The sequence below is a fragment of the Abrus precatorius genome, unplaced genomic scaffold (genome assembly GCF_003935025.1).
Source record: "Abrus precatorius isolate BTA unplaced genomic scaffold, Abrus_2018 Scaffold6, whole genome shotgun sequence".
Taxonomy (NCBI): Eukaryota; Viridiplantae; Streptophyta; class Magnoliopsida; order Fabales; family Fabaceae; genus Abrus; species Abrus precatorius.
Genome location: NW_020874406.1, coordinates 1,992,901 through 2,115,588, shown reverse-complemented (window position 1 = coordinate 2,115,588; position 122,688 = coordinate 1,992,901). Strand labels below are relative to the sequence as shown.

Sequence of the window (122,688 nt, the reverse complement as noted above, 5' to 3'; positions counted from 1 at the left end):
CATTCAGAAAGAAACTCATTGCTAATCTCCTCAATGTTCTTTTATCATTTTCAATAGCATTTAACCAGTATTCTTGGTGTTTTAGATAACACTTAATGTCATGATACCAAAGTTTGCCATCAGATTCTTCTTCAATCATTTGATAATAGGCGGGATGATCAAGTTGTTGCATCTTTATGAGCGGCATGTCTTCTTTGTGACTCGCTACAAACATTGATGACAAAGTGACTAAAGCATCAGCCAACTGATTATCCTCATAAGGAATGTGCTGGAAAGTAATTTCATCAAAATATTTCACCAATTCTTTGATATAGGCTTGATAAGGGATCAATTTTGCATCTTAAGTCCCCCATTCACCTTTCGGCTAGTGGATGACCAAAGCTAAATTACCATACACCTTAAGAATTTTGATCTTTGACTCTATAGCTGCTTGAATACCCATACCACATGGTTTATATTTAGCTACATTATTTGTACAATCAAATGATAATCTAGCTGTGATCGGGATATATTACTTCCTCTCTTGATTGTTTTGGGGTCTTATTTGGTTAGGATTTCAGTTTTGCTTCCAATGCTGGGGTGGCGTTATGGGAAAAGTAGGCAGAGCAGGTTGGTAGGGTCGTGGCTGATAAGATTGGGAATTCGGGGTTTATGAAATGACGTTGACATATGGATTAGATATTTAAGGAGCAGAGAATGTAAGTTGGAATTGAAAGGGTGTATGGTTAGGTCTGATGAAAGGAACTTCTTATAGGTGAAAAGTTATAGCATTAGTCTCTCCTTCTTTCTTTTTGCCCATTCCAAATTGAGGTTTCTTCGTGTTAGCCATTCCAACAAAATTGTTGGGAATCTTTCTTGTTCTCATATCACTTTCTACCCTTTCTCCTATGATTACAATATATGAAAAGTTTGATGATACGCTTCCAATCATTCTATCATAGAAAGGTGACTAAAGAGTATCAATAAATATAGCCACCATTTCTTTCACTGATAAGGGGGTTCTACTTGGGTTGCCAATTCGCGCAATCTCTGTACATACTCTTTGAATGACTCATTTTCCTTCTTAATCAGGTTTTGCAGTTGCAACCTATTAGGATCCATATCGATATTCTACTTGTGTTGTTTTAGAAAAAGCATCAACAAAGTCTTTCCAAATATGAATACGAGTACGCTCAACTTAGGTTCCCTCAATCAAACTATCTTGGAAAAAGTAAATCAGTAGCTTGTCATCATAGGCATGTGATGCCATCTTCCTACAATATATGATCAAATGACTCTTTCGGCATGTCGTCCCTTTGTACTTATTGAAATCAGGCATTTTGAATTTTGGAGCCTCTCAATAGCTCTCAATCTTTCTTCCAATATTTGCAATTTTTCTCTGGATTTGAAGTGTTCCTTTGAATAATTAGGCTGAGGTTCTTCTAAGGTCTTATGGGAATGGCTGTTGAGATTTTTCCTTAAAACACAACAAGTATATCAGGTCTATTGCAAGTAATAACCAGTGAAGTACTGGAATATCATCCTCAGCGAGCAATCCAAAATGTATTAATTGTTAAGATACATATTGATTGAGCTTATATACAATAATATTGATTGATCATTTTCATAAATTTGAGTGACAATTATAATGTAAAACAATAATGTAAAATATAGTAAAAATCAAATTAGAGAACTAAGATTGAATTTCATCTATCTCCCTCTCTGTATTTCAATAATTCAGTGATAAACATAGTAATCATTTTCAATGATATCGATGCAAAATACAAAAATCATATATCTCAATTCCTTAAAAATATATTTCTAAGATAATTTCTTAAATGTTAATCCCTCAAGTAGTTAACAAACTGTCCATCATTATAATCCAGATTTAAAAGCAATTAATAACTTGAAATTAATTCCTAAAGTAACTAATTATTGAGTAATCTCAATTAGATCTAGATCTGAGTAATACCTTCCTAGATATAACTCAAATCTTGGCTCAAGAAGCTATCAATTAAACAGATTCAAGCCTTAAATACGAATTGAAATCACCAAATCAATAAAAATGAAGAAGAAACAACTATATTTATATAAATTACTGAGAATACACTAATTTTGAAGATTTACATTTAATCCCACAAGAGTTTTAGCTGCTCATTATGTAACGCCCCGACTTTTTGTAATATTGATTATTAGTATTATTATTATATATAAATGAATGTTGGAATGTATACTTGAGTACGTGATAAATATTGAATGATGTGTATGAATGCGTATGGATAAATACATGATTATAAGAATATATATATATATATATATATATATATATATATAGCAATAAGAATATATGTGTATGTTTGGAATTAGACTAAAATTTGGCTAAGTGTCTGATGTAGGATATTCTCGTTGTAACGAGAGGGCCCTGGGAGGAAGGTGTGAAACTATCGCCTTCTCACTGTAGTGAAAAGCCCCTCGCTATAGCAAAAAAGCGACAGTTTAAGGTGCATTTCTGGGTGCAGTCTTGTTGTAGCGAAAAGGCCTCACTGTAGCAAGATTCTACAGAAACCAGAATGTAATTTTCTCTGAGATTTTTGTTGTAGTGAAAGAGAACCTCGCTGTAGCAAGAGTGTCGCGACTAGAAAAGAATTTAAAGGGTTTAGGGTTGGAAAACCTCATTTCTCATATATACCTTCGAAATTTCTTTGATCCTCTCAATTCCAAACCCTATTCCACCGATTAAATTGCCTCTAAAATTGTTCGTGAATTAGATTGAAAGTTAGATTCATGTTGGGAATACTTGGAGGTGAGTTTTAATGGTTAGGGTTTCAATTTTCGTCCCTCTTCTCTATTTTTTGAGTTCTCATGGAGTTTTCCATGTGTTTTAGGGATGAAATTTGTGTGGGAAGCCCTTTTCCTTGTTGATCCATGTGTGAGTCTTCAATTCGAGGTAAGGGGGACTCTACACTTCTCATTATGTATGATTTATTGTTTATATTGCAATGTGACTGACATAGTAGAGGGTAGGAAATATGTGTTGAGAAAATTTGTTGTGTGATGAATACAATGTGATGAATGATGATATAGTTGAACCCGTCGTGGGTGATTGTGTATTGTGAAATGTCATCGATTAGTTATTTGAATATAGGCCTATGTGTTGTGTGTTGTAAATAAGTAGGGACCTGAATGTCATGTAATGTGAATGGATGTGGGCTTGAGTGTCATATGTGAACATGAATATTGTGTATAATTGGAAATGTGTGTGAATGGGGCATGATAAATGTCGTTGTAATGATGCTATGACTGATTCAGTGATACACTAGAGGTGTGGAAGATAGGGACAGTGATCAACTGGAATTGTTACAATCTTATTTCCTCTTATTCCTAGTTCATTAATCCTCTTTTGTACCTAATTGGTTTGAATTGGATCATTTTATGATATTTGAATTTTATTTGGGCTTTATTTAATTTTTCCAACATTAGGCAAATTCTGATACTGTTTTGGTTTCTAGGCCATATCTTGAGTTGTAGAGCTCACTTCATTATAATTCTTGATTTTTAGGAAAGCTAAGAGAAAGACACATGATTCCTATGAGAGGTCAGAAACAAATTCTGATGATAAGAAGCTGAAACTGGGCCTGGAAAAAGTTGAAATGCTACACTCGCAGTTTCTGACCTTGGTGCAGTATTTGGGCCATATTTCAGTCCACAGATGTTCGTTTAAGCCGATTCCAATTGCGTTTTGAAGCTAACATCTAGTGCTACAATTTCTCTTCATATAGGAAATCGAATCGGATATATCTTTATGGCCAAAAATACCACGCAATATCTTCACAGATTCAGCATGGATACTGGGCAACAGTTACAAGCATAACTTTCCCTCCAAAATTTAAACTTGAACAAATAAGGATTCCAGAGACAGCTATTGAGCAGAGGATTAATATAATTGAATAATTGTTAATTAGTTTTTACGTTTTGACCTTTAAGAGTCTTTATTTAAGTTAAGGCAGCAAGTTGTAAAAGGGCTAGTTAGTTAATAGGTTGTTTTTTCTTTAGGAAAATACAAGTTTTATGGTTTTTGTCTCTTCTTCTTTGCCTCTTCTTTTCTCTCACATTTTTATGTTTCATTTTTCTCTATTAATGGAGGCTTAGACTTCCATCTAATCCAAGGATTGGAAAAGGACTGCGACATTCTTGAGGATCGGTTTCGTAATTCATTCAACAACAAATCTGGTTTCATCTCTTCCTTCTTTCCCTTTTGCTAATTATGATTTCGAATTGAAGTTATTCGTTTGGATTGATAATTGTGCAGCTGTTCAATTGCATATTATTCAGTTGATATATGTAATTAATTTTAGAAGGAAAGTGAATTAGATTTTCAGGTTTGAGATCTAAGATTAATGGCATTGATGAATTAAATTAATACAAATCGATTAGGTTCTAGAGGTTTCTGAACTTTGAGCGATTGTGTGTTAATAAAATGCATGAAGGTTTTCATGTGAATGCTTAATTTGAATTAAAGTTTCATTTGAATTTAATGTTAATCACTAATTTGTTGACTGATGCATCTTCTTGGAATCCGGTGATAGAATGGTCATAGTTCTTCTAAATTCTTGGATTAGAGTTTTAAATTCTTGTTAACTTTTTATTCTAATCAACATTATTTTATAAATCAAACCACATCTAAATTTATAATTATATAACATTATCATCATTGGGAGATGACTCGGATTGTACCTCTTACTACATAATTTTTATGCAATTCAGTTTTTAATAATTTGTCCGAGTGCGACACTCGCGATCAGACAATGGAAATACCTTGGGGAAGAAAGAGTAGTGGTGACACCAACAATAAGTGTGGGTGCATCACAGGCCACACACTTTCTTCCTGACTAGACCTCTGACCACTACCTTTGCCAAGCGACTCGTGACTGCACACGCAGTATCCGTGAAACAGGGGTAACCAGCGACCGTTCATGGTGTGAATTTGTGATCACAGTGCCACAGTGAACGTGGCTGTGTGTGGTGAGTGCATGCGCGTAAAACATGTTGGTGCCATGAATGCATCAATCGTGAATTGAAATAAATTGTTGAATCTTGTTGTTTGTAATTATACTTGTGTAAAATGTATTATGAATCGTGCGAAATTATACTCTTATGTTTAATTGTGTGTATGTCGAGTAGTGTAGAGTACTCACCCTTACATTAATTTTTTAGGTGACCAAGACGATCAACACCGGATTCAGTGAAGGATGGATGAAACTGCTATAGGACTAGAAATTTATTTGAACTCTGATGTAATTAAATTAATCATGTAGTAATGATTTGATGCAAGTTGTAATCCATCCTTATTTTGAATACTTTGACGAACTATGTATGGGAAAAACCTTTTTGATTGAAACTTTATTTTCTCCCATTTTTTTGAATTTTGATATTTGAAATTAAATTTAAGGTGTTACACATTATAGCCATAACAGCAAGAAAAGAGGTACAAACGATATGAAATGTGCAAAAATTAGTGTTCCCACTATATTCCTACACTCTCCGCCACTCTTCCCTCTCTGAGAAATGAAATGGAATAATAACCTCTCTTTGAAACACAAAATTCGCCTTTTATATCATTCTGGACGATGCTTCTCTCGTTATAGCAATAGACTCTTGCTGTAGCGAGAACTGGAGACAAAATTAGGTCATTCTACTTGCCTCTCGCTGTAGCAACATATGTTTCGCTTCAACATTCTCACTACAGCGACAAATGTCTCGCTACAACGAGAAAAGCACAGAATCACTCTTCCAAAAATATTAAATTTTGCTCCAGCGATGGTGGCTTGCTACGGTGAGAGACTTTCAGAAGCTCTCTTTTCTTTAAACTTCATGCTTTTTGTGCTTCTTACTTAATTCTTCAATTTCTTCAACTTTAAGTGATGTTTCTCGTCTGATTCTAACTACAAAATATATCAAAAAGGAATCAAAACATTTAAATTTGCATTCTTCTCCTCAAATATACAAGTAATTGTTAAAATTCTAAGTTTTAGGAAAAAATTTAACCAAAAAATCCAAACACTTGACATGAAAAGTGTTCAAGTCATCACCTAAAATTATCCAATTTATACATTTATCAAATGGTGATATGGCTAGGTTTCCATCAAGGTTAGGATTAGTGATTTGTGGTTGGTGATGGATTGGTGGGTTTGGGGTAGGTACAGTAAGAGGCATATGAGCTTCTTGAGGATAAGCATTTTGAGGATAGGCGTATGACGGTATAGATGTTTGGGTTGGTTGGATTTACGAACTTGAAGGTTGTGCAAGATTGGGTTGATTTGATGGTTGACTAGTGTTTGGTGAGTTCTCAGCTATTGATAGTGTATAACTAGGGGGAAGGCCATATGGTAGAAATTAAACATCTTGTTGGTTGAAAACTTGTTGTGGAGGCTTTTCTACATGCAAGGTCAAAGGCACCATTGTTTCAAGAGGAGGAAAACTTTGTGATGATACTTATGTAGGGATGAAACCTATTGGATAGGTAGGAGTGAGTTAAGCTGGAGGTGCTTGAGTAGAGGTCCCCTCTATGGTTCTTCTCTCTAAAGACTTCAGTGCCTCTAGAATATGCGTCATTTATTCCTTCAGCTAATTGACTGTCGTTCCTCAATTCTTCATTATGTTCTTCTAACTCATCCATGATCCTTGCTTGAGTGCGAGTTCTATAAGGATGCTTTGGAAAATGTCTCCTGTTATGTTTATTTAATTTTTCTGAAAGAGTTTATAGTCAAAAAAGAATTAACAAAATGAAAAATGTACTTAAAAGATAACCACTAAAGATTAAAGAATCATCATAGTTGTTGAGCGTCTTCAGGTCTTTAATGGAACTTAATGTAAGATCCTCATCAAATGAAACACACCAAAATATAATCCATCATCAAATCAAAATATTAAAGTACATCATAGTTTGATTCAAAATACATATTTCTTTTCCTTACCCATACATAGTCTACCCATATCCCAAGTCATTACATCACCTTTTCCTAGCTCTAACTATCATTCCATTCATCTCTGAGACCAACCAATTGCAATGGCTAAGGAATTCTTTAATTTCTTGAGCTGTTGTGTAGAAAAATGTAACTATCTCGGCATTTGACAACATACACGGGATGTCATCAATCACTGTGTGACAATGCCAAAATTCCATTCCATAGTGCTATTCAAACATAAGGATATGTCACGTTGGAAAAGTCCACATCTAAAATGGAGGAATTCACCTGAGTGACATTGCTAAGTACTATCAAACATAATAGTGATATAAAACAATAAATCAAGTAAATTCCACAAAATCATCTTACCGATATGTTCAAGCCCTACTATGGAGGATCCATCTTTATTCCCTCCCTCTTTAACGTGATAGAATCTATACAATTTCAAGGAAACTACATTCAATCATTATCTCCTGCTCGACTCAACATCATTTATATCAATTTAACATCAATCCCAATCAAAACAAATGGAAACAGTTAATCTTATTAGTATCAAAAACATGGAAATCCAAACATACATTATTTCCAATCATTCTAAATCATTTTCGCACCTGTAAATCTCACTCATTTCAAATGAGTCCTTGCAACATTGACTTTCCTCTTTTGCACATAATTTCAAATAATAAACAAGAACTTGAATCCACATCAAAAGAATAAGATAAATAAAGATATCACCACATGAGATTAAAATTCAAATACTGAAATGTAGGCATATGCCCTTCTTAAATGAAGAATAAATCTTCGTCTTCTCTCCTCTGTCTCAGTTTTCAGTAGAGTAATAAATAGAAAAAGGAATGGAGTGAGTAAAGGCATGATGATAATGGTAGGGCCTATGAATTACACGTGCTTGCATAGACAATTTCTTAGCTTGGCACAATTAAAAGTCACTTGGATGAGATTTATGTCACTCTCCTAGTATTCCTTAGACAATTCCCCATGTGACCATAAAGAGCAATACATAAGAAAGAAAAAGTATATAAACACAAATAAAACATGAGACTTTTCTTCCTAAGGTGTGCATGGAACATTTTCACTTCATTATAAGGATTCAAACTAATTTAGGATAATAAGGACTCTTTATTGTAATCCAAGATGTAAACAAGGATCACAAACAAGAGAAAAAAAATGGAATGGTAGATAAATATCACGTAGTAATAACATAAACTACAGCAAAACCAAATCAGAGAAAAGAAAAAAAAAAGCAAGAGCAAAAGAGACGCTAATTAACAGTAGGTAACTCATAGAAATTGACTAAATTTTGAATATGGTACACGTATTAGCTAATGATGCAAGCTGTATAAAACGCTTAATCCAATACTCAATGATCTTATCTACTTCATTTATCTGACCATCTTTACCTTTCACAATAATTTTATATTCTTTCATGATTCTGATCACTTCCCATTTTTTAACATTAATTTCAGCTTCGAATGCCATGACAATTTCTTTTATCTATTTCTCCATATATTTGCATTCGTTTTTGGAGTTCACTTACTTGAGTCAAAGCTTTTTCTCTATCTACTTTTGCCTTATATAATGCACCCTTTAGTTGTCACTTTTCATATAAGGCTGCATTTCGCTCCTTCACCCAGAAAGTGTGTGAGTGAGAACAAAGCACGTTGAAAAGTCTCGTGTTGGTTTGTGGGGACCATCGTCAATCCCGAGTAACAGAGCAAGCCTCTCTCCTAGTATCATGTGGTTCGAGGATGAACCAAGCAAAAGCTAGTGGGCATGTGACACCCAGGCGCTAAGCGAGGGTGGGGAGTGATCGCCGATGCAGTATGGGCATGGACAAGGAGCAGCTCCTGGCAGGCTTCCGGCGATAAGAGGCACATGAATGAATCAAACTTACATCATAATGAGAAGGGGATCCAGAGACTATGTATACAGTTAATGATAGCTTACCTTCTGGAAAGTTCCCAAGAAGTGTGTGAGTGAGGACAAAGCACGTTGAAAAGTCTCGTCTTGATTTGCGGGGACCATCGTCAATCCCGAATAAGTTGTCGGGCTGTTACAATAATGGTATCAGAGCAGGCCTCTTTCCAATACAGTGTGGTTTGAGGACGAACCAAGTGGAAGCTGGTGGGCATGTGACACCCAGGTGCTATACGAGGGCGAGGAGTGATCGCCGGTGCAGTATGGGCACGTACAAGGAGCAGCTCCTGGCAGGCTTCGTGCGGTAAAGGACACATGAATGAATTGAACTTACATCGGAATGACAGGGGGATCTAGAGACTGTGAATACAGTTAATGATAGCTTAAAGGAATTGATTAGGACTACTTGTACCAACAAAATGCATTTACTTTTCGGTGGCCTATCATTTAAGAACTCCAAAGTTAAGCGTGCTTAACTTGGAGCAATTATGGGATGGGTGACCTTTTGGGAAGTTTCCGGGAAGTGTGTGAGTGAGGACAAATCACGTTGAATAGTCTCGTGTTGGTTTGTGGGGACCGTCATCAATCCCGAATAAGTTGACAAGCTGTTACAAACTTAACCTCTTGGACTCTTTCTTTAACCCACTAACAGTAACTTGCCTTCACTGCACAACTTCTCACGCCAAGCACTTTTTCTTTTTGAACAATTTTTGCTCAAGCACAAGAAAGAAATTTATATAACCAATTCACTGCACATTTTTAAAGAAATTTCCATCTTCGTAGTAAACGACAAAAGGAACCAACAATTTCTCAGTAGTTGGTCCCATCATAGGATAAGTGATCTGACATTGTCCCATAACTGGATTGTAATTTATATAATCCTGAGTACCCATAAGAGGAACACTTGGGTAACTGCCGCAGTGATAAACAATGGTCGTCAATTGTTACCATGGAGTGTGCCACTTGATGTGTCCTTCATTTAAGCTAGCTAAGTGATTAGCCCATTCTTAACCATTTTTCTGCCCAGCAGTAAATCGTTGATCGGACACTTGATCTCACTTGGCCTTTTAAAGACATGAGCCGTGAGCCATATATAGAAAATAGGTAGACAACATATAACCATTTTTCCTTTCCTTTCATAGTAGAAGCTCAGTGTACAATAAACATCAGCTAGTATTGTAGAGACAGGATTTTTAGATCGATTTTTGCATGCAAGAAACACATCTATTGCTGCTAAATCCATAAAAGTATCATGCTTAGGAAACATGACAATGCCATAAATGGTGAGTGTTAGGACATCCATGAAATTCTCCCAATCTTCTTTTTCTGCTAAATTTTGCATGTGTCGCTCAAGAAATTCTGTTGTGGACTCTCTATTTTGATGTCTCTCTTGATAAACTTGCTATAATTTTACTGGCTGGATCCTTAAAATATTGGTGATAGTCGGCAGAGATGCATGATGTTCCGTAGGGCGATATGGCTGTTGAGCCTCCAATGGCAAGTATAAAATTTGCTCAAATTCTTCTAGAGTCGGAGACAACTAAAAATCTTGAAAGGTGAAGCACCTTATAGGGAATCATAATACTAGGCTAGACCTATTATGCCATCTTCTTGCACATTCACTTCCATCAAACTTAGAATATTTCTAAACCTCATCACTAAAGTGAGTTGTTGGACTATCTTCAGCCTCTTTCCTAACTTTCTCAGACTAGCAGTGTCACTACTACTTGATCCCACATTAATTTTTATTTTCTTGAATACTCCAACAATTTTGTGATTCTCAACCTATAAATAAAAAGAAAATTATGAGAAATTATTCCAAATCTTGTATTTGTTTCATTAACATAGGATCCTATTGATGATAAGGATCAATATTGATTCTAAACAAATAAATGTCTATGTAAGAATCAACATTAATTCTAAATGAATCAATAATCCACTACACTTTTATATTAATGAAACAAATATGTGATGACTATGATAATAGAAGAACAATATGAATCATTACCCTTTTAAAATCTCTTTGAAAATAATTGCTTTATTTTCAATAAATCTAAGTTGATACCTAAAAGGATAATGTTTCATATGAAAATACAATGACACGAGAATCATGCGAAATATCATCCTTAACCTTATTTTCAAAAATCAATTTTGAAATTACAACAAGTGTTACATGGATGATAATAAGCGTGACACTGATGAATCCACATTTTATTAAATTTTTGCTTACCTTTTCATTTCTCTTTAATAGAAAAATAGACTTAGAAAGTGTAAATAACATGAAAATCTCATTTAGGTCAAATATCATAAGTTTCTTAATTTTTGATTAATTTACACTTATTTATAAAGATATATTTTGCAATTTTGATCATTTGAATAATTGTGCAAGAATTTCTAGAGTTATTCTATGACTTTTTGGCTTTTGAAAAAATTTGAGGTGAAAGTAACTACTTTCAGAGGCCATAGTAGTCACTACAGCAAACAAATTCCAAGGGACAGGCCAAAGTAACTACTATCACATGCAATAGTGAACACTACTAAGAGTCTAGAATACTGCAGTATTCCGCATGTCTACTATTATAAATGATAGTAAACACTACAGAGAGTTCAAATTAACACAGAGTTGTGTGTGGCTACTTTTATTTACCATAGTAGTTGATGCGCTTGTTAAATTAACCTAATTCAGAGAAAGAGAAAGAGTATTGAATTTTAAGAGGAATAGGGATAGAATTTATATGGACAAACTAAGGGGTTACTGCACTTTATTGATTGAATTTTATAATTTTACTTCCTTCTCTTTACACAAAAATTGGAATCACAAAATCCCCCCCCCCCTTTTTTTGTTACTTGTTTTCTTAGTTAACATTTTCAACATGTTTGACGTTTGTTTTCAACTAATGTCATTGGAGACAATCCTAAACTACATTAATTTTTCTTCAAACTTTGATGACAGTTAGCGACGAACTTTTGCGATCATCAAATTGGCGCCATTGCCAAGGACATTGGTGTTAATTTTCACATTTAACATGTTAAATGCTTTGTTTTAGTGTTCTGTTTTTAGTGTTTTCTTTATTGTGAATACCTTAGCATTGATATAGCTTTATAGTAGATAGAGTAATTCTACATTTAGGCACATATTTCTATTGTTTCCTACAATTTTTGAGCATTTTTTTCTACGTTTCTGCTTTGTTACCCTACATTTTTTAATATTCTGCAACCTTCCTTTGTTTTTGCTGTATAATTTTGCAGAATTCTATAGAATTTAGTGAATAGGAACTACATAACTCTTTGCATTCTTTCTATACTTTTTATGTCTTGAGTTATTTAACCATTTTGTTTCATATTGCTGCACTTATTTATTGGTTTCTTTACATAAATTTCATCTATATATTCTGCATTTTTAGTAGTCTCATTCACTAGATTCCACCTTGTTTCTTTCATAGTTAAATTTATAGTGCATGACCAGATCAAGACCTGGAGATCTATATCCACTTGATCCAGAAATTGATAGGACTTTCTATAGTAATATTAGGACACATAGAAATCATTCTGAAAATTTAGAAGAAACTTCTTCTCCCTCATCTATTTATTCTTCTCCATATTCACTTGATTCTGAACTTAAAAAAATTGCAGATAATGAAAGGACATTAAAGGAACTAGTTGCACCTGATGTAACCTATCAAACATTATGCATATAGTATCCTGATATTAATGCTCTTTTTGTTCTTAAAACTGGACTAATCACTTGTTGCTTAGTTTTCACAGTCTTACAGGTCAAGATCCACACAAACACCTCAAGGAATTTCATATAGTCTGCTCATGCACTATATCCACAAAGTGTACTTGAGGAACATGTTAAGTTGAAAGCCTTCCCATTCTCTTTGATGGATGTAATCAAGGATTGGCTTTACTATCTCCCACTAGGATACATAACCAGTTGAGACAACTTGAAAAGACTCTTCCTAGAGAAGTTCTTTCCAGCATCGAGAGCTACATCTATAAGGAAAGAAATTGGTGGGATAAGACAACTTGAGAGAGACACTTTATGAATACTAAGAAAGATTTAAGAGATTGCGTGCCAGCTGCCCCCACCACCAAATCAGTGATCAATTGCTTATCCAATACTTCTATAAAGGAATACATCCCATTGATAGGAGCATGATAAACGCAGCAAATGGAGGAGCATTGGTAGACAAGACACTAGTTGCAGCCCGCAATTTGATTAAAAATATAGCTGCTAATTCTCAACAATTTGCCACAAGACAAAAATCTTGTGTGACTAAAAGTGTGCATGAAATTCAAGTTGGAGACCCAAATAAGTTAGAGTACAAAATTGATGAGTTAGCTTGCATGGTGAAGCAATTAGCTTAAATGCAAAAGAATAATGTTGTACCTATACATCCATCATCGCCTATTCTAGCCATGCTATAAGGGATATGCTGAGCCACAAATCATTATACTGACAATTGTCCCACATTGCAAGAAACTGACACTTTGGAAGGTAACCCTCAAGCCTATCCTACAAATATTTACACTAACAAGTTTCCTTTTCAACAGCCACAGCAGCAACCTAATTGGTACCTATCTTCAAACAAATACAACCCAAGCTAGAAAAACCATCCAAAATGGCATATTTACACAATAGTAGGCTAGCTAGAGTTTTCACGATAGCCAAATAAGACGTGCATCCAAAATGACATCGCTACATAACCCCTCTAATCTAAAGCATACTCAGACCTAGGTATAGGGTCTTACTAAAAGTGTGTGATGAATGTGTAAGTGGTAGTATTTGAGGGAGCATACAAACTTTATCAACAAACCTTATCAACTCAACAAAAATAAAAAGGCTTAAAATTAAACAACACGAGAATACCACCCACATTATCAATAGTTATTTACCCTAGGATTAACAACAATATCAAAAAAAGTATATACAACAAGATTACAAAATTCATGCCCAAAATAAATGCACAAATGAAAGAAACATAATATAATTAATTCAAATACTTAAGAAAAAGGAAAGTGGTTAAGCAAATAAAAACAAAATAACACAAATTTGCACAATTAATTATCAAATGTTTGACTTTCTAAAACAATCCCTAGTAGAGTCGCCATTTATCACAACCGGATAGTCGCAACAGTACAGTGAAAACGTGTTTAAGAAAAACCTCTTTTAGGAATAAAAAAACACTTTCTAAAAATTAGAGGAGTTGCCATCAAAGTTTATTTTGAGCAAACTTTGAAAAAAAAATTTAAAATAATATGATATTTGAAACCAAAAATGAGTTCGGGAGTCATTTATGTGTAAGGAAGATATTAGCACCCTACAACGTCTGTTAAAAAATAATTAACATTCAATTAATTGTGCAGATTTATTTTAATTTTAAAAATATTTATTTAAATTCTAAACAAAAGTGTTATTATTTTTTATTTTTTAAAGAAGATAAATTATTTATTGAAATGTTAATTAGTATTTCAAAAGAGAATAAATTATTTTTGATTGGAGTTGACAAGTTTGTTTCCCACTCCTACATATCCCATGTGTAATGGGAAACTTCAAGTCACGTAATTCTATCATAAAAATCATGAAGGTTGTTGATTGAAATTAAGTTTAGTAAAACAAAGTTTATTTTGAGATTAAGATTATTTTAATAAGGTTAATGTTTAAGATACAAGATAACGCAGTTATACATGCATCATACGATAAACAATATAAAAAGCGACGAAAAATTGCACAACTATATTGCAAATCGTTAAAAAAATATTTTTATTCGTAAATGAAATATTTGAATTTATATTTAAATTATGATTCATGTTGAAAGAGAATTTAAGATAACATAAGTTATACATAAATCACTTATAATTGATTAAAAAATCGAAGGCAACATAAATTACACATCAATGAAGAAACAAAATTAGGTAATTAAGTATTAATTATTTAATTTATCAAAGTTAGAAATATGATTTAAGAAAATTTAAAATATGAAATTAATTCAACTTAATTAAAGGAATAAATATATTTAAATTGATTAAAGAAAATATTTACTTAATAAAAAGATTAAGACTTTATTTTATAAATTTATATTGCATAGGACTCAAGGTAATGTAGGTATACAAAAGTCTTAACGATTTAAAGCATATAAAGGTATAAACACTATACAATAACACTATAAATCGCTCATTAATATTATAAAAATATTCTACTTAAATTAAATAAATGAGTTATTTTTTTATGATAGAGAAATATAGTTTAATCAGATAATACATTTTAATTAAATAAAAATAATCGCGTAATTGATTAATTTTAGAAGTTATATTTACTTTTTTATTTATATTAATGGTGTATAAAACCTAATGTAATGTTAGTACACATAATACATTTTAATCAGATAATACTTAGTGACGTTACAAAAGTGCTATGTGAGAGGCAACTCACAATGTTCTTAGGAATTTTAGTTATTTTTCTACAATAAATGATGGTCTTGTATTTGAGTTTTTATATTTTATTCTTTTACTGCATAAACATTGCTTCTACATTTTACCTTAGCAATTGACATGACTTCCTGCATAATTCTTGTTTTTGCAAGGTGAGATTACAATTTTTAGACCTAAGTGGCACGGGGTCGTACACTTGTCAAAAATAAACCTAATTATTATAGCATGAGGCAAGAAACCAGGATTGTTTCCCAAAGGATCACAGAGACGAATTAATCTATTTGGAGAGTATGTAGGACGGAGGGTAATATAGAATCAATAGAATCAACAAAACAGAGTCAAAGTTGAAGGGATTAAATCAATTGGAAAAACACCTAATTCAAGAATCAAGAAAGAATAAGCAAACATTCAATCACGGAATCCCAAAATACATATTATTCAAATTCGATGGTTAAAGACTAGATTCAACTGAGACCTCAAATTAAATCAAGCAATCACACGAAAACCTTCATGCATTTAATTAACACAAATTCAATTAAACTTAGAAACCTCAAAAAACCTAATTGAACGTGTTAACTTTCTGAACCATTTAACTAACCTTAATTTCTGAAAATCAATTCATGCACTTCAACCGAAAAAAAAAACAATGAATTGAATTGCCTCTCAAAAATAAATTGAACGAAAACCTTCAGTTTATGATATTAATCATAATGGAGAGAAACAAGAAACCAGAAAACCTGAATTCAAATATAAAATCTACAAACCGATTCTCATGAATGTTGCATTCCGTTGATCCTTGAACTAGATAAATGAAACTACTCCTCCATGGATGGAAGCTCAGGGAAAATAAAAATATCTAAAAAAATTGAGTCCTAGAAAAAAAATGTCTTCAAAAAGAAAAACTCTCCATCTTTTATTCAAATCTGTCTTTACAAAATCCAGCAATAAACCGTAACTTCCTCCTTCCAATTCACCTAGGAAACGCATCTGTTATGATTTTTAATTGATATTCCCTTCAAGCCACGGATGTTAGCTTTCAAATGCCACTGGAATGAGTCAAATCGGACATCTGTGGGTCAAGATATGACCCAAACACTGCACTAAGGTCTAGAATCCGCAAATTGCGTCTTCCAGCCCAGTTTTGGTCCAATTTTATTTCTGGATGCTATGATTCAGCCTTTAAATCTCTATGAGTGTTGTAGTTCCATCTCTTAGCTTTCAAATGCAATTGGAATCACTCAAATCTGATAACTATAGCCCGAGATATTACCTACACAATAACCAAAGGTCAAAACGCTCTAAAATCCGAAAATTAACAAAGTTTAACAATTAAGCCCAATAATATAAAACTCAGCCAAAACAATACAATTAAGCACAATTCACAACTAATTAGGCCTATTACAAAGCTATCACAAGTGTATAAAAATTCATTGATCAAAATCTCCCACACTTAAGCTTTTGCACTCCTGGGCAAATACACAACAAGTCACTAAGTATGCAAAAAAATGAACAAAGATGAATGCATGAAAACAAAATTTTACATACTTTACAATGATTCCTAGGCAGGAAATGAGGTGAGCATGATACAGTAAAAGAACATTCCAAGTGTCAAGAAGTCAACAACTTTTATCATTCCAAGCAAACAAGGAGCAAATCGAACTAAATGGCGAACCAAAAGTGATAGAATCCTCTCTATGCATGCTCTCTATCTCTCAAGTGTTCAAGTTTGTGTTTACACTCAAGGTACTCATGAAAGCAAGCACTACCATAGGCTTGACAAGCCTCTAATTTCTACCACTTGAAACATATACACATAAAGATCAAAAGGACTTTATTAGGGTTGTAACGAGGTGCATGTGTTCACTTTCACTTATAAAAGTGAACACGCCCAAGCATTTTTGCAAATCACACAAGGTGAAGCCTTCTAGAGTGTTCACTTTCACTTACAAAAGTGAACACAGAGCCTTTTTCAAGAATATATGTGCGCGTGTTTACTATTGTGAATGAGAGTAAACATGCACAACACTTTCTGCCAATTTTGAATTTGGGGGCCCCTGTAGTGGTTACTCTTGTGAATGAGAGTAACCACACGCAGCTTCAATCAGCCAAAACACTTTGCGCGTGTTTACTATCACTTTTGAGAATAATTACTTTGGCCACTTATATATATAGTACTCACTCTCTCATTCACCCTCACTCAATTTTTTATCATTTTCACTCTCAATCTCAAATTCCTTGTCACTTTCTCCCTCGCATTTGATTTCTTGCACCAAGGACCCTGTTTCCTTGCAATTTTTCATAGCTCTGCATGTTTGAACCAGGGAATTGCTCAATCGCTCATCTCTTAAACTAGGATTCCTTCCTGTGAAACTAGGGATTCTGAATTAGAGACTTATGGACTAAAATTGCTAGCTCAAATCTATAATGCCAAGGATGTTTTTGTGATTGAGGGATAACGGGAGCATTTGATTCATTTATTTTGTTGTATTTGGTTATGTTGAACCCTAGGGTAGTTACTTTCGTTTGTGAAAGTGCTTACTTGGAATGTTCTGATGTGTTAGTGCTTATCCTAGGTTTGTTTTGGGTGTGTAATAATTAACTTGTGCTGCATTTCATCTGTCCATAGTTAATCACACAGTTTTTTGTGGCTCTGGTTAATTTGGTTATGAATAAACCCCATAGTGCTTACTGTCATACATAAAAGTAACTACTTGGTCTGCAAATTTTCCCAATATAGTGTCAATTTGGGATTATCTGGTGCTTTGAATTTTGAATGATTTTTTTATTGCTACACTTTCCATGTACACACATAATCAGCCCTGAACATTTCCTTAGTGTTGCTGGAAATTTGCATGAGCATATACTGCACACACATAGTCTTTTTCCAATTTTGCACATCAAAAGTGGTCACTCTTATGTCCACCTTGTTGTTTTTACAATCTGCTGCATCAATTCAACCTATGACAACTGCATTCCCATGCATTTTCATTAATTGTTGTACTTTTCTGCATTATTGCACCTATGTTGGATTGTTGTTGCATAAACACCTAATAGGTGTAGGTTATGGAGTAGTTACTATCATCCCCTATAGTGAATACTTTCGCAGCATAATCATCATTCTGCAATGAACTTTCATATAAAAATACAGCATATCTGTCACCACACATGCATCAAGCCCTCTGCATATTGTCTAATGTAAAGTTTGCACTTTTGAATTGATTTGTACTATTATTCTACATCAATTGCTTGTTATACTGCACTCTAGAGTAATTACTGTCATTTCACATAGTAATCACTATGACAACACAAAGCCTCACAGTATTTACTCTGATATCCACTTTCACTGTGAATCTAAGAGATAATCAACTTTACTGCTTTTTGCTTCCTTATACAACTAGCTCACTATTTCTCTTCATTTCCCTGCAGCAAAATGGTAAACACCCCAAGAAACACTCCTAGAACTAATAAGGCTAAGACTGTTGGCGCTTCATCATCCCGACCTCCACCTGCATATGACCCTAGATTCATATCAATTGCCCATGAGAACTATTACAGGGCCAACATTCTGAGAAGATAGATAGTGCAAGATTGTCATTTTGAAATCCAGAAGGGCACCTATGCCCAGTTCTAGCAAGAAATCCAGATAAGGGCTGGGACCTTTTTACCACCTATGCTGGAAAAAAGTGGAAGGAAATCACCTAAGAATTTTATGCTAACATAATGAGGGTGAAAGGAGACCAGCTGCCCCTCAGACACACCATGGTGCGGGGTGTGGAAATTGACTTTACCCCCTCTAATATCCAAAGAATTTTGAACATACCTCCAGTGGAAAGGCAAGCTAGGCAACTAGACTTCTCTACCTTCAACTATCTAGAAGAGAAGGACTACAAGCCTATTCTCCAAGCCATCTGCAAACCTGGGGAGAATTGGGAGTTTGACATGCAACTCCAGCCTAAAAATCTGACCACAAAGCATATTCCTCCTCCAGCCAAAGTGTGGAGAGCATTTTCCTTCTAAGCTCTTTCATGTCGGTTTGTCACTCATCTACTCTAGCTGTCAAGAGAGCTAAGCTCATTTATTCCATTCTCACTGGCATGTCCATCCATATGGGAGACGTCATTACCAATTTCATTATGAATATCATAAGCACCAAGAGGGATTCACTTGGTTTTCCATCTATTATCACCATGCTCTGTCAAGATACAGGAGTAGACATGGGTGAGCATTAGCAGAGGATTAAAGCAACCCCTTCTATCACCACAGCCATGGTGAAGGACCTATTTAACCTTAGGAAGAAAATTGTTGACCCAGATCTACTGAATACAAGAAAGGAGCACCATTGAAAATGAGAGAACAGGTCAAACAAATAGCACTAAGGTAGGATAAACTGCATGCTGGCCAGAAATCAATGTTGAACCTGATGGAAACCATAATGCTTAACATAGGAAAAAAAGCTGAGCATGACATTAGAACAGATTTATGAAGCCTCTACATTCACTGCACCTTTCCCTAAAGCAGAAGTTAATCAGGACTTACCTCCTTTTGCAGCCACAACCATTGCACCTGCACCAGAAGCTGAGGAGGACAGCAGCTCCAGTTCCATAAAAGAGGGAGAAGAAGATGAAGATGATGACCTATCCTCCTCCAGCTCAAATAAAGGCGTCATATAGCTTTAGTTTATTTTTCTGTTATTAATTTTCAGTTACTATCTTTCTCTTTTCCTGTATATATTAATTATTATTTCCTTGTAATTATCATACTTTACCATTTTTATTCTCATCTTTCCCTTTTACTTTCCTACATTATCCTTGAACAATATTTGACGCTTTCATATATAGCATTAACAGTTCAGTTTTCATACTTTTCTTTCTTGCGCTTAATCCATTTTGTGTCTTTGTGCAGAGAATGCCCTCAGTCCCATCAAGAGGAGCATGAATTTGATCTCTGAGTTGCCCATCATTTATGAAAGAGGGGTGATCTCTTTGCCTCTCTTTTATATGTTTTTAATTTAAATTTCCTACACAGTTAACATAGAAAATATAAAAACATTTTTGTTATTTTTGTTCAATTTTGTAATCCTGATCTTACAATCTTATTGCACCTTCCATTCAACTCATGAACACACTCTGTTTTGTAAATAATTATCATTCCTACCATACTGAACATATTTTCTTATAAGATGAATTATATCAATATGTTACTAAGTAATTATCACCTTTACTACGGTAGAGAATTGAGCCTTAAATTTCATTTCTGTATGCACTTTACATGTATTTTTGCATTCATCCTCTAGAACTTACCCTACTTCTTATTGAATATACATTATACAATTTTTCATCTAGATGATTGAGGCCTTCTTTGTACACATTCATCCATCCTAGAACACCCCTGCACATAATTACCTTGTCCAAACTATGATTTTTGCCAAACTTAGTTTGCAAAAATAATTTCCTTATCTTAAGAGAAGAATTTCTTTTGAGTTGCATCAAAAGTGAATGCAAGAAACTAAGTTTAGGATGCTAATTATGACTGTAGTTGCTTGAGGACAAGCAAACTCTTAAGTTTGGGGTGGTGAATATTATACATGTTAATAATACATGTTAATAATACATGTCAAAAAAACCAAACAAACAAATATTTGAATTTAAAGAAGGGAATGATTGCCAAAGTCCATAAAATCACCAAAAAAAAAAAGATTGAATGAAAAAGAAAGAAAAGAAAAATACAACAAGAGCCATGAGTTGAAAAGAATCCAACATAAGGCAAAAATAAAAATATGGTGAAAGAATGCTTGAACCTCTTAAACTACATCATTTAATGCATTCCATTCTAGTTGTTGTGTTCATTCACTAAAAAGAATTCCCTTTCCTTGAAAATTCACTTCAACTTTTGACCCTCTTTGATCAAAGTTAGACCTAACCTAAACCCATTTGTGACCAACAAAGTCCTATTAATAGGTGATCTATTATATATAGGCAAAGGAGATTGAGAATATGGGCAAGCATATGGTAGAGTAAGGCAAAATGCATGAATTGAGGAAAAATACTGAACTTGAAACATTGATGAGTGAAGAGTAAAACACCATCCTATGAGGTAGATAATTTCTTTGCATTATATGAATTGCATGAAACCTTGCTAGATTTTTGTTTCAGTTTAATGGGACTTTGCATGAAAATAATTGATATGAGTGTGATCTTTGTGGAATGAAACCATGATTTTGGAAATATTGAAAGTGTCAATTAGAGTTTAAGATTTGGATGACAATTTTTGAAAAAAAATTGGATAAATAAAACCCTTTACATTCAAATTTCTTGAGTTTTGATTTACTTGAGGACAAGTAAAAGTTTAAGTTTAGGGTTGTGATGAATCCACAATTTATATATATTTTATTTAGCTTTTTATAGTTGTTTAATAGAAAAATAGACTTAGATACTGTAAATAATATAAAAATCTCATTTAGGTCAATTATTATAGCTTTCTTAATTTTTGTCTTATTTACAATTATTTTTGTAAATATATTTTACAATTTTGATTATTTGAATAATTATGCAGAAAATTCTAGACAAATTCCATAGATTTTTTTATATTTGAAAAATATAAGGTGGAAGTAATTATTCTCAAGCACTATAGTAACTACTCTAGAGAGCCAATTCCAAAAGACAGTTTAGAGTAACCAATTTTAGAAGCGAGAGTAATCACTCTGGAGCCAAAAGAAGTACCCAGGCTTGCACATGTTTACTCTCGTAAGCAAGAGTAATCACTCTAATGAAACCCCAGACTAAAGCACTCTGCGCGTGTTTACTCTTGTAAGTGAGAGTAACTACGCGCGCCTAAAATAATTAATGTTATACATGAGAGTGATCACTACAGAAGGGAGGAAAGTTGTGAATTGTTGCGCGTGCTTACTCTTGTAAGCAAGAGTAATTACTATGAAGTGGCGTCAGATTTAGTATAAATAGATTTTTAGTAATTAGGATTAGGATCTTTTGAAACTTTTAGATTTTTGCCATTTTAGGAACACTTTGCAGAGCTTAGGTCAGCCTTGGGTGATAGCCAAGGGTTTAACATAGGGTTTGATTTCCATTTTCTCCTTACTTCTCTTTGATTTTTACATTGATATTGTTGATTTCTATTCACTTTCATTTAGTAATTATGAGACTCATCCTTATGGAAGGCTAAATCTTTTGTAATCCCTAGTAAGTTCACTTAGACTCTTGAATTCCTGGATTCTAAATGTTAATGTAATTCCTTTTATTTTATGAATTTCTTTTTTCCAAACTCTTAAATTGAATTAATGGTTGAATGAGAAAGATATTGGTTAATTAACCCTAATTCGTTTTAATGAGATTCTAAACTTGAATTGCTTAATTCTGGATTTATTTCTAAGGTTGCATAATCTTGGGATGAAAGATTGGAGTCCATTGAATTGCTTAATTCGTATGGGAATATAAGGTTGATTTTCGTTTGTTAAATTAACCTAATTCTAAGAGGAGAGGAAGAGTATTAAATTTTGAGAAGAATAAGAATAGAGTTTATGTAAATGAACTAGGGGTTACTTACTTTAAGTGGTTTTATCAATACTGTAAAACAAATTGGCTCAGACTAACATGAGTTAGTAAAGTAAGTGACTCATGCATAAATAACTATTTTTAAACCATTAGATATATTTTAAAATTTATAAACGATTCAAATTTTTGACCTGTAACTTAATAATACTGATTTTTATATATTTATCATTTAATCTTTTTTAAAAATTTTCTTTTTAGATCCTCAAAATTTGTTATTTTATATGTTCAAAACTTATTATCTTTTAACTTTAAAATAATGTTATCTTTTTCAAACTGCATTTATAAATATCATTTATTTAAATAGTAAATTTAAAAAGATATGCATTCACAAGTTATTCAGTGTGTATTAAATTTATTTTAAATATATAATATTTAAAAAATTTATTTTACAAAATTTATTAAAAATTAAATTATAAATAATATAATTTTTAAAATTTATTATAACAAGTTATTTATATTTTTATGAATCATATAATATATTAATTTAATTTTGTCATCATCAAATAAATTATATTGTTTTGTACGTATTCTTTGCACGTGGGCAGTAATTATTAACAAGAAGACAAGGAAAGTCGTAAATCAAAAAAATAAAAGTAAAACTGTTTTGTTAATGATAATTTTAAGATTATTTAAATATAGTAAAATTTATAATTAAAAATATCCATTCAAACAAATATATAGAGCTTTCTTCACTTCTCTGTCTTATTTTTATTCGATTAAAATAATATTTTTTATTTTATTTTTATTTGTTTCATTATTATTGATAATCCTTTTTAAAGAAAAAGTGAAAAAGGATTTAGATTTGTAGGAAATTAGGGCTGCCACGGCCGATGTTAAAGAAATAGGCTTCGTTTCTTTAGTGAGAAGACGAGTGTGTGTGTAGTGATTCAAAATCAATAGGAATGCCAATCATTTATTCCAGATGCCAACTGTTATACCGTGTTTCCAAAGACAAATTGTTACCCCGCACTCAGCAGTTTCCTCTTACACACAACTCACAATCATTCAATTTCAGATTCCACTTTACGCCAATCGTTTCCATATAAAAGAAAATTTCAACACCAAATAAAACGATACGAGGGAGTTTCCTTTTTTTCTCCATTAATAGCTGGGGATGATACTGAAATTAAAACGAGAATATCACATTTTGAAACACGTCATACAGAATCGAAGATATGATTGAGTTTGGTTGTATTCTTACTTGGCAAATGGGATATGAGTTGTAAACTTTGTTCTTAAAATTGCCACTCACCAACAACCGACCAATCATTTCCTCATCCCCACCTTCTTAAAAAGCTTTATTTCTTTTTCTTTTGGATCCATACGCGCAAGCAATTTTATTGTAAAAATCAACCAACATTCCAAATTCTTTATATATAATAACTTTCTTATATCTATGCCTTTTTTATACAATTTTTATATAAAGTATTAAATTTAAAATAGCATTTATATAAATTTTAATTAATAATGTATTGCTAATAAAAACAATTAAAAATATGTTAAAAAGTGGGAGTTGAGATATTTTTGTTTTATATAAGATGGTACCTAGTTCTCCTTCCGCACCCAGCAGTGATGGACAGCTGTATTAGAGACTATAGGCACCAAAATATTATTGTTCCCTTCACAATTGTGATTTTTAACTGATTGACAATAAGCACAAGTGACAAAAGCTAATTAATAGGCATATTAATAGTTCATCATATTTCCCCCAAAAAGATAACTAAGGGTGATTCTTTTCTTGTTATACTAAGTATCTTGCAAGCTTAGTTGGGTAGTTGCAAACTTGCACAGAGAGTGAGTGGGAAAGGAACTTGGGAAAATGCGAAAAAGTTTTGGCAGCAAAACATCATAATCACCTCGTAATCAAGGTCTACTGCATCCAGCAATAGTATACTAAGAGGCTACCACTTACCACAAAAACAGGAAAAAGCACACGCTCTGAGTCAGAGTCAGCACGCACAGCTGTTTGGGATTTGGCGCAGAGTCGGTGAGTGAAGTCAGAAAGTGACCCCATTTAGTTTCTTTGTGTAGCCGCGTTCACTGAGTGTGTGTCCCCTTTCGTTCTTATCTAAATACCAAAGCCTTTTTGGATATGCTGTTCTGTTTTCTCAATAACCTGTTTTTGTAATTCCTATATATACCTCACCTTAATCTCCTTCCTTTTCAAACCACATCAGAGACTCAAACCAAAAAACATATATCATACATGGCTTTCTTTCTCTCGTTCTTTGTCTTGCTTCTTGCTTCGTCTGCCACTGCTTGCGATCGCTGCGTGCATCCATCCAAGGCTGTCTATTTCTCCAAAGCTTCCGCTCTTTCATGTAACAATCATTCATTACCATACCCTTCAATTTTTTTTTTTCAATTTGCATTTGACTTTATAATTTGGCGATCTTATTACTTTATTATATGATAAATTTTGATATACGCAGCTGGGGCATGTGGGTATGGCTCTTTGGCCCTGGACTTGAGTGGTGGACACCTTGCAGCTGGTGTTCCTTCACTTTTCAAAAATGGAGCTGGTTGTGGTGCTTGCTTTCAAGTGTGTATCCAAATCATAAAGTATCTAAGTCTAACCAAATTTTATTTATTGTTATCACTAATCACAATTAATGGATAATTTGGTGCAGATAAGATGCAAGAATCCAACTCTCTGCACAAAAGCGGGTACCAGAGTGGTATTGACCGATCTTAACCACAATAATGAAACTGATTTTGTTCTCAGCAGTAGAGCCTTTGTGGGGATGGCTCAGAAGGGTATGGACCAACAAATATTGAAGCTTGGTATCGTAGATATTGAATACAAGAGGTAGGCTTCAATCACATTTGTTGTTGTAATATAGTTCTCATGTAGTTGTATGATAAATTTTATCCTTTTCCTTTTGTTAGCTTTTGTTTTTCTTTGTGCTTTGTCGTTATGCTTGTGGTTTGGGTTTGTCCCCACTTCCCACCTACTAATGGCCAGCGGGAACCGGCCCACCACCAAAAGAGAACACCACAGTGGACCAACATTTAAATACTAGGACAATCATGTGCCACATTAATAACAGTAACGGTCTAATGTCTATAATCTAATGTATAATGTCAGATGTTTCGTGGCCAATATTAATTTTTGCAAGGGTGTTTGGGGATCTTGAATTAATTTAAATTTAAGTTAACTAAAAAGAATTTGAATTGACTTTTATTTTTAATTGTTAATAAGATTATAGACATTAGATTGCATTGGTTTGTATTGTCATACTGTCAAGTTTGATTTAGTTATGCATAAACATGTCGTGCAAAAGATTCACAGAGGTTACCAAATACTGAAATTTATTTTGTGCGTGGGTTTAATGGTGCAGAGTGCCTTGTGAGTACAAAAGTAAGAATTTGGGGGTCCGTGTAGAAGAATCAAGCAAAAAGCCAGATTATTTGGCAATTAAATTTTTGTATCAAGGAGGTCAAACGGAGATAGTAGGCGTTGATGTAGCTCAGGTGTGTTACCTACTTACCTTGTAATACCAAACAATGTTACTACCCTTATTTATTATTTGATTAAATAAAGTTCTATTGACCATTGGGGCATGTGGCTTTGCTGTTATATTAGGTTGGGTCTTCAAATTGGAGCTTCATGAGCAGAAACAACGGTGCTGTGTGGGACACAAGCAGGGTTCCCCAAGGGGCATTGCAATTCCGGTTAGTGGTAACAGCAAGGTATGATGGCAAGTGGATTTGGGCACAGAAGGTTCTACCTGCTGATTGGAAAACTGGAGTTATATATGATTCTGGTGTTCAGATAACAGACGTTGCACAAGAGGGTTGTTCCCCATGCGATGATGCCACCTGGTCATGATTCTTCACAAGACACTGTTCATGTGTTCACGTATACACAGAGATATACCCTTCCATTTTGTTTGTTCATACTATAATATATAACCTAACAAAGCATCTCATATACTCAAGAAATGTGGAGTAGCTTAATAAATTTGAAAAGTTTTCTTGTTTGTAAACTACTCAATTTCGTCACTTTGTATTCTTTTTTTCACTTACAATAATGTCTTTTTCTCAACTTATTGCTGAAAATGGAATGTTATTCTAACGTGTATAATATAATGCTCACGTAAACACAGTTGGCAACAGAAGCTAAAATATACCATTTATTCCTAAGTATATTCCACCGCTCTCATTCTTGGTGTGTATTGGGCATAAGTTTGAAAAATCAAATCTTTCAGTTTTTAATAAATACATGTTTTAATAAAAAAAAATTAATATTAATTTAATAGATATCGTAATTACAATTCATTATTAAAAATTAACTGTATTGATATCAATTATATTAATTTCTAAAATAAATAGCCCTTAATTTATGTTTTTTTGCTTCAGTCCATTACCCTTGTAATGTTGTCGAGTTTCCGTCCATTGCCCTTGAAAGATTATTGTCATTCTAATAAATAGGTGTTTTCGTTTCGTTCTACATAAGCGTATTCTATATAACTCTAAAGCCCATCGAACTTTGAATCAGTGTAGTCCAGCTCTGTTTAGTGCCAAGCTTTGGGCTTTTTATGTCTGGGCTTTCTCTAATGTCGTTATCAATAGATTTACCAAAAAATGCTACTCATCACACTAGGAAAAAAAATGCAAGTTACAATGACTCCAATATTTTAATTTGACCAGAAGACAATGAAAATATCACATCCGCACTCTTAATTTTAAAATGAGGAGTGTGACCAAAATTTAATGGTAACGATAACAATTATTTATAATCCAACTTTACATTGACTTATATGTATATTTTGAGTTTGACTGCTCTATTTAATTAATTCATTTTTCAACTTCAATTTTGAAAAAAAAAAGTATGAGGTAGATAGAAGATTCATAGTGATATTTTATTAAATATTTTGCAATTACAATATAATAAAAAAATATTGAGTTGTGGTTTGTCCATTACATAAATTTTGTTTTTATTTATACGTGCTCCTTTTTTTATATTAGTCTTAAAACAACAACAATAAAAAAATTATTTTATTTTATCTATTTTTAACTCAAGCTCCCCTTTTACAAGTTAAAATTTACATTATATAGAATGATATAATAAACTTACATGGTAAACTGTTTATATCATGTTATTTCAACAAATAACAAAAATATGATATGATAGGAAAAATATCTTATTATATTGTGTTTGCTTAATAAGCTCTTAGGATTTCACCATACTATAAGTTAAATAAAATTAACTGCTAGCCTGTGCATTGTATGAGTCTGTTTAATCATTATTAAGTATTAGTGACTTCTCTGTGTCTTTCCTAGCTATTATTACATTATACTAAAATTGATTAAAAAATAAAAAATATGTACGTTATTAATTTTAAATTTATAGATTTTAAAAATTAAATAATTTAATTAATAATAAAAAATATTTTATCATATTAAATACAAATAAATTAAGAAGATAAAGTTATTAAAATAAAAATTAATTACAAAAATTTAAATGTTAATTAAAAAGTAGATGTTTAATGCAAAAAAAAAAAACTCTTAAAATATTTCTATTTAAAAATAAAAACTCACAATAAATTTAGGTAAATTATCTAAAAATGTTTTTATATTGCACTACATGAATTTTATTAAATTAAAATAAAATAATTTTCAATAAAATTTTAAAATATATTTTAAAATTTGATCAAGTATAATTATTTTATTAATAATAATGATATTTTATTTTTTTAAATATATAAGATTTTATATTAAAAAAATTATCATATGTAAATCAATACAAAAAGATAATAAATTGTCTCTAACATTTAATAGCGAGTTACACACTTATATAAAAAAATAATATATTTTATGAAAAACTAGTGATGTAATATTATGTTAGCAAATTAATTTATAAAATATATAACTTTCAAGAGTTATGATTTGTAAAATTTTATTTAGTGGTTAAGATAAGATAATTATTATATTTACTTTTAATCAAATATTTATTAAATTACATGAATAAAATTAATTAACTAAGTTATTTATCATATTTAATTGAATTAGTGTAATTGTTATCTTAAAATTATAAGTAAATTAGAAAACAAAAGAAACGATAACAATTGTCTTCTTTAAAATATTTTTAATTTATTTATTTTATTACCTTTTTCTCCTTATTTCTCTCTCATTTCTCTTTTACTTTCATCTCTATTTTTGTATATTTTTTAAAATATATTAAAATTTTAAGAATTTTATTAAATTATTTTTAAATAATTTTTAAAAAAATATTTTAATTTTTTTATAAATTAAGAAGAAATAATTTATAAAAATAAAAATTTTAATTTTAATTTAATAAATATAGACAAAAGAATAACTTTATCACTTTTCTACATATTTCTGTCATGTCTTTTTTTCTATCAAGTATACATCAAACATTGAATAAGATAAAATGGACCTTCTTGTCCTATTTATTTTTATTTTGACTATCAAATAGCCCTAAATATATAATCAGAGTAGATAGATAAATATAAAAATTAAAAATAAAGTTTAGAATTTATGTTTGAAATAAAAAAAATTAAGAAAACATTAATATAAAAATTTAAGAAAAATTTTTTTATTGCGTTAAATTATATTAAAGAAAGATTTTTAAAAGATAGACATTTTATCGATTCAAAAACCGTATTTAGTTTTAAAATTTAATTTCACAAATTTAATAGTGAAAATTTCACATTATTATATTAAAACACAGAATTTATTTTTATTTTTATTTTATTTTTATCTAAAACTGCAATTATCCTTGAACTGGCTCTAAATTTGAGAAAGAAAAAAAAGTTAATGTCTCAAATTTTTAACCGTTAATTAGCAAAGGACATAATATTATACAAGTGAATTAATTTATAAAATATATAACTTTTAAGAGTTATGACATGTAAGAGTCTATTTGGATGGATTTGATATAATAACTATCATATTCATTCTTAATCAAATATTTGTTAGATAAAATTAATTTATAATATTATTTATTATATTTAGTTGAACTAGTGTAATTGTTATCTTGAAAATATGAGTCACTTAAAAGACAAAAAAAATATAACAATTGTCTTTTTTAAAGTATCTTTAATTTATTTATTCTATTACTTCTCTTTCATCTCTCTTATACTCTTATCCCTCATGTCTATTTTTATATATTTTTAAGAATATATTTAATTTTTAAAATATTATTAAATTATTTTACATATTTTTAAAATTAAAAAATATTTTAAAATATTTATATATTTTTTATAAATTAAAAATAAATAACTTATAAAAAAATATAAATAACAATTTTTGTCCCTTTCTCTAACATATTTTTTTTTTGTATTTTCTTATTCCATTTTACTAGAAAAGAAAAATAAAACAATTTTGCTTTTAAAAAAATAAAAATCAATCTAAACAAACAAACAAAAACTCATATTTAAACTTAAAAATGGAAAATGAAACATTGTAGAAAATAAAATTCATAAATCAATGTTTGCTTCACATGGAGAAAAAAGAAAAATTCAGAAGTTTAACTTTTTATGAAATTCTAAAATAGGACTAATAAATAGCAAAATAAGGAGATCTAAGAAGGGAGGAAAGTTTTTAGAAAAGAAGCAAAATTTGTTTAGAGAGAGTAACAAGTTCTCAGAAAAAAAAAATAACAAAAAATAGCAAAATGTTAAAAGAAGAGATCTAAAAAGGAGATCTAAAGAAGAAAGAAAAAATTTTGAAAATAAAAAAAGCAGAAAAAAATATGAATCAAAATAAAGGAAGAATAAAGAGAAAAAGAAGAGTATGAAAATACACATAAAAAAAGAAAAAGAAGAGTTAAACAAAAAAACAAAGTGAGTTTGTTTGATTTAGTTTTAATTTTTAATTTTTAAAAATTGTATTTTAAAACACTTCTTTTAGGAGAAAAGATAAAATAAAGTTTGTTTGATAATTTAATTTTTAAAACTATTTTTAGTTAAAATTTTGTTAGTTCTAGAAAGAAAAACAGAAAAATAAAAACAAAATACCTAAATAGTAATTCTGTTTTTTAATTTAAAAAGCTGAAAATAAAAATTAATTTTTAAAAATAATTTTTAAAACTTATATTAACAAGTAAGTTTTTTAATTTTTTAACTTTAAAAACAAAAAACTCTACTTAAACAAGTAAACAAACAAGTTGTAATTATCTTCTTCTTATCATATTTTCATTTGTCTATGCGGTAGAAATTTTTCTTGATATGTTAACTTTTACTCTTTTTCTTGGTTATTCATGAAGCTGAGCTCTTTATTTTTTATTTTTTAACAATCTCTCTTCCCATGTAGCCTCTTGACTGTATGTAAGAAAATGAATAGTATTTTGCCAGACTTTTTTGGTTTTGTCCAGTCTTCCTTTCTTTACGTATACCAAAATTATATTTTATATTATTATTAAAAAAATATTAAACCATATATTTTAATGTATTTAAATATTATTTTTTTATTTCAATAATATTTATAATTATAAGTAAATAGAATATTATTTATGTTTCAATATGTTCTTTAAGTTTAATTTGTTTATTTATTTACTTTTTCTAGTAAATTATAATAGTGATTATATTAAAAATAGTGACAATAATTTAAAATAAGGCAAATAGACTCCTTAAATTCATTATTGTTATTATTAAAAAATATATTAGTTTTTAAGTAGATAGATAAACATGTAAATTAGAAATGAAGTTTAGAATTTATGTTTGAAATATAAAAATAAAAATACTTAAGAAAACATCAATATAAAAATTTATCGTGTTAAATTATATTTAAGAAATATTTAAAAAAATAGACATTTTGTCAATTCAGAAAAGGTATTTAGTTTTAAAACTTAATTTCACAAATTTAATAGTGAAATTTTCACATTTCCACATTATTAAAAGACTAATGTATTTTATTTTTTTTATAGAGCTTCAATTATCCTTGAATTGGCCCTAACTTGGAGAAATAAAAGTTAATGTCTCAAACATTTAACCGTTAATTAACAAAGGAAAAAAAAAACAGTGAAATATAACTAATGCATGAACAGTTAACAAAAGCGTACTAATTATATCAGAAAACCATAATGGATAACACTTTCAGTGAAGATTACTAATTTTATATATGCATAAATTTCTTTACAAAATTTATGAAAATACTTATAATTTTTTGTATTTTTTAGTAAAATTTATTAAACTAAGTTTTGTCACCATAATTCTATAATTTTTATAATCAAAATTACAATATAAACTCCTACACAATAAATTTTTTCTTTCTGAAATAACAATAAGAATTTAGTAAATAAATATTCAATGAAGTTATTTATCTTAATACGCTTGCGATTTTCCACGATTTTTCACGGTTTATATAGAATTAAACCTAATTATCCACCAAAAATTAAGGGACTCAATTATCTTCAAATACATTTATTTTTCAAGAATGCATTTTAACAACGTCAACACAAAAATTATATAAAAAATGAAAGATTTTTCTCTGTAAGAAAGAAATTAATATATTAAAATATGATGGAGACAGAAAAGTATCCATCAAACGATACATATCGACATAGAGAATAGAGAATAGAGAATAGAGAATGATGATTTAGTTAAACAAAAGTTAGACTAATTGAAAAGAAAACAAATTATGCATAGTTGACTAATTCTCAATTAAATGCAATGCCAGATAATGGAAGTCAGTCAACTGCCACTTTATTGCAACAATTAACAATGAGTTGTCATAAGAAAGTGACACAAAAATAAGATAAATTTCCTAAGGTAATTGCAAAGCGATGTATTGCAATTTGGAAACTACATTATATTTCATAGGATATTTGTAATCTAAAAATGTTAACTTTTTGGTTTTACCATATCAATTCATAATTCTATACTGAAAATATTGTTAACCCATGCCTATAAGACACTCGTTAAGAACTAAAAAAGACGAATAAAAATACTATTAAAATTAGGATAAATATACATTAATAATTTTTTAATAGTTCAAATTTTTTTAATCAATATTCTCAAGGTCTTAAGGGAACTGATGCATATTTTTTCTTTTTATATTTTACAACCTCTCAATATTTATATAGAATATTCAAATCCTTCTCGCTTAAGTTTTTTTTTTTTTTTGTTAAAAGAATATATTATAGGAGTTTAAAAAATATAATTTAAAATTTTTAATAGTTGTTAAATATTTTTTATATATTTTTTAATTATTTATGTAGTGATATGTCATATTATTATTATTATTATTATTATTATTATTATTATTATTATTATTATTATTATTATTATTATATTGAGTATAATATTTTCATTATATATATATATATATATATATATATATATATTATTTTTTTCATTTTTGATATAATTAGTTTTTTTGTCTCTAACTTTATGATAAATTTTGATTTATCTTTTTAACTTATTTTTTTAATTTGTTTTTGTCTCTCAAATTTTTTTGTTCACGCTGATCTTTTCTACTATTTTTACATAACTTAATAGAAAATTCTTATGTAACATTGAATTGGCTTAAACATTATTTATTTAATTTAATCTAATTTTTTTATTTAAAAAAAGTTATAACTATGTTTTCTCTTTTCATATAAGTTAGGGTTATACTATATTATCTTTCAAACAACAAAAAAAAAAAAGTTAAAGTTTTACTTTTATAGACTCGCAATCTTCATTAATGACATATGTTCACAAAAGTGTTAGATATCAATTTTATTATTATGGTATGGAGAGTATTAATCGTACAGTAATAACAATAAAAATTATGAGAAGTGATTTTGGAGATGTAAAAATAATGAGATAACGACAACAAAAATTATGAAAAGAGATTTTGGAGATGTAAAAACAATGAGGTAATTTCATTAAGATAAATAATTGAGTTTTATTATTGTATATAAATAAGTTCTTTAATTTTATATTACTAATCTATTGTATCATTTTTCAATTTGGTGAGAGATGTGAATTTTTTAAGTAGAAGGCAAATGATAAAGTTGAAGATAATAAAATTATACTATTGAAGCAGAGGAGAAGAATTTTACATCTCTAAAACTCACTCAATTAGTAAAAAAAAAAAAAAAGATTAAAATTTTACGTTGTATAAGTTTGGTAGTTCATATGTTAGTTATGGTGTGATCATGATTCATGTTGTTTAGCATAAAACTATTATCTTTTAAGGATGTAATTTATGTAAATATACTTTAAAATAGTGCTTTAATTAAGTTATGGTGTTGTTGTGGTTCATGCTATTTAACAAAAAAACTATTATCTTTTAGGTATGTAATTTTTGTAAATGTATTTTGAAATAATATTTTGATTAAAAAAACAATTTTTTTGGTTGAATATAGATTGTTTTATTTTCAATGAAAATATTTTCTTAAAATATATTTTACTTTTATCTTAAAATATGGATGTGAGAATAAAAAAGTAAAATGAGAATAAGAATATTGATTAAAATATACTTGTAAGAAATATTATGAGTTTAATAAAAAAAAACATAAGGACAAAATACAATCCTTACAAAATACATTGTCTAACCAAAAACACAAAATACATTTTTCCCATAAAATACAAGTTCCAATATATTAAGTACATTAACGCCTTCAGATACCCATCTTCTTCCTTGTTTGTCCATCAATGGGAACTTGAGAAATGCATAAAGTTTGAGTCTAAGTTGTCTGTAATGGTCACATAGTCTAGATTTGATGTATTTAACCATCATTCTTTTCTTACTCATTGTATTTTTCTTAAAAATTTTCTAAACTGCTTCTTTATTCTTTAACTTCTTTGACCCATCAGTTTGTTTCTTAATTAATGTGAGTAAGATGTTAAGGGAGTCAATAGATTTATACAAATTTAGTCCATTTGCTAGATATACAATAGATTGATAAACTATTGCATAATGTTTTTTTTAAAATAAATAAAAATATAATCTATATAATTGAGATTAACATAATTCATGCAAATATTTGAATGAGAATAAGGTATTCCAATAAGCATCCATAGTCTCTAATAACATTCTTTTGTTTCAAGATTCATTACAAACCTATCTTCACTAATATTTATATGTCTGACCTCAAACATATATTGACTAAACTATCTTGCAATAAAAAAAATACAAGACTAAGTTGTAATTTAAGTATTAAATTAAATGACTATTATGATTGTTTATAAAATAGTTAGAAGATTAAAATAAACTCATAAAAAATCACTCACATTTCAAATTTCTAATTTTTTTACCACAAATTTTGTTTTATGCATCAATATTTTTCTTCACAAACAGATTATTCGCTTTTAATCATCTCTCAACTTTCCTCTAACACAATGATGATTTTTCTTCCTTAAGTTTGTTTCAAATAATCATTATCTAAATGTAAGGATGACCTTCCAATTAAAAAGTATAGATAGAACTGATTAATAATATGTAAGTTACTTTAGCACTAAATATGATATTTTATTCGTATATAGAACAAAATTAATAGAAAAGATAAACGTGAAAAAAGTAAATTTTAAAATAAAAAAAATAAAAAATATTAGAAAAAATAAAATTTATCCTAAAATTAAACAATTAAAAGACTAAGAATATGTTTAATTAGTGTTTTAAAAACAGTTTTTATATTAAATTTTATTTTTAAAAACAAAAAACTTTTTTAAAAAAGAAAACAAACATTCTCTTATTTTACCATTTTTTTTTCCTTAGCTGTTAAGCTTTGTCTTTGTCCCTATTTTAGGCACATCACAATCAGTTTCTGTTGAAAAATGAAAAAAGGAAAACGTTCGGCTCACTACTTTCAAAACTATAGCAGAGCTCAATTTACGCCTTATTCATAGCTCTATATATGTCCTCTGTTTCCTTTCTATTTTAGAACAGATTTCAACAATATCCCTTCAAAGTTATATTTTCGGATGAAGTATACTCCTTTATCGAAAAGAAAAACAAGGAATTTTATCAAATTCGAATTAAATACATAAATCCTTTTGTGTTCCCAAATTGTTGTAATTAAAATTGAATAAAAATTTGTATCAAAATACAATAAAAATAAAATTATTATAGATTCAGTTTAATTCTTGAATGAGAACAAAAAATCAAATAAAAATATAATATAAAATGTAGTTTTATTTTTCTAATTTTATTAATTTTTAATTTTTTTAAAATTAAATTAACTATAATCCACTATGTTCTCAAACTTAACAAAGAAAAAGTAGTTATTTAGGTTAAGAATTTTTAAAGTATCTTTCTCCTTAAATATTACTTAGTTTCTCATTTAAGTAACTAAAGCTAATTGATTTTTCTAAGAGTTTTACAATTAAATTTAGTTTTCAAAGAGACTTCATAATCATTTAGAAGAATTTTAATACCTAAACATAAGTCTTGAAGATAATTAAGAGAATAAGTATTATCTTTAGATTTAGAATTAATATTAAAATCTTCCAAAATTGATTTTACTATTTCATCATCATTTAGAGTTAAATCCATGTCTTTTAACTCTAATAATTTATCCTTATAAGTACAAGAAATTGAAAAATGAAATTCAAAAGACACTTTCACTTTTACCTTTTCAGAATATAAATTTTCTTGCATGTGGTTCATTAGATCTAACTCTTTCTGTAGACCATTTTTCAGTTTCGTGATGCGCCATTCCTTCAAATCTTTTAGAGTGGTGAGCATAATACTGATAATCATCCCTCCCGAGTACTTTAGGGAGGTACTCTGCTTGCCAAAGCCTCACAACTCTCGTTGAGCAGCTAAAGAGAAGAAACTTAGAAGCCCCTCTTTCAATTTTTTTAAAAGAAAGAAACTAGAGTTCTCAAACTCATGTTTTTGTTAACTACAAAGATTTTTTTTTAATTTTAAAATACTTACAAGTAAATAATATTGTGATCCTTAAGTCAGTTTTTAAATAAAATAAGAAAAATTAATAATTTATTTTAATATAAATAAATAGAGAACTTTTCAATAATTAATAACTTAACAATTTAACCTCCTTAATGAAAGTTTATGCACAAGCATGAAGACTCACATTTACACAATTTGATAAATTTAAAGAGTTTAGTTACTTAATTTTGATTCACAATAAATTTCGTACATCTACCTACAATCAAAAGAATTATAGACATAAATTATCCTAGTTAGCATAATTTATGACCAATCAAATATCATGTCAAGTGAACGAGATTGAAATTTGATAGAAAATAAATCTTATAAAAACTAATAAGTATACGTATATTGTATATGATTTGTTTTAATTCAAATAAAATGTTAAAGATATAAAAAAGAAACTCTAAGAACAAATAAATAAAATGAATGGTTAATTTGTGCATAATCTAAAAATATATAATAAAAGCTTTTAAGATTATAAAATAATATTCTTCTTATTAAAAATAGATTAAAAATTTAAATGAATTGAGAATGACGTGCTAATTCCTCTCCATGCAAATTTACCAATAATTCAAACAGTACCATTTAATAATACGAATGAATTCAAATACTTTAATAAAACTTAAATAATTTTTATTTAATAATTAAAATATTTGAAAGAAATTAAGTGAAAAAGATATAATAAAAGAGTACAATATAAAAATAAAATAATTTTTTTATCTTATTTTATATTTGATATTATTAAAATATAAGATAAAAAGTTATTTTATTTTTATGGAATGGTTTTATGGCTGGAAATTGAAATGACTATATAAATTTGGCATGTGGAAACGTGTTAAAGAAAATGAAAGGTCGCGTCTTGACTTATGCTGTACATATATCTGTCAATATATATATATATATATATATATATATATATATATATATATATATATATATATATATATAACTCATCAACCAAACCAATCTGCTATTAAGTGAGTTAAACCGAGTTGGGTTGGATCAGCCAAACACTCCACTGGTACAATTATATTTGGTCCGCAGAAATTTTCATAGTGCAACAACTTAATGCTTTTTTTTTTTCAGGTTTTTTATTTTTAAATTATAAAAATGAGGTTTTTTTTTTAAATTATAAAAATATGAGAAAATTTTAAAAATTATCAACGGAAACTTTTGAAAATTTTAAAATATTTTATTACTATACGAGTTTTAATTTTTTAATTTTTTTAAAAAAAACTATTGATCAGTATTAATACTTTATATTTTTTGCTTTTTTATCTTTAAATTTTTGTAATTACGCTAAAAATTTTATTTTTAAATTTAAATTTTTACTATTTTTAATATATTATTTCTAAATATCATGTATAAAAAATTAATCCATAACTTAACACAATAGTTTGTTCTTTAAATAATTATTATTGATATCCATGATCTACATATATTTTTATCATCGGAAGGTGTTTTAACTTTAACTAATTGATCTAAAATATTTCCAACGTATATTTTTAATAAATAATAATTTCTTATTAAATTTTTTATTAATTATATTTTTCTATATGTTTTAAATTCAAATAAATATTATAAATTATTTTAGTACATAATATTTAATTACAAGTTAAACATAAATGTTAATTATATAAATTTATTGGTAGCACGGCATTTCTTTTTTATTAATAATATTTTTATCATTTATTATAATTTAAAATTGTTTAGGATTTATAAGAAGAGAGTAAAAGATAGAAACAAGAAAAGAGGGCGGGAGAGAAAATAATCTACTATTAGACAAAATATGTTAGGCAGTATAATTACTTCTATTGATATAAATTTTATTTAATAAAAATTTTAAGTATTATTATAAACATTATAAGTTTACATAAATATGATATGATGTATTATGTTAATATTGATTAATATTTTGACAGTACATATTAATTTCTTTATTCATAAAATTATTACAAATATAATATATTATTTTATTAGTTTAAAATTATAAAATTTATATTAATAATCATATTTTTGGTAGACCAACCATTAATACACAGCATAACCTTTGTGTGTGAATTGAAGAATGCACGAAAAATATTTTCATAAAATTCTTTAAAATATTAACAAGGAGATACTTTTCCTAAGTTTATGATTTTTCAATTACAAGTGTCACGTTACATTTTTTAATTTTTATATAAAAATTAATATCGCTTATAAGAGCTAAAATTGTATTTAAATCTATAAATAATAAAGACTTGTGCACCTATTACTTTAGGACGTGTTTTAGAGAAAGAAAAAGAAATATTTTTTTTATTTATAATAATAAACATACTCTCTGAGTTGATAATTTTTTAATAAAAAAATAAAATTCGACAAACACAAGCTCAAAATAATAATCATTTGTTTTTTTAATTTAAAAATAAGAAAAATATTCTTTCATTTTTTTCCCCTTGTAAAATTTCACTCCCAAGGATATTTTTAAGCATCTTTGAAGTTTTAAGCTTTGCTCACGACTGTCAAATAATTTATTTTAAAAATAATGATTTAAACTTTAATTATATTTTAATCTTTTAATTTTACTTATATGTCCTCTATTTGTAAAATTAAGTAAATTCAGTTTTATCATGAATTTTCTTTTATATAAATTCAAAATCTTATTACATTCTCAAACTCTTAATAAATTGAAATAATTTTTATATTTTCAAACACTGTCTTTAAATTATAATCTTACTTCCAATTATATAATCCATTAAATTCGATCATAAGAAATTGTATTCATTCAATAGAAAATAGCAAGAGGAAAAAATGACAAAGTGTTCAAATTTACTTAATTAAAAAAATAAAGCGACTTAATTGTTTACTTAAAAAAACTTGAAAAGTGAATATCATATATAATTAAAACTAATGGAAAAATGTAATTAAATCCAATAATGGCATCACCCAGATAAATGTGAAAATTTCAGGTGTATAAGAAGATGGATGAGGAGCTGAGAGAATACATATGAAAAACGGGATTTTAAGAGTAGGTTTTGGAATTGGTTGCCACGAAATTTCCTTTGGCCTTAAGAGTTTGAGTTCGTTGTGACAAATTTATTGGCGGATGGTTTTTGCTTTTGGCTTTCAGATGTAATTTCTCTCAAGCAGATATGAAGGTAGTACAGTTCATTGTGTTGCTTTTCTTAATTACAATTCGATCATTTCCAACGCCCGGCATGTGACAAATTTAAATTTTATCTTTTTGGCAAAATAGGTAAAGGAACCGTTCAGCCACAAAATGGAGAAAATTCGAGGAAAGAGCATGGGAAGTTGCTTTTGGCATGTTACGTACAACACAACAATTTTGTAAGACTTTGATCTGGTAATACCTATTACCCCATAAGATTCAGAAGAAATTACAAAGTGTTTCATATCAATTAGGCTTGTCATCATTTACTTCAGTAATGACTTGTTGGGGTCTTCGCGGAAGACTTCCAAGTCAAACCCAAAATCATATCCTTTAATATAAATATTCTCTCTTGTTTTAGCTTTCTTTCTTTTTGCAAATAATGTTGCAAACGCGGAGACGCTTTTGAATTCACGATCAAATCCTTAGAAAATAATTTAAGAGAAACTCACAGTAAAAATATTTTGACTTGCCAACAGTTAGCGAGATATATTTTTTCCCATTAATGAATCAAAGAAATAACAAAAAAATGTCTTTTCTAAAGTTCAATTACCTATCACGAGTGTGGTTTCGTTATTTACTTTCAAGCGTTTTTTTTAATTGTCATAAAATCACATCCATTAGTCGCGACAACCAGCATATTTTGATTCAAACCCATTTGTCTCTTTGCCTAAAAAAAGACCCTAAGGTGCATGCCCTTTCTGCTCCTGCTTTATATAAACCAACATGCACTATGCCTTTTTAAAAATAATTATTAATTTTAGTTTACGTGATTTTTTAAAATAATTATATTATCACTTAAATAGCACATGATTCGTCTAATGTAAAATAGTACATAATATAGAATGATTAGATTGTTGTAATGTCATCAATAAATAATAATATTTTTAAAGAGTAAAAATAACAAAAAGAAAAACATTGAATAAATAAAACCATATATAATTATATTTACACGTGCAAAAAATATATTTAAGTTAAATTTGTTTATATTGTTCATATTTTTATCACGGGACATATTTTCTTTCCCCGTGACATAAACTAAATGCAATCAACAGTTTAACCCTCAAATTAAATCATATTTATTATTTAATTTCATGACAATGTACTCAATGGCGCACTTTGTCTAAAGTATAAACAAATCTTATTATGTTCGGTCAATTACTGAGAGTTGACTTTGTTTATAACATAGCTTTACGTGACACAAATTTATCTACCATCTAAGTAATAATTTTAAATTCACCTCCCAAAAATGATACTGTGAACATTATCCCTTACCCTAAATTTTTATTTCTACCTATTAACAAAATCGATAAAAAAAAAAAAAATCACATTTTTCTGGAGCGCACATAAATTAAAAGCTTTTGGGACATTTAAATAAGTTAAAAAAAATCATATTAACAAATACTTTAAACATCATTAAACATAAGTTAAACATTAAACAAAATTAAATCCTTTAAATTAATTTAAAAATAAACATTAAAAAACTTATTATACTTAATATAATAAATTACTTTTAGTAATTTTTTATTATGTACAATGAACATATTATATACAGCTTCAAAAAAACATTTTACTTTGAATTCTTATTGAGAATAAACGATGAAAAATCCTTTACTAACATTAGAGAGATATATCTAAGCAGGATTAATTGACAATAATTTACGTATATAAAAATATTGATAAAATTATAAATTTAATTTCTATATTTAACATACTTTTATAATTTAGTCTTTATATATATAAAAGTTATAATTTAGTTATTATATGAGTCTATATTTTTTAATTAGTCTTTATCAATAAAAATATATCAATATTATTGTATAATAAGGACTAAAATATAAAAATATATTTATATAAATATATATATATATTGTAAAAATTAATTTACAAATAAATATCAATTATAAATACTAAATATGTATTAAACAATTAAAAATTTGTAAACTTGTTAAACTACATAAAGTACCAAATGATATAAAAATATTAATACTAATACTCCATTCATTTATTTAAATGTAAGATAAATATAGACATTAAAATAATAATTGTACCAATAAAAGTTAGTTCGGGTGGCAAGTAATTTAGTATCGCTTAAATAAAATACACGGCTTAAGTCAGATTCACCGGATGAAAAATAAAATAATAATCATAAAATAATAATTATTAATATAAAATTATTAATCTTACGTTTAAAACAAGTATGATTCTTAACTAATAAAATTTTACTTTATTAATCTTCATTTTTTAAGTTTAGTTTAAACATATAGATCTAAGAAATTTTTTTATTGAAAAAGAATATATGTATTATATTAAGGTTATAAAAATTTAAATATTTTTTCATTTTAATAAAAAATTTATAAGTAATTATTTAAACTTAATTTTAAGAGTTGAAATTAATTTTTTTATATTTTATCTTACATTTAAATAAATAAATAAAGTATTAATATTAAAATTTTATTGTACTGTATATTATATTTTATAAAATATTTGAAAAAACTATTTCTTTATAAGAAATTAAAGATTTATTATCCATGAAATATAAAACTACATTAGATATAAATTTGTTTAAAGATACTAATTTTTAATCTTTTAAAATTTTTGTGAATTTTTCATTTAACACTTCATTTAATTTTTTAATAAGTTCATAGTTTGTGTTTTTATTATTTTTAAAAATAAATTTATTTTTAATAATCAATATTTATTTATAAATTTTTTTTATAATTAAATTTTTATTTTAATTCTCATTGGATATTTTTTAAATATTTTTTTATCCTTCTTATCTGATACTATCATTAACGATAAGACTAAATAATTTATTTTTTACTTGTATAGTAATTAAACTAGTATTTTATCCATGCAATTCACGGAATTTTGATGAGAAAATAACAATTATTGATGAAAAAAAATTTATTAAATTTTTTTTTTGTAATTATATATCATTAATTTGTATGAACCAACTAAATATTACAAAAATTTATCTAATTTTTTTTTGTAAACAACCTTTACATTTATGTTTGAAACAATATCTTCTCTATTATATATTAGAATCTTAAGACTTTTTTTATTTTTGACTTTAGAGGTAGCCACATATAATTATCCATGGCAAAAATCAGACTTTGGCAAATATAAACCAATATTAGACAAAGTTTGACTTTAACTTTTATATATGGTCATTATTGCAAAACTTACTGCAATTAGAAACTATTTCTTACATGCACATCATCCCTGCAAGCTTCCTTCGAATCTTCAATCGCATTAACTCTTCCCATGACATCTAAATGGTATTAAAGTAATTATCAATGGCCCCACAAAAGTATATGAATATTAAAAATACTATTTGTCATATTATTATAAGTAGCTAAGAAGGAATGACATATCAACCAAAATTGGATTACCAACTCTAGAAGATAACACATTAGCAAATGAGATAAAGGTAAATCCAAATTGATGAAAGTAGGCTCACAAAGATGAACGAAAATTGAAGACCGGAAGTTGATCTTGAAAGTGTGGCTAGTGCAACAATAATCTTCCATGTTCTGTCTCACTCCAAATTTACCCAAAACATAAAATTAACCTTCATGAAGCATGTCTCGAAACTTATTTAGAAATACTTTCCTTATAGATACTTAAACTCAACCTGTCTGCGAAGTTGTTAAGGAAAATAAATTAGCTAAAAAAATTATTATTATCCACTACAAAATGATGACTAATTTAATAGTAATATAACTCACATAGATATCAAGCAAAACCATCTCAACAGAAACAATATCGTATTCATCACCATATCTAGCCATACTCCATTTGCTAATTACCAATGCATTAATTTTTCATATTGATTTGAGTGGAGTAATGTCGAAAATCTTGTCTAAATTGGAAGTCATCTTTTCACGATCAAAGGAGTGTCAAAATTACCTACCAAATTAACTTTCAATCCTTAAAATCATGAGAGACAATGAGGAACATAACCAATTGTTAGTGTTTAAGAAAATAAAAATATCAAGCAAACTGGTATTATAAAATGTATGAAGTATGAAATAGAAGGATAGAGTCATTAATTCCTTTGGATATTATTATGATTCTAAAATAAAATATGAGCTGCAAATAAGCAAATAGAAACAAAATGAGTAATAGAAAAAGAAAAAAATTGTATAAAAATAGTTGGACAAACCTCTCAGATTCAATAGAAAGTTGTGAGAAAAGTTTGTAGTAATTATCTACCAAGTACAAATACACTATTATTAGTCTTCTTTAAGTTACTTTATTTTGAGTTAATTTTAGTTTTGATTTTATCTTTGATTATGCAATTATAAAAAAAAGAAAACTATCATGTTAAAATTTATTAGGAATCATATAATATAAAATATAATTTAATATTTAGGTCAAATTATTTATTATTTTATTTAAATTAATTTATCGTATCTCTAATTTAGAGATTTTTATTATTATTAGAAATTTTTCAAAACAAAATACTAACTATTACTCCATAATTTTGTTGGAAAATTATTTTTAATTTTATTATATATCTAAATTGAAAATTTTTTATTATTAAAATTTTTAATTAATAATTAAAGAAATTAATGTAATTAAACCAATTTACTCATTTACTACTAATAAAATTAAAAATAAAAGATATTATAAAATTTATTATTTTTAAAAATTATTAAAAAAATCTTCTTATATCAAGCGTACAGAAGGAGATTAAGTTTAACATATTATAGAAATTATAACCCTTTTATATAAAAATTAAATTAAAAAAATATTAAATACTGGAACTAGATTTAGAATTTGACCAGAAATACTTTTATGGAACATGAAAAACTTCAAAGGAAAAAAAAATGTCATTACGTGCAATTTTTACTTGTTCAGAGAATCATTGCAGTAATTTCCTTGCCGCAGTCATGTAATTACCACTGAATTTATGTCCAGTATATCGCAGACAAAACTGTATGAAGGTCTCCTCGTCGCTTCATCGAAAGATGAGCATTTAATTCTCATAAATTTTACTAATATTAATAAATATTCTATTTAATTCGCAAACAAAAATAGTTTTGTTTTTATATACCTATACATACTAAATTTTACTAATTCTATCAATAAATATCGAAAACATAATTTTAGAATAACTATTTTTTAAACCTTATTTTATAAAAATACTTATTTTTAAAAATTAAGATGAGAGTAATTTATTAAAGAAAAAATTTAATCACTTACTTATTTTAAATTTTAATAATTAATTTTTTGTTATAATTTATTTTTAAAATATTTAAAAAAAGAAAAAAAGTTAAGGATTCAAAGTCTTAAAACGTAGGGGACATTTATTAAAAAGATGAGATTATAGAACACTAATACACTGGATTCTATCGTAACTTCACAATTAAGTGAATAATACTAAGCTCGTAATATATTAAAATCTACAAAAGGAAAGAGTCTCACTATTCTTTCTTCGACATTTTGAAAGCAAGACCGCCGCGTTGTAGCTTACAAAATTGGAATTGTACCGAAGAATCAAAATTTTGACATCATCTTAATATTCAAGAAGTCTTTTGCCAAGTGCGTAATTTGAAGCAACTCATTTTAATCAGTCAAATTATGTACCCATTATTAAGGAGAGATAAATTTAATAAATGATCCTCACTATATTATTTTTATTTTATATATCAGCATTATTTTTTACATAGTTTGTAATTTTATTATATTTTGACTAATATTAATTTATTTAAATTTATCTATTTTATTTACTATTCTTAATCTTTTCACAAAGTTACCATTTAACAAGTAAAAAAATGAACAAAATAATTATAATAATTATTCTATACAAATTAACTAAAAATATAATAATAAAATTTAAATTAGTCTTACACTTTTAAAACAAAAAAGTAATATCAATTTTTTTATAAAATTATAACTTATGATTCAAATTTCAATATAAAACACTTGTATTTAGAACTTGTTTGTTTTATAATTAAAAAATTAATTTTTAATTTTTAATTTTTAATAAAATATGTAAACTAAATTAATTTATACATTTATTTTAATCATATTTAATGTTTGAAAATCTGTTATAATCGACTTTAAAATAAAATGACATTTAGTTTAGCTTTATTTATAAGATAACAAAATCATAATAAATATTTAAGTGATAAAAAATTATGAATGTATTTCATATACGATTTATTATTTTTCAAAAATGAAATTTTTTAAAATAAACAAGTCTTTTAAAAAAACTATTTAACAAAATCAACTCACGTCTGATTTTAATGGGTTATTGATCATTTTTTATTTTACTATTTTTTGAGAAATAATATTAGTAATATATTTTTTAACACACTTATCATTATTTATTAAAAGTTAAAATAATATGAGAGAAAAATATTAATTTTACTAATAATAAAGTGTATGTTAAAAATTATGTTAAAAAGTATACTAGTATAATTATTCAGGTCAATAATTTTATCGATTCCCAAGCAAATGCCATTAAATTTTTTAATCCAAAAAATGTATAATAAGTTGACATGTAACATTTTTTAGTAAAGCTTTTTTAAGGGGTTGTTTAAGATGGAGAATTTTGGAGGAGATACATTTATATTTTAAATAAATATATTTAAAATTAATATTTTTTTAAAAATAAAAAAATATAAATTAATATATTAATAAAAATTTAATGTATTAATAATATATTTATTATTATAAATAATATATAATTCTTTTAATTTAAAATTAAAAAATATGTCTTCTCTTTCAAACAACTTCTTTCCAAACACATCCTAAATTAATGCAATAGTAGAGTATTTTTATTTGTTGTGCGATTAAACGAAAAAAAATAAATAAGGGTGAGTTTTTAGAAATGTGGAACTTTCAAGATGTTGGGTTGAATTTGTTAATTTTCATTTTCTTCGTATAGATGTTATATGTCTTGGTATTACAATACTTATTTTTTTCTTACAAATGTTTTACAATTTGTTCTTAGTCTTTTATAAAATATTTTATTAGAATATATTTCTTATTTTTTTACGGTAAAAACTATTTTTTAATTTTTTTAACAGATGTAAATAATAAAAAAATTTAATATCTGACAGTATTTCAAAAAATAACGTTAATTAAAGAAATTAATATAAATTAACTTGAAATTATGCAACTTTTGTTAGAACTGAACACTTAAATCACACTTTAATTAAGTCATACTTTTATTTATTGATGTTTTATCATGACAATTTATGTAATTAATAGTTTTTAAAGCGGTGCTGTATTCTGTTTCTGGGTGAGGGTCGCATGTTGCTATGTTGATGTGGATTAACAATTCATGACACAGAAATACATTTTCTGTGTACTGAAGTTATCTTTCAAATAATACAAGGTTGTTTCTTTGCTCCGCGTAACTTAATAGCCTTAGACAAATTAAGAACCATCATGTGTCAGATAAAATTTTATAACTCTTCTTCCTTTTCAATGGAATGCACTTGGCTTAAAACCTACAAATAGAGTAAAAGCAAGTTTATGGGAAGGTAATTTTTTACAGAAGCAGAGAAAGAACAGAAACAATGGCCATGTATCTGAAGAGGAATTTCCGGGTAAAAGTCCAAAATGGACAGAAAAAAGAGGTCAAGGCATAACATGTCCATGTCTCGGTCTCGTCCCCACACCATAGTTTAGTCTCTGCAGACTTTTGTCAAGCCGCGTGGGTCCCTGCTCTCATGGACCTACCATACAAATCTCATAATATGCAGAGTCACAATTACAAGTCCATTTTCTTTCCAAGATTTTTTTAATATAGACTTTTGTGCCCCTATGCATCCACGACCAAGTCATAACCAATGTTATGTTATTAATAATATAATAAAATCACCAATTAGCTCAGTATAGGCCCCATTTACGAAACCAACCTTTCTTATAAATGCCCTCCCATCACATACATATTATTCATCCAACACGTTAGCACAAGTAGCAACTAACTTTGCGTTCCTCAGCATAAAAATATAACTTTGCTCAAAAGTAGGTGAAGTGCAGTAGCACTAGATAGCTAAACAGTACGTAGTGATAAACAAGCAAACATATTGATGATATGGCATCCATGGAAGACATCAACATGAGTGGGGAAATTGCACTTCCTGGCTTCCGATTTCACCCCACAGAAGAAGAACTCCTCAATTTCTATCTTAAAAACATGGTTGTTGGCAAGAAACATCGTTTTGATGTCATTGGTTTCCTCAACATCTATCATCATGATCCTTGGGACTTGCCTGGTAATCAATTCAATTAGTTCAACAAAATTATATGCATATATTCAATGTTCTGTGCTCCTTAATTGGTATGGCATGTAGTATATGCTAATAGACATTTATATTCAATGATATCTATGTATAGGTCTATCAAAGGTTGGGGAAAGAGAATGGTACTTCTTTGTGCCAAGGGACAAAAAGCATGGGAGTGGGGGAAGGCCTAACCGCACCACAGAAAAGGGGTTCTGGAAAGCCACCGGTTCAGACCGGAAAATTGTGACCTTATCTGATCCCAAGCGCATCATTGGGTTAAGGAAGACCTTAGTTTTCTATGAGGGAAGAGCTCCACGGGGATGCAAGACCGATTGGGTCATGAATGAGTACCGTTTACCTGACAATTGCAAATTACCAAAGGTATATTCATATTGTTTCAACATCAGCTATTCCCATCTATCTTTACGTCACTTTAGGCTGCTATCATATCACCAATTCAATGTGAACCCAATTTTAGATTCCTGCCATGGGATTAATTTATTTGCCCGTTAATTAATTTCTCATTCAAATCATACATATACTTTTGTCATTTTCTACTTGTAGTATGTTTAGTTTAGCTTAATTTTGTTTTAAAAGAATCATTTAATTTTCAAAGGGTTTCTCAAGGAATTAAAAGAAATAAACAATAATCTTTTCAAAATAAGTTGAACTAAACACTCAGTTTATTTATTTATTTTATGTTGGCAAAATACAGGGACAGTAGTTCATCTGATATGTTAGTAGTAGCATTAATCGGACCAGCAATGAGTTTTCCTTGGCAGAAATGTATAATTAATTAACATGCATAAAACTCATAAGAGAATTTCCATGAAGATAGACAGATAGTGATAGTTATTTTCTGGATGGCTAGGCTGCGGATATATGTAGTGGTCCCTTTTAGTCTTTTGTGAACCTCTTGTTTCATTCACAATGAAGTTATTAACTTTGCAACTTATTTTATGTCTAAAAGTTTCAAGTCTACGTTACATTACAAATGGTATTGGTACCACTAGTAATTAATAATATCATTAAACATTAATAATTGTTGTACTTGGGTACAGGACACTGTGTTATGCAAGATATATAGAAAGGCAACTTCGTTGAAGGTGCTAGAGCAAAGGGCAGCAATTGAGGAAGAAATGAAGCAAATGGTGGGTTCCCCTGCGTCCCCTCCTTCCTCTACGGACACCATGTCCTTTAATAGCCCTCAGGAAGACCAAAACGTGCCCTTGCCCATGTTGCAACATGTCGTTCTTAAGAAAGAGTCGGAAACTGAAACTGAAGAAATGGCTTATGTCTCAGTGCCAAAGCAAGAAAAATTAAGGACCCAATTGCCTCTCAAAGATAACAAAACGACTTGTGGCACATCACTGCAATTGCCCTTAGGGAGGGACAAGCTGCCCGAACTGCAACTACCCATTTTCCCAGACTGGACTCAAGATACCTTTTGGGCTCAATTGAACAGTCCTTGGCTCCCAAACTTGACTCCTTACTCCAACATCATAAATTTCTGACTCCGTTTATCATTGATCAAGTGTTGTCAACTACAACCTAGTTATTACCTGTTTAATTTGGAATGTATATGCAGTTAATTAATTAATAACGTATTTACATTAGCTCAATTAATTAGACATCTTTTCGTGTATCTAGTAATGTTTTGCTCAACTTCTGCCTAGCTGGAATTTGTTGTCAACCCTTACACCGCCCCTTAATGATGTTTCCCTCTCTCAATTAATGTCCAAGGAGTAGCTTTCATCTGTAGATGTAATTAGGCAACTTCACTCTTCACTTTCTGGGATTTGTTTTAATTTTTTTTAATGTGTCCAGTCAATAAACAGTAAATTTTAATTAAAAATTATAATATTTAATGTTATAATACATTGAACTGTGTGATCTTTTGTTATTTTTAACCAAAAAAATTAATATACATAAGTTGTTATCGTGTGTTACTTGACACATTATAAGAAATAAAAAAGCATTGTTTCAAAGTATTCATTGTTGTAGCTCCAGCTCAATAACATTTAATGTTACGATTTATGGATTACAGTTCCTTTTATATTTGAAAGTTATTTGGAATGCCAAACTTCTAGAATTGAAATTATTAATCTGAAATGGAATTAATTACACAGGATTTACATGCCATGAAAAACTACATTTCAAACTTAAAAGCATGAAGATATTACCTAAATTCTTTTGAAATTTATTGAAGTTGTAGATGTTATTTAAAAAAAGAAAGTGTTTATTATCACTCATTTGTGTTTATTGTTATTTTTGTTTAGAATACCTTTATGTAATATGCTAATGAAATTAACAATAAGAATACTTTTAAAAAATAGTTATATAACTAGCAAAAAAAAAAATTGTTATATAAAGTAATAATAGACATACAGTGACAATAGTCTCTCCTTTAATAAGTTATATAAAAGAGAGAAACGGTAAGTTTTGTAATCTTAAGAGAATTGTTGCTGCGTCAGTTTATCAAATTAGCATTGAGTGTGAGCGAACCTTCTCCTTTGAGGATGTTCATTAAATTGGTTATGGCAACTTTCACATCAATAAGGGGAATGAAATTTAACGATATATACAATTTCAATAATCAAATTAAGTGGTAGTTATTAAAATTAGAAACCAAGGATTTATTTAATTACTGTTTTAAAGAATAGCGTTTTGTTTAAAAAAAATAAATTTAATTAAACAAAAAATTCATTTGATAAAGAATATTTTATTTAAAGTTTTAATAAATATTTTTAAAAAGGAGAAAAAATAATTAACAGATGTTTTAAAAAGTTATTGATTCTGACGATGATGATTTGGTAATAACGTCATCAAAATCCAAATCTAATGAACCCATTGTTGTCTATCCTGGTCTTCACACTTGCATTTTTGGTTTCTGAAAAGAGGTTATTGGCGTGTTTTAATGAGAGTGATGGCGCGAAACAGCGTAAGTATATGACTACGAGAAATTGAGAATGGTGTGAATGAATATCAAGTATGTTGGAAATGGTTGTTAAGGACCTCAAGAGGTGGTTCATTGCCATCCGCAGATACGCTTCTTAGAAGAGAAGAGATTCCATTGTTAGACACTAGTCTTTCAAAATTTTGTTTCCAAGCAATTCTATTTTGCTTTTTACTTTAAAAAAAAAAAAAAACTGTAATTTTTATAATTGAGATGATTTGGTACAATTTTTTATACATGAAACAATTGGGACTTTTAATTCTATACTAATAAAAAATAAAGTTAATGATTTAATTAAAAAAAATATGATAATATTTTTTTATCTTTAAGAGATTAGAGGAATTATAATTGTTAATTAAAAAAAACTTTATTTAAGAGTTTGATGGAAAAAGATTTAAAGACGGAAGAGAAGAAAAAAAAGGAGGGTTAAACTCTTTTTTTATTTAAATGTTTAATAATAGAAAGAAAGATTACAAGAAATTTAAGAATGTAAATAACAATATTATTCTTTATATCTTTTATTTATAATTTTTTATTTTTTAAAAAATACAAAAATTAAATATTTTTCTTTTTTTAAAAACTAATATATTTAATATTTTATAATTTTTTTAAAAAAATATTACTTTTGACAATTAATATATTTAAAAAATTTAAAATTTTAATCATAAAATAATACGAAAGAATTAGAGAGAGAAAAACTACTCCTTAAAAATTATATATATATATATATATATATAATTTTTATATTTTATATAATAATATATAAAATAATGAATAGAAATCAAATAAAAAAAAGGAGAGAGTAAAATAAGATAAAAAATATTTTTTTTATGCAATATAACATAAACATAGTAATTTCATTTTTTTTTAATTTGGGAGAGATGGTTGAGTGGAATAAAGTATCATATTGCTAATCTTTTGAAATATACTCTTTACTTTTTTCTGAAAAATAGTTTGAACAAATAATTTTGAAAAATTATAGAATCTTTTACAGATCACCCGATTTGATAGGACTTATATGTTGCAGTTCATTGAGAGTTTTATATTAAGCAACCACTCCAGCAGTAGAATCTCAGTTAGGTACTTACCTCTACTAGAAGATTTTGTATAAAGAGTTGTACATGGCCACCAATATTGATCGACATGATTTAGGTGGGTTAGCTGCATTACTTGTTATGTAGGCATGATATAGGTTTCCATTTCTAGCACCTAGTAACACCTCCTCTCCACACACACACAAGGCCATCTTTCATATGCTACCAGGTAATAGTAAACATTTATTTATTCAGCTTTGATTAACATACCTTCAGTATTAACATTATCTGTAATTTTTTGTAGGTGATTGGCAAACCAAAGGATTAGAAAAAGGAGGAGAGACATTTCTTATTATAGATATAAATTTGACATACTTAGTTTTGAAGAGATAACCATTGATTGACTTTGACATATGAAATTATCGTCATATTTCATATTTCTTCTCATTTATCAAAAATTGACTTGAATATTTGTATATTATTTGCAAATAATTTGGTAACCATATTTTGTTGATTTGATTCATTTATTGCCACCTATATGTCATGAGGGGATGAATTTGTGGAGGGCTGTAGTGCCTCTGATATGTTTTTAGGTATATGAGTGACACTAACCAGATCAAATCATGCGGTAATTTGGTATGGTTCAGCACATACCTCGTGGCTCATATCAGCTAGATGCATTACATGACTTAACATTGAGAGGAAAGACATCAGAGAATTGGCAAGAGAAGCTTAAGGATGCCTTAGACATTTGGGAGAGGAGAGATTAGGTCATGACAAATGACCCCCAGATTGGTTTGCTAAATTTCAACTCTTAGTATATGTGGTAATAGAGCTCATATTAGACGTTAGATGACAAGAGACGCATTTGTCTCATCACTACTTGTAAGTGTAATCAAACGACTTAAATGTACCAAATTTTGTTTTCCATTTATGATTTTTATTGATATTGTGTTCAATAAACAATTGTTTATATCTCAAAAGGTTTCACGAAATATGATATTATGCAAGCTTTGATACATATAATAAAAACTTACCAATGATGCATGAACAAATCAAATATGAATCTAGTTTGATATGGTCTTGAGATATTGTAAGGTTGAGACATATATGCTTACCCTCACACCTTGTTATTTTTCATTTTGTTGATTTTCTAAGCAATGATGCTCTTATTCTCCATGGATAACCATTGTTATGGTTCAAACACCTCACATGCAATTTTATTGATTTTGACTCAACAACAAAATAACTCTTATATATTTTTATTGTATGTTGTTTTAAGGTATTTTTAACTTCATCTTTGGAATCAAATAATAAACCTACATGTAAGGGATCTCCAATAATCCATGAAATATCTTCACTAATTTCTTCAGCTTCAATTTCTTGGTCTGGGTGTTCCCAATTAATATAGTTGTTGTATGAACTTGCATTCCAAAAGGGTATTTCACCTACACCTACATATAAACAGACACACATTATTCATCATCATAAAAAAATATAATTTAATCAATATACTCTTTAACTAACAATAACTCCAATATTTTCTTGTCGTAAATTTAAGTTTGACTCAAAATCACCATGTACGTCTATATCTGATGAGCTATCTAACGGAATATGTCCTTCATCAACATCACTATGACCATCACTATTGACCTCTTCATCTTCATAATTGCATAAATTTGCACATCCTTCAAAATACATATACTTATTAAATATGTGTCGTTCGTAAAAATAAATCAAAAATCATGATAATAATTTTATTTATACTTTCTGTAACATTTATATTCACCATTTCCATAAGGTTAGGTGATAACATTGATAAGCTTAAGTCTAACATATTTGAGCTAACTCTTGAACTCTCACCAAATGCAATATCCACATATAATTTAATAATAGTTATAATATTTTGTCTGATACGCGCTAATCATACAATCAATATCTTTATTATCACATATATCAAGTGTAGTGTATTATTTAGCGCTTGAATCAACCATAAAATGAAAAATTATTCTAGATATGAAATGATTATTACTAAAATTTAACTTGTCATTAATTTTTTTTTTAAATTCATAAAACTTATCCATCTTTTTATCTTTATCATTTTTTTGTTATTTTCAAATGTCATACCTTCGTTTTCAACAACAATTTTTTCATTCTAATATACAATAATAATAATTTTACTCATCTTGCATTTGTAAAAATATATAATATCAATAAAAAATTACAATTATACTTATTTATATAAATAATAAAAATAAATTATTATTAAAACATACAAACATATTACTACATTTCACATCATTTTATATTAAAAAAAATTAATAATTTTTATTTTATATTTTTCTATTATGATGTTACATATAAGATCTTTTAAATCAAGTTATTTCTAAAAAAAGTTATGACTTTTTTTAATAAATATTCACATATATAGCTTTAAAAATAATAATAAATCTAATATAAAAAAAAAACTAATAAATCGGCTTAATAGTTCGACGATGGACTGACTATGCTCATATTATTATTTGCAATTTCATGTGACTTTTTTGGTCGAACGCGCTAATTACCGTTTGCCTAACTTCAAATCTTCATACGTAGAACGTTGAATTGAAAGGGAGGCCACGTAAATGGAAGCACGACTTGGTCGCTTTATTCAAGATCAAAATAATGAATAATTCAAAAAAGGTAATTTTTAACAAAATCAATGTTTATTTTGTAAGTGCACATAATAATAATAAGATTCAGTTCATATAAAATTCCAAAATTAGAATGCCCAAAATAGTGATACTATATTTGGCGTTTGATTAAAGTTAAGATGAGGCTAATGAGACAAAGTTGTGTAGAACTGAACAGAGAGATTTGTAATTCATATGAGACTGGTCATAGCTGAAATGGACAAAAGGGATGCTGCAATCTGGAGATAGAAATTTGATGCTTTTGATTATTAAGTCAATTAAGAGTGACAAGTTCAATAAGAGTCTGTAAACAATACAAACGGTTTCAACAAGCCATTACTTGCTGGCTTCCTCTGTTGTTGATTGAACAACACAAACACTATTGCTCTTAGCACCAATTAAGTAAAAAATGGTTTGATAAAAACCAAAATCTCTGTTTTTTTGTTTTGCCAATCTTTCTCTAGGACAATCTTTTGAGGTCCAGAAGTATAGTTTTCGGGCTTTAGCATCATTTGTTGGGCCTATAATTAGGTTGTCTCCTTCTCTGGACTTAAACCATTTAAGGTTACAAGAAAGAGTTGAAGACAAACAAGTTCATATGTTCGACCAAAATATGAAAGATAAGTTCACATTTCCTTTAAAATAAAAGAAAAAATAAAGTTAAGCATATTTATTTTAAATTATAGAAAAATATGAATAATTAATTTAAAAAGAATTAAATTTGAGTTATTTTAATGCTTTCTCCCAACATCAAAGGGAACCAAATCAACTTGGATGATCAATGCCTTCTCCAGATATGAAAAGTTTTTGAAGTTTAGCATAGCTAATTTAAATCAACCCAACCTTAAATGGTTATCGTTTAGAGTTTTCCATTTTTAAACTCAATTCAACCTAAAACCTTGTTAAAAAAAAGGAAAAGAAATACATATAAAAATGGTATTACGGTTATTTTAACATATATATAACAATAAAGTTTTAATATAATTCATTTAAAAACAACTGTCTAACTTTAACCATTCTTATCATCCTCAAGAGACATTAACAAAATTCACAATAATAAAACTGAACAGAGTCAAGATGAGTCCTTAACATCAAAGTTAAGAAATGGAAATAGGTTGAGCAACTTGTTCAAAGTCTATAACATAAAATCACAATGTTCGCTTTGATATGTAGGTGGCATTTGTTCGCACCATTGTTGGCAACATCACACAGTAGAACTTTCATGCATCTCAAGATCACCGATGTTGCTTTGACCTAACCATGAAGCAAATACCAAAACCATTCAATTCCTGCGACAAACCCACTATTCTCTACGTGGTTTGAGATTATCACTTCTATTGCTTCATCATACCTAATCTGAAAGTTGTTATAATGGCAAGATACAGCCTACTAAAATTTTAATATTATAGAATGTTTGGTGTGAAGTTGTTTAAGATCTTAACATCATGATGTCACAAGAGTTCATGTAAGTAGACACTGACATTATAACAATTGGTCTAGTGATTCATAGGTGGTTGATGATGGGTGTTAGTGGTCTCTCAAGGTGCTATGATTAGCTTATCAAATGGTGTTTATGTTAAAAAAAAAATTGACAATAAAGTTAAAAAAATTTAGCCAAAATAAAAGTATAGTAGGCAAGAATAACATACATTAACAAAAAAATTTCCTCCTTATTTAAGAGTGTATTTGTCTTTTTTTACACATGATGATATCATTGTTAGGTATAGAATGCATTTAGCGCTAGTAAGACATGTCATGACACGTTAAATAAAGCTATTATTTGTCAAAAATATAAGAAGTGTTATATAGTAGTTTTGTGTACGTATGCGTGTGAGGGTCAAATTCTAGAAAGGGGACTTGCTTGCAATGGTCCATTGTTCAATGGTCAATATTTAAGAGAGCTTCATTTTCACAATAGCTCTTAGTGGATTGACGACAATTTGAAAAGTTTGATCAAAGTCAAGTATTTAACGCATTATGAATTTTTATTTTGGTAAAAAAATTTATGAATTTAATAATTTAATAAAGATTACACATAATCATAAATAGGAAATTTGAATTTTTTAAATATTTTAAAATTCTAATATCTAATCTTTTATTTTGAAATATTTTGTTTGAGTAGAATGATTTTCTTTCGCTTCAAATATTTTAGTTTAGATAAAGTGATAAAATGTTATTTATTCTCAATTTCTTTGATTCTAAATACCTTTGTTTGGAGGGAGAGAGAAAACAAGAGAGAAACTCAACGCAATACACTGAGAAATAAAAAAATTAATTCCAATTCTTACACTTTTATAAAGATTTCGAGTTATTTGATTTTAATCTATTAAAAGTTTTAAAATATTAAATTATTTAAAATTAAACATATAAAAAATTAACTCATAAAATTATAATTTTTAAAAAAATTAATCACTTAAAATATCTCATCATAAAAAAAATTAGAGAAATTTAATATTTTTATATTTTTGAACAACTGGACCAACTTAATAAGAATAAGTCCAACCAAATGCTGAACTGCAGTTGGGCCAAGGTCTGCCATCTAGTGCAGGCCACCCACGTCTGAAGGGTCCACCTTTCAGAATTGACAAAAAAAAATGACAATTCCCAAATAAACTTGTAGATTATCCTAGTAAATGCTATTATTGGTGCCAAGAAATTCACTTTAAGTGGCTAAACAATCTTTCCACTATCGTTATTCTGCTATAATCTTGCTGTAATTATTAATTAAGCATTCCAATATCTTTGCATGTATCAATCCCACGCTTCGTTGCTTGAGGTCACAGAGAAGAGTTGCACCTCTTACTGTGAAGGATTCCAATATGCTAACAAAGTGTAGAATGATCATTTTAGAAATCCAAGTGTTTCGGATTAAAAACTTTCTAAATGACTATATCAAAATCTACTTTAGCCTAATTTCACCTAATTATCTCTTAATTTTGTGCAACAAGAGGTGTTTGATATTCCCTCCATTTTAAATTAATAAATTATGTTAACTTTAAGAGGTCAAGCATCCAAAAGTAGTAAATTTTATTTTAAAAAAATACACGTTTATAAAGTATAATAAATTATTCTATTTTTAATGATTTTTTGCAATGAATAAAAACAATAATTATTATTCTTTTACACCTTGAAATAATCAACCATGTCAACGGCTAATATTTTCTTGTATAGTGTATTTAGAACATTGACTATTAAAAAAATGAATTTAAAAAAATATTGCATTGGTTATTTGTATAAGGATAAAATTAGAAAATAATCTATTAATATCCTAAAATTATTATTATTATTATTATTACGGGTTACAATTAGTTTGAAATGGAGGAATATATATGTATAACTAAGATTTTTTTGTTATTTTGCGTTGAATTTAAGTTAGTTTCTATAAATTTTTTTGAGTTAAAATATAATTTTCGCTTGTTCACAAACTATTATTTTTAATACTAATAAGTCTATAACTAACATGATCGATGGCATACTACCAAATGTCAATTAGAAGAACTAAAAATAAATAGCTTATACAAATATTAAATTATATTTTAACAAAATATTTTGTAAATATTAAGTTTAAAATGTATAACTTTTATAAGAATCAAACACTTAATTAAGTTATATATTTTTTATAAAATGAAAGATTGACAAATTTACAAGTGTACATGTTTAATATCTACATATTCTTAATTTTCTCTACATAGGAAGAGAGAAAGGAGAGGAGGAGAAATTATTGAATGATTTGAGGCTATATGATTTAAGCCAATTATATTGCGATATTATTAAATTTTTTTTACAATTTTCTTTAAAAAAAATACATATTACTAAATGAGTGACTCACACCATCATGATTTGACCACTATCAAACAACACGAGTCACAGCGTCATAGCCTACTTATATTACAATCTTATCATTGTGTTTTTGCCTCTCAACTTCTCAAATTATTTAAAACAGCATGTTTTAAAGAAATTCAACTTTCCTTTAAACTAAGACGTAATTGTGGTGAACTTATTTGTAATTAAAAATCTTATGTAGTGGTTGCTGGCCATTTATTCCTATTATCCTTTTTACTGACACATCCATTGGTTAAATGGAAAATAAAGGTTAAAGTTTAGGTAATTATATTATTAATTTCCCACTTCAATTCACTGGAGAGCATTTTTGGTTAGCAATTTTCAATAAATTGAATTATGCTAAAATAAGAAAAAATAGCATTTATTACGGAATATTATATATGGGACCTCCTCTTCGTTTGGTTGCCAAAATAAGCAATAATTCATTAAATATAACAGAAAAGTTAGGTCCACAAGGAAAAATGAAGACTGAACTCTCGCTCTCGCTCTCGCTCTCGCTCTCGCTCGGCCACGGGCCACAGGGCAGAGGGCAGAGGGCAGAGACGAGGAATTGACTAGCAGTAAGCAGTAAGCAGTAGGAGAAATATTCTATTCTATTCTATTTCCTGTGGGTGTAGGCCGTACACTCTGCGCTCTTTCCCTAGCCACCCACACCCCATCTCCATCTCCATCCCCATCCCCATCCCCATCCCACTATTGCCACAGAACCAGTGGACGTGAAGGAGACGTCATTCTCTCTCTCTCCCAAGTCTTGCCCCTTATTATTATTCATTCGAGATAAGCTTAGCCTACCCAGCATTCCACTCCACATTAGACATTGGGCTGAATCATTATTATACACTCCACCCCTCCTTTCCCATGTAATAGGAGCTCCCTTCCACCCCACTCTCAATCAATTAAACAATCAATAAAAATTAAAAAATTAACTTGCAATCATTTCGCACTTTCAATTCACTAACTTAAAAAAGATTCTCCTCTCTGCCACCCAATACCATGTCCTTTCTGGGGGTTGCAGCACAGAAAGCAGCAAGGGGTACCCATCCATCAAGTTCAAACAAAACTATCATCAAATGATTTCAACCGAATCAGAGGGTTGCCAAGCTGAAGCAATCAACAGAGAAAGATCCTTCCAACCAAGCTTCAGAGAACCATTCTCTTCCACAAGCGTGTACCCTCTCCAAGGGAACATTCCAAGCAACAAACTCGCCTGTGCAGCCGGGTTGCCCCGGAGAGAAACCGGTCGAAACCCGACCCGTTTCAACTCGTCCCCCCACCTCTCCACCTTAACCTCACCCGTTCTCTTGGGCCCCCCCACTGCCACAATATTTCTGATTTCGCAGCCCAATAACTGCTGCTCCACCGTATGCCTCTCGAGGCTGTCCACACCCAACCCATCCCCGAGCGCGTCGAACAACGCGCTGTAATAATGCAAGGCCTCCACGAAGCGCGCGAGGAAACTCCCGGCGTGGCTGAGATCCTGTTCAACGGTCGTGATAAGCTTCGGCCTAAGCTGAGTCAGCAATCTCAACGTCCCTAAATCGCTGCCAGTTATATCATACAAGCAGTGGTGCATCCAGTGCACCACTGTCGCCTCGTTCGGCCTAACGCCGAGTTGACTCGCCTCACTCACGCTCCCGATTTTACCTTCCACCGGGTGAAACTCGAAGGGAAGCCCAAGCGAACTCGCGAAGTCGGCGAGTCTCCGACCTGTGGACTCCAGAAGCTCGGAGGAGGCTCCGAACCCGGTGATTCTCATGGAGCGGATCTTCTTGGAGCGAGAGGCGAGGATGTGGAACAATCCTGGCCATTGAAGGCCTTGCATGATGTCCAGGTCGATGATGTGGACGCGATCCTCGCCTTCCAGGGCCTGGAAGATGGCCTGGTTCGCGGTGAAGTGCGAGAACTTCACCAGCGGCGAGACCGAGTTGTAGGATTGAAACGCGTTGAAGATTCGCTGCGACTGAGTCAGGGTTACCGATTTGGCCGTTAACGGAGAGTACGTACCGAGGCAGGAACTCACCACTCGGGCCTGCAGCGCCTGAGCGAAGTACGCGCCAACGCGCTCTGGCGACGTCCCGAACGGCGAGGAGAGTTCGGCGATCTCAGGCAAGAGGTCGTTGGCGAAGTCGAGGTTGTCCATGGCAACGCACTCGGCACACTGAAGCAAAAGCCCTAGGAGTTTGAGACCGGTGGACTCACCTTGAGCTTCAGGTTCGAAGGCCTGTTCCTCATCAGCTTCGTCGGCGCCGGAGAGGTTGTGTCGCTTGAAGGAAGGTTCGTCGGCGGAGGAATCAGCGTCGGAGCGCTTAGTTTTCATGGCGTTAGGGTTGGAAGTGAGGGGGGATCGGGGGAGCAAGCTTTGAAGCATGATCGGTGAGAGAATCGAAAGGTTTGAAGGAAACTTTTGGGGGAAAAGTGACAAAACTGAGAGGGAAAGACAAGGAAAGTTTGTGCAGAGAGGTAGAGAGTTGTCAGAAAAGGAGTGTTTGGTGAGAGAGTTAATTTTTATTTTCAATGATTTTTAAATATTTAGATTAAAAGATTAAAAAAGGAGACAGAAAGGGTGATGACTTTGTAGCCCAGAAAAGTTTGGGTGTTATCCTCTTTGGGCGCTCCGTTTTGTTTTCGACGTGTCGTTACCTTCGTCACGTTTTGGGGATTATTAACTAATCACCTCATCTTTGGGGTTTATTAACTCTCCTTTTTTGTCCCACCATCCCCAGACTATGATATCTCTCGTTTTCCTCACTCTTCATCATCTTCCCCCTATTATAATACTCCCTACCATCACCATTTTTTCATAATTATTAGCTCCTTCATTGTATATAATAAAGCTTTATTGCCTGTTAATCATTTTTAGCTTAGGGATCCAACCCCATGGGGTATAGGTCAGCTTGGCCCCACCTACGAGTTGAGTCTTATGTTCTTTACCTTTTATACAAGTGAACATTCTCATCGCAAAAACTTTCTTACTTCTATTTTATCTTTCTTTTTGGAATACCATCATTCCAATATTCACGTGACAATTATTAAGCAATTTATCTTTCAAATTGACGCCAAAAATCACTCACCACCTCACAACCATCTATGGAAAATTCCTTCCTTCTAAAGCAAATCAATTATGCCAAATGAATACCACCAATATCTATCTTATGAATTGGGGACCTTTCTTTCCTACCAAAATGTTATTTGAAGTTCCCCTCTTTCGTAGAACTTTACTATTTTTAGCAGGGCAATAAAACATTATTAACAAGTCATTAGAATAAAATATATTTACTGCTTGTTTTAACAACTTAATCATGTTAAAAAAACCTCGCTCAATAAAAACAAAAAATAAATTTTTACTTTTTAAAATTATTTCAAAACTATATGTAAATATTTCTTAAAAAGTTACATGTAAAATGAAAATAATGAGAGCCATAACCTTCATATTTAAATATTGATTTATTTTTCATTCTTTTGATATATATATTTTTCTATGGATGCAAAACTAAAATTTTAAAATTTATTTAAGCATCAAACTCGTTATTTTGTGCCATTATTTTTTTAACATATTGTAAGTTAGGTATTTGATATTTTTTTAATTTATTTTTTAGTCTCTCCTGAACTCCTAATCCATATGTAGGAATGGAAACAGGCCAAGTCAAGTCAGACTTTACTTTAAACAGCTTTAGTCTGTAACATAATTATTAGACCTGAGCCTCATCTGTTACCTGTTAAAGGTTTTATTTTCAGCTTGATCTGGTCTATTTAGGTGGCTTGACTTGGCTTGAAGTCTATTACAAAAAAAAAAAATCTTAATATTAATGAAAATATAAATTTTTATTATCAAATTAGTTTACATATTTTTTTTACTTTTCATCCGTGTTATTGATAATTATTAAATAATTGTAATAATTTTTACATAATTTTATAAATAATTTTTAAAATATTATTTGAGCACTAGTTATAAATGTTTCATATTAAATAATTTTTTTTTAAAATTATTAAAGTATTAAAGATTTTAGTTTTTTTTAAGAATCATATTTTGTTTGTTTAAAGACATCTTATATTTAATAAATAAAGTTATAGTAAACACATAAAATTGATCACAAAAAATAATATTCACACAATCTGTTGAATCAACTGAAAGAAAATTATTATATTTTAAAAAATAATTAAATTTAATGTAATATATATATAGATATATAACGACAATAATAATTATTATTAAATTAAAAAAATAATTACAAAATATTTAATTTTATTTATTTTATTAATTTTTTATTTTAAATTAACAAATATACGTAAAATTAACTACATTATAACATTAATATAATATAGAAAATATTACTGATACAATACATCAAAACATATATATATATATATATATTATAAATTGATAAATTAATTAATAATTTAATTTTTTATTTATATTTATTTATAAAAATATTTATTGATTATTGAATTTCGAATGTATATTAATAACTATATTTTTTAAGAAAAAATCTATTTACATCTACATCAAATTCGTGAAAAATAATTATTTAAAATTTGACATTTATATTTAGATGTGTTGTTGTGTGTTGTAGCCTTGGGATTTAAAATGTTTTTTATAGGTACTTTACTCAAAAAATTTATAGCAATAAAAATAAAATACGTATTAAGTTACAAAAAGTATATACTATTATGTATAATTTATTTAAAATTATATTATTTATATTATTTATTATATAATCTTATTTTATATATATATATATTATATGAAATTTTTTATTTTATTTTTCTATCTTTTTTTTTTATAAAATTTTAGTTTCAAATAAAATATAATTCATATTTAAAGAATTTTTATTTATTATAAAGAGAAACAATTAAACATAATATATTAATATAATAATTAAATATTGATAATAATAAAATTAAAAATATAAAAATTATATTAATATATTATTATTATTTTATTTTTAAATTTTATTTCATTCATTTTTTATTGCTTCTTGTCGCTGTTCAAAGATTTAACCATTTTTTAACTTATTTAAATATAACAAATATGATAATTTATTATTAAATAAATTTATTATTTAAAAAGTGTAATAGTGTGTAAATTTTTTTAATTTTTAATAGAATATAATTTTTATTTATTATAATTATAAATAAAAGAATTATAACACAATATATTAATTTAATATAACAGAATTAAAAATATATATTTAAATAAATTTATTATTTAAATATATTTTAACAGTTCTATTTTTAATATATATATATATATGCTGATCTGTCAAACTTAACAGACTTTATAAACATTTTAAATCTGACTTTGTTTTATTATTAAAAGGGTCTAAACCAGGTCAGACTGCAGATTCTGTCAGATAGTCTGACCTATTTTCATACTTATCCATATGATATGCAACATATTTATTTTCTCGTTAAAAACTGATAGAGATACTTTGAAACAACTGCATCTTATACTTTAGTTTATATTTTACTTTTACTTAAACAAAAATGTTAAAAAAGAAATCACTAACCAAACCACTAACAACAGGTGCAGTTTTCGTCCATTAGAAACCTCCATTAAGTAAAACAATGCTTTGTAAGTTTGAAAAATTGATTTCAACCTCGAAAAAAGAGACTCATAGAACCTGTTAGAGCTTATGACAGAGAAGCTAAAAAAATTGTGGTAGAATTTTGACCAATCAAGATGACCAATACTTCGTTCAAGCTTTTGGCCTTGAGTAGTTTGTGTTATGGTGTTGATTGACCAAGCTACCATCATCCTATTTTGTATAAAGAGTAATTTGCAAAATAAACATTCAATGGCATATAACAAATGGTCAGGGATGGAAAATTTTTGACATGGTCCATGATAGATAACACCAAAGAAAAGAAGGTAGAAGGTTGCATTCAAACACGAGGGTTGCATGAACTTTTTGCCCTTCGTTTTTGTCATTGTCCTTTTGCCCGTTTTTTCTTTTTGGTAAACATCTATTTTTGTCCGACAAAGTGACCCGACTAAAGCTGGACCCCCATTCAAGCCCAGCCCAGCAAGCTCCCCAGTGTAAGGGTTTAAGTAATATTATTGAACTTTTTCGTAGAGCTAAACCAAAATACGATGGTTGACCAGGAAAACAAAACATGATGCAAGATGATCCATTGGACAGGATATCTCGTTTTGTTTTTCCTATGATTTGATTGCTTAAAATTTAAAGCATCTGAATAGTAAGAAATATAATGACAAAAAAGAGTAAGAAATATTATTTAAAGGTAAATTCAAATTTTATAATGTACTAACAATTTTTTTTTTCAAATATCATACACAGGAGAGAGAGAGAGAGTAGGGTCTTTAATCTTTACACCATCATTTTTGGACCAAAAAACAAGGTACATAGTTTTCTAGCTGCCCCAAATTCTCCATCAATTGAGAAAGAAAATGTGCTCCATAGAAAAAACAACTCGCATTAAAATTATTAAAAGTTCAAACTTTAAAACAAAAACATTAACCAACCCCCATTTCTTTTTTACACACAGGCAAGGGATATGAATGAAAACAAGTTCCCTGACCAACCTGAAGACTTCTGAGCTTGAAAGCAAGCAAAGAGAGCTTTCAATCATATGTATATAATCTTAATCAACGGCAAAAGGGGAAAAAAAAAATAGAAAAACCATGATGAATAGCAAAACCAAAAGACATACATACACTGTGATACTAATAACGCTTCCCAAGAATTATGCCAAAGATAATGGACACAAGAGCCACTCCCAAGATGAACTTGAAATTTATGACAGGTGAAACCTGGCCACTTTGAATATGTGTCTCCGAGGAAGATGATGTTTGAGAAGTTGTTGCCTCTGATTTTTTCCTGCTCTTCCTTTTTGATGGAGTTGTGATGCTTGATCCAATGTCCCTCGATTTGACTTCCAACCCATCTTTCTGATCAACACCCTCGTCACCCTGGAACATCAATAAAATATGCAAAAATGACATTTGCTAACAAACCTAAATAATTGATGAGGAAGTCATTTGTTCTCTTGTACTCAATGATTTGAACTTTCGATTAATGACACTTCGCAAGGTACAAAAGCTAGTTTGAATGAGTGCGGAATTCAAATTTCAGCATTCTCCAATCTTAAGTATAGTTTCACAAAATTGCACAATATTTTCCTAACATCACCCAAAACAACTGAAAGTCAACCCCCCAAAAGTCAACTTAAATATTGCTGAGTAGTGTTTTGATTGTATTTGTTTTATTTTAGTTGGAAAATTGAATGAATGTAAATCATGTCATTTCTGGTTTTAAAGCTACAGGGAAATAATTTGTTCACATGTGAGCACTCGTGCTTGGGAACTTTTGGAAGGAGAATTACCTTAACAGAGGATTTATCAACAGCCAGTTTCAATTTCTGCTCTAGATCTGTCACTTGTTTCTGTAGAATAGAGATATCCTTTTTCTTAGTTTCAAGTTCTTCAAGAGAATTCTTAAGGGTTGCCTCTAGTTCCAACTTCTGAGATTCTGCTCCTTTCTGCTTTATTATTTTTTTAAAAAGAAAATGAAATTAGTTGGACACAAATAGATTATATAAGTTGTATATGTATCTCAAATCTCAGCAAAACGGGTGGAGTTACATAGTTTTAAATTGTGGTGGCCAAAGAGAAAGAGCAATGCCGAAAAGGTACAAAACAGTTTTCATGTACACACCGAAGAGCAATGCTTTTTTTAAGATCAAATATGTCTGTTATTTTTTTAATGAATTGAATGTAAAATGGACGAAAAAAAAAAATCTTTTTGGGGTGGCATAGCCCCCTCAAAACAACACCACAATAGTTCCTCTGCCCCTAGTAGGGTCATGAAGGAATAGTATCCAAGAAAATTGAGATTTTGAATGGGAAAACCTACATTGATAAAAAAATAATACAAAACTTAAACCTGCAGGAAAATTTGCTTAGTTTAAGAGAGTAAGCATCCATAACTCAATTTTTTTAAAACATATGTCACAACCTTGAAACAAAATACAATACCTGGTTTGCAATGGTAGCCTGTGCAAGTTGTAACTCTTTCTCAAGTTCTACAACCTCTACATTTAGCGCATTACTATCATTGACTTTTTGTGCATAGTCTTCCAATTTTGAACTTAATTCTGCTTCTCTTTGAGAAGCAGCTTGAACAGTTCCAACCTGCAAAATATTAAATTATTCAGCAACGTCCTTCAATGTAAACAGTAGATTCACAAGTTAGTTCCGAAAGGTACTATGCTTCTAAATTTTGCGCTTAGTTAAAAAAAAAAAGGAACTTCAGCACTACCTCTTCATTTAATCTAGATTCAGATGCAATCAGTTGTCCTTCAATTTCCTTCAGCCGACTTTGCAATGCAGATTTCTCAGCAATCTCAATTTTAAAAGTTTCAATCTCAGATCTCAGAGAGTCTTCAATTTTCTGTTGTTCTTTCAACTTCTCTTCAAGGTCAGATATCAGAGACTGAAGTTCCTTCTTTAAATTCTGATTAGTCTCATTGAGCAAGTTCTTCTCATCCGTTACTGAAGATATCTGCAAATTGATATCATTTAATTAAGAGATCAATTTCTACTTATCATGGTTCATTCAAAATGATATTATTTCAGAAAATTATTATTACCACAGATAGAAATAGATGAAGGAAGCAAAAATAAAGGAATAGCAGCATGTATAGTCTGTATCTTATGTACCTGAGAATTTAATGTGTGCAGTTCCGCACTATGCTTTGTCACTAATTCTTCAATGGCATTCTTTGACGTGAGTATCTCTTTAACTGTTTCATCCTTTTCAACAAGTGCTGCAGAGAGCTTCGACTGTAAATCACTTAATTTGGATTCATAGATACCTCTTTCCTGATTAAGCTTTGACTTTTCTTCATTTAGTCCTGCAGTTTCCTTTTCATGGTAGAGTGACTTGTTTTGCAGTTCCTCAATGACTGTTTCAAGATGCTTTAATTTTGTGAGACTCTCTTCAAGCTCAGCTTTATGAGTTCCAGAAGCTGCAACTGCTTCATGAGCCTGTTCTTCAAACAACTTTATTTGGTCCTGTAGTGTAATCAGCTTCTCATTCAATTCTTTGGCTTCTGATTCCTTCTTATTATGCCTCTGCAATGCTTCTTGTAATTGTGATTCTACTTCCAGGATGCGAGCTTCATTTGCACGATGAATTTCAGAAGATTTTGATTGTACGTCGTTCAGTTCAGCTACTGTGTTCTTATGAGACGCAAGTTCTTGAGCAGTGGCTTCCTTCTCTGATAGAGCACGGTTCAGTGATTCCTGAAGTTCATCAATCTTAGTTTTTAGTTGAATGTTTGTTCCAACCAATAATTCATTATCAGTATAAGACTGAGAATTCTTTTCCTCGGCTTCTAAAATTTTTCGTTTCAAATCTTCATTTTCACTTTCCAAAGAAGCCTGTTTGCTCAAACTCCCTTCAAATTCACTCTTCAAGGATGTGGATTGCTCCCCAGCTTCAGTCATACTTTCCTCCAAAATCTTAATTTTCTCAAGCAAAGATTGAACTTCAGAATCCTTGTTGTTGAACTTTTCTATAGCTTCTTGGAGTTTCTGTTCTGAATCTCTCGTCAGAGATTCATGTAACAATTGAAGTTTTGAGTGTCTTGCGGTAGTCTGCTCTACATCTCTTCCTCTTACTTCAAGATTTTCTTCAGAAGCTTGAAGTTTATCTTTTAGCTCGCTCTCTCTCAATTCAGCAGCCTTGAGATCATTTTCAGTACTTTGCAATTTAACTTGTGTAAGATTTAAATCATTCCTCAAAATTTCAAGTAGGTTTTCTTTCTCGGCGAGCTTCTCATTCAAACTGTTTGAAGCATCTTCTAACCTTTTCTTTTCATCTGTCACTGCACTCAAAGAATCTTCTAATTCCTTTTCCCTTTCATTAACTGCTTGCAGTGTAAGTTCAAGACTTGAGCTTCGTGCCTGAAATGCCTCAAGTTCTGATGTCAGATTAGACACATCATCAAGGTGTTTATTAGCTTGTGCTTCTGAACTGCTGCATTTCTCTTCTAATGCGCCTATTTGTTGCTCAAGTTCCTGAATTCTGTATTTCTCCGCTTCAAGTAACAACTCCAACTCACTAACCTTTTTATCAGCATCTTCCAATTTGGAGTGAGAGCTCTGGAATAAATCTTCCAGTTCTCTGCTACGCTGATGATTCATTGTGGCTCGGTCTTCATGCTCAGAACATTTGTTGTTGACTATCTTCAGCTCTTCCTCTAATTGTGAACTCTGCATAGATGATTGATTTAAATCTGATTCAAGTTGGCTAATCTTTTCCGTGTACTCCTGCAGTTGGCTATTAAGAAGATTCTTTTCTTCTTCAGCCTCTTCCCATTTAGCATTGAGATTCGATATTTTCTCAGATAATTCAGTTACTTCTCGCTCAGCATCACTGGTTTTCAATTGTACCAAGTTTAATTGTTGCTCAAGCTCCACACTCCTCTGCTCGGCTGCTATGAAACGCGCTTCTAGCTCCCTCAGCTGTGACTTAGCCTCTTCTGCAGCTGCATTTGAAGCTTGAATATTTCCCTCAAGTTCAATACTCCTTTGAGTAGCAGTAGCTGCAGCTGCTCCAGATTCATTATGCAGGTCTTCCAAAGACTTCACCTTCTGCTCAAGCTCTGCATTGTTTGAAAGTGCCTGAGATAAAAGAGAATCTGTTTTAAGAAAATTTTTGTCCGAAAGCTTTAGCTTTTCCTCTAAATCAGAGCACAATTCTTCCAGCTTCTTTGCATTATGGGTTAGATCTTCCACTGTAGCTTCGAAACTTTCTTTTCCTGTTTTGAGTTTAGTCAGTTCCTCTTGTACAGTGAGAAACTGTGCCTCCTGACTCTTGAATGCAGCTTCAACTGATTCCCTCAATTTTTCCTCCTCCTGCAATTTGAGCCTTGCAGTTTCCAACTCAGAATTTTTTTCTTGCAGTTCTTCCTTTGTAGAGGCAAATAGATTTTGAAGTGCTGATATGTCTTCTTTTATCTGTGTTTCTGAAGTCTTTATCAGGTTTAATTCTTGGGTCAACTCATCCACTAAAGAGTCCTTTGAAGACAGTCTTTTCTCAACTTCCAATAGCTGGGATTTTGAGAGTGTCAACTCTTCTTGGACGGAAGAGAGTTCTGCTGCAGTTGTTTTAAGGGCTTCTTCAACCTTTTGATTTTCAGCAATCTTGTCATAAACTCCCTTCAATTCTTCCTTTAGGGAAGCCATCTCGTCTTCCATTCCTTTTGCACTCAATTTGGCTTCTTCAAGTAGCCTCTCAAATTCTAAGGCCTTCTTTCCCTCAGACTCAGCATGTGAACCACTTTGCTTATGCAGCTCCTCAAACTTCTGCGCCTCATCTACCGAATATTGCAGCTCATGCTGCAATTCCTGCATCCTCTTTCTGGATTTTTCAAGCTCAAGGTTCATCCCATCAAACGCTTCTTTCACTTGAAACAGCTCTTTCTGTTTCACTTCTTGACTTTGCAGTGCCTCTTCAAGAGTGCTGAGCTGAAGATTATATTTATTCTCGGCTTCAATAATCTGCTCTTGCAATTTCTTGTGACTTAATTCAAGTTCTTCATGTTTCTTTCCACTTTCCTCCAATTTCTCTTTTGTAACTGAGATCTCTCCCTTCAGCTGAGTATTTTCATGCTCAGAGGTCTTCAAAGATTGTGCTAGTCTTTGGAGTTCAACCTCAAGTTCCTGTATCTTCTCTTGTGCTTCTAGAAATTCTCTGCTTGGAGGATCTGAGCTTCTTTCGGTTTTATGGGACTTATCATCTATGGCATTCTCTTCTTTCTCAACTTTAATGAATTCACCGTCAAAGGCACTTTCTTCCTCTTCTTTCTTTACTTCACTTATTACTTGAGGCAAGTCTCCATTTGTTTCCTGCAAAAAATAATTAAAAATAAAATAAAATAAAATATGTACACTAACCATTATAGTTTGTACTAGAAAATTCTTTCTATAATACTATCAATAGACGAGTGAGCAATTCACATCTATGCATGTTGACCTATTTGACTTAATGAAAATCGTCTGTTAAGAGCTACATGCTCCAATCTTGAGCTCTTGGCTAATGGATTAAGCATCCATCCAGCAAGTGTTCACATTGTTGATCTAATAATATACGTAAACAAAAGCAGCTGTCCAAAGCTGCAGATTTTTCATCTCAACCAAATTCATAAGTGCCTGCCTGTATTGAGTGCAGAGTTATAAATTTTATTTGATGAACTGAGTATAATAGTCCATGTGGTGATCAACTTAAAAACAAATACTATGCCCTGTTTGGGTAAACTTCTACACGAGTCTTCCTAGAAGAAAAAAGTTAATATAAAAAATGAATTAAACTTCTCTCAGAAGTTAGAAATAATTTATCTCTTCAAAATTTAAAAATATTAAATGCGAGAGCTTCTCAAAAAATGAAGAAGCATTAGTTATTTTTAACTCATGAAAAAAGTTTTATTTATTTTTATACTGATTTTTTTCCTGCTATAAGAACTTCTCTAGAATTTTACTCAAACTAGGCTTATATTAAAGTATCAACTAAATGAAGCATCATACGCCAAGTACATGTTATGATAAGAATGGATTGTCCTATCAAAAAAGTGAATAGAAGTTCCAAGCAATTGGATTCCACAAAAATATACAGTTGGAGTTAGGAAGCCTACTAATCATTGTGATAACAATAACACTGAAAGATATGCGAAAAAGAAACTTTAGAAGGCAATGATACCTTAATGCTTTCACTCTTATGATCCACCTCCTCAACAACCTTTGTCACTGGAACTTCTGAAATGACTTTTGTCTCTTCTTCCATGTTTGCTTTCTCTTATTCACTGCTTCACAAGAGAAAAAAAAAGAGGATTGTAGCTGTAGTTAATGGGATAGACTTGGTGGTTGTTGTAGGGAAACTTCATTCACAGTACCTTTAAACTATATTTGAAAGTTGTGTTTAGGAGAAGTGACGAGTTAGGAGGGGTTAACTTTGTTTGGGAGTCACTTAATTAAGAAAAAAAAAGTTTGAAGGTCTAAACTCTCTAAAGCCCTTTTAACACTAAAGTTTTTTATTCAGTGTTTTTTCTTTCATGATTAGGATTCTAATTTTTTTAAAATGTTGTATGGAACAGAAAGAATATAATCATCATCATTATAACATACAAATAAAAACATTAAGCTTTACCACAAAAAATAAAATTACGTCTCAAACGTAAGTGTTCTGAAAGTCAAGACGTTGCTGCTTAGCAGAATCTATAACAAGTGTATCAATTAGCTCGCATTGTGCACAAGATACTAATATCTGAATCACACAAATACTAATATCAAATTTCAAGGCCACCCTCATTTGTAAATTCTTTGATAGTTTCTCCACATGACACAATAAATTAGTTCACGAATACAAAATTTATATGAAAAAATGTCACTTGTTAAAATTTTCTCCTATAAATAAATCAACCTTCCCTAATGAAATAATATATAATTTTTTTCCTAATCGCACCATGCACATGGATCAATAATAAGTAACCTTACCTTACGTTTGCAACAAATTCCATAACTCAAGCCAGTGACTTTGAGTTCGAGGGAAGAATGTGATTAAAAATAGATAATCAAAACTTTATAGTATTTTTAGACATCAAGATTCTTGTTCCTCCAATTAAAATGTTTCAGGGGAGTGGGAGTATCTACCACTGTATCACAAATCTGAAGAGGAATTGGAGACATAGCAACTTGCACAAAAAAAAAAGTAGTTTTTATTTAATACCTTCCAAAATCCTACCATTACATGGAATAAAAATTGAACTCAGGACCTAGCTCAACTGTACAGAATAGGATGTCATTTGGACAGAAAAAAAAACCAGTGAGTTTTAATAAAATAAACACCGTCAAATGATAAATCAATAAATCTGGTCAATAATTCGTAAAAAGAAGTTGCTAAGACGGCCATTTGTAGAACATTATAAGAAAATATAGATGGGTCTATCTCGGTTCAGGGGGCAAAAATTAAAAATATAACTTCAGATATCTAACCCAATCTTCTTGCACTTTCTGCATTAAACGGAAAGAGAATAACACAACAAAGAGCACTCGGTTGCATCACTTAGAATATAAAAAGAATAATTCGATTTTGAACACGGAAAATCTAAAAACTCAAAAATGTATATATTGAATTAATCAATTATAAATAGTTACATAAAATTCTTTTCTTTATATTTATATATATACACACAGAGGAAAGAATCTCTTGCAAACACGAATGGAAAAAGTAGTGGTGACAAGAATCATTATTAATTAATTACAATTGCAAGAGATATGAAGATGGAAGATGGAAGATGGCATGTAGAAGGGCATGCATGTGGGCCCATAAATGCTGTGTTACAGCTTGATCTCACACATAAGACATTTCCCTGTCCACCATCGATGCCATGACTCTATTCTTTTTCTTTTCCTATTTTTCTATTTTTCTTACTTTTTTCCAAAAAATCAAATCTACCATTTAATTTTCCACCATGGAAGAAGATTGCATCTGGAACGTTGGTAAGACATGGACATCATGGGACCCAAATATCTAACATTCAAACATAAAAAATGAATCAACCCGGAATTTGCCAGAATAAACTTTATTACCTGTGATGTATGTATGAGTGGACCCACTTTTCATAGTTAGCTACTACGCCCCCACCAAACCCCTTCTTTTTTATATCGTATATATCATATTTACTCATTTTTAAAAATTATAAATAACTTTGTATACACCAAAGTTAAAGCGCGTCAATTGCCCCCTTTTCCCTAATGGTAAATCCATAAATTCATAATCATCTGCGCTCTTCACGTTATTACTTTCTTGATTTGGAATTGACTTTTTTTTATTTTAATCAATTTTAAAATATACTATTATTTAATTAATTCTATTTAACTATTAAAAAATTCTTATAATGATATTACTAAATTATTTTAGGGAACTAAGAATAAATTGTTATATTTGTTTATAGCTTACTCTTGTGGAAAAAAATTGACCACAAAAATAATTTTTTTAATTTTTAATAGAATTTCCAAATTCCTTAAAACAGAATCCTCCTTAGTTGCAAAAGACAAACCTGGTAAAAGTGAAGGACAGATCCGTGTTTTACCAAAAAAAGTAGGGGTAGTTGTGAACTTTAAGAATCGCAAAATTGCGAACAAAAGTGAAGCTGGCAGAGGCTGAGATTCCTGAGAGACTTTCAAAGCACATTGGCACTTTGGGAAAACTACCGTTTTTCTCTTGTTTTTGAATTAAATAAAATTTTCTATCTTCTGCCCTCATCCTTTCTTAAGCAGTATTAAAAGTACATAAAGTTACATTTGAATGTCTTTATGTATAGTATAGTATATATACCATTAAAGTTATATAACGTATATTAAAAAGAAATCACCACCTAACGCCTAAAAGCCAGGACACAAGAATCAAATTAAAGAAAAGCTTCTTAGATTGATAGTGATTCGGTCTTTTTTTCTTTCTTTTTGTTAACTAAATTCTATAGAAACGTTTCAGCAGAAACGGGTGATACTTCAACAAAGATCGATCTCCAGATCAGGGATGATGATCAAAACCATTGCTGGATACAATCAGAGCAATCATTGTTATACATATCTTAGACTAAAAAAGTTGAGCTTTTAAATGAATAGGAATTAGAGATGAAAATTGAAAATTAAACTAAGCCCATCGCATAACTGATCAACCCCAATAAGAAAATAATGATCGGATGAAAGATGCAACTCAAGTGTTTCCGATCAGAGTGAACCATTTAAAAAAAACCAACACAAAGTAATGAGCAAGCAAGCGACAACAATTAATCATGTGGAGCAAAATACATGCAGAACAGATTCTGATCCACAGAATAACAATCAGGTATCAAAAGATCAAAGAGACAGATAAGATGACACGAGAAGAAGAATCAAAACAGCACACAGCGCTTTCAACATTGATCATTCAGCAAAAATACAACAGAAGAAAGAAATTAAATAAAGGGTATCTAAAAACATAGGTCCAAAGCTGGAAGAGTGGCTGGTCAATTAAATTCAGCAAAATAAACTGACACACACACCCACACATGAACAAGGAAAAGAAAAAGGGAGAAAGAAATCTTGCCTGAGAAAAGTTGAATTGCTTTGGTTTGGAGAAAACGTTAACTGTTGTTTCAGTCTAAGAAAATTAAAAATGGGAAATGGAGTAGTGAAGGTGGCGATGATGGAACTTGAGAAAAATGGAAGAAGAAAGAGAGAGAATGAGAGTATATAAGTTAAAGAAGAGACCATCTTTCCTTTTTTTTTTTTGGAGCATTGAGACAAAGGTCGTGGGGCCCATTAACAGCCAATTCGGCACAGAAGCGGGTCGGAACGCCGCTTGTTTTGATATTGCCACCGTTTTTTCATTTATTTACCAAACCGTACCTCATTCATTCATAGCACATCGGATTTTCTTTCTTCTAAAATAATAAATAATAAATCAGATTATGAGGATTTTGTCAGGTGTGTTTCGTTTTGAGTTAACAAAAATAATTTTTAAAAGTTATTATATAATAAATTAACAAATATTTTTTGTATCGTTTGAATTAGTATAAAAATAGCTTAAGTATTTTTCACCAAAAAAAAAAAAGCTTAAGTTTGTAAAAAATAAAAAGCATGAACAGGAACTTAAAATGAAAAAATGAAAATTAATTAAAACCGATATTTAACAGAGAAAAAAGAAACTATGGAAAAAAAATTAAAAACAAATATTATAAGAGTTTAATTTAAATACATTGATGATATAAATTTTATATTATTAATTAATTAAAAATATGAAAAGTATATTTTAAAATTACACGATATGTCGAGGGCAAAAGTCTGATATGAGACTTTTTATTTTGAAAAAATTGAGGAATCAAAGCTATAATCTTAGAGTTAATGATTTTTAAACAGTCACTTCTTAATCACTGACACAAATTCAAGCCATCAACTTCAGTTTTATAAAATGTAAAATATCCGATTCTAAGGATCCTTGTAACATTTGTTATAAATAAATAAATTATTAAAAACTGAAAATAAAATAATTTTTATGTTTTAGTTCATAATAACTGATATAAACCAATTTCATCGATTTGATTTTTAAAAAAGTTATTTGAATGGAAGGATTCGGTTACTAAAATGTATTTGGCTTGTGATTTAGAATTTAATTAATATATATTGATAATATGTTATTTGATTGTAAATTGACAAATAATTTAATTTTTATAATTATTATTTGTTAAAAATATATTTATGATGGTTTCTATTTAATTGATAGTATAATTTTTTATAAAAAGAATCATAAATAAACTAAAAATTTGTAATAGAGTCATCATAAAAGTCAACATTGGATATAATTTGGGATATAAAAAATAACATGATAAAAGTTTGATGAATTTATGTTGGAACTTCAATTAATTTCCCTATGAAAATAAAAGAGGCTTTAAAAATTGCATGTAACAGAAAATCAAATTACTTTAAGCATGCACAGCCTGACTTTAAATGTTATTCACCTTAGATGATAGAAAATAAAGATATTGATTTTTCATTCAAATCCCTAATGAAAGAATGAAAAACATTAATTCCGTAATAATAATTTAAGAATTTTAATAAAAGATAATTTATCTGATGACTTTTTTCTATAAAACTACTTAAAATAGGTGCAATAATTAATAAAAGATTATATAAGCGACGGAAGATTTTGTAAGAAATAACACCAGAAGGTAAAATTTGTGTTTTAAATAAATATATTTAAAATTAATATTTTTTTAAAATATAAATATAAATTAATATATTAACATAAATTTAATATATTTATTATAATAAATTATATATAATTTTTTAATTTAAAAATAAAAAATATGATTTTTTTTTCCTTATAAAAATCCTTCCCAATCTAGCCTTGGTTTAGTTATTCAGTTTCGAATGATTGGTATAGTTTTTAATATACATGTACGTGTGTTGTTAAACTAGCATGCTATGATAAGTTTGTTTTAAAATATCAGAAAAATATAAAAGAATTGTTTGACAATACCATTCTAGTCTTCTAGTTTGTAATTATTTTCCTGATACTTTTTTAGTTCATCAGAAATTATAGTTTGAAATTCAAAATGCAAATAATTATAATTTTTTTAATCTTTTATGTACACAAATTTTTATTAAATAAAAACTATTAAATTCTCCAAACAATTAGTTTGAAAATACCATTGTAGTCTTCTATTAGAAATTTTAATTTGAAATTAAAAGGATATAATTGATTATTGAAGAAAAGAAAAAGTAATGGCTTTTTGGTCTCAAAGTGGCGGCCACAGACAACCGACCAAGCCGCCCTCCCTATTTGTGCAAACATGACGACTGTTGTCTTTTCTGTGAAAGAATCAAAATGTCTTCGCTGTTCCTACCCATTTTAAAACTCCATTCCTCACTTTGCCTTACAAAATCATTCAACATTTTTATTTTTTAAATATTCAATATATTCATTTTTATTATTTATAATTATTTATATATATATAGTATTTAAAAATTACATACACTGAGATATTTTTTAAAAACATTACCAAAGTATGAGATTTAAAGATTCTAAATAACAATTTTTAGTACAAATACACAAATTTAAAGATAAAAAATTAAAAAATGATGAAGTTTCAAAAAATTTTAATGATGGTTTTTTTTTTTAAATATAAAAAAACTAAAATTTATTACTGATAATTTTTAAAATAATAATAAAATATTTTAAAAAAAAGTCAAAAGTTGTTATTGGTGAATAACGGGTAATTTTGAAAAAAAATATATTTTTATAATTTTATAAAAATCTCATATTTTTGTAATAAAAAAAACTATATATAAAATAGCTTAATATTTAAATTATCTATTTTTAAGAAAATTAGCTATACATGCTAAAAATTTAATTGAATTAGGACAGTTTAAAAGTATGTGTAATTAAAATCATTTTTTTTAAATATGTTTAGACCATATATTGTTATTATTGTTATATTAAAATTTAATATTTTTAAAAAATATATAATTAAATTTTCAATTAATAATTTATTTAAATATTTGTTATGATGTGGCATTCAAATAGAATTGCAATTTACATCAAAATTTTGAAAATATTAAAGCATGCCTTAAAACAAAAAAGATACATATAAAACTAATTGGTCAAATGTATCCAACATAAAGCTCGAGGTTGATCCTTTATTGAATGGGTTGACATTTATAAGTTTGTAAATTTCAATTTATTCAATTTATATGTAGCATTTCAACGATTAAGTCAAATATATAAAATAAATAATAATAATAAATACATAAATTTTATTACATATAAATATAGACACGGAATTAAATAACATATCGAATTTATAAAACAATAGTTATCAACTCAATTATTAGTTCACGTGTTATTATTATATAATTATATATATATTGTATAAATTTTCTGTTTTAAACAAATTTACGCCAATATTTATAAATATGTAATTTATATTAATTATATTTTTAATATCATGTTATATGTTAAAAATAAAATAAGACGATAGAATATCAATTAACTTTTAAATTATGTACAAATGAGTAAAACTAATTCATTTAAAAAATTAAATTTAATAGTTAAGTCGATAAAAATTTAATAATTATTAAAAAATTATAATTTTATTAATCTTAATCTTTAAAATTTAGTTTAAACATTTAAAATTAAGATTTTTTGTTAAAAAATAAATTTAAATAAAAACTATTGAAAAAATTTGATAAAACTTTGCTGTTATTACTTGTTTAAACTTAACTTTTAAACTGAAATTAATAAAGTTAAAAAATTAATAAATGTGTTATTTTTTTAAAGCAGTTCTAATAATTTTGAAAGTAATATTATTTGATCCTTTGTCTTAAATTCATTATGTAATAACACTATTTTTTTAATCAAAATTTTAAGAATATAATTAAAAATAATTTGTATTTAAAAGCATTTGAATTTATTTTTACCCTAGAAACTACAAAGTAGGCATTGTACAGTGTGCACATCTTTTGACAAATCTTAAGAAAATATCAACTTTATCAATCGATTATTGCAAATTAAATTAAAATATTATTTAAATGTAAAGTTACGAAAAATTAGACGAATGTTTTATTTTTATTTTATGTTATAATTTTTACGTTAAATTGAGATATAACTTAATTTTATTAAGTTTTTAAACTGTAAGAGGATAATCATTTCCGTACACAAGGTGTTATGGAATGAAGCTAAGAACATTCTAAATTTAAGATTAGCAAGTGATTTTATCAAAATTTTATGTACAAACTAAGATAAATTAAGTTATACTAATTTAATACTCACTTCTACATTGTTAATAACTAAATATAAAAAATTATTTTAATTAATATAATTGTTGAATTATAATTATATATTATCTAGATTATTTATGTTAAATTTTATTAAAATTAAACATTTATAAAATTGTTATCAAAGGTTCCTCATTTTTTATAAATATCAAAAGTATATATTTCATTTATTTTTTATACACGAATAAGGTGTCAAATAATTTTGAATTAATATAAAATTTTACATATATAATTTATATGATTGAAGTTTTTAATCTAACAATTAATTTTATAATTAAATTATCTAAAAATATTTAAATATAATTTACATTAGTGTGTGTGTATATATATATATATACTTAGACGAAATTTTGACTATTTGTAAAAAAAAAAAAATAATTAGTTCTGTATCAATGAAACCTTATTGTTCTTAAAGAATTGGTGTGTAATATATACATGTCTTAAAATTGAAAATATAAAAATATATATTTTTTCATATAAAAGTACATTTGTATATAATCAATTAACTAAGACTTTATTTAAAAATAAAATTTAAGAAGGAAATGCTTATTTAATTAAAATCTTTATTTAGAATTTTTCAAACTAAGAAGTTTTTTTTTTTTAATTTATCTTTCATTTTCCTTCTTTTTCTTCTATTATTCTTATCTTTCAAATGCCTTCTTTTTCTCTTCATGTGACTCTAAATTGTGAAACAAAGTTATATTGAAGTTTTTAATAATCTTTAATTACTTTAAAAATAACGTGTGAATATCTTATAAAATTTCAGAACATTAAATGTTTCTTTTATCTAATTTCAGCCATTTCAGATAATTATAAGAATATATTTAATTTTAATACACTATTAAAATTCTTTTTTCAACATCAATTGATAAAAATACACAAAAATATAATTTTTCAAATAATTAATTACAATAGTTAAAATCTTTTACTAATATTATCATCTCATTGATATTTTTCATATTTTATTTATTGAAAATACAATGAAACAAAGTGAAAGTTTTAAAAAATAATATTACTAATTTTCTAAAACAATAGATGACGGAAAACACTGTTTATCATCTAAAACCACAAATACTTTTAAATAAAAAAGAATATGCCATGATTCCTTTTGAAATAAATGCACTTTTTATTATTGGTTTTCAAATAAATAATGAAAACGTTAAATTTTTTTTATATTTTTAATTATTAAATGTGTTTAATTATTTGTATCTAACTTCATAAAAAAATATAGTGTTTAAGAGAGAGGAATAAATAAAAAATATAAAAGCCGATTAAATCTGTGAACTGTTAGTTACTAGCGGGTTCCGGTTGACAGATGAAAAATAGTTTATCTGCCGTAAAAAGGGTACTGCAGAGTAGAAGCATATCTTATCTTATCCTTTCATATATTGACAATCACATAAAAATAATAATAAAAGAAAAAAGGAAAAGTAGTTTGAGTTTGAGTAACGAGTTGTGATTAGAGAAAGAAAAAGGAAACCCAGAAATCAGATAGATATATAAATGGATGCGATGCAAATAGCTCTGCCAATTGTGGGAATTGTTGCGGCTGCGGCTGTGACCTTTTATGCAGTAAGCTTTTCTGAGCTTAGAGAGGTATGCAACATTAACCATTTACTATGCCTTATCTGTATAAAAATGATAGTAAATTTGAAATTGCTACATTGGTGCAGAAATCATTTAGAGATTTGGAAGAATCTGAAAATGAAAATGAAGGTTATAGGCCATCCCCTAGCTCCCGAGAGAGGCGTGCTAGAAGACAAGCTAACAAAAATAGCACAAAAAGTTAACAAGATTGATTGAATCATCTCTCCTTTTGCCAAGGTGTGGAATTGCTTTCCACCACCGTCTTTCTATCTTTTAAGGATCGAAATGAGATGTACTTACTTGTCTATTAAGTTCGGTTGCCTTTCATTTTCTTGTGTTCTGCTAATTAATTCATATTTATTATGCTGCCATTATAAACCCCAACTTTCGTTTGCTATTCAGTGGGGTGTTTAACCAATGAATAGCGTTGTTATGCCGTTATGTATGTGGTGATAATGATCCAACCTTTTTCTATTCCAGTTTAGTCGGACTTGGATTAAGATGTACTCGCAAATTATAATGGGTGCAAATTTATGTCACAATTGAAACTATTATAAAATCACTGCACTTTTTTTTTTGTCAGAAACTCATTGCAGACCAGCTAACATTATCGATCATCATTTTAAACTAATATTTTTGCATTTTCACGTCTCATTTTCCTTTTGCTATTATATTCTTTTTTTATTGATTCCTTTCTTTTTTATTTTATTATTTATCATATTTTTTTTTCTTTTTTATCCATTCTTCCGCCAATCACGAGTGTGAAAATATGATAATTTGAGAACACGTGAATAGCCAAACTTGGATTTAGTTAGATTGGAAGTTTTATCATGGATTTATATTCCATTTTTAGAGTCAACATTATATTAGCCCGTTTTTATACGTACAACTTTCTAATTTTCTTCTCCTCTACAAAGAATAAGAAAAATATTATTTATCTTTATAAATGATTGCAAAAAATATTACCGTTTCCAAAGGTTTGTATTAAATTAGTAAAAAGAAAATTCAAATGTTATTTCATAATTTTTATAATTATTTTAAAACAATTTTTTAAAAATGTGATATTTTTACAATTATTTATAAATAAAAAAAGTTTTTTCACACACTAAATGGTCCCTTGAAGAGAAACCGACCTACTCCACCATCAACGGTTAAACAGGTACCACTCCATCGTCCTCAATTTATTAAGTCCTTAGGTACAATTTTGACTAAATTGTAAAAAGGAATCAAAGGTCGTTGATTTATCTCACTTATCACTTTTGATTATAAGCCGGCTTTTTTAATTATTTTTTGTCAACAAGCCAAGCTAAACTCAGCTTGGTTTCCTCCACCAGCGCATTCTAAGCACGTGTATACGATATTTAACTCTAGTATAAAATAGGATGCAACTAGGATAATCAATTTAACTGACATTTACAATAACGAAAAGGTTGGAACAAAGCTGTGTCGAAAGTGATTTGCCTGGCAAGTTATTACAATGAACAATTCCTCTTCACCCGAAGGCAGGCGCTACAGAGCTTATTATGCCATCATCGGCCTCAGCTACTCGCGCTGAGACTTGAGCTCCTGTACCTTTTTTTCCGTATCTTTTAAAGCTTTCCCATAAATATTGATTAACTGGGGAGAAAAACAAATGCATATCTAAAACTTCTAAACAAATTTTAGTTTGAAGTAATTAATAACTACGTTATAGCATCAGGCGACACAAATTGCAAAATATATACTGAATAACAACAAAAATGAGGGAGGAAAATATATAGTCCTGAGCTATATTATTGTGTGTAAAATATAGACACAACTTGATGTTCAATCAGTGAGGAAACACATAATAAGTATGAACCTTACAAATTAATCAAGCAATTTGGGTAACTACATTCAATTGATTTTTCTCGTAAAAAGTTTCCCCTTTGTGGAATTAATAGAGGTATGGAACTACTAAGTAGTTTTGGGACTGATTTTTTTATATGGGAAAATTTTGTATTAGTTACCAAAATATAGGAATTTGGGGTCAAATACAGAAATATAAGATTTCTTAAAGATCGCTAATGGCATTTTTAAATGTAAAAAATTTAGATAAAAGCAAAAATCACCTTTTAAACCTGTGAAAATATTTTTTATGTAGATTAATAATTTAAATATGGCTTTTGAGTGTGTAAAGTACCACAATATGGTACTTTCGGACATAATTATCCATATATACTTTTCAAACATCGCCATTAACATTTTTTTTACCAAATCTTAAGGTTGCAACTTGCAACAGAGACTAGAGAAAGGTCACCTCCATGAAAGGTGAATGACATTTTTTTGGCAACTCTAAAATACGAAAAGACCGTGGTGAAGTCACATCAGTGGCAGTAAAAAAATAAGTCCCTGAAGCCAATAACATTAAAGTTACACATACCAATGATCGTTTGTCATAGTATCTCCAACCTAAACATTTTATATGTTTTTGCATCTTCCCTTGTGTTAATCAAGGAACATCAAAGTTTTAAAAAATTTTAGTGAAAAACATAACACAAAGTAGATCGCTATTTTTGCTTTTAGAAGCTTAACCATATTAATAATCACATAATATTTCTAGTTAATGATTATACCCTCAAGCACTATCCATATTACAATAACATATTTATCCATAACATGCATGATTACTAAGGCGAAAAGCTTAACTCATTACTAAAGCATATTGGAGAAGATGATTTTCAGGGTGTATTAGCCTGTTGCGGATCCTCCTTAAGAAAATGTTCCAAGGTAAGCTATTTACACATAGAAAATCGTCTTCTCTACTTTGTAATCATGCACATGTTATAGATAAAAATATTATTGTAATTTAAATAATACTTAATGGTATAACTAATAACTAGAGTTATTATAGGATGAATCCTATGTGCAGCCAAAAGCAAAGGTGATACTTTGCCTTATGTTATATTTCTTATTAAAAATTTTAAATACTTTGCTATTTCCTTTTATCAACATGAGAAGAAAAATGCAGAAAGATATAAAATGTTTGGGGAGGGGATATTATCACAATTAATTACTGTTGTTGAAATCTACCTCAATGTGTATAACTTCATTGTTGTGACCTCACCCTGGTCTTCTGCGTGCTTTACAGTTGCGAAAAAATAGTGTTTTTTGAAAAGTCCATATATGGATAATTATACCAAAAACACCATATTCTAGTACTTTATACACTCAAATGCCATTTCTAAATTATTAATCATAGTTTTGGGTGTGGCCAATTTTTTTTTTTCAACTTATGACAATTTAATCTGCCCCCTCAAATAAAAATACATGTGTGTTTACCACCCCATATAAATTTTTCTAGTTCGGCTAGCATTGAGGTTTCTAAGAAAGTCCCAGGACAATTAAATAGACAAAGTGTGCCTCTCCACAATTGTATTCATTACGATGATAATGTAAGGTTTTTTCGGTCAAAAGCAGATGGGAACGTGACTTGTGAAAATAGATGAAATTTTCTTTTAATTTTGATACGTGGCAAAAACAGATGGAAAGGTTATTCATGAAGTTACCTCTTCAATTTCTTGTGGAGACATAATTAACGGTGGAGACATCATGATGTTATCTCCCGCTACACGAACTAACATCCCATGCTTCTCACATTGTGCTCCAAAATAGGCGGCTACTCCTGTAGTGTAGACATCATGATGTCACAACATACTATTGAAAATATGCCCACAACCACATAAAAAGCAGTATAAGGCTCGTTTAATGGCATGCAACAAATAATTTGCAAAATAGAAGTAGCCAAGATGACTATCTAATCCATCATATGATCTAATAACAAATTTATCTCCCATCTTCTATAGATTCTAAACATGAAAAGGATGCGTCTCACGTAATGTCCGCAGATAGCTTAAGGGTATTGATGTGTAGCTGTTTACTAGAATTTGTAGTTATATATGCTACATAAATTGCAGTAAAGATCACTAGAAATGATAAAATAGACGTGTTTAGACAAGTATGGTAATTTGACAAAGACAAAGATGAAAACAGAGTATTGAACTTGCCCCATTCAGAAGGAAACGGATCATTAGGTGACTTGTTGTCTGTGAACTCAGTGCCCAAAATCAAGCCATTTCCCCGAATCTGCAGATCCAGTAATCTTAATGTTTGTCATGCATTTATATTTACCCAAAAGAAAATTACCGAGCAAATAATATACACCTCTCCAATGATGGGACTATCAGAAAAAGCTTTTATGCCATCTTGAAACCTTGGGGAGATCTTGTTCACGTGGTCAACAATATTTCTTTCCCTGAGAAGAGCGTAATCATACTTCATAAGCAAAAGATGATATATACTAGCGGATAGAACAAACTTCAGAAAAGTTTTTAAAAGCTAGAAAAAAAAGAAACACACTTATAGATCTTGAGTGCTTCAATTGCAACAGCACAGGCTGCAGGGTGTCCAGAATAGGTAAACCCATGAGAAAATGAACCTAAAATAAACAAACACATGTCAGAATACTAAGCCTGAAGATATAGTGATGATTCTGATGGATTAATGGACCAGCATACCAAGTTTGCTGCTTTGTGAGTGTATAACTTCTGAAACTTCTGGGCTTACAAGGACTGCTCCAATTGGCAAATATGCAGAAGAAAGTGCCTAGAAGTCAGACAGAAAAATTAGAAACATTTTACAAACTTTGAAAAATATGAGGACAATCTGTGCTCGGAGCTGTTTCATATTTACCTTAGCCAGGGACACAAGGTCTGGCTTAATGTTGTACTTGTCAGATCCAAACATTGTCCCAAGCCTTCCAAAGGCACAGATTACCTTCAAAAGAGACATAAAGCATTGCAATCAGAATGGACAACTTCACTACAGAATACCCTATATAACAGTAAGTGAAGAATCATGGAAGGCAGTACCTCATCTGCAATAAAAAGAATATCATACTTCTTGACAACAGCTTGGACCTGCATAAGAATTAAATGCTATGAGAAAAAAAGGTTGTACTTTTCCTCTTTAATTCCATTCATATTCTCTTACAAATCTTTGAAAACATGAAACAAAATGAAAACATGACACTACTGTAAATAAAATTTGGAAGTAAAAAATGAAAAAAAAATACATTTTCAAATCTCCCATAAGATTATGAGGATGGTGGGAGCATGCATAATTATGCAGACAACAGTAGAGATTCAGAGATAATTTATAATTATGCATTCATTCCTTTGGGACTGGGAATACAAATGAAATGCTTTATTAATGAAAAACACATAAAATCAATCCTCTTGGCATGATGGCATCCATCTTGAAAATATATAACTCTGTTTGACGCAATGATGATGTGAAAATACCTTTTCAAAATAAGTTGCAGGCGGAGGTATTACACCTCCTGCCCCCATCACTGGTTCAGCAATAAATGCGGCAATCTGTAATTAAAAAATCATTTAAGTCACTGCCAAAATCAATGTTCCAGTAGCAAAAATCACTTTCAATGCATATCACTGTATTACTGTCTCTGGTCCCTCTTTCAGAATCAGCTCCTCCAAATTGTTGGCCAATCTGGTTGAAAATTCTTCCTCCGTCTCACCTGAGATGTTCATAACCACACATAATATTTATGCCTTAAAATAAGTGTCTAAAATATTACTAGAAACATGTCCATCCAAATAATAACCTGGAAGATGATAGCGCCAGTAATGTGGACAGTCAGTGTGCAAGACAAAAGGAGCTGGCAAATCAAATTTTTGATGCAGAGCGGGCAGGCTGAAAACCATTGTTTAATTCAATAAAAAAATTATGAGCGTAAAACTGTTCTACATAAGCACTAATTTTCTGAACAAGAAAAATCTTGAATTTTTCATACCCAGAAAGACTGGCCGATATCAAGGTTGAACCATGATACCTAACAACAAAAAAAAAAAAAAAAAAAAGAGAGTAAGCTATCATGCATAATTAACAGCTGTTAGATAAAACACCACTGGTTAAGATGTCATGAGTACGATTTAGCACGAGCAATGAATTTCTTCTTATCTGGTCTTCCAAGTGCATTGTTATAATACCATACAAGTTTCACCTGAAAGAAAATATGTGAAGGTGAAATATATCAAATATATTCTGCATAAAATATGTGTTAGGCAAGGAGCCCGCTGGACCATTATTATTTTCCTAAAAAAATCTGCTGCTATATTTATTTCTTATTATAAATTAGGAACAGTACTCAGCCTATTAATTGTATATATTTAGGATTCCTAATTTAGGTTGTACAAATCAGGAATTAGGATCAATTGTCATTAAATAGTTGTAAATGCTATGTATTATTTATGGAGATGAATAGAGAGAAGGAAAAAGGCAGAAAAGCCAAACTTTTGACATGGTATCACGAGTCTTCTTGACAGAGACGTGAGCTTTTCCAGTTTTGTGTTCGCACTTGATTCTTGGTTCCTGGGTCTGCTTTGCTCACGATTCGTGGTTCTTGCACTTTGCTTCTTGGGTCTGTGTTCGCGTGTGCTCTTGGTTCGTTCTTGTAACCCTCTCGTTCGAGGTTTGTGTTTCCGTTCTTGGTTCTTGTCCCCTTTTATTTTTGGGCACGGGCTCTTGGCCTTTTTTTTTTTCTCTGTTTTCATGATTACGGAGAATCTTTGTGTTCGGTTTAACGGCAAAAAACTATGCCGCTTGGGAGTTTCAGTTCAAGATGTTTGTGAAAGGAAAAGGAATGTGGGGACATGTCGATGGGTCCTCCTCTAAACCCACGGCCATGGCTGAGTTGGCTGCTTGGGAGACGAAGGATGCCCAGGTTATTTCTTGGCTTTTGGGGTCCATTGAGCCTCTAATGGTCAATAACTTGCATTCATTTTCTACGGCCACAGACATGTGGGACTATCTCAAACGCATTTTCCATCGGGACCATTCTGCCAAACGTTTTCAGTTGGAATTAGACATATCCAATTACACTCAGGCAAATTTCTCTATTCAGGAATATTATTCTGGTTTCCTGAACTTGTAGGCTGAACACTCTACTATACTACATGCCGCTGTTCCGAAAAATTCTTTGGCTGCAGTACAAGAGGTTTATGAGGTCACTCAACGGGACCAATTCCTCATGAAGCTTAGACCAGAATTTGAAGCTGTACGTGCTGCTCTCTTAAATCGAAACCCACTCCCTCTTTGGATGTATGTGTTAGCGAACTGCTTAGAGAAGAACAGCGTCTTCTCACTCAAGCAGCTCTGTCCCGTGACTCTTCTGTTTCGGAAGCTATTCCTGTTGCCTATACTGCCCAAGATAAAGGCAAAGGTCGTGATACACGACAAGTTCAATGCTATTCGTGCAAACAGTTTGGTCATATTGCTCGTCATTGCACCAAGAAGTTTTGCAACTATTGTAAGCAACGTGGCCATATCATCACGGACTGTCCCACTAGACCACAACGGCGCCAATTTCAAGCTTTTCATGCGGCTAGTTCCATGACTGAGACACCCAATTCTGTCCCAACCCATGCTGATGCGTTAACTCCAGAGAAGGTCCAGCAAATGGTGCTTTCAGCATTATCTACCTTAGGCATCCAGGGTAAGTCTAATGATATATCTTCAACATGGTTTGTTGATTCTGGAGCCTCCAATCATATGGCTGGTACCTCTGAACATTTAAACAATGTTTGCACTTATAATGGCACTCAAAACATTCAGATTGCTGATGGTAATACGCTTTCAATCACCGCTGTTGGTGATATTACTCCTTCCTTTCGTAATGTCTTTGTGTCTCCTGGACTTGTTTCTAATTTAATCTCGGTTGGACAATTGGTGGATGACAATTGCAATATTAATTTCTCTCGGGCTGGTTGTGTTGTGCAAGATCAGGTGTCGGGGAAAGTGATCGCGAAGGGGCCTAAAGTGGGCAGATTATTTCCACTCAAGTTTACTTTACCTAGATTTTTGTCCTTCAATTGTACTAGTGTCCCAAATAAGTATGAGGATTGGCACAAAAAGTTGGGTTACCCAAATTCAGTTGTTTTGTCTCATCTACTGAAAAATGGTTTCTTAAGCAATAAAATTATCATTCCTGGTTCTTCCTTTAACTATTCTGTATGCAAACTTGCTAAAAGCAAAACCCTCCCATTTCCCTCTAATGCTCATCGTGCTAACAAACGTTTCGACATTATTCACAGTGATGTTTGGGGTATATCGCCTGTCTTATCACATGCTAAGTACAAGTATTTTGTGACATTTATTGATGATTATAGCCGCTTTACTTGGATTTATTTTCTCCGTTCTAAAGATGAAGTTTTCTCAATGTTCAAGATGTTTTTGGCCTACATTGAGAATCAATTCCACACTAGCATTAAGATTTTACGCACTGATTCTGGTGGCGAATATATTTCTGCTGCGTTTCAGGAGTACTTGCACCAAAAAGGCATTATTTTCTAACGTTCATGCCCATATACGCCTCAACAAAATGGCGTTGCAGAACGAAAGAATAGACACTTGCTTGATGTCACACGAGCATTACTTCTTCAAGCTTCAGTACCTTCTCATTTCTGGGTTGAGGCATTGACCATTGCTGTCTACTTGATCAATCGCCTTCCCTCCCAGGTTCTTGGCCTCGATTCTCCTTTCTTTCGTCTTTATACCATACAGCCGAGTTATGATGATCTTCACCCTTTTGGCTGTGTATGTTTTGTCCACCTTTCACCTTCGGAACGTCACAAACTTGGGGCTCAGTCTGTCCAATGTGCTTTTATGGGTTATGGTACCACTCAAAAGGGTTTCTTGTGTTATGATGTTGTTGCCCAGCGTTTACGTATCTCTCGGAATGTGGTTTTCTTTGATCATCAAGATTTCTTTCCATTTGTTTCTCCTGATGCTAATGGTTTTGCTACTCTTCCTACCTTTCCTAAGGTCTCTCATGCTACAAAATGGTTTAAACCAGGCTATGTATATACTAGACGCCAGCCTGCCCCGCCCCTTCTCAACTCTGAACCGTCACCTGACCATACGCCAATAGTGCCTCGTCGATCCAGTCGTACTTCTTGTCCACCGGATAGGTATGGTTACTCCCCTACTTCTCTTACTGCCACTTTATCTACCATTCCTATTCCTACATGCTATTCACAGGCTATTAAGGATGTGTGTTGGGTCAAAGCTATGCAAGAGGAGTTGCAGGCACTTCAGGAGAATCATACTTGAGAAATTGTTACATGCTCCCCTAGTGTCAAACCCATTGGCTATAAATGGGTGTATTCTGTGAAACTTAATTCTGATGGTTCTTTTAATCGTTACAAGGCTCGATTGGTTGCCTTGGGTAACAAACAAGAATATGGAGTGAGTTATGATGAGACATTTGCACTTGTGGCTAAAATGACTACTGTCCGCACTGTCCTATCTATTGCTGCCTCCAAAGGCTGGTCTCTCTATCAAATAGATGTGAAGAATGCCTTTCTACATGGTGACCTAGCTAAAGATATTTATATGAACCCTCCACAAGGTTTGTTTTCTTCTTCTCTCGGTGTATGCAAACTCAAACGTTCTTTATATGGTCTGAGGCAAGCCCCACGGACATGGTTTGAAAAGTTTCGGACTACTCTCCTTGGATTTTCTTTTACTCAAAGTCGATATGATTCTTCTTTATTTATTCAAACCACCACAGCTGGTATTATTCTTCTTCTTCTTTATGTTGATGATATGGTCATTACTGGTTCTGATCATGCGTCAATACAGCAACTTCAAGCTTCTTTTCATATGAAGGATCTAGGCAATCTTCACTATTTTTTGGGTCTTGAGGTTCATTCTCATCCCAAAGGTCTCTTTCTTCATCAACACAAGTATACTGATGATTTGATCTCTTTGGCTGGTCTCCAATCTGCTGCTCCTGTGGATACTCCTCTTGAAGTTAATATCGAATTTCTTCGTGATGAAGGTGACATTCTACCTAATCCTTTGTTGTATCGTCAGTTAGTAGGCAGTCTTAATTATTTGACTATTACACATCCTGACATCTCCTTTGCAGTCCAGCAGGTTAGCCAATTTATGCACACTCCTCGCCACCTTCACCTAGCTGCTGTCTGACGTATCATTCGTTACTTGAAAAGTACTTCTCAGCGGGGGTTGTTCTTTCACACTGGGACGTCTCTTAATTTGGTGGGTTATAGTGATGCTGATTGGACAGGCTGCCCAGATACTCAAAGATCTGTCACAGGTTGGTGCCTGTTTCTTGGTTCTGCGCTTATTTCTTGGAAGAGCAAAAAGCAAGCCTGGGCAGCGTAGTCAAAATCGCGATCTTACACGTAAGATCGGACGATTTCACGAGCTTTTGCAGCGCCTCCGATCCCGTTCCTGCCCTGCGACGCGATTTTTCAAGATCGTTGGGATCGCACGATCTTCCTCGTGAAATCGTGGAAGCGTGCGATCCTGGACGAGTTTGGTGGAGCCCCATATTCTTTAAAAAACCCGATTACCCGATTTGACCCAGCCTTTTTTTTTTACCCGACTTATTTAATCTTAGATGTTAGGGTTTTTTTTTTTTCGTTCTTCCCTTTTCGCTGCCCCTTTCTCCACGACGCAGTGTTTTCTTCCTCAACACAGGCGACGACGACCCAAAGTTTTCTTCCTCAACACTGCTGCCGACTGCGACCCAAAGTTCGTCAGCACCGCCGACCGCGACCCAAAGTCTTCTTCCTCAGTTCCCAACCCACACTCTCTTCTTCTTCAGCACACTTCCCTTCTTTCTTAGACTCACGACGCACATTTCTCTTCTCCAATACAGCGAATCTGTTTTCCCCATTCTCTGTCCTGTTTGAAGATGTCTGCACGTGGAAAAAGTATACCTGCAATCCAGAGAGGGCAACCAGAAAGTAGGAGAGTGGTTGCAAGTTCTACCATTGGTCACACTTCTACTGGCTCAGTGAGCTGCACTGTTGGTGCAGTTGTGGCCTGTTCTTTGCGAAAAAATGCTCCTGGAAACAGGAGTGATGTGGCATGGCAACATGGATCATCTGTGGATGGAGATGCACGAAAAATTCAGTGTAACTATTGTCGAAAATTAATAACTGGTGGAGTTTACCGATTAAAACATCATCTGGCTGGAACACAAAAAGATGTGGGTGCTTGCTCTTCGGTTAGTGATGAAGTGAGGAGAGAAATGTGGCTCGTTGTATCCTCCTTACAAGAGAAATTAATGAAGAAATCAAATAGCAAACTCAACGAACTTCTTGGAGAAGGTGATGGTGGGAGTGATTCTGGTGAAAAAAGAAAAGGGGGTGAAGTTGAGGGCAGTGAGAACATTTTCAAGAAGAAAGGAGTAAGTAATCAAGTCACTCTCAATAACATATTCAAAAAAAAAATTGAGAGAGGAAGTGTGTCAAGATATTGCTTCTTTTTTTTACAACAATGCCATACCATTCAATGTGGCAAGGAGTGAAAAATTTAATAAGATGTTGGAATCGGTGACAAAATATGGGCTTGGATTCAAGCCACCTTCCTATCATGAAATCAGAGTCAAGTATTTGAAACATCATGTGAATTTGACCACGCAAGCTATTGAAGCACATAGAGAAGAATGGAGAAAAACAGGATGTACAATAATGACGGATGGCTGGACCGACAAGAAAAGGAGAACTATATTGAATTTTTTAGTTAATAGCCCTATGGGTACAGTATTTTTGACTTCAATTGATGCATCTCATATATCTAAAACAGCTGATAAATTGTTTAAAATGATGGATGACATTGTAGAGGAGGTTGGTGAAGAAAACGTGGTTCAAATTGTAACTGACAATGCAGCAAATTATAAGGCTGCATGTGAATTGTTGATGGAGAAAAGGAAGAAATTGTATTGGACACCATGTGCTGCTCACTGTATAGATTTGATATTGGAAGATCTGGAGAAGAAGTTACCTATTCATCAAGAGACAATCTCAAAGGGGAAAAAAATTACGACTTATATTTATTCAAGGACTTCCCTAATTTCTTTATTGCAATTCTTCACAAAGGGAAGGGATTTGGTGAGACCAGCCATGACTCGCTTTGCTACGTCTTATCTTACTTTGGGATGTCTTCAAGAGCATAAGGGAGCATTGGTTAGAATGTTCACATCTGATCAATGGAAGACTAGCCGGTTTGCTAAATCAACAGACGGAAAGTTTGTTGAAGATGTGATTATGGATAAAACTTTTTGGAAAGGTGTTGTTGTTTGCTTAAGAGGTGCATATCCTATAATCAAAGTTCTTCGTTTGGTTGATTCGGATGAGATTCCAGCTATGGGATTCCTTTATGAGGAAATGGACCGAGCTAAAGAGAAGATAGCAAAGGCCTTCAATGAGAGTAAAAAAAGGTAAATAAATTATTAAATTTAATTAAAAATTTTAGTTATTTTTTTTTGAAAATTAATTTAATTTTTTTCATATATTAGTTATCTCCCTCTATGGAATGTCATTGATGAAAGATGGGACAATCAACTCCATAGGCCATTGCATGCTGCAGCTTATTACCTCAACCCTTTTTTACACTACAGTCCTGGTTTTAAAGTAGATTTTGAAGTTAAACGTGGATTATATGATTGTATAGAAAGGATGGTAGAAAATGATGAAGAAATGACTAAAATTGATGCTCAACTTGAAGATTTCAAGGCAAAAAAGAAATTTTTTGGTGGCAAGGCAGCCCTAAATGCACTTAAAACTAATATCAAAACTCCAGCACAATGGTGGAAATCTTATGGAGATGGACATCCAGAGCTTCAAAGATTTGCTATTCGTATATTGAGCTTGACATGTAGCTCCTCTGGATGTGAGCGTAATTGGAGTGCTTTTGAGATGGTAAGATTTTAAAACTATGATAAATTACATTCTTTCTCTTTACCTATTAAAAACTAGCAAATAATCAATTGTATTTATATATTTTTTAGGTCCACACAAAGAGACGAAATCGTTTGAAACAACAAACTATGAATGATGTTGTTTATGTGATGGCTAACTCAAAATTGGCCAAGAAAAAGACATCCAGAAAAGCTATGGAGTTTAATCTTGATGATCTTTCATCTGATGATGAATGGATTATGGCCAATGAAAGTTCATCCAATGGTGATGATTTAGAAGTTGATGACTTATTGGACTTGGATTTGAATCCAAATGAACACTTAGGTCAAGTTGGAAATGATTCCAATGATGTTGATGATGATCCTATAAATTTAGATGATTTAGAGATTCCTCCTTTTGATGATGATCTTGATGGAGTTGGAGATGAAGAAAATGAAGACCTAATAGAAGATGATTATTATGATCAAAACTTGAATGATTTGTTAGAGTAAAAAATACCAATGTTGGACACTTTGACTAGTTTGTTTTTACTTTAGTACTATTGAGTTTTATGTGTAATTTGACTTGAGAATATATTTATTGTCATTAATGTTTGAGTTGTGATTGTCTTTTATGAATTTAAGACTATTGGTTCCTTATTTATCTTCTTTTTTGTATGCATTTGTATGTTTAAATATAGTTTTATACATTAGGTAGGATCTTACGATCCACTCTACGATCCTACGAGTTACGTGTTTTCCTTTCCCTTCCGATCCTAAGTAGGATCTCGATTTTGACTACCTTGAGCCCGGGTCTCTAAGTCTTCCACCGAGTCTGAATATCGTGTTATGTCTCTAACCTACTCTGAAATTATTTGGCTTCGTGGTCTTTTAGCTGAGCTTGGCTTCCCTCAAAACGATGCTACACCTCTCTATGCTGACAATACTAGCGCCATTCAGATTGCTACCAATCCAGTCTTCCATGAACGCACCAAACATATTGAAGTGGATTGTCATTCTATCCGTGAGGCTCTTGATACTCATATTGTCTCTCTTCCCCACATTACCTCGCAACTTCAGCTTGCGAATATTCTTACTAAGGCTGTTCCTCGTCCTCGACATCAGTTTCTTGTTAACAAATTGATGCTCCTTGACCACTCGCATCAATTTGAGGGGGGATGTTAGGCAAGGAGTCCGCTGGACCATTATTATTTTCCTAAAAAAATCTGCTGCTATATTTATTTCTTATTATAAATTAGGAATAGTACTCAGCCTATTAATTGTATATATTTAGGATTCCTAATTTAGGTTGTACAAATCAGGAATTAGGATCAATTGTCATTAAATAGTTGTAAATGCTACGTATTATTTATGGAGATGAATAGAGAGAAGGAAAAAGGCAGAAAAGCCAAACTTTTGACAATATGTACCTCAACAATATGTTGACATGACATATATTCATTTTCATTTTGTTTATTGCTTTGCTTAAACCATGATAAAGATGGATCTATATTTATTTAAAGAACCACATTTGCCATTGAGAATTGGCATCAGATATTTTCAGTACTTGATTGCTCCTAGATTTTCCCTCTTGGTGGTTCCTGTTGCATGCATTTTGTGGAGTCTACTGTAATGATTCTAAAACTTTGTTTAGCTCAAGAAGTAAACACATTCTAAACATCTACCTTATAATTAAATGAAAATTTTCAGAAGAAAATATGAGACTCTAACAAATCAAGGGGATATTAATCTATCAAACCTGAGTGTCGTTAGCTTCAGATCCACTATTAACGAAAAAAGCTTTTGCCATTTTTCTGGCAGTGAACATTTCTAGGAGTTCCTTGGCTAGATCCTGTGTACATCACAAGTAAATATCGAATAAAAAATTGACTAATGCACATCACAAGTAAGGTGCTTAATCAATTATTTATTTAGTAATTTGCAGTGAAAGCCGCCTCTTTGTATGAGGTGGATTAGGATAGGTTAAAAACTATACAGTTTCATCTCTCCACTGTCCCAACTCCTCCACCCTCCAAATAAATGGAGAACACTTCCTTCTGAGAGATGGACAAACAACCTCTCCTCCCCCTAAGAAATGAAAATGTGCTGGACTTTAATCCATTAGAATGTAAACAGCACCATAACCAGTGATCAACAAGCGTTAACAGCCATCCTGAAGGCAATTTTCCAACACTCAATGGCAACAAATTTGAACACCAACTATCAATTTTGAGATTTTACCCAAAATCTTTATTTCATCTTCAGTTTAAAACTAGCCGTTGATAACATTGAAAGTTGCAACAGGAAAATACTGCACCTACAAAGCTCATTAACATAAAAAAGAACTAAGTGTCCAACATTTTAATCTCAAGGTAAGGGAGATTATTTTTTAAAAATAAAGAAAATGACAGGGTAGTTTAAGTATCTTTAACCAGAATGTTCTAAACTATAAATGAATCAAATGTCCAGCTGTAAAGTAGAAGTATTGAGCCCCAATTCCCTCTGTATTTCATTATAAAAAGTAAAACAAATGAAAGAAAGAAATAATATAAATCTATACGAGAAATAAACGTGCCGAAAATATTGTTTGGGTATGCAATTAGTGACATGAAAAATAAACATCGAAAAAATAATGTTTGGGTATGCTACTACAGAATAATATGAATACCAAAGAAGGTCTTGTGGTCCGATTCCAAAAGGAATGGTAAAATGGCAACTTCTTTAACTGTACCATGGCAGCATCAACAAGGCGTGGCTCACTTCCCCCTGCAAAATAACATATATTCAATTTCAGAGTAAATTACCATCATGCATAAAAAGATTAACCATTAAAAAATTACATTATTTACAGCTTTCATGTGTGAATATACCCCACAATTACGTACCTGTATAATTAATAGCTAATAAAATATTTTAATTATGATCACATTTTTTGCAATTTATCAAAAATTCAAATTTCCGGATAAAATCAACCCTCTGTCTGTAAAAATGATGCGGCCTGTTAGTCAAACAGAGACCAAGAAGGCGTAGGATCCAGAGATGGCAGCAGTCGCATAGAGGAAAAATACACCAGAAAACTTAATTTACCTATTGCCTGGCAAAGGTGTATGGAAGCAACAGTAGGAGGGGAAAACTAAAATTTCAGAGGCCAGAATATGGGTACGGTGTACAGCCAGTGGGACGGGCAGATTCATGACAAAGACCTTGAGGACTAGGAGAATGGCAGTGAAAGAGTCCCACACTGTTGGGGAATTTGGCGGCAAAGACGGTAAGAGGTCATCATGGATGGTACCGCTATGGTATCATGTATACACACAGAATATTTGGGTAAAATTTACTGCACATCGGTCTCTTGTTTATCGTATGGATACAAACAAAGAGATAATTGCAAAATAATTTACAGCAATCCAATAATACAGTTAACAGTACGAACATAAATTCAAAGATTCTATAATTATCTGACAGAAAATTAACAAAATATTTATTTATTTTACTATTTCAAAACTATACTTTAAGAAAACCACAAACTCCTTCCACCTTAAAAAACCCAGTCATTTTCCAATATAATTTTATTATTATTAAGCTCAAGCAATCAGCATGAAAAGTATTAACACTAAAACTTTACATTATTCAACAACAAACCAACCCCACACGTACTGAAAATATAAAACCTTCCATGACCTTACTGATCATTTCTTCCAATTAATAAACTCAAGTATATCTTTTGAATACCCTAAAGTTCAATATCCAGGGCATTCTGCAAAAGTAGTCACAACGGCTCTGCCCCTTGTCCTTGTTACCAATAAAAAAAGTGTTTTAGATTAAATAATTGTGGGGGGGGGAGGAGAAGGACCCCAAGCAACTTAAGCATAATTTGGTGGTTAGTTGAAGAGAGAGCATGCTAAAATATCAAATATATATATATATATAGTAGTTAAAATTATAGCCGTTCTAGTTTCTCAAGATGGATTGAGAACATGAACCAGACGAAAATATACCATTCAGAAAAATAAAATGCAGAGTAGATATCACACATACCTAGAGCAGTGCACCATAGACCAGCAAGTGCGTCAAGATATTTCTTCCCATTAATGTCATATACATAGCTTCCCTGAATCATTAATCAGGTAAATAACATAATTAAAAAGCTAATTATTCTTTAAATATTTAAACCTAAAACAAAGGGAATCATGATTTCCTAAATATATTACATTACGGTAATTAAAAAAATCACAGAAAAATAGCAAGGAAGTTAACCTCTGACTTTTCTATAATCAGAGGATTCAAATCAGTAGTTTGCCACCCAGCTGTGAAAGGGGCAAGCATATCATGGCCCTTGAACCTGAGACAATTGAAGTGCATCAGCAATTTTATACATGGTAGCCATATAAGGCTAGAAAATTTAAACTTGGAACTGATTTTTCATTGTTTTGTTTAGAGAGAGAAAGAGAGAGAGAGAGAGAGAGCTCATACATGGACTCTACAGACGACTATCTTTTAGAATAACAGTTCTTATAACTGATAATGCAGTCAACGTACACATGATTGTATCAGAATCATAAACACTGACCCAGAGGGATGTCCCATTCATTCCCTTCTCCCTCTGGATAATAAATGGACATTTAACACCTCTGCTTTGAAATCTCAAAACAAAATTGACAATACTTAGCGCCAATTTTTTTTATTGAAGGGAATTATTGCCAAATCAAGTTCAAACGCACTGTACCAATTAAGATACAGGCAAGATTGAGATATGATCAATACACAAAAGCACACATGAGAAAGCGGTGAATGGTTATCATAGAAGTTAGAAGACCATATACCCGTTGCCATTTTTCACGTCATTAATTGAACTATCCTTTGCCAAGGAAGACTCCGTACTATTTGATCTAGACCATGAGGGAACCTGAGGGAGACTTTCCTGAAAATTTCCGGAAACTGCAGCATATGCTAAAGATGAAGCACTCTGTAAATAAAAAATAAAATAAGCATCATAAGACTAATAAAAGTTGAGTAGCAAGCAGGGACTGCTTCTGGACCATCCGTTAACATCAAATCAGATAAATAAAATAGCATACGAGGTACATCATCACTAAGAATACAGCATCGCAAATAGGCAACCAACATTTCAAAATTCTGGACTGCAACCTTGGGAAAAATACTAAATTGCTTCCTATTCAGAAATCACAGATACTTGAAGCCTTATATTTACCGCAAAAAACACGATCATAATTTAATGTTTCCTTAAACATATTCCACTGCGGCAAAATAAGTTATGCAGTACACTCTTTCTCGGGATACTTTTCTCAGAAAAATAGAAGCACGAACTTTAGATATTATCAGACGTATAGTTAACTCTTGGAATTCCAGAATGTGTTCCAAAGTATAAATGCCGTTATAACTATAATCGAATATTCTGATACTCCAAAAGAGAAACAGCAAAAGGTGATGAACTTTCACCGAATATATTCTAAAAAGATCCCTCGAAAACTCGGGTTTGTAAAACAAAAGTTACATTGATATAATTAATAAATCTCCATTTACATAAACTTGAATCTTGCTCAATTTCATAAGACTTTGTTCAATTCATTGATATGCACGAATTGTTTGTCGCAATCGCACGTACAAAGTCCGTTCATATAAAACAAAATAAAAATAACAACGGGAGAATCCGAGACTCAAAGTTTCATGAATCATCAATCAAACGCATAAACGCATAACAGTATTGCAATATTGGGAGACGGAAACAAGATTGGGGGAAATATTGGGAAGGAAAGATGAAGAGATGGAAGTAAAAGGAAAAATGAAAAGCATCGTGCCTTGGTCCTGAGAGTGGATCGGAGGAGCGTGTTCATGGTGGCTGAATATGGTTGGTTGTGTTGTTTTCTGAACAGAGAAACTCTCGAGAATTGTACAAAGCAGAGTTTCAAGTGACGACCTGAGACGGAGACAGTGAGACTGGCAACTGAGAAGAAATAGTGATCCGAATTATACGGCACGCGTAACGTCGAGCGCTCTTCCCTCTGTCATAACTCGCGCACAGCCCCAAACGTTTTTCTTGGTGGCTCCCACCGAACCAAAAACGACATTTTAGATACAGTAATGGCTTAATTAGACCGTATACTCATAAAGTATATGTTTTAGTTTACGTTTTAAGCTTCGTAGTTAAATTCTGCATAACGAAGTTCACGATCAAACAGATCAACTTATGACAAAATCTTTACGCAGGAAATGAAATGTTAGTCATTTAAGTTTTTCTAAATATAAAAATCAATTTATAAACATTTTAAACATAAAAAATTAAATATATACTTTAACAAATTATAATTTTTAAAAATTTTCAAAATTTAAACTTAAATATTTTAATTAGGTATTTATATAACTTTTGTTAAGACTAAACAATTAATTAAATTTATTTTTATATAATATATCAATTTTTATAATATTTTTAAAAATTATTTTTTGCATGTACAAAATAAAATATTTATTATATTTAAGATAAAAAACTTACATTGTTATTTAAAATTTTAAAAAATTAATTTTATCATATGAATAAATTTATAAGTTTTTTTAATATGATATAAATAAATAAATTTTATATGATAATTTAAAATTTTATTAATGGGTCTTTTGACTATTTTTCATTAATTCAATAAAAAATATTTAAATATATTTATACTTTTTAGTTCTATTATATTGACTAAAGAGATCAATATATTTAGATATTTTTAAATTGTAATAAAAAATTTATTATATGTGAATTATTTTTAATATTTTATTAATTATAATTATTTTTTTCTTGATTAATTTATTTATTAAATTAATAAATTTTATTAATAAATATATATATGATCTTAAACCATAAATGACATTTGACTTAAATATAAATTTTTTTAATATTTTTAAATTTTATTATTATTTTATTTTGTGATTCAATTTTAATATTTTAATATAAATTCACTATTTTTCTAATTTCTAGTTTAAAAATAGATAATAATTTGAAATAAAAAGTATAACAAATTACAATTTTTTAAAAAGTCTTTTCAATCGGTGTTTTTAGACAGTAGTTAAAAAAATTTAATAAAATGAGTTAGATTGCAATAAAAATCACGACAAAGATGTATTTATTATATTTTTAATAAACAAAATATATTTTTATTGATTTTTTAAAATATCATAAGGTTTTGTAAGTTTTAAAAAATGATTTTTTAAGTTGTATATAAAGATGTTAAAAATTAAAAAAAAATAATGAACTTTTGTTATAAATTATAGTCTTGAATATGATTAATATATTAAATTTGATAATGTTTTATATATGAATTTTTATTACATAGCTTAAGCATTCATTATATATAAAAATATAATTTTGGTCTGATTCAGCACATTCATTCGTTCATTCAATGAATTATTTGATTGGAGAATCTTTCATGATTAATTAATTAATTATTGCTAATGAAGACGCGATTACGTGGGCTTTCATCAACTGCAACGCCGTCTCTTTGTCTTTGGACGTGTTTCTTTGAAAATATACATAAAAGACAAATCTAAAGCTAAGCTTAAACAACTAATGCATTTTTTATATTTTTATTTAAAAGAAAGTAAAAAATATACTAATTATAAGACGAAGTTATTGCAAAAGATTTCAATACGTAACATATGACTCAAGAAGGTGAATTGATAGCATTAACACGTTAGTTTGTTCCTTATTTCAAAAAATATATTGTCGTTGAAAGTGCTTTAACCAGTACACAAAGAAGTAAAAAATTATTAATGAGATCTTTTTTTAAAAAATTACAAATATAATTTAATGAAAACTTTAATAAATTTTTTAAATTGCATAAAATGAAAAAAGTATAGTAATGAATCACTAAAAAAAAAATAATAAACTTAAACATCTATAATTTTGTTTGATAAAATTAATAGACAAATTATTTTCAATAATTAAATTAATTAAAACTTTTGGTGAATACTAATTGTTAAACTAGTTAGTAATCTCATTCAAGGAGACTGATTAAGCAAAAAAAAAGACATAATCTTTCACTCAATTTCATACTTGCATAAGTAGTAATTTTAATTCTCATATTCGTAATTTATAAGTACTCACATACCCATACTTGCTCCTAATTTATCTAAGAAAAAAATACTTATAAAAAAAATACTTATATAATTTCACATAAATAGCATAATAATACAAAAATTTGATACGTAACTTCAGAACAAAGTTTACGCATAAATAGAAAATAAATATTTAAAGATCACAAGTACTATGTGTATTTTAATAAATCAATTTTCTAAATTAAAATACTTAAAAATCATAAGCAAAAAATTTCATACATAATCTTCAAGATCGTTTAAAACAACCAACTCATAAACTTGAAAGTCATGTACTATTATTCTCTAAGACTTAAAAAGAAGAATATTAGTTAATTATTTATTATAATGTCAAAATAAGATATATAGTTAAGCTATTTTACCTCTTCATTAAAATCAGACTCTTTAAATAAGAACAAACACTTATCTTTTAAGTTTACATATTGCTTTAGTCTAGCAATACTAAAAGGAACTAGAACATGCAAGTACATAACAAGAATTAATTTTTATATTAACTATGTAATAATTAAATTGTATCAATTTAATTAAACGATATAAAATAGTAAGTAAAATTTTCTATTAAAATTATGAAAAATATTATTTTTATGTTAATCTTATAAAAAAATTAATTATATAGGTTTTTATATATTTAAATAACATAAATATTTATATTTAATTTTTAAACCTTTTATTTTGCATAGAAAAAATTTTTAAATAAAAAATTATAAATTAAAAGATAATTACTAAAAAAATTAAAATAGAAAATTTTTTCATTCTAAAAAATAAAATAATTATAGCTTATAAAAGAATTTTGAACTGAGTAAAAAATATAAGACATGAAATTACATAAAATAAATAATCAAATTTTTATCTTGACCAAAATTTTATAAAAGTAATCACAAAATTTTTTTAAAAATTAAAAGTGAGTTAGGTTATTGTTTTATTAAATTTTTAGTTGCTTAATTGTAAGTAAAAAATTATTTGCACAAGATTATATGAAATTAAAATAACAATAATTAAAAATACTAATAATAATTATAATAGAGTTTTAGATTTAGTTGTTAAAGACTTACTTGGTATGAAAGTTGTCAAACTTGATATTTGAATCTTTTGAGAAGTGATATATTAGATATTGATCTGTAAGTCATATTTTTAAAATATAACTCACAATAGAGTAAATTGTAGAACAATTCATATAATTATATAATTGTCAATAAATGATTATAGGAAAAATCTAGCTAAATATATAAAATATTAACTCTAATTCCTTCCCATGGTAGACTTTTGAGTTAAGACATCACTCACATATATATGCGGATTAAGTACTTAGGTATCCATACCACACCTGTCCTCATTAAAATTCGTAAATATTTTTTTATACTCATACTTATTTAGCCAATAAATACTTTATACATTAAATATAAATTTTATGAATATTCATGAAATATTTTATCCATTATTATCTCTACTCATCTCTTTATAGTGAAAAGATGTAACCCATTTATAATTATCTTTTTAGTTCGGTTTCCATCCTTAGTTAAAAGGACGTGTCTCTTCTATCAAAATTTTTATACCAAAAAAGTATTTAGTAAGTATTAAGAAAATATTTAATTATTCATTTATAGCTTAAAATATGGTAACTATTTTATTTTAAAATAAAGTGGTAAAAATTAATGATTTTATTAACTTAAACATGATATAAAATAATATTTAAAAATTTAATAAAAAATCCATTTAAATAAATAAACTTTTAAATTGGTGAAATAAATTTTAAAAAAGAACCTGTTTATCACCTTATCAAGTTTACAGTAATGGATTTGAAGTGTTGGTTTAGCGCTGCTCTAACAACCTAATCATTCAGAGGAACGGGGACCATGATGTGTCTACACGTGGGACCTACCTTTTTCACGTGATGCTGATGCTGCAGGACTCACTTTTTGAATGTTTATTTTATTTTATTTTACAACAATGCCATAAGACAAGACACTGTCATTGCGCAGTTATTTTAAATAGTCTAATTTCAACACGTATATTATTGATTATGTATTAAAAAATTTTATTTAAGTTAATATTTAAAAAATTATTTCCCAATAATCACAATTTTATAAAATTATTTTTAATTTATTTCTACAAATGATTGTGCCTAAAACCTATTACCAGGAAATTCAATATAGAGTTATCAATTTGACATAAAATATAATTTTACTTCTAATTAAATTTATTTTGAACAAAAGCATTTTTAATTTAACATTGAAAAATCTTTTTTTTTTTTTGTTAAATTAGATTTCCTTTAGCACAATTTAAATAGTTTATTGGCGTGATATTATCTGTGTATAAAGCATTGTTTAGTTATAATTATTTGTAAGGTATTATTAATCAGAATTTAGTTATAAAAAAAATAATTTCATAAAAACTATGTTAAAATATATTAAAAGTATATTTTATTTTTATTTCTTAATCAGTATTCTATTAGAATTTTCTTTAATTCTGATAGGTTTTTGTTTTGCTCTAGCTAGGCTATTCAGATGTTACGTAACGCAGAAGAAGACGTGCAGTTATTAGTTGTCCCTTACTTCGACTGGTGCGTTGAAGACATTGTTGACGAGGCGCATGAAAACGAATTAAATGATGTAATGAGTTTTGTCCTTGAATATTAATAAAATTAAGACTAGGTTTGTAGTATATTATTAAGATATTATTAGTTATTAATTAGAATTTATAATTATATAAATAAAATTATTAATAAAATTTTATTTTAATACTTAATATAGTTGTATTTATTAAAATTTTAAAAAATTGTATGGTATTAGAATTAGAATTTGATATTAAATTAAATTAAAATAATTTATGTCGATTAATTTAGGTGATAAATAATATTTTATATTTTATTTTAATAATTAAAAATTGATTTCTTTTAAATCAAGCGAAATAGATTATTTGAGTTCATCCATTAACTACTGCGCTGGTGGCTTGGTGCAGCCCTTATCGAATGATTGTCTCTCTTTAAGAATGTCTTTTTCAATTATGTCTTTTTGCATTATTTTACAATCATATCATACTTATCGTAGTACAAATATTTTAGGCATCAAAAAGTACGAATCGTGTTAGAGAAAAAGCCCATCAATAGGTGAATTAGATTAGGATTTTAAAAGAAAAATTTACTTAAAAAAAAGTCCTACGAATTTTTAAAAATTTTATAAAATTTTTATGACTTTTAAGATTTAAATTTTTTTTTATAAGACTTTAAAATTAAGATTTTAATAAATTCTGTAGGATTTTATAGATTATATAAAATTTCATAGATTTTTAACATAAAAAATTTAAGATTTTTTTTATATGTTTAAATTTAAAAAGAGTTAAAGATAAAAATAATAAAAATAATAATGTCTGGATAAATAATAATAATTTTTCATAATATTATGTCTTTCTAAATAGCACTCACTCACATATTCATAGTTATATTAGTCCTTTAAGCATTAGGAACTCCATGATCTATCAAGAAATATTTACCTAATTACATATACAATATATATAATATTAGTATAAAAATAATAATAATAATAATAATTATCATTATTATTATTTAAAAAATAAGCACTTACCTTGAGCTATTTTAAGTTCATTTCTCCTTCTTATAGCATCATTTAGTAGCTTAGAATTATGAGCCGAATCCTCCCACCCACTAAGAACAACGTACATGAACTCAAAATCAAAATTACAAGCGGCTAATACATTTTGTGATATTTTTCTATGACGATTACGATAACAACTTACATCTCGCTCTCTCACTATTGTTGGAATATGTGTCTCGTCAATAACTCCAATGCAATTCTAAAATTTAGCATATATAACATTGCTCGAAGATTTTTGTGACTTGGGTGAGACTAGCAAAAAAATTCATTATTAATATATTAAAAATAATATAATGCACTAAACTTGTAAACTATTAATATATTTAAAAGATTACGAAGTAATTTCACCTTTAAGTACTCTTTCCATACTTCATCACTAGTGGTGAATGTCTTTGTAATTGAGTCCCACCCAAAGATAGAGTTGCGCATAAGTATTGACATAGTGTATATTATTTCTTAAACTACTTTATTTGACTCAAGTAATAATTATACGATTTAGAGAATTTAATTTTAGCATTAAGACGAGGAAGGATGACTCTCTCCACATTTAGTTTGCTAATTGACCCATTAGCATCACACAATCCACTTTTTATAGCATCCACTATCAGCTATAACAATTCATTAAAATCTTCCTTGGTCTAAGTTTTATAGTTTTCTTTCTCTTTTCTCTTTCCTTTATTATTTTCTTGTGAATCTCTCATTTGAATTACTAAAACAACGTATGTTGGAAACTAGTTATATAAATAATTATGGATAATAATACTTATTAAATTTGTATCTCATCTAATATGTACCTATATAATTAAAAATAATATTATATCCTCGTAAAAGGCTTAACTGCTATATATATATATATACACCTTATTATTTCTATATTTTATATATTTAAACATCCATTTATTCAATTAAAAAAAATGCTATATGATATAGACAAATATCTCAACTTCAACAGTTAAAGGTGCTAGTTAACTATTTAAAAATCTACCGTTAAGTGTAGAGATCATGATATCAATTTCAGCTTTTAACTTGACCTTTTCTTGATGTGTGTTATAAAATAATTACCACTTAAAAGTTAAAATTTTAAGCATTTTTTGTGTTATATATATGAAGAACAAACTCAACTAAATAGAGCAAGTAAATGATACTGTCATTTAAGTTTTCATCAAATAGGGGAATAGAATGGGAACACTAGTATAATATTATATATGAGCAATAGTACAGTATTATTAGTAGAAAACAAAAAATGGAGAAGACATGAACATAGAAAGAAAAGAGATAAAAACTCATATGAAAATTCTTGAAGAACTTAAAAAGTCACTTTAAACAATCATCTAAATTCTGATGGGTTTGAAAGAGATTATTTTATGAATTTGATATTTATAGATACTATTAAAAAAAATTTCAAAATCCCTTTAATACAACAATCCTTTAAAATCCTTATATTTTTTAATACCAATAGATTGTTTTTAAGTTGTAAAAAATTTCAAATGAATATCAATGGATATTAATGGACTCTTTAAAACATCTTAAAAATTCAGATTGAATACCAATTGTTTTAGTTGACATAAAATCCTCATTAAATACTAATATACTTTTCTACTTTAAAAAAGTCTTTTAAAATCCTAAACCAATATATCTCCTCTATATATATATATATATATATATATATATATAAAAATTGAAACATGATAATTTATTATTATTTATATTAGTATTTATATTATAAATAAAATAAATTTACTTAAAAAATAAATATTTTATCTTTTTTTAATTAAATCACATGTAATTTTATGATTAAAATTTATTAAAAATAACGTGTAAATTTTATTGAACTATAATTGGCTTATTTTTTTTACCAATTTTTTATTTTATTTAAAATTTTAAAGATAAAGATTATTACTTATTTTTTTTATTTTTTATAAATACTCATTTATATATTTATTAAATTTTTTTATTATTTTATATTTGTGATTATAGAATGAAGTTAAAATGTTTTTTAAAGAAAGTTATTGTTAAAAATAAGTTTATTATACGTATATATAATTATTGTAAGCAATGTGAAGAAACATGTACCTTGAATAAGTAAGTATATTAACGTTGAGAAAAGAAAGATAAAAAATAAGTAATTTCACTTGTAAATAATCATATATTAGTCAGTAGTCAGTGAAATGGATAAAAATTTTATTTTATATATATAATAATAATGAGAAATATTAATTTTTTTATAAATTATTTTAATTTTATAATAAAAAATAATATATATTAAAATATAAAAATTTGATGAAATTATAATAATTTTAAAATAATAAAAATAATATATTAAGTATTATAAAGATATAAATAAGAGTTTTACCATGTATTTAGAAATTTTTTAAGTATTATAAAGAATATTATAAATGTAAATATATACAATTATAAAAAATTTAAAAGTTTTACCATGTATTTATAAAATTTTAATTAACAATTTTTATTTTTAAAATTTAAAACAAAAATAATAAAAAGAAAGAATACTAAGTTAAGAAATCATTCTAAGATAAATTTAATTTTAAATTTTTTTTGTGATAATAGATATACTTTATTAAATGTTTCCTTCAAAGATGAAATTGTGTCATTTTTTATTAGTTTCAAAAGATTATAGAGTTGGTGTATGTAGACAAAAATGAAGCAAAATAAAAAAAGTTGTGATAAACAATATGTTGCTAGACACTTTCTGCAAAATACACACTACACAATAAAAAGAGCAAAAGAAAGGAATAGTTAGTACAACTCACCCAAAGATATGAAAGAAAGGAACAATTAGTACAACTCAACTTTTGATGAACTACAAGAAATTATGGTTAGTTTCTTGGTTTTTCAAAAGCTAAAACCAAGAGATACACAATAATCTGTAACATAACGTCTGATATAAATGCAACAGGCTCCAAAGAATTTGCATAACCATAAATTGAACAAGAATTAGTGAACATCTTCTAGGAGCCATAGGAATTATAGAATGTTAAGAAGTCAATAAACTAGATTCTTCCAAAACTAGAACAAGAGATTTCAAAACTTAAAAAATGAGTGTCCAAGTGTGACTTGACTTTATTAATTTCATGGATGTTATTGTATGTGAGAACAATGTTATCTACATATATGGGTAAGGTAGTAAGAGAGTTGACAGCTCAAACAAACACAAAGTGATCAACATTCAATTGCTTGTAGCAAGGTAAGCAATGTGGAAGTTAGTTTGGAGTACTATTGTAGACTAACCTACTTAAAGCTATAAAGAGATTTACGTAATCTACAAACTTGATTGGACTTGGAGAAAGGTCACCATGCAAGAAGGTGTTATTAAGTTTCTCTAAGAACTAATAATTGGTTGAAGTAAAGGCTAGTAAATATTGAATAGTGGTCATCTTTACCACAAGGGAGAAGCTTTCAAAGTAATTAATACCCTTCATTATGTGTATCCTTTTGCTATAAGACTATCTTTGTAATGCTCAATTGTACCATCTACAAGATATTTTATTTTGCAAACTCACTTACAACTGATTGATGTTTTTCCAGGAAACAAGTCAACTACAGTTTATGTATGCTTCTATTTAAGAATAGTAATTTCAGCATTCATCACTTGTTTCCAACAATCTAGTTTAATAGCTTTTAGGCTTAAGAACAGAAGAAATACTAAGATAAAAGGATTTGTAATTTGGGGAACACTTAAAATAATAAAAAAAAAAGACAATATATGAGATACAAAGTAAGAGTGGAATTCATTGGAAGAATGTGAGGATGCTAAAGGTAAAATAACAAGATTATCATTTGAGTTATTAGGTTTAATAAGAGTGTGTGAAAATGACAGATGCAAAATATAATTATCAAATGATAAGAAACATTAATGCTCCTTGATGGGCTAGTGATATTGTGAGGAAGACATAGTGTGTGAGAAGGGAAAGTGTTTGATGGGAACTGAATGCAAAATTAGATTAATAGACCAACTCAAGAATTAATCCTTGACACGAAACAGAAAATTAATAACAATAAGAAGAATAAAGAAAGTTACTGAGAAAGGGATATCTTTCCCCGTTATGCAACAACCACCCCCAAATTACTTAAAATATTTATTGCCTTCCCCCCTCTATCTATCCTTTCATATTATCCCTCCACTTAGCTGATTCTTGCATCTTCCACACCATTCCCTTCATGTTACATATTCATTTTGTTAGAATTCCTCGTAATAGACTCTTTGCTTACATTCCTCATCACACCCTTATGATTATTTCTCCTTCTCTGCTATGTCTTTAACGAAGACCAATTTGCTTAAACCCATATGATAAGTGTGTATTTAGGCCCTCTTTTATAGCCCATATATTCATGCTTAATCTTTATTTTATTTAGGTTTTACACTAATTCACATATTAATTGTGCAGTTTAGTATGAAGAGGCCATAAATGGATTTTGAGTGCGTTTTGAGCTCAAATTGATGGAAATTAGAGTTTCGCAGCAGTCAGCACGCCTAGACCCTTTCAATAAGCATGGGGTGCTTCGAGCCCATGCACGGTTGTGCTTAAGGCCTTGCATGACCGTGCTCATATGCAGGAAGCCTAATTATGAAGAGCTTTTAGGGTTTTCAAACCCTATAAAAGAGAGATCTCAGGCATCCTGTGGGAGACCGTTTTATATATTGTGTTTTGCTCTCTAATACACCTCTCATCTCGTTTCTCTTGCACGGATTGTTGGCATACGCTTGGCAGGGCTTGGAGCTTCGAGCGACTATATTAGAAGACGGAGAACTTATCTCATTCTAGTTTGCTTTGCTTTATGATTTTGTTTATGATTGTTTCAATTCTTTCCTTTAACATGAGTAACTAAGTTCATAACTAGGATTATAAGAACTATTGTTCATGAATTTATAAGATTTTGATGTTTGAATCTATATTTAGTTTTCGTTCATGATTAACTTTTATCCTATTGTGCATAATTATATAATCCTAATTAATTATATCATCAGGGGACTATACCTCGATTTGTTAATAGATCTATAGGATAAAATGAGACAAAGAATTAGGTGGACCAAACCAATCTTTCTTCCAATTGTTATTAATAAGTTCATAGGTACTTTAAGCTTTCTTGAATTAATATCCTGCATGACCAAAATAACATAAAAGATTGAATGAGAAAACTCATATGCCTTAAGTTCTTCTCCTATAAGCTCAACCAAGACATGTGCTGTGTCATTTGCTTTTATTCATAATTAATTTTATAATTAAATTATAGTTCTTACTTAATTTCACATCTTTTAGACTCAAATAATTAAATTAAGAAATTCTTAGTAATTAAAAATTAATCTTTGTGGGATGATATTTCAGGAACTTATTTGAGAACCATTTATTACTTTTCAACAGGTACACTTACCCTCTGAACACCAACAATACCTCTTCCATCTAGATGCACATTGTCCTTAAGGTGGAAATTTGGAAATATTACCTGAATCAGATCAAATTCCTCCTAAGTACTATCTTCCTTAGGTAATTCCACCCATTTTATCAGAACTTCCTAGTGACCATTCAATAGTTTTCATGCATCCAGCACCTCTTCAAGTTTAACTTGTAATTCTAATTCCTCTGTTAAAAATGGCAGCAATGCTTGATTGGCTTGACTAGTAAGTAGGACCCTTTTAAGTTAAGACACATGGAGAATAAGGTGCAACTTGGATGATTCTAGTAACAACAACTTATAACCAACGACTCCTACTATTTCCACAACCTTAAATGGTTCATAAAATCTAGGACTCAATTTTTCATTGACCTTTTTTGCCAACAAGTTCAACATGTGTGGTCGAGTCTTCAGTTATATCATGTCTCTAACCCGAAATTTCACTTCTCTTCTCCCTTTATCTGCCTGTTCCTTCATTCTCATTTGTGCTTTAGTTAAATTTTGCCTAAGCTCCTCAATAATATTGTCCTTAAATAATAATAATTGGTCCACCTCAACAACTATAGTGCTATCTCAACAGTAATAAATAACCATAGAGGGATCACATCCATATAGTGCCTTGAAGGGACTAATCTTTATAGAGGCACTAAATGACAAATTAAACCAAAACTCCCTCTAAGGTAGCCATTTTACCCATTGATGGGAATGGTCACTAATAAAAAACTTCAAGTATGCTTTAATTGTGCGATTAGTCACTTTTGTCTAGCCATCAGTTTGAGGGTGGTATGCAAAATTGAATCTCAATTTAGTGCTAGAGAGATGAAATAGCTCCTACAAAAATGAACTGATAAATATTTTGTCCTTATCCAAAACTATAAAAGTAGGGAACCTATGCAAACAAACAATTTCCTTTAAACTGCTACCTCCTTAACTGAGTATGGATGAAGTAAAGGAATGAAAGGAGCATACTTGCTCAATTTGTCCACCACAACCATAATGTTGTCAGCACCCTTAGTTTTTAGAAGTCCAATAATAAAGTCCATAGAAATATCCTCCCACACATGCATTGACAAACCTAACAGCCTCAGACTTTTCTACATCTTTTTTCATTTCATTCTAGTAAAAAACCATTGCCAACCTCTTATAAGTTCTAGTAACCCCAGACTGGCCTCTCCAAGATGACACGTAGAAATCTATCAACAGAAGTGGAATTTTAGCATAATTTTTGGGTAGTTCCAACTGCTATTTATACCACAAATAACCCTAAGAAACTAAAGAATTTGGGTGAGAACTTGAATTTAATACTACCTGCAGCATAATTCCTTTCAATAGCTCATCTCAAAATTTCTTCAGCCAATTCCACTAAATTAGAACTAGTAACCATAGATATGGCCTTATAATTCATTATTCTGGACATAGCAACAACTGCCTTGTTCTTTAACCCAGGTTTATATTGGATTTCAAAATCAAAATCCATTAACTTGGTTGCTCATTTCAGTTGCTACCCCGCCAATACCGATTGTTACAATAAAAACTTAAAACTCCTTTGATCGGTCTTTAATAATAAAATGATTACCCAACAAATATTGGCGCCAATTTTGCACAACAGATAAAATTGCCATCAATTCACGCTCATATATTGATTTCACCGTATTTTTGTTTGATAGGGCTTAACTAATAAAAGCCAAGGGGTCAACCTTGTTGCATTAAAATTACCTTAATTCCATATACTGATACATTTGTTTCGACCACAAACAAGAGGTCAAGTTTTAGAATTGCTAAAGTGGCAGAATCTCCATTTCTAACTTCAATTGCTTCAAAGCTGTTTGTGTCCCCTTTGACCAATTAAAACTATTTTTCTTTAATAGTTGTGTTACAGGTTTAGCAATAACTCCATAATTCCTTACAAAACAGCAGTAGTATTCTGTTAAGGCTAAAAAGCCCCTCAAACTTCTAATATCTTTAGGTATCAGCCATTTTTTCATTGTAGACACCTTTGCTAGATCAGTAGAAGGAGTATTTGTTAAACCGAATAACATCACCACATAATCGTAGTGCCCTCCATGTGTCCAAAAGGTCATTTTTGGGATATCATCCTTTCTTATACGTATTTGATGGTAGAAAAAATCATCACCCTTTCTAACTCATCCAATAATTCTTTGATAACTAGAATGGAAAATTTGTTTGGAATTGTTATGCTTTTGAGAGCACGATAATCTACACTAAATCGTCAACTACCAATTTTTTTTTAACTAAAATTAACAAACTAGAATATGAACTAGTACTTGGCCTGATCAATCCTGCTGCCAGCATATCCTTCACAAAATTTTTAATTTTTTCCTTATGGTGATGTGGATGTGTATAGGGTGAATGTTAGGAATTGGTGCTCCTCTTTCAAAATGATAGCATGGTCATATGCCCTCTTTGGAAGGGATGTCCTTGAACAATTCACCAAACTCTCTTAAAATAGTTTCTTAATAACTTTTGGAGCTACTTTTAACATATGAGTGGGTATTTCAGCACAACTTACACTCATCATTTCCAACTCCACATAGTAAGCCTCTGCCTCACTCCTCAATTCCTTCATTATAACTTTTAATGAAGCCACTGTCCAGGACAACCCTACATCATGCTTTATCTCAAATAACTTACTTATCCTTTTGTGCTTCAATTAAGAGGTGTCTTAGATCAGCACTAAACTTACCTAAACTTTTGAGCCACTCATACTACAGAATCACATCTAGCCTAACCAAGTTGAATAAGAAGAAATCTTGAACCACCTTTAAATTGGGTAGTTTCAACACCACTCCTTTACAAACACTTAACCTTTTCCCATCTCCTATTTCAACAAAATATTCCTTCGTAGCCTCTATCGTAATTTTTATTTCCTTCACCAGTCTGGGGGACAAAAAATTATAAGATGCCTCAAATCCACCATCACAATAACCTTTTCCAAAATAGTTCCATATATAACTTCGATGAGTTCCTCAAAGTCATCCCTGCAATATTGCTCACATTTAGTCTGAAGTTCACTTCTTTCGCTTCTTCTTTATCCATCGAGTTTTCACCATGGTCCTCGTCCTCCTCTCCTAGCAGGATTACATGGAGTTATCAGTTGCGACAAATGTGGCTTAGTGTAAATTTCTTATCACATCGAAAACATAATCCTCTTCGCCTCTTCTAATTTTTCTCTTCCTTCGTCAACCTCTTGAACTCTAAACCTCTGTGATGCAAACTCGTTGTAGAAGAGTCATGTGGGTTGTTGTAGGTCCCTTAGGTTTCCATTTGACTCTTACTAGGATGTGCTAGTGTCTGTTGCCCCATTAAAAAATTGGGTTCAACTATACCTGACCAACTCAGTTTAATAACTTCATGCGATCTAGCTCTATCATCCTAACTTTGCTTAATAGATGTTGGCCCACTTCCCCTTCAGGATGGTCTATATGATCGTGCTAACACATGATTTTTTTCTTCAACCTTCTATTGTAGCTCAATGATTGCACTTAAATCCTCGAAAGTCCCTCAGTCTTACTTCTGCCTTGATTTTGTACATCAAGCCATTTAGGAATGTCCTAATCATAAACTCCTCGTCTATGAAATGAAGAGGGGCAAAAAATAACACAAATTATTCCCTGCACTCGTAACTAATCCCCTCTATCTTGACCTCATCAAAACTTCGCATGGATTATCCGAAGATGACAACTTGAAGCAATCCAATTGGGCTTGCCTGAATATAGGTCACGTAACCGTCGAGACCCTTGGTTCCTACAACTTATACCAGTTTAATGCCTTCCTTTCTAGACAAACCACTGTTGTAATCACTTTTTCTGCTTCGGGAATGTTGTTAATCTCAAAGTACCGTTCAATCTTGTACACCTATCCATATGGGTTATCTCCAGTGAAGTAAGAAATCTCTACACACTTCACTCGTTTCTCCCTTCTCCTAACGTCTTCCTCTGAATTTTCTCCTTCTTGATTATTGTTTTCACCTTCTCTCTCCATTTTAACCTTCCTCATAGCCACTTCAAACCTTCCTGTCATCACTTGCATCATCTCATCCATCTACCTCCAAAACTCCTTTTGAATGGAAGCTTGCATTCCCTCCAACTGACATTCGACACTCTTCAATCGATTCTCCATTCTAGTAGATACCATTAGGCGCTATTACGATTGAGAGCTTTGATACCAATTTGATAGGAACTTAGGAATTAATCCTCAATTTACACACGAAACAAAAAACTAATAACAACAAGAAAAACAAAGAAAGCTACGAAGAAGGGATATCTCTCCCAATGTGGCAACTAAGTATTCAGTTTGTTAAAATCCTTCGTAACAAACTTTACCCTTATGGTTATTTCTTCTTCTCTGATATGTCTTTAATAGAGGCCCAATTTGCTTAGACCCAATAGTGTTCTTCAAAGAAAATGACATTGCATGAGGGAATTTTGTTGTGTTTCTAAATCATAAATGAAAAAACCTTTTTTACCTTATTTGGTACCAATAAAGGAACATTTCTTAGTTCTTAGGATTGGTTTTGATTGATTTATTGTGTTTCTAAATTATAAATGATAAAAAATTTTGTACTTTATTTGGTACCAAGAAAGGAACATTTCCTAGCTCTTAGGGTTAGTTTTGATTGATTTGCAGTTATGGTACTTGCAAAACACAAACTACCAAATACCCTTAATTGTCAAAGATTGGGTAATTTTGAAAAAAAATATTTGCATGGTGTCTTATTTGAAAGTAAAGGACTAGAAAGCCTATTAATGATACGAACAACATTGGCAAAGGTATAACACCGAAGTTTCAAAGGAACATGTGACTGAAAAATTAAAGCACGACTAACATTATTGATGTTTTCTTTCCACAATATCATTTTGTTGTTGAGTTTTAGCACAAGTCCTTTGATGAGTTATCCCTTTATTCAAGGAAAATTCATGCATTATAAATTCTAAACCAATATATGAACAAAAAACTTTTATTTTTTTTGTGTAGCCAAGTCCCAATGATAGCAATAAACCTCATTATATGTTTTCTAGTTTCTCTTTTACTTTTCATCATTTCCCCCCAAATATCAACATGAAGAATCTCAAAAATAGCATTAGTAGTATTGAGACTTGAAAAATAAGGTAATTTCCTTTGTTTAGAGTATCGATAAGTGTCACATGACTTAACATAAGTTTTTGAAGCACAAGAAAATTAAGAAAAAAATTAGGTCTAATCTAGACTTTGAGAGAGGTACTAATGTTAGGTGCCATATTCTAGTGTTAGTATTAATGACAACAACATTGATAGTTTGAGTATATAAATTTATAAGAGAATTAACAATAAAAACACAAGATGTTCTATTGATAAATTATAAGCCATTGGTAACTTTAACTGTACCAATCATCTTTTTAGTGTGTCTTTGTTGAATAAGACAAAAGTGGGAAAAGAAACAAAATAAACAATTATAATCCCTTAAAAGCTTTGAAATGGAAATCAAATTGATTGAAAATTTTGGTACAAAACATATGAAAAATTTTGGTACAACTTCCTCATCATCTAGCCTTAGTGTGAGCTTTCCTTCTTGTACATCTATGATGGCCCTTGCAGTGGCCAAGAATGGTCTCTCTAGAATGATGGGGACATCATTATCTTCCTCCATGTTAAGCACCACAAAGTTAGTCGAAAATATAAACTCTCCAACTTCAAGTACATTCTCCATCTGCCAACTGAAGTGACATGAATGTCAGCTTAGGTTTATGCATTTCAAGCTTCTTGAAAACAGAATAAGACATAAGATTAATACTTGCTCCTAAATCACATAAAGCCTTATCAATATGAGTTTTTCCAATTGTGTAAGGAATAGTAAAACTCTCTGGGTCCTTAAACTTAGGTGGAAGCTTTTTAAGGACTATAGCTTAGCACTCTTGAGTGAGTTTCACAGTCTCGTGTGCTCTTAACTTTCTCTTATTGGTCAAAATCTCCTTTAAAAATTTAGCATATTTCGGCATTTTGGAAATAGCATAAATAAAAGGCATATTGATGTGCACTTTGCTTAATAGGTCTAAGAACTTATGGAACTCTTCATCATAAGGAGAGTGACCTTGCAGGCATTGTGGAAAAGGTATTTTAGGTTCATAAGACCTTGATTGAACAAGAGGCTCTTCCTTCTGATCTTTTTCAAGCTCTGCGTTTGAAGCACGACCTTGGTCATGGTGATGCATTGTCGTGCTCTTATCATTGTCATGGACATGCTTTTAGAAGCACGGTCATGCTTCAATTTCAGCAGGGGCATGCTCATTAATAAGCACGAGAGTGCCTGTAGAATCAGCATGGGCGTGCTTCTAAGCAAGTATGAGCGTGTATATGCCTCTATTTTGTGATTCTTGTAATTATTTTTCACTTTTAAGGGTGATGACATTGCATTGCTCCCTTGGATTAGGTTCAGGCTGAGATTGTGGTGTTCCTATCACTCTTTAACTCAAAAGGTTCATAATTTGCTCCAATTGTGCACTTATCTTAGAAAAGTTGGCCTGTATTTCATATTTAACTTCTGCAAACTTCTTATCAGTTCTTTCAACATGTTGGTCCAACTTGGATTCAAGCTCTGTCATCCTCTTATCAGAGTAATGCATATATTACATCATTTATTTTTGGACTGAGATCCAAGGGTTTCTTTCCCTTCTAGTCTTGCTCATTGGTTTTGCATATGGGGAAGGCGGTAAACACTTGAATTTTGGCTTCCAAAGCCATTCTCTAAAGAATTAGGAGGATTACTCCGCCAACCCGAACTGTGATTACCCATGAAATTTGTCTCCTCTTGCTTAAATTCTGGGCTTGCGGGAGCTCTTACAGGTTGGTCTTGAGCCTTCATTAAATTTTGTACTTGTTTTGCAAGGGCTGCAATTTGGTTTATTAGTAGGCTGCTGCTCTCTGCTTGGTAGATTGGGGCAGTCTCTTTTCTCTTGATGTCGTAAGAGTCAGTATTGTGCCACTGAAAGCTAAGATGCCATCTCATCTATTAGCTTTTATGCATCATCTGATATTTTCTTATCAGGGACCCTCCTACTGCGGCATCAATTGTAGCTCTGGTGGTGATTGATAGGCCACTATAAAAGATTTGCACTTGTCTCCATGTCAGAAAATCATGATAAGGACATCTCCTCAAAAGCTCTCCAAATCGCTCCCATACCTTGAACAAAGATTCTGCTTCATATTGTTGAAAGCAACATATCTCTGTCATAAGCTTAATGGACCTTGATGGAGGGAAGTACTTTCCCAAGAATTGTTGAGTGAGATCCTCCCAAGTTGTGATGGAATTGGCTGGGAGTGAGGAAAATCATGCATTCACTTTTTAAGATAATGAGAAGGGAAAAAGGCAGAGTCGAATAGCATCGTTGGAGACTCCATTGTATTTGATGGTATCAGTTAATTGTAAGAACTTTGTTAGATGGAGATTGGGGTCTTTGTTAGGCATGCCTTCAAACTGTATCGAGTTCTAGACCATGGTTATGAGTGCTGATTTCAATTCAAAATTATTTGCCTCCACATTAGTGGTTGCGATGCTTCCAGGAGTGCCTCTAGCAGTGGGCGTCATGTAATCTTGAATTGATCTTCTTTTCTTTGTCATTCTTTACTCTCTCACTTCTTTTCTTTGTCTACATGTTGTTCTCTCAATTTTTGAATCAAATAAATAAGTTGTAGAGCACTTAGAACAAGTGAGCATACACTAGAAAGAATTATAAAATAAAATAAAAAAATAAAAACAAAAATTATAAAATTAAAAAAAGAATTAAAATAAAGTAAAACACAAATTACTCAAATTAATTAAATATGAGATTTTCTTAATATTGAAAAAGCAATCCCCGGCAATAGCGCCAAAAACTTATTCAGAGGACAAGTGTATCCATCGAGAAGTAATAAAGGGTTCTTAAATTAAATTCTTGAAATATCATCCCACAAGGATTGCTTTTCAATTATTAAGAATTTCATAATTCAATTGTTTAAGTTTCAATTGTTTAAGTCTCATGTTCTTAATCAAAACAAGAATTTATAAAATTAATTATAAAAGTAAGAGTAAGGAATACAATGAACATATTGGTTCAACTTATCGGAGAGAAACTTAGGGCATATGAGTTTTCTCATTTAATTCTTTATGTTATTTTTCTGTTTAACTCTAAATTTGATTTCCTTGTGATTACCAACCATTCATATGAATACTATCAATACCCAATGGTCATGCAATATTAATATTTTTTTTTCTAAATTAACATCCCCAATGGTCATGCAAGACATCAATTTAAGAAAGCTTAAGAAGTTTATGAACTTGTTAATTTAATAACGATTAGAAGAGAAAGATTGATTTGGTCCATCTAATCTTTTGTCTCATTTTACCCTATAGATCTATTAATTAATTGAGGTACGGTCGCCTGACGATATAATTAATTTAGGATTAAGAGAGAAGCGCAATAGGATAAAATTTAATCACAGAATGAAAATCAAATTTAGATTCAAACATCAAAATCCCATAAAATCATGAACGATAGTTCCCATAGCCCTAGCTATGGACTTAGTTACTCATGCTAAAGAAAAAAACTAAAAGAATTATAAACAAAACCATAGAGAAAAGCAAACTAAAATAAGATGAGTTCCCAGTCTTCAAGTACGATCGCTTGAAGTTTCATGTTTCGCCAAGAATATGCTAAAGATCCCTTAGAAGAGAGACGAGGTGAAATGGTGTATTAAAGAGCAAAAGCCAAGATGTAAAATTGTGTCCCCTATGATGCCTGAGGTCTTCCTTTTAATAGGGTTTGAAAACCCTAAAGACTCTTCATAATTGGGCTTCTCGCAGATGAGCACGGCTGTGCGTGGGCTCGAGGCACCCCCGTACTTGTTGAAAGGGTCTAGGTGTGCTGACTTCTGCGAAACTCTAATCTTCCATTAATTTAGGCCCAAAATGTACCCAAAGTCTACTTGCGGCATTTTTATACCAAACTGCATAATTAATATATAAATCAGTGTAAACTCTAAATAAAATAAAGGTTAAATATGAATATATGGGTTGTAAGATAAGGTATAATTACATACTTATCATTAGGATAGGGGAATCAATTATATGAATTGTCCCTGCATACCTTGTGTAAACCTTATGACCATTTGGAAAGTTAATTTGGATAGTATTAATGATAAAAACAGAACTGAAGACTTAATATTAAAAACTAATATGATCTGTTGCCCCAGTATATAAAATCCAAGGCTGAACTTCATTACCCAAAGAGAAAACATGAGTATTTAAAGCATTGGTTTGAACAAGATTTGAACTATGAAAGGAAGGTGATGGAGTAAAATTTGCAATTAAGCAATTTTGTTGAAGCAAAAGAAGATTATTGTTACATTGATCTAAAGTAAAACCAACCATAGTATTAGAAGAAGTAGTAGCCTAAGAATTGACACAATCTGATCCTAAGTTTATAAGGTCAATACCTATATTGTTAGTATAAGTGTTGTTAATGTGGGCATTACACGTTTTATATCCTGGAGGAAAATTGTGTTTAAAGTAGCATGTGTCAATTGTGTGTGGTTTGTGGTACCACCATATGTGCAACACTTAGTAGAAGTTTCTGTACCAAATCCACCTTTACCACCTGAATTATTCCTGCCACAACACTAACCATATCATCCTCTTTTAGGTGATGGAGTGAATTTTAAATTTACAAAACAAACTTTTTGATCTAAAACACTATTAGTTGTTTGAACATAATTAAGTTGACGTTCCAGGTAGACGCCTAGAGAAAACACCTTTGATATAAAAGGTAAATAGGTCATTAGCATAATTTATAACTTAACATTAGAGTTTTGGGGTCTAATCACTCTATCTATCTCTCGGTAATCACTTGTTGTTCTAATGCATCCACACATACAGGGAATTGCGCAAAGATAACTAGGGAGTGGTGTAAAAGTATCCAAATCTTTTCATAAAATTTTCATCTTAAGTGAAGTATTTAGTGTCATATAAAGTACTTTATTGAAGTTTATAAATATCCTCTTGCAAGTTAGAAATAAGACCATTGTGTTACTTCGTTGGCATGGAGAAAATATAGATATGTTTTCCTTAGGTTGAGGTAGAGACCCATCAATAAATTTGAACTTATTCTTCGATTGCAAAGCTACCCTCGTAGCTCGTGAACAAGAATGGTAGTTTTGAACATCAACAGAGGGAGAGACCAAAACTAATGCGTGACTCTCATTGGAGTGAAAAAAATAAGTGTTAATAGGATCATCCAAGTGACTTGGTTGCTTGAATTGTTTACTCTAGTCCACCATTGGAGTCTTTCAAGAAGAAAGGAAAAATTTAAAGATGGTGCGTTGTAAAATCATGTGAATGCTCCTAACCTAAAATGAGGAGAGAATACTCAAGTGTTAAGAAAAATTTTGAGAATAAAACCAAAGCCATTGGTTCTCAGATACCATTTCAAAGATGGAACTCTACCATTTTTCATTACTTCCAAAAGATACAGAGGAGTTTGCTATGGTAGTGCAAAATTTGAGAGCGTAATATGTAATCGCTTGAAATTGAAGGATTTATTTGATCAAATATCAAAATTAAAAAATATTTACTTATTTTTTTAAATAAACTGCTTAATTTAACTATTTATTATACATATTTTATTGTAAAATTAATAACAATTATTATTTTATATGTAAAAAAATATAGATTATACTCATTGACAAGATATTATAAAAGTTATAAAATATATATATACCACTTAATTAAAAAAATATAAAACAAAAGAACAATTAATACAACTCAACTAAAATTTTGAAAGAGACAAAATAAGTAAATAAAAAAATATTATACCTCTATGATAAAATAATATTTACAAATATTTCTCTACTAAATTTATGTATTTAGTGATTAAATTTTTTGTAAAATGTATGGTACCTTTATAACTGAGAGGGTTTGGTATCATCTTTTACACATGAAAAAAATTCTAATCATTAATTTTAAATTGATAAATAATAAAGTTAGTGGTTTAGTTAAAAAGACGTTAATATCCTCTTATCTTTAAAATTTCAAAGGAATCACAACCGTTAATCTGAAAAAGGTATAGAATACCCTATTAAGTTTACGAATATCACAACAAACATTTTAATTTTTTTATTTTAAAATACTTTCCTTTAAAATATTTTCTAAAAAATATTTTGTAATTTAAATATATTTGATTAACAAGAATAAGATCACATAATCAACTTTTCTTAATTTGGAACTTTAAATTCCTTTATTTTATATTTTTTGAAATATATATTTTTAAAATAATAAAACTTGTATTTGTAGGGTCATTTTTTTGTTTTAAAAAAGAATGAGAAAAATTTTTAATAAATAAATACAATTATTTACAACAAAATGGATACTACATGAGTACCCCAAAGATGCACCACACACACACACTTTTGCAGTCGGATTTAACCGTTCTTGTTTGTCTCTATGCCATAATATATATATATATATATATATATATATATATATATATATATATATATATATATATATATAAAAGTAAACATTAAGAGTAAGAGAAATGAGTTTAAACTTACAAAATAAATCTTGTATTGTACTTCAAAGAGACTGATACAAAGATAATATCGAAATATTGAATTTGAAATTATAAAGAGAGTTTTGATATTCTAAGTAATGACTTCTCATAGAAATTGGTTCGTGTCCTCTTTCGTTCTTCTTTTGCTGCTGCTGCTGCTTCTGCTTTTATAGAGAAGTTTCTCTTATTTTGAGATTCTTTGTTATCTCTTATTTCTCTTTTATTGTTTTGCTATCTCTTCTTGTCGGTTACAGTTTTTTTTTACTCTGTTTTTTATTGTATTCTTTTTTACTTTTCTTGCGGACACTTTTGTCTTTCATATTTGCTGACATTCTTAAAATCTTACAGAATCTTAATTTTTCATATACTCCAAATCGTCAAAATTTAACATTGTTTTGTTAGAATTTTGTAAACATCATTATAATAGCGATATGTTTTTCTTTACATAAATATTGTGATGCTTCTTCCCAAAGGCTAATTGATAGTTATTTTCATTCTAATTTTTGGTGTCTAGTCTAAAATGTTGTTTATGTCTTCTACTATAAAATGCATCTTTAACATCTTCAATGTTTTTTCAAATTTTTGTAGTAATTGGTAGTAATCTTTTTTCTGAGGTGAAAATTGTCATATAGTCTGGAGTTACCCATATATGGTTAAATG

The 122,688-nt window shown here is 29.9% G+C and overlaps 6 protein-coding genes and 1 non-coding gene across 8 annotated transcripts; 4 read left to right on the top strand and 3 right to left on the bottom strand.

The window, feature by feature from the left end:
• The first annotated feature begins 24,834 nt into the window (after nt 1-24,834).
• LOC113869135 (expansin-like A2) lies at nt 24,835-28,183 on the top strand. Its single transcript, XM_027505297.1, has 5 exons — nt 24,835-25,203; nt 25,315-25,424; nt 25,513-25,691; nt 26,224-26,356; nt 26,469-28,183. Exons 1-5 carry the CDS (start codon nt 25,089-25,091, stop codon nt 26,712-26,714), a joined length of 783 nt encoding a protein of 260 aa, XP_027361098.1. The 5' UTR covers nt 24,835-25,088; the 3' UTR covers nt 26,715-28,183.
• A 19,613-nt stretch (nt 28,184-47,796) lies between these two features.
• LOC113869209 (NAC domain-containing protein 22) lies at nt 47,797-50,119 on the top strand. The gene is made up of 3 exons (XM_027505427.1): nt 47,797-48,121; nt 48,243-48,511; nt 49,192-50,119. The coding sequence occupies exons 1-3, from the start codon at nt 47,941-47,943 to the stop codon at nt 49,642-49,644; spliced, it is 903 nt and encodes a 300-aa protein (XP_027361228.1). The 5' UTR covers nt 47,797-47,940; the 3' UTR covers nt 49,645-50,119.
• Nucleotides 50,120-59,042: 8,923 nt separating this feature from the next.
• LOC113869129 (scarecrow-like protein 23) lies at nt 59,043-61,164 on the bottom strand. The gene has a single exon (XM_027505291.1). It carries the CDS (start codon nt 61,001-61,003, stop codon nt 59,702-59,704), a length of 1,302 nt encoding a protein of 433 aa, XP_027361092.1. The 5' UTR covers nt 61,004-61,164; the 3' UTR covers nt 59,043-59,701.
• Nucleotides 61,165-64,874: 3,710 nt separating this feature from the next.
• On the bottom strand, nt 64,875-74,872 carry LOC113870018 (myosin heavy chain, striated muscle). 2 transcript variants are annotated; one of them, XM_027506610.1, is made up of 7 exons: nt 74,748-74,872; nt 71,358-71,460; nt 67,316-70,510; nt 66,915-67,157; nt 66,632-66,787; nt 65,980-66,135; nt 64,875-65,566 (listed from the first exon to the last, which is right to left on the bottom strand). In XM_027506610.1, exons 2-7 carry the CDS (start codon nt 71,439-71,441, stop codon nt 65,321-65,323), a joined length of 4,080 nt encoding a protein of 1,359 aa, XP_027362411.1. In that variant the 5' UTR covers nt 71,442-71,460; nt 74,748-74,872; the 3' UTR covers nt 64,875-65,320. The 2 variants fall into 2 exon arrangements, with proteins under 2 accessions (XP_027362411.1, XP_027362412.1); XM_027506611.1 differs by lacking the exon at nt 74,748-74,872 and having other exon boundaries at nt 71,358-72,098.
• Nucleotides 74,873-80,405: 5,533 nt separating this feature from the next.
• On the top strand, nt 80,406-80,840 carry LOC113870020. Its single transcript, XM_027506613.1, has 2 exons — nt 80,406-80,572; nt 80,650-80,840. Exons 1-2 carry the CDS (start codon nt 80,480-80,482, stop codon nt 80,764-80,766), a joined length of 210 nt encoding a protein of 69 aa, XP_027362414.1. The 5' UTR covers nt 80,406-80,479; the 3' UTR covers nt 80,767-80,840.
• Nucleotides 80,841-82,006: 1,166 nt separating this feature from the next.
• LOC113870019 (gamma aminobutyrate transaminase 1, mitochondrial) lies at nt 82,007-99,325 on the bottom strand. The gene is made up of 19 exons (XM_027506612.1): nt 99,134-99,325; nt 98,138-98,280; nt 97,572-97,656; nt 97,353-97,425; nt 95,983-96,080; nt 95,074-95,166; nt 86,533-86,606; nt 86,397-86,435; nt 86,208-86,296; nt 86,044-86,120; nt 85,885-85,959; nt 85,453-85,500; nt 85,274-85,357; nt 85,099-85,186; nt 84,941-85,019; nt 84,746-84,836; nt 84,589-84,667; nt 84,091-84,206; nt 82,007-82,180 (listed from the first exon to the last, which is right to left on the bottom strand). The coding sequence occupies exons 1-19, from the start codon at nt 99,167-99,169 to the stop codon at nt 82,106-82,108; spliced, it is 1,542 nt and encodes a 513-aa protein (XP_027362413.1). The 5' UTR covers nt 99,170-99,325; the 3' UTR covers nt 82,007-82,105.
• Nucleotides 99,326-117,576: 18,251 nt separating this feature from the next.
• LOC113870541 lies at nt 117,577-117,683 on the top strand. Its single transcript, XR_003505564.1, has one exon. It is a non-coding gene; the product is annotated as a small nucleolar RNA R71 (small nucleolar RNA).
• Nucleotides 117,684-122,688: the final 5,005 nt, after the last annotated feature.

Excerpts from the sequence above, each read along its gene's own strand:
- LOC113869135 (XM_027505297.1), top strand. The coding sequence starts at position 25,089 with ATGGCTTTCTTTCTCTCGTTCTTTGTCTTGCTTCTTGCTTCGTCTGCC. Across the intron at positions 25,425-25,512 it reads GTTGTGGTGCTTGCTTTCAA|ATAAGATGCAAGAATCCAAC; the intron begins GTGTGTATCCAA and ends AATTTGGTGCAG. Across the intron at positions 26,357-26,468 it reads TAGGCGTTGATGTAGCTCAG|GTTGGGTCTTCAAATTGGAG; the intron begins GTGTGTTACCTA and ends CTGTTATATTAG.
- LOC113869209 (XM_027505427.1), top strand. The coding sequence starts at position 47,941 with ATGGCATCCATGGAAGACATCAACATGAGTGGGGAAATTGCACTTCCT. Across the intron at positions 48,122-48,242 it reads TGATCCTTGGGACTTGCCTG|GTCTATCAAAGGTTGGGGAA; the intron begins GTAATCAATTCA and ends ATCTATGTATAG. Across the intron at positions 48,512-49,191 it reads ACAATTGCAAATTACCAAAG|GACACTGTGTTATGCAAGAT; the intron begins GTATATTCATAT and ends ACTTGGGTACAG.
- LOC113869129 (XM_027505291.1), bottom strand. The coding sequence starts at position 61,003 with ATGCTTCAAAGCTTGCTCCCCCGATCCCCCCTCACTTCCAACCCTAAC.
- LOC113870018 (XM_027506610.1), bottom strand. The coding sequence starts at position 71,441 with ATGGAAGAAGAGACAAAAGTCATTTCAGAAGTTCCAGTGACAAAGGTT. Across the intron at positions 67,158-67,315 it reads TGCACACATTAAATTCTCAG|ATATCTTCAGTAACGGATGA; the intron begins GTACATAAGATA and ends ATCAATTTGCAG. Across the intron at positions 66,136-66,631 it reads AGGCTACCATTGCAAACCAG|AAAGGAGCAGAATCTCAGAA; the intron begins GTATTGTATTTT and ends ATAATAAAGCAG.
- LOC113870020 (XM_027506613.1), top strand. The coding sequence starts at position 80,480 with ATGGATGCGATGCAAATAGCTCTGCCAATTGTGGGAATTGTTGCGGCT. Across the intron at positions 80,573-80,649 it reads GCTTTTCTGAGCTTAGAGAG|AAATCATTTAGAGATTTGGA; the intron begins GTATGCAACATT and ends ACATTGGTGCAG.
- LOC113870019 (XM_027506612.1), bottom strand. The coding sequence starts at position 99,169 with ATGAACACGCTCCTCCGATCCACTCTCAGGACCAAG. Across the intron at positions 95,167-95,982 it reads GGACCACAAGACCTTCTTTG|GATCTAGCCAAGGAACTCCT; the intron begins GTATTCATATTA and ends TGATGTACACAG. Across the intron at positions 82,181-84,090 it reads CTCCACAAGAAATTGAAGAG|TTAATCAATATTTATGGGAA; the intron begins GTAACTTCATGA and ends TTTTCTCCCCAG.